At 43.9% G+C, this 143,384-nt stretch overlaps 4 protein-coding genes and 1 long non-coding RNA gene across 9 annotated transcripts; 2 read left to right on the top strand and 3 right to left on the bottom strand.

The window, feature by feature from the left end:
- Positions 1 to 3,287: 3,287 nt before the first annotated feature.
- LOC114061635 (astacin-like metalloendopeptidase) lies at positions 3,288 to 13,303 on the bottom strand. The gene is made up of 13 exons (XM_027892300.1): positions 13,209 to 13,303; positions 12,968 to 12,992; positions 10,863 to 10,879; positions 10,454 to 10,478; positions 9,539 to 9,610; positions 8,396 to 8,530; positions 7,661 to 7,778; positions 6,748 to 6,926; positions 6,538 to 6,622; positions 6,009 to 6,136; positions 5,154 to 5,269; positions 4,535 to 4,760; positions 3,288 to 3,563 (listed from the first exon to the last, which is right to left on the bottom strand). Exons 1-13 carry the CDS (start codon positions 13,275 to 13,277, stop codon positions 3,529 to 3,531), a joined length of 1,230 nt encoding a protein of 409 aa, XP_027748101.1. The 5' UTR covers positions 13,278 to 13,303; the 3' UTR covers positions 3,288 to 3,528.
- Positions 13,304 to 32,270: 18,967 nt separating this feature from the next.
- SYT13 (synaptotagmin 13) lies at positions 32,271 to 48,388 on the top strand. 3 transcript variants are annotated; one of them, XM_027892303.1, is made up of 7 exons: positions 32,271 to 32,446; positions 32,628 to 32,814; positions 37,851 to 38,073; positions 39,954 to 40,094; positions 41,725 to 42,038; positions 45,925 to 46,054; positions 46,813 to 48,388. In XM_027892303.1, exons 2-7 carry the CDS (start codon positions 32,632 to 32,634, stop codon positions 47,115 to 47,117), a joined length of 1,296 nt encoding a protein of 431 aa, XP_027748104.1. In that variant the 5' UTR covers positions 32,271 to 32,446; positions 32,628 to 32,631; the 3' UTR covers positions 47,118 to 48,388. The 3 variants fall into 3 exon arrangements, with proteins under 3 accessions (XP_027748104.1, XP_027748103.1, XP_027748105.1); XM_027892302.1 differs by having other exon boundaries at positions 32,271 to 32,814; XM_027892304.1 differs by having other exon boundaries at positions 32,271 to 32,814; positions 39,960 to 40,094.
- A 1,102-nt stretch (positions 48,389 to 49,490) lies between these two features.
- Positions 49,491 to 75,289, top strand: LOC114061639. The gene is made up of 3 exons (XR_003572167.1): positions 49,491 to 51,441; positions 70,193 to 70,208; positions 75,278 to 75,289. It is a non-coding gene; the product is annotated as an uncharacterized LOC114061639 (long non-coding RNA).
- Positions 62,580 to 106,676, bottom strand: PRDM11 (PR/SET domain 11). 3 transcript variants are annotated; one of them, XM_027892306.1, is made up of 8 exons: positions 106,594 to 106,676; positions 88,715 to 88,833; positions 88,238 to 88,341; positions 87,063 to 87,325; positions 86,014 to 86,081; positions 70,778 to 70,965; positions 67,034 to 67,684; positions 62,580 to 66,181 (listed from the first exon to the last, which is right to left on the bottom strand). In XM_027892306.1, the coding sequence occupies exons 2-8, from the start codon at positions 88,828 to 88,830 to the stop codon at positions 64,017 to 64,019; spliced, it is 3,555 nt and encodes a 1,184-aa protein (XP_027748107.1). In that variant the 5' UTR covers positions 88,831 to 88,833; positions 106,594 to 106,676; the 3' UTR covers positions 62,580 to 64,016. The 3 variants fall into 3 exon arrangements, with proteins under 3 accessions (XP_027748107.1, XP_027748106.1, XP_027748108.1); XM_027892305.1 differs by lacking the exon at positions 106,594 to 106,676 and adding an exon at positions 106,092 to 106,415; XM_027892307.1 differs by lacking the exons at positions 67,034 to 67,684; positions 106,594 to 106,676 and adding an exon at positions 106,092 to 106,415.
- LOC114061638 (myb-related transcription factor, partner of profilin-like) lies at positions 75,136 to 80,242 on the bottom strand. Its single transcript, XM_027892308.1, has 2 exons — positions 79,657 to 80,242; positions 75,136 to 78,036 (listed from the first exon to the last, which is right to left on the bottom strand). The coding sequence occupies exons 1-2, from the start codon at positions 80,093 to 80,095 to the stop codon at positions 77,453 to 77,455; spliced, it is 1,023 nt and encodes a 340-aa protein (XP_027748109.1). The 5' UTR covers positions 80,096 to 80,242; the 3' UTR covers positions 75,136 to 77,452.
- Positions 106,677 to 143,384: the final 36,708 nt, after the last annotated feature.

The following is a 143,384-nucleotide window of genomic DNA, read 5'->3' on the forward strand; positions in this document are numbered from 1 at the left end:
TCCAGGACAGAAAGGATCAAAGGGTGTATGTGACGGGTCCCACACTCTCTGCATTGTTGCTGCCAGCATGGACAGCGTGCTTGGTGCACAGCCCAAGCAGCCTGCATCTGCCTCGGGACTCTGAACACACAGACCCCAGTGGGGCACCCGGGGTTCAAAGTGTCAGTATAATTGCCCCAAGTCTACATGGCACCTAGTGAAAAAGAGTTCAGACCATGAGGGGAAACACTGAAATAAGCACGGGAATTACAGCCTTCTGCCTCTCGTGTTCACAAAACCTGTTTGTCACTGCTGAAAGGATACATCTTTATTCCTACTGGGGTAACAGGTCAAAGGAATGGCACACTTAGTAGCTGCAAACTTGCTGGCGTGTGAGTGCAGGATCTTCTACTGACAAGTCATCTGTGCTGTTGTCTGAATGGAGTATAGAACCCTGTGGTCATGCCATAAACACTGCATTCCACCATGATCCTCCTGGGTGCAATGTCATGGGAATTATGTCCCTTGTTATCAATACAGGCTGTTCTTGTAACCCTTGTTTGGCTGCTTCTTCCAGTGCTTTCTTGCACGTGCACACTTCCATCTCCACAGCATTCCTGGCAATCTTTGTATTTCATTCCACATGGACTGGCTTGGCTGGATTTCTATGGATGCAGTTTGGGGGAAGAGCCGGTGTCCTAAAAGATGTTCTGCTACATCCCTGGGAGGTTTTGCATATGTGAAGGTTTCCACATGCCCAAAGAGTATTTGATGCAGAAGTCCCAGCTTCATACTCCTTGGATAGCACCCTAGAAATATAAACCTGCATGGGAGCCTCACAATATGCCTGGTGCTCTGTCCTGCCACTATAGCTTCCAGATTGGAATTGCCTGAGGGAGATGCCCCTTACTGTTCCAGAGGAGACAGTGCACATGCATATGAGTCTGGGACAATACCAGTTGTGATTTGTGATGCTGCTCTCCTGCTGAAGTACTATCTTGCTCAGTAGGTGCTTTCTTCAGCAAGATGGTGTCTCTGAAAATGATGTTTCTGCATTATCTGAGGTTTCTTCTGGAGATAATCAAGGATGAGCAAGAGCATGCAGATATGACCATATTTTTGTGTCCACATGTGTGACACTGAGTGTTTGGAGCTTCAACTGGACCCAGTCTGGTAGCCTCTTGAGGCCATCCCTAGGCTGACACTCAGTAGTAGTCCTGCAGCCCTGTCTGTAGTGTAGTGCATGTCCCTAGAGCTGGAGGGAAATCCCCACTTGCATGAGAGAAAGTTTACACTTGTGCTACAGGGCGATAGGTAGAGATGTGATCACGCTGAACGGGATGGCTTCTACCTTCAGGTTGAAATTGGACTGAGGGGCCTATGTGGTCACAGCAGGAGGATGATGGAGTCCTCAGGCTAGAACCATTTTTCAGACACAGACAGTTCCTGAACACTCTAGCTGATTGCCAAAAACCCAGGTGAGGGGGAATCAGAGACTATCCTGGGCTGCTCACAACTTCCTGAGCTGCTTGCATCTGTGGAGTGTTGTCCTGGGGCAATTGAGTAGTCACATCCTCAGGCTGAATCTTGGCTCTGTCTCTGTGACCAACTTTGGCCCTGTCCTGTGCAGTAAGGATCAAACTAACTCCACACAGGCTTGGACTTTGTTGAACACATACTGTCAGGGAACTATTTTTTCTTCCAGTAGAATTAGAAGGGGAAGCTCCAGGCTCTTAACATCCACTAGGTTTACCTTTTTTTGACACAGATTGCTTAGTTTCCCTTAAAAAGAAAAACTCTTAATTATTTTAGCAATTTTAGCAATTGCAACCACAGCTTTATTGATTTCTCAGCCATTGCCAATAAAATTTCAGAATTCTAACTAAAATCATTATTCCTTCTTCAAGGGTAAGTATCTAATTCACCTGAAATTTCCTTTTCTTCACCCTGCCAAACATCTTAACCACAACTGAAATCCTTCTTCAAAAAAAAGTGCTAGGAAGTTGGCCCTCACCAAATGGGTTTGCAGTATTATTTCTTCCATTTTGTTTTGTTGGAGCTCAAAAATCACAACTGCATTTTAAAAAACATTTCAGAATGGCTACTCCTTTTATGATGTGCTGATAGCAACACTTGATTGCTCAGTGTAACTAGAACAACATATCAGAAACTGAACCCATCTTGCAATGTCTGAAGAACAGAAAAAATGTCTCTTCTAAAGCAGACTCAAATTGTTCAGAATCATTTGCACAGCCACTGTGGATAAGGAAGCAATCTTCAATGGAATTAAAATTTCTCTATCATCAGGAAATGACTGATTCTTCATCATATAGTATAAATATAGACAGGACTTTGAGGAAATTCTTTCAGTCTTTTAGGTACCTCCTTTAACAAAATAAAAGAAAACAATAATTTTTCATTTTCCATGTACATTTTACTGTGAGACTCAAATTCATTTCCCACAGTTATTTTCTGAAAATGTATTTCTATGGGGAAAAAGTCCCAGGTTTCTAGTGTTACAGGGTAAAAACTTGAAAGGTATTTCCTTTTTTTCAGCATTAAAAATACAAGTATTAAATACCCATGTTAGTCATATGTTTAACTATCTGTCTATGCTACAGATTAAAATAGTAGCCTATTTTGCTCAGATCTGTTACAGGCTTGTCTTGGTCAAGAGAATGTAATTTTAAAAGCGTAATCACAGACAAAGGACTCTCCAGGATTTCTGACACTCTTGCAGCTCTCTGTTCTCCTTATGAGATCAGAAGGAAGAGCTCAGCTTCTTCCCTAACAAAAAATTTCTTCCCTGAACACATGCACGAACTCGGGCACCCTTTGGTCCACCTCTTGTCCTGTGATAAGCTTAATCATCTCTGTGGACCAAAACTGGCTTGTGGCTAAAGAAGCACCCTCAGACGTTCTCTGTCTATCTAAACTGCTCAAGGAAAACAGCAATGAGAAGCACCAGTTCTTTACTGGGAATAGATTTGTCTTGTCCTTCCTGACGTTTTAAGGATGTAATGGAATTGTGAATAGAGACGTCGTTTTTGGAAGTTTAAATGTTAGACTGGGATGAGAGTCTGTGTCGAAGAACTTTTCATGCTCAGGACTGTGAAAACCATAAAATGAATTTTTAAAGTTTGAAACTGGTCTCTTCAGCCAAACCAACTGAACCCAGGATGATGTCAGTGGTATACTTAAGAGACTTCCCTAGGGCTGAATGAGGGGGGCTGAGAAGTTAGACCACGTTGATAGTGTGTTTGACTGGAAGTGACTACTGGAAAACAGAAATAGAAACTTTTTTTAAAATTAAGCTTTTTATTCAATTGTTAAATAGAAAGAGGTAATAACTTAACTGTGCAGACAAATGGAGGATCATACAAGATGTATAGAATTTGTACATTTATATGGCTTGGGGAATAAACTTTCTCCAGAAGATGAAAATTTTGATTCTTAATAGAATTAAATGTCATACTGATCCAAGCCAGGATAGAAGCAAGGTAGGAAACATGATTTCAATATTCACAGAATAGGTTCTTCTTCCTTAAGTCAGTTGTGGATGCTAGGTCTTCTTCGAGTACTCACTGTAAATGAAATGAGAGAATATTTAACTTTCAGAGGTCTCTGAACAAACTGTAGCATCTCTAAAACACATGCATGCTAAATCACATTTTATCTGGCCACTAAGATTGTTTCATATTTGTGGACACATCAAAGTGGAATGGGAGTTTTTTCAGTCTTCTTCTCTTCCATAGCTACAGTGGAGAGAAATAGATACCACATAGAGACAATGTAAAATTGCTGGTTTAGTTTGGATATACAGTCAAGTTACTGCATTCCAGTGGATTTATGCAAACCCTATGTGCTTATTTTTATTCCATGGCAAATACAAAGTCGTGTGATATAGCTGAGCTTTCTTTCATACTAATGCAAGCTGCACCATTGTACAATTGCTGTAGGCTACAGTTGCACACAGGGATTTCTTTCTTACAGCTGATAACATGCTAACTCTCAAGCCTGTGGTAACTTCAGCATATAGTTCTGGCCTTGGTTCTTAATTAAATGGGACCGAAGAAAAGGTGTTTTCACTGGATACAATCCAGGGATCCTAACCATAGAAATGCAGCCTCTCTATTTGCCAGGGGAATGGGTGACCTCACTCACCATAGATCTCTGAACTCTGATTAAAACCTGCATCTTTTTCAGAGGAACATTATATTTTAATGCTGCATTATGATTTATTCTCTTTCTAATGTGCTAGTAACACAGTAACAGTAAATTGATTGCCCATATTGGCACATGCTTTGTAATGGAATATATTTGAGAGGCAAAGGGAACAGTCAATCACCTGCCTAACGCCACTTACCCTGAGTATGGCCCCATCTACAGGAATGAGCAAATGATATCAGTGTATAAGTGATACATTATATCAAAAGCAAGGAAGGAAGTGATGGCCCCCATGGAGAGCAGTTCCTCAGTATTTTTTCTGAGTGAAAAGAAAGGTTGATTTGACATAGGCTGTTTTTCTTTGCATTCCTCCTGTCCTCAGACTCACCAGCAGCAAAAGTGGCTTGGAAACCAGAAGCCGTATAAGCACCATCTGTGATGAATTCTACGAGCATAAGATTACTAGAAGCAACTATGTAATTTGGTATCTTTGATCCACAGGTCTTGTCCATTAGAACTGCAGAAGACTTGCTGGATCCATCATAAACTTTAACATAATCACCCTGACAGCCTCTGGTTCTCTGCAGATCAAAAGCTTGAAAGTACAGGGAAACCTGGAAAGAAAGAGAAAATCAGTCTTAAATATACATGTATACTTCTTTCATGGAACCTCCTTTAAAACTGACTGTAAGCTGTAGCCAAGCACGAACTGCTTACCCAGCTTTGCCTCTCATTCCCTGAGGTTGCGGGCTTCAGATTTAATGACTGAATGCTCCTGTGCTCAGAGTGCTTTGTCTTGACTTTGCAAACCTGAAGCTCGAAGTATTAAAGTTTTTCAAAATCACAACTCTGCAGTTGTCTTGGCCTATACCTGGCTTAAGGACATAAGAAGTAGAGACTCTCTCATGGAGATCTTATCTGGGAACTGCTGCGTAGACAACGCTCAAGGTGCTTAACATAGAAAGAAGTTCAGCTGTATTTAAAGATCACTATAAACCTGTGATTACCTTTCTGGATCGGGTTCGGATGAGCCAGACACAGTTGGTGTTATCTGAGTAATTTCTTGGGTAGTTGGCAGATCTCAGTGACCCAGAAGTTCCATCAAGAATAGTGCTGCAACGACCTGAGAAAAAAACGTGTGCTTCAGCACCAGAGTTGCAGAAGCTTCTACTAATTTACAAGTACAATCTATTGAGAATGGATGGCTCTCGGCTGTCTAATCTGTCAGCATTCATTTCAGAGTACTGATATAACTTGATTAAAATGAAGAATCATCTTGTCCGAATTTTCACTTAATGCATCAAAAAGGAAAGTAAACTAGTGCTTGGAGAAAAGCATTATTTTTTTATTGATTAGCTCCTTAGCTTAGCAGAGGTTAAATTTAAAGAGTTCAAACATACAAATTTAGAATGACAGCTTAAACATTTGAAAACTGGACAAGGCAACTTGAAACTGTTCCAGTTCAGAGGAGCCTACAACTGCTTTGGTTTAGCTCAGGTCTTAAATACCAACTGCAGTGAGGAACAGCGATCTCTGGCTCTCTTGGGATCAATAGTTGTCCGCTGAACTGTAAGAAACCAAATTACCCCACTGAAGTTTGCAATGTGGTGTGTAGTTAGTCCAGTTGCACAGCAGCCACTTACACCAATAGTGAATGTGTTTGATTTAATTTAGAAGCAGAAACCATTTTCTCACTAATCACAATGTGCCCCCAGCTTCACCTTTGCATTCTCACCCAGAGTAACACAAATGGGTACCATGAATTTAGGACAATAGTCTCACAGTCTTCGATGAGTAACTGCTGCCTCTGCAACATGCCCAGATCTCAGCTGAAGATGAAAGGGTGGCTTTGGGAAACTTACTGCAGTTGTAAAGTTTGTTGATTTTGGCCACGTCCAAGTTGCTCAGGCCCTGCCTCTGTCCAATATGTACTGATCCATCAGGAATTGGTACAATTGTTGCTTTTCCAGTAGTATTAGTGAATGTGTATCTGAAAAAAAAAAAACATGAGAAATTATGTTCTCTAAGTACCACATCTTCTTTCCAGATTCAATGGCATGCTTTGGAAGGAGTACAAGAACTGTATAGAAGCTGTTGCTGTGACCAGCAGTGCTGTTTAAAAAGGTTTTATTGAGATGTCCAGCAGTAAGCAGGGTTAATGCCCAGATGCTCTCCTTTGCTCCCAAGCTCAGCAGTTAAGGGCTCCTTAATGGAAAGCTAAGGGATAAAAAAGATATTGAATTAATTCTACAGAGAGGTTTGCATGAACTGACTTATAGTGCTTTTGTCAGAAGCAGAATTGGGGAAACTGGTAGTTAGGAGAAAGTTACGATAGAAACTAATTCTCATGTAAGATTTAAGTTCCAACAGGAACAGCATGCTGCTACTTACGGGCCATAGTGCATTACTGAGGAATAGTCATATGGAAGACCCAGGTTATTGGAGTTTTCAAATTTCTTGAAGTCTGATCTGTCATCTGTAATATATGATATTGTACTTAGAGTATGCTTCCAACCTACTCTCTTCAGGGAAGAATGAAAGGCTGGGAGCAATAGGATGTATCTACACCATTTTCTACATTGAGGAGTTCAAAGTACTTACGTGGACTGATGTACTCCCACATGATCTTTACATGTTTATCTCTGTCACTTCGAGAGTGTTCATGCAAAAAGCCCAGAGCGTGCTCCAGTTCATGCTGAATTACTCCTTTCCACAAGCACCCTCCTTTCATCACAGAGACAGTCTGTCCACCTCCTACTCTCCCATAGTTGGACCAGCAGCTGAGAGAGATATCGGGTTATAGGATTTTTATTGTCAGGCAGGCAAAGGGGAAGAACAGAAAACCTCGCCTCACACACCTCTTGTGGGAGTGGAAGGATTCCTTCCTCTCCACAATGATAGTCAGAGTCTACATAGGCAAAACCAACCATGGTGTAGAAAAGAACAAACAGCATGATCACTGCTAAATCTTCCTGGAAGATTTTCATTAGCACAGACACTTCTGGCTTCTGACTTTACAGTGACTTTAACTCCCTTGAAATTACAATTCTTTTTCCAAAATACTGAACACTGTATCAGAGCTGGAGCTAAGGTGAATAGCTTTTCAAGCTAACAGGTATTGAACAATTTTCACTTAGGCTCCAATTCTGAGCTTGAGAGACAAATCTGTGATTCATAAAACCATTTATTTCATAGGTTGAAATTGGGTTTACTTGTCTAAATAAGACGTACAGTAATCGATATATGTTGTGCTCAGGCGTGCATTATATCACACATAAAACATGAGCTTAGATATTCTTTCTACTTTAATGGTGCTTTTCCATGATTTGCATTACTTCAGTGTCTGCAGTGAGTTCATGATATACCTGTTGAACCCTTGCACTATTAAGGTATCCAAGGAGGATACACTGGCACTGTGATAAAAAAAAGGCCTCTCTAAGGTCACGCAGAATAACTGTAGTGAAGAATTGAAAAACATTGTAGAAATAACTTGTTAATTTATCATTCAACTTACCCATCGGCAGATTTAATGCTGAGGTAATCACGTTCTGTCTTGCGCTTCACAAAATTTATACAAGTCAGTGCTTCAAATTCTGCCATGGCATCATGAATCCCTTTTATGTGGCTCTCCTCTGGAAAAGAAGGGGTTAATTTTAAGGGTCAGAGGAGGACAATGGCAAGTGCCATTAAATTCTCACATGTTCTCAAAAACGAGTTAAATGAGGGACAAAAACATTAGCCCAGGCTCTTCCTTGCTTTGTATTGCTTAGTTCTTCATTTCATTTAAGATATTAACAGCCTGGCACAAGATCCTGTTTATCCAGATATTTGTCCAGATGGATTCTGGTGCCTTTTTTTTCAACTGCTTGTTCCTTATTATAGGGATGATTGTTGATGTATCTTCTTATTGGACACTTGGAGACTACTATGGCAAGTTGTTTTACTAACAAAGAGCAGGCCACCGAAGCCACACTGTAATACGGCAGGTATTCTGGAAAGTACCATTAGATGGAATGACCATTCTTGTCTCCGAGAGACCAGATCCAAAACATTATAGATGCAAACTTCTCAAAGACATTTGATCTTTTTCTGGTTCAGGTCTTCGTAATTTAAAATTCATCTGTGCTTGCAGAGCACACGTAAATCCTTAGAACTGATTTATTCAACTGTTGTGTCATCACTATAAGTAGCTTTCTACCTGAAGCTTATTGGGTAAAATCCATTTTTTATTTTTTAAATTTAAACTCACCATAAGTAGGATCCAAGACATAGGGAACACGAACAATCCCATCACGGGACTGGGGCCAATTGCAATGGCGACAGTTGATGGCACTGCGACTCCTTCGTGGAACTATGTCACCTTCTTGCAAGAACTGAGAGCTGTCTGTGGTGAGAGAGAAAGGATGGAAACACCTGAGCCATAGGTTGCTGGGTGCTTGCTAAGCACACTTGGAAAAATGTCATACTCTACTAATCCTCTTTTGCTATTTTTCCCTAAGCATCTGTTGCTGGCTAGCATGAGAAACAGGTTATTTGGCTAGATGGATGTTATCTGCCTCCCTAATTTTGCTGTTGTGTCCTTGGCTAAGAGGACACAGAACTGGGAAGCTCCAGTTCTGTTGGACAGTGTTGAGGCAGGATATGGAATGACTGAAAGCAGTTGTAACATTGAGAGGGATGCTGTACTTTATTACTATTTAATAATCCTTCACATGACACTGAACGAATGGTATCAAATACCTCTGGGAAGGGTATTGGGCAAAGGCGGGAGGTGTCTATACGGAAACCCAAGCAGGCAAGCAAACCAAAAAGAGAGATGAGTCTGGAGAAAACTGTAGGTGTGTTTGGCGTCTATTTTTACAGACAGTAGTAAAGCCACTTGAACGACTGCTGAAGGGGAAAACATGAGAAACACAAGCTGATAGATCAGTAAATGTTTGGAAGGATCAAGGAACAGGAAGTCTGGAGCAGGGAACATGGAACTGAATGTAGCTCATCCAGGAGTTTGTACTGCAAAGCCATATGACAACTGAATGCAAGCAATGGTTGAATTCAAATAAAAGGCAGTTAATAACAAAGCATCCAAATATCTGTGTTCTCTCTTTAAGTCCAAAGAATAACGAAGATGTTGAAAGCTACAGCTGAATAAACTGTCTGGATAGTTCAGTTACCTTTACAGCTGGTAGCATCTTCAGTATTAACACTATAGGTTTGAGATACTAAAGGGCTTCAGCAGTCATCCCATTGGCCTGTCTGTGGGCGACTCTTATGTGATGGTTGTGTAAGAAGAGAAAATATTTTCACAGATTTTGGTAAGACAGTGTACCTCCTACATCACCCCCCAAAAGCAACAAAGACAGATCCATTATAAACAGGGCTTTGGTGGCATTACCTTGGTTAACTTTCAGAATTTTGTTAAAAATAACTTCGTCCTCAACATCAGTCTCTGTAGGCAATGGAGATTCTGTGCAGAAATACAAGAGTATTACTTTCTTATTCCCAAGGAAAATATGAATCTTGATTTTTAACCTGATGATTTTCTAGTGATGCATGAAATACTTACATAGCCTATTTAGAGACTGGTAGGGTATTCACTCATGTAGATATTTGTTCAGTGACACAATCCTGAGACCACCCCAGCTAGAGTTATTCTGGCATAATTCCAGACCCAAGAGCCCTTCTCTTTCAATTGTTTCCCTCTCTCCTTTTTTTTTCCCCATAATCATCACATTTTAAGGCCTCAGGCTGCAGAGATTTACTTCTGCATACACTACTTACACTCACCCCTCCAACATAAGACATCAGAAGCAAAACCAGATGGAGAACAGTCCTGCTGCTTCCTGCTGGACATGCTGACCTCGCGAAAAACTCTTGAAACAGATGAAATTGGAACTGCATTCCTATTCCATGAGTCATACTGATGTCCCCAGTTAAGCTCAACATCAGGGACTCCTAGGCCTTGCAAGCAAAATCAGCCAACTCTGAGCATTATGCAACAAGCCTTGACATCAATAAAAAGCAGAAACACATGATCTCTATGCTTTCTCTAACCTTTGGAAGTGAGTTAAATCAGGACATTATTTAAGCAGAATTATTTTTAGCAAAAGTAACAGCTGAGGTTTTTAACAAGGCCAAATAATTGGTTAAAACCAAGAGACTTTGTTTTGCATTAAATATTGTGGTGAGTGCATTCATTTAAAATTCCTTCCCTAAGGTTGATTTGTGTTAAGCATGTGTTAAATTCTGGAGTAACTGAGTAGCTAGCAATTGGTATATCCTCTTAATTTGTAGATGGAGTAATACATACCGTATATATCCTCTTGTGTAGTAACCTGAAAGAATGACATATTAGTATTATTTCACACTTTATAATATAACATTAAATTCAGTAATATAACATACAAAATATCAACAGCGTCCAGGCCCACTGAATGTATCTTTCATCAGTGCAGTCTTGAGCTTTTATATACTGTGCCATGTGTAAAGAAGTACCACAGCATGGTAAATAGTCTTCTTTGGTATTTTGGCAAATATGGATATCATAAAGGGAAATGTAATCTGAAGCGTGGAATAAGTTTCAGATACATTCTGACACACTTGATCTGAGAAGACATTACTCCACTGGCGGAAATACAGGTGGAAATCAAGAGTCTAAACCTTCTTTTCACAATCTAGAACCCCAAAGTGATCAGAAGAGCTGATTTAGTTGTCCTTACCTCAGTAGGTTCTGTTGCTGCAAAAAGCAAGGGGAAAAAAAGATAAGAAGAGGGATGGATAAATTAGATTCTGAATACAACTTCACAGTGTTCAATAGTATGGACCTCCTCAGCCATGGGAATGCCTTTGGCAGATCCCTTTGCTTGGAGGGGAATGGAGTGCACTAACTGATGCATGGGCACGGAAATTAAATTGATATTCAGAAAAAAAACTATGAAAATTCCTAGTAGATTGTGGTGAGGGACAGAATTCTAGTCATTTACCATCTAAAATCAACAAAACATTTTATCGGCTTCAGTGTGGAAAATTACAAAGAAACCAGGACAAAAAAACCTCTATATCCCCAGATTTCTTTGCAACAGGTGCAGGCTAACTAGCTCAACAATACCTTCTGGTTTCACAGTGTCAAGGAGTAAAGTTATAATATGGGATGAAAGCTATAATTTAGCTTGGGAAAATAATCTCAGCTTCTGTATGTACCTGACAGCAGCAGGTACCGTTCTGAGTCCTAAGGTGTCTTTTTTTGATTTTTACTAAATATCAGTTTCTAGATACAAACTAGAAGTGAAAATCTGACCTGATGTGTAAATTTCTAACTTCACTGTTATAATATCATAAAAGTTTAGAAATTGCAAGGACCTCCAGAGGTCATTGATTTGTCTGTTTTCCCTAAGGCAGAAACAGTTTTATCTATATTATCCCTGACCACACTTTGTTTGACCTATTCTTAAGTATGATGGATATGCAGCAAGCCTGTCTGGGAATCTCTTCCCATTTGCCAGTAATTGGACTCTTCCTTGTCAAAATGTAAAGCAATTTCTTTTTTTTCCTATTCAACACTGACACAGAGAACAATCAAGTAAATAGTTCTTATCTCCAAGCCTATCTGTGTTCAAAAAGACTTCAGTCTCTTTTCCCAAACTGTTACTTCAGCTACATGGTAATGGAAGCCCACTGTAATGACTGTATTTTATTATAGAAAAGTTCAGTCAGTTCCCTACAGCTGCCTCAGAGAGATCCATGGCATCTATAAATATTCTGCAGGGAAGCACATTTCTGAGGTGGGTTGACCAGATTCAGAATTGATGCACCCAAGAGGCACTGGATTAATTGAGTAGTCAAAATCAGTGGAAATTAGGCTCCAGATTCTTAGGCACATAAAGCCTGCAACTCCTTGTTAAAACTCAAATGAAACACCAGAGAAGGCGTCTGCCAACTTCTTGATGAAATGAACATCTGGTGTGATACCACTTTCAAAATTATACAGCTCACGTTTTTCCCTGTACTGTAAATACTGAAAGATGTTTCAAAAGGCACAAAACCCAGTAACAATGGTAAATTAAAACTCATTGTATGCATTTGTCCCAGTAACCCTGCAACTTTGAGTCCCAGCAACTGACTACTTTGAACTCGAGTAAGCGTATCCCTTGGTCTCTTCTAAACATACTGAGCAGTAATTTTACAACATCCCTTTGTTTCCATGCCATATATAACAGTTCAAAAGAAGAATTTGTTGATTTTCTTTAGTTACTTACTTGCTTTGACTCTGTCAAGCAAATTTTTCCAAGGTGTCTTCCTCTCACACACATTACCCCCAGTTTCTTGATGTAGTTAAAACCTACCTACAGGTTCCTTCCCATTGACCTCTGGAGATCTGCAATTATCTCCTTGTAATTTGCAAGTTGCCAGAAGCTGTTCAGCTAAGCCTGTATTATTTGTTTTCCATCCCAGAGCAAAGCAAAGCTTTCTTTGATGCCTGACACCCTTTTCTCTTACTGCTGCACCGAGGTAGGCAAGAAGGCAAATAAATAGCAGTCTTACTATAACACTCAATTTAATGAAAAGGTATCAAAAAGGCCTATTGAAATTTTATTTTCAAGCCTGTGAAAACACATACAATTAACCTAACAAACCAGGCCCCAAAAGACTGCGTAAAGGACATCTTTGTGAAAACACATCTGCACTTAGCTCAATAACAAATTATGAAACATGGCCTAATTCAAAAGGCCTGTGTCAGTGCTTTCACATGCTCTCAAAACAAATTGTGTGATACACAAACAAAAAATAGCAGTTGTCTTTAAAATACAGTCTAAATCCTACTTACTTGTTGTGCTGTTTTCATACTTCTCCTGCAAAACCAAGAGATAAAAGGCATTATTCTTCTATTGCTCACAAATGCAACAACAATAGCATCCAAATCAGGCCAAAGGGAGGAACCAAATTATTAGACTGCCTTTATATATTATTATATTACTAATATTTTCTTGCAGGAAATTTATCAAAACAAGTCTTTACAGCTTCGCTTCCAGCTAGAAGACAGCACAATTGCATGGAACTGCTCTCACCTGAATAGGAAAGCCCATGGAAGTCTGAAGCAAAAATGCAGTGAAGACCAGGAACATCTTCAGATCCATTCTGCAATCCTGAAAGACCAGCAGCGCACGTCCTTCTCTCTGCCCGCTCAGGAGTGCTGCTGATAGATATACCAGCAGAGCCTGCTCTGCCGGGGCTGAAAAATCCTGCCCCAGCCAATGGGAATCTCAGCAGGAAGCAAACTTCTTTTTCAGCCTCAAAAACCAGTTTAGCCTCCGGGCATCCCCCAGTGCTGTGCTATTGCTGTCACTGTGATCTGTAGCATCCCTACGCTTCACACTGTCATTGATGCTGCTCTCTAGAGCTGGATCAGCCTTATGCTTGTGATGCCATGTACTTCCTCTGCTTCTTGGAAGATCCTATCTGAAGTGTTCAGTTTGACTCTTACCACATAGGGAGCCGTTGTTCCTGGATAACTTTCCAGAGTTCTGTATTGTCACTGAAAACATAGAAGGCCATGACAGTATTGTGTTGCTTTGGAACATACAACACATGGTTACTTGGCGAGTTCATGACTGTGCCTTCCCTGAGAAGATACCCTTCATCTTCTTAGCTTATGGTTTTATAAATAGAACTTTTTGTTTCGTCCTCTGTGTTTCTTGATGAAACACAGGAACATTTCCTGTGTTCCATTATTTTTGTCAGTCTGACAGTTAGAGGTTACAAAGCTTATGAGCTTTGTGACCAGTAGTCAGGGAAAAACAGCAATAGTGTGAGCAGCACTTACTTGTTCAGAGAATGATTAACAGGGTTGCTGCTTGCTGGAGTGCACTTGTCCAGAAGCAGATGTAGGAAGCAGTGAGCAGAACTGCAGTGAGCGAGAAATGCTTGAGGAGGCAAGCCATCAACCACTGCACCTCTTGTCACAGTAACCTCTTCTCAGAGCAAAGATCTGCTTAGTGAACCATTTGCTGAAGGTGCTGTAGCTGGGGAATGATGCTGTAGTCTGGTCTCTGATATACATTTGTTTAGTGTTGAGTACATTTTACATGCATGGAGAAGGAAACTGAATTACAAGATGCACTGATTCTCTCTCTAGGCCATGCTAGTGCTCAGACACCCGTAGAGTAAGTTTCAAACGCACTCACACTGTTAATCCCTATTTCTGTATTGAGTAAGATGTTCTAGAAGTTAGCCATGTTGGTGAATGAATCAAGAAGCAGCTTTCCATCTATTTATCTCCAAATCACACCCAGTCAAGAGTAGGAGTTACATGGAAATGCAATCTGAATTGTATCGGAGGGAATTACTCTTTGTTTTAGTGGAGGAAAGCTCACAGTACACACTGCTGACTATTTTAACTAAGTCTGGACAGACAAAGTCCAGGGATAATTTTTATCACCCCCACAGGGAGGCAGCACAGAGGGATACTATTTTTCCCTTTCTGTTCCTGCATCCTAGCTGAATTAAGGTATGCCCTAGGCACCAGATAGTAAACAGTAGGGTAGCATATGGTCCTTGTGACCTGAAGGAGCAAAGATCAGGCAGCTATTGTCAGCATGTTAATCCTGCTGACACAGGCAGATTGTGTGTCCTTTGTGCACATAAATGTTCTCACTAAGCAATGCTATGTGCCTTTTTTTTTTATATATATTTATGTTTCAAAGGGATGAAATTTTTCCTTGAGCTGAAGCAAAGTTATGGCTCTGGTCTGCAGTGCTAGAATGGTTCTCTGGGTTTCTCACTCAACACAAGGGCAAAACAAAAGTCCACGATGCCAGATACCGTGGCATGCCAAAACTATGCCAAACCCACACTGTAAAATGGGACTTGCATATAATCTGGTTCCATTAGAGTTTAGAGGGGGGAAAAGGAAAGATCAGACCATTCTCAGGGAAAACCAGTCCAGGAACAAAAGGAAGGATCAGAGGTAGTGAGAGCATAAAACAAACTTTAAAAGCAAGTTATGAAGGTTGGTAACTTTAGTATCTTCGCAGCATCCTACTGGGAAAATACTGCAGCCTCCTGAATGATCGATTAGCTGCTTGTGCTCAGGAAAGAGTGAGGAAACTGGGCTGGCAAAAAGGATGCTGCAGGTTTTACTCTGACATGTTAATATTCTGAGGTTAATAAGCTAAGAGGTTCATCAAATAAATTGCTGCATGCCATGTTTTCAGTACGCTAACAGCTAATGCTGATGGGGGAGATTGCTGTTCCGATCAAGAATGTGGCTGTAAATGCTGCAGCTGGCAAACTACAAACAGAGCGAGGGGGAGCGCTGGCTCTCATGGCTGCTGCCAGTCCTGAAGACTTTACCAGCTTTGGTTTGTGACTTTGGTTTTAGATTTAATATTTTGTTATTTTCCTACGTGTGGAATTCATGGGGGAGGAGTTGTCAGCAGACCTGTTTTCACTACTTAATTTATTGAGACTGCAATACTGTAAAGCTGGTACCTCTAGTAGAAAAAGTGTCACAGAAATTGTTTTGAACCTTTAGGAAAAAAACAAGGGCTTAGCAAAAAGAAGCTGTCTTTGCATGTGTAGAAGAAAAGCATGTGGGAAATTTTGTTAAACCTGAGTTTTCTGTCACTATATCCCAGTTTCTAGTGGATAGCAGGGACCACACAGATTTTGAAGATGTGAACAATGATTAGCAGATGCCCAAAACCAACAACAAAATGTCAAGAATACTTGGACAGTCTGCAAGAAGTCTCTCAGCAAAAAGAGCACTGCTCCTGAATGACCACTACAAAAGTTGGAGTTGTGCCTGAGGGCACAGGCTGGTTTGCAGAGATCTGTGGGCATAATCAAGAAAATAATACACAGGCATACCAATGAAAAAAACTTATTTTCTCTTATGCTGTATATGGGAATTCACTGCAAAGTAGACATAGTTAAAATCAAAAGAGCAGATGTATAAAAGGTACACTTCCTTAGAAATCTTTCAGATTTTGCTGTCATGTGTCATTTAGTCATATGTGTAATACAGTTATTCTCTTTGGAGTCTTTCATTGTAAGCAGCTTCCAAAATATAATATAAACTTTCAAGATCTAATTACAAGAAGAAATTACACTAACTGCTACTAATTGCTGTGTTGTAAAATGCATGGGGAAAAAAAAAAACAGGAACTAAGAAAATAGAAATATTTATGTTGAACAGCTTATGGAAGTAATGTGATAGCTATCATTACTGACTCATTGTAAGATACTAACTAATCTTAAAGGTTTAAAATCATGTGGCTTTACCAAAATCCACCACTGAAGCAACAGTATGGGCCACAACACACAAAGAAATTGCAGTGGATTGGTATCACAGAAATAAACACTATGCAAATATATATACAGTCTGGGTTAATGACAAATCTGGACCAGGAATATATTATTTTACATAGAATTGCTCAGTATCATTTCTCAGGAATGTCTGCTTTGTGCAGCATTTCAGTATTTTGTCTCACTTTCATCTGGAAAAGGAATTCTGGTTTCTGCTGAGCTCTGGGTTCATTCATTCTGAATCTCAGTCTTCTGGTCAGGAAGTCTGCTCCAGTGCAATGCTTCCAGCTCACTGCTTTTTGTCTCCCTCTCACTAATTCCAAGTGTCCTTATCACATAGAAATCACTTTCTGTAGTGTCTTTATGATCAGATACTTTTCAGATATAAATCAGTCCTAACACAAGCTTTCTCTTTGCTGACTTAAAGGACCTTCTGTCCTTTAGTCTAATGTTCAGCCCTTCTTGGTTTTACAATTACATTTTCATTCTTTTCAAATTGTCTGTACTTTTTGGGTGGTGCAGTGATTGGGAGTGGATGATTTCAGTGGAATTCATGTCAGCCTTTGCACTTTGCTGGTTGAGACTATTATTGATGTGCTGGCAGCTTCTGAGGGTTTCACAAGTAACTAGCTTAGACTTCAAGACCCTATATAGAAGGCTGTCACTTGTTATAAAAGACAGCTCTAGACAAGGTAGAGTGCAGTTAGAAGCTATTTTCCCATTACCAAGACCACACTTGTTGAATCCATAGATTTACTAGTTCATCATTTCCCTCCCCACACTTATTCATTGGATCCTACCTCCCAGAAAAGACCTAGAGTTGCTCAATATGATTCTTATCCCACTTCCTGTTGTGCTTTCAATTTTTGAGGTGCTCCTGTGGGATTCCCATGTCTTTGTTAATACCATCTGTAACAATGAATCTGAACGGTCTGCAGATTCTTTAGCAGAGCACTGACACATCCTCCATTAATGACCAGCTGCAGTCCAAGTCCTGACAGTGTTTGTTGAAAGAACTTAAACCTAAATAATGAACTTACTTGGCTTACTATTGAATGATTTCTATTTGATGTTGAATTATTATTGATATTAAATGATGAACTCGGCTTACTTGGCTTACTATAAGATTGGCTTACTATTTATTAGTCACATTTCTATTCAAAGAGCCAAACTTAGAAACTCTGAACTTCAGTCTGTCATCAGAAGAAGAAGGACAATGAAGAAAAATATTTTCTTTTTGCGATGGATTCTTCTTTAAAAAAAAAAAAGGAAAAATATGCAGTTAGAAAAAACCTCAAACTAGTAAAGAAACAAGTTGGAATAAACACAGAATTGTAACTTCTAAAATAAAAGTTGAAAACAAGCTGATTTTAATTTCAAAATCAGATTTCAAGGCTAATTTTAGCAAAGCATAATTTAGCGATTAAACTAGCATTTGTAATGATGTATTATCCAATGACTATTTGAGCTGAGGAAGGGGAACGGAAGTAATGAAACTGGAACTTTAATATGAACAAATCTAGTAATGAACTTCTGATTGTATTGAAAAAAACCCCAACATATTCCTTTCTTTTATCAGGAGAAACCATCTGATTTGTCTGCTGCCCTTAGGTGAAGCAAGGACGGATCAAAGGTTTTACATGATGTTCCCAGCCTGCAGAACAATGTTATGCTGATTGCAAAAGGAATCCATGCGATGGGGTAAGGTGCAAGCTGTTTGAGCGGTGCCTGGGGTTATATCTGGTCTCTCTGTGCTCTGAAGGGAGACATGCCATCAACCAGTGCTGCCCCAGCTGCAGGTATAGCACTGTGGAGGTCTCCTTGTGACAGATTGTGCAATGTCAGCCAACTCCCCTGCTTGGTTTCATCTCCTGTGAGCAAGGGTGTCCCTGTACCAAAGGGTAGCTTGTGGTTACATAAACCGTGGCATGAAAGTTTCCCTTGCAAGTGCTTCCTTGGTAGTTTAACTAAGGGAAACAAAATGTTGTCTCATGTCTGCCTCTCAGTTGAGCGCATGGGAATTGACTGTGTGTGCTGTAAGTGAAAAGCACATCTCTGCCTCTACTGTACACAGATCTGCCTGATAAAGAGTTCAGTGGTGATTGGTCAAGGTCTCTCTCTCTCAAATACCATCAGCTGGCCACACTTCACCAACTATTTTTTTCCTTTGTACCTCATCAGAGGGGCTGTCTCTGCTGCCTGTCTCAATACCTTTGGTTATTCATTTACCGGCTTCCTAACTGTCTTCTTGGCAGGATTTTTTAATATTTCAATGGGAGTCTCGAGAAGGCAGCTTCAGTCTTATTGTGCTTTTCTGAATGCCAGTGCCCTGCACAGTGTGAGCTCGCTGTGAATTACACCCATTCACCACGTTAGCGTATGGCTTTGCTTCCTCTTCTGGGAGGATAATTTGTAGCTCCTCTCATGCCTACTGGGCAGGTGAGTTTGGACACTTTCCTCTGCTACTTCTGACTTAATCTGAATCCACAGAAAGGTATTTTAGGAAAAGTTAAAGCATTGCTGTTACAGCCCCTGTCTTATTTTGGGACAGATGATATCTGGGCAGATACGAGTGACTGAATATTAACATTGGAAAGATTACCTGACAATAAACTTCAAGTTATTAAAACAAAGAATCTGCTTGGTGTTTCTAGAACCTTTTGCAAAAGAGAGCATTTGCCTCCAAAGTAGAATCCCATGATCTCTGACAGCTTTGACCACCATAACCAACTTGGCGTGGGTTCCAGCCAGCAGTGTGTTTTGCTAGGAGTTCTGTTGTGAGCATCTAAGTAAAACCTGGTGGATCTCAGACAGACAGATTGAGAGGCATGGTCTGGCCTGGGGGCCTAAGATCCAGCAGGCTGGACCAGCAGGGTCTGCCACCCCCGAGTTGGACAGGGGTGCTGCAGCAGAGCTGGGGATGGCAGGGAGAGTGACTGGTCGAGCAGGTTTGATGCTAGGAAGGCTAGAGGAGCTTTAGCAGAGCTGCCAGTGAATAGGAGAGGAAGGGTGGGAGGCCGAAGGCTGTCCTGCTCCATGTTATCAAACAGTCCCTGAGGCAGTTTGCACAGCACTGCCTCGGCCTGAGCTAACCACCTCTCATTGCTGCAGTTTAGCTTTTACAAAGAAATAATGAATGCTTTAAAATCTACAACTGCAACTCAAGATTTAACCATGTCATCTGTCACACAGGAAAACCACCCTTTGTACTCTCTGAATTTCTGAGGGCTGCCCATTCCTGAAGGAGCAGATTTCTTCTTTCTTTGTGCTGTGCTACAGCTCCTGCTAGCAGCACATGCAAAAAAAGCACCGTTATGGATTTACCCTTCCAGCACTTCCATATGGAAAGGAAAGAAAACTTTTTACCCATTTTGCAGCAGGAAGAGATGACTGTGTACAAGTCCTTGTGCCTCTCTTCCCCCCTCTCCCCAACTTCCCCCACCACTACTGATTTTCTTCAGGTCACCAGGAATTTCAGAGCTTTCCTGGGGCCGGGAAGGATCCTGGAGGAGGTGTGTGCCAGTCTGGTGCTTTCACCATTCATTTGGAGAAGAGTGGACCTAACAGGGAAAAGAGGATGGCTGCTACCCAAACCATGACCTATCTATCCATGATGTTTCCCAGGGGCCTGTGGCTACATTAACCTCAGCTTACAGCTGTGATTATATTAAGGGAAAAGCTTCCACGGGGGCCATTCTTTTCTGCTCATCTGCAGTGACTATGCCATTAGTTACTGAACACATTAAAGGCACATTGACATATAACCTACAATTACCAGTTCTCCAGCCCTTACCAGTGTTCCCTCTGTTGCTCAGTGAACACGTCCCTCTCCTTAGAGAACGAAATATATTAGAGATGCTGCCTTGAGATCTTCTGCTGAAGTGAAAAGTCTATCTATGATTTCATATTTAACTTATTTTAGACTTCTCTAATTAGCTGATAGAAGCACGCATGGCCAAACTTTATTCTGAGGGTTTTCAAGTCTAGTCTTTGGTTTTAGATTCATCTTTGCTAATAGTTTCAATTCTCCTTAGTGAACTCAGCTTTGGCTCTCAGTTCACAGGTTTGTATGCAGGAAAACCATTTATTTGTACTGGAAGATTTGAACTGCAGCTCCAGTATTTTTACAGGGATGGTTCTGTTTTGTGTCTGCAAATGATCCAGTGTGAGTTCAGCAACAAATCAAGGTCAATCACTCTGAGAAAGCTTCTACTTAGACACCTGCTTCCATCCTTTACACAAATATCTGCCTTGTATCTCTCATAAGAAATGTCATAAAAAGTATTTGTGAGGATATTTGTATTTCTCCTTTAAACAAGTAAATTTTTTGTAGGAAACTGCAGAAGTGTGTGATATGGAATATTTGAAGTGGTTAGTCTTTGCAAATGAGAGAAGGGTGGAGTATTTATTACTTTCTTTATTCTGATAATCTCTTCTGATCTAGAATAGAGAGAGGCCCACGTGATACTCATTTTGGACCATCATAAAAAGAAGAAAAGAATGTGGAGTTCGTCTCTCCAAGAATTTATGAGGGCCATAGAGGCAGTCTCTGTGGCCTGCCATTATAGGAGTTATGGCTGTAGCCTCGGACCATTGCAATTCTGATATCTTAAGATCTGTCAAAGAAACAAGGACTAAGTGCTGGTTTATGTGATGACATAACTAAAAAGCAAAGTAAAATGTAAATAGAAAAAAAATCCCTATCTATATCAAATGACCGAGTGAACCTCTTTAACCAGAAAAACTGTCTTTTTTTTGCAAAGTTATGCAACTAACTGGGCAGCACACTTGCCAACCTACTGGTCTTCACAGGAGCAGGACCATGTGCATCTCCTGCTCATGGGTATACTTGATTAAAGCACTCACAGATTGAAACTAATGGGGATGCTCTTTGCTGTCAGTGAAGACATTTGCCCCATATTATGAGCTGTTATGAGACGATATCTTTTTCACATTCCAGTGTATGATTACTACAGCACATGGTTTGACTGCTATACTAGGGTTATTTAGAGTATCCTTACACTAAGCAGTATTTCCACCTAAATTCTTCACACTCCTCTGCTTATACATAAATCTTTGCTAACGGCCACTTGTTAGGATTAATAAACCGAGTCTAGGGAAAAGGAAACATTTCTTCACTTCTCCACTCCTTTCAAGACTTCTCCAGATTGATAGACAGACACTATCACACTTTGGAGTGCATTTCTCCTCAGATCACATTAGAATGGGTCATTCCCCCCCAAAGCCTGTCCCAGCCCAGGGCCCTGCTGGTGGTCAAGGAGCTCCCTCGCTTCTCCTCTTCTCTCCCAGCTCTTCTCCTGCCCTATGCCACTGAAGCTGTCAAGGACTTGCAGCTGTTCTTCCTGGTAGCATGAAGAGTAGATGAGAATGAAGGGCTGGGAGCACGTATGTCGGTTGTGTGTCCCTCTGTTAAGTAAAACTGGGGAAGTGTGGGAAACACAAGGCTGATCCTCATACTGAATACTGTCTAGGTTTGCAGTCCTCCACAAATGTCTGAATGTGCTCACCTGGCCAGATTTGAAGGGAGTGACAGAAAAACTGGGAGAAAATGTGATACTGCCACCCTTTCAACATCTACTTGTGAGCAGCTTCTCATCTGCATTCTGTGCCCCTCACCTTCCCTTATGTTGCAGGGCAGAGGGAGGGAGACCTACTCCTTACTGAGGTCCAGGCTCTGCACTCTCTTCTGCCCATCAGCAGCATCACTGGGCAGAGGCAGTGGTGACAGGCTGCCACGTGCTAACTATGCATTATGAGAAAGGACTGTCAATATTTGCTGCCTGGTAACTGCAGCATCATTTAGTCTTCTGATTGCTCTAGCAGCTGAATTTCTGATTTTGCCAGAGACTAAGGTCACTGTCAAGATTGGAAGTGTTCCTCTTCTTGTGGCAACAGAGACAAAAGGTTTTTCTCCTTTCTCATGCCATATCAGAAACCTTGTTTAGAAGAACAAGCTACTAATTTTTCTGAGCTCCTTCTCACCTAGTCTTCCTGGGCATTGCTGCAGAGTACAGCATTACAATGTGTGTGTATGTGGTATCACATTTTGCAGAGACTGATATCTTGTGCCTTCTTTTCTCTGGCTGTGACGTGAGATGAAAGGGGTTTGGGAGCTTCCTCTTAGAGTCATTAGTATGATCCGGTAGGCACTGTGCATTCCACTGTGTCTGGAACAACCTTACCAAGATTTTCAGGACGCTTGGACCATCTACATGCTTGTTATAAAAACTCCCCAAAACGGTGAAGTCTGAATCATAGTGTGGTTTCTGTGTCCTATTCATCAGTGACCTGATCTGTGCAGAGCAAGCCAAACCAGGAAAGTTGTAGGCAGCCATCTCTCCTACACACCTTGCCATGAAACCGCTGAAGATTACACAACTCCTTCTCTTATAGAGACAGGGTCTGACCTTTTCCTCCTACTGTCTGGCACCAAGTGTGTCTCAACTTTGAACAGAATTTTTGACACAAGATTAATGTCTTTTGCCACAATTTAGGTGAAATGCAAAATTTAAATGTTGTTGGAACAAAACCTCTTTCTCTCCTAAAACATAGCTTTAGTGTGATTTAAACTTTATTAAGTATTTTTATCTGATAATGCCATGAAACATGGAATTTGTACTTCAGAGGAGTTAGGTTGTACAGATATCAAGAAGAGCCTGACAGTAACCAAGAAAGTGGGAACTGCTGCTGATGTGATATGTGTATGTCATGCTAGGGACATCCAAGATATATGGGTTTGAGTGATAAGGGCTTTTGATATGTAACTAGGGGTGCGGCAAAAGATGGTGAAGGCAACTTGCATGGGGAAATCATGAGTTTTAGTATTGTTGTGTTAGACTTGAGCTCATTTGAAGTCTCTTGGGAGAAGTCATCAGTTGTCAGCCCGAGATTTCACACTGTAAGAAAGCAGATCAGCCAGCTGTTGGTATGGGTTCTGTAATCTATTTATGAAATATGACAATGGGAATGGATCAGGAAAAGATTAGGTGAAGATAAGGTATAAAGAAAGAAGAATCATCTATCCTCTCAATAGATAATGGATTCTTATATGGTGAGGGAAAGAGAAGACGATGGTGAGAACAGTAAGAACAGAAAAAGGAGATAAAGGTTTATGAAAGCAGAGGAAGGAGATAACTGAGTTTCAAAAGTCACAAATGTATCCAGGAAGAAAAGGACAGAGTGAGCTGGTCAGTGCACCCAGAGCAGTGATGCAGAGACTGTGCAAATCAGAGTAGAAACAACTGAGTCAAGTAAGGGAATTTGCACTGAGGGTTTTACTCTTCACCATAACTGTGTTAGGTTTCCTCCTACTTTACCAGGGAAGAGCCTCTGACCCCCTTTGCTGTTTTGCAGTTAGAAGACAATTTACTCTGGAGCTTTGAGAGTGGCTAGGAAACAGGTGAAGACACAGGGCTTCAAGTCATGGAGCCCACTGGGGAGAGGACAGTCCTCTGAAGTGTAATTTGGGTAGTTATGAAAATGAAGAAAACAATTCCCTAGAGCTACTGAAAAGAGCACACATGGGAGGGTAATTTTAGTCTTATGTTTGGGGAAGGTTCTGCCTCAACTGCTTTGGAGATTGAAGGTTGTGTACAAAGCAAGCACGGCCCTCTGGGGCAAACACGGGCAATGCCCCTGTGCTTTCCACTACAAAAGTGCCTAAATCCAGAAGGTGGTGGCTATCTCAAGACCATTTGGATTAGGCCTGACTACAAAGCTATCAATAAAGGCACTGACAGTAGTGTAAAGTGTGAAAAACATATTGCTCTATTTTTCTTTAGACAACATTGATTCTGAGTAGTAATTACCTGTCAAATTTGATCAGCATGAGGTCAGATCTCACTGCGATCTCAATCTGAAAAGCTAAACATAGCAAATATTTCTGCAGACAACAAAACCAATTCCCAGTCTCAGCTATTTCAAATGAAGACATGGAGGTCAAGAAGATCACAACAGTAGAGGAGTAGGGATACGGTAAGCATGGACCCCTGCCACTTTTTGCAGTTAACTCAGTGTCAGTAAACTCAGTAGAAGGTATCTATCCTGATAGCTGGAGGCTGTTTTCTGAAAAGGTTGTTTTTGTAGAGGGTGTTTTCCTCTTGACTGGAATGTCTGGCTACATGGTCATATGTGCCAACTCATTTTATCAGAGTGCTGGCTAAAATTCGTATATCAGTGTCATAGAAAATATTCCAAAGCCAGACAGAATGTTGTGGGTCACAAGGAACAGCTAGAGGAGAATAAGAAGAGAATATAATTTCTCAAGTTCAGAACTAGCAACTGTGAATCTTTCTTATCTCCAGTTATTTCCTTCTCTTTCTTCTGTCTCTATGTCAAGGAACAAGATCAAGAAATGTCATCTTAAGGAAAAAAATGTTCCTGCAGTGTTCTTGATATTAAAAGGAGTAAAAGTCATTCACCATTAGACACTAAGAACTACCACTGCTGAGGTACTTACAGCTTCTACTGATTGGGGTACCCAGCAAAAGATCCAAATAAACACAGTGAGGAACTCAATGGAGCAGGTCAGTTCCCAGTCTGTTCACTGTGGCTCCCTATCTGTGCTGCTTTGACAGAGGGAGGGAATACATGAAAACTTGGACTGACACTTGAAGGAAACATGGAAGTAAAGAGTAAGAGACCATCAGCTGCTCCAAACTTCTACTTCACGAGTGACTCAAAACGACATTTCCAAAAAACTACTCTGATTCTCAGGGTTTTACCTAGAAGATGTAGGAAATACAATATGTATGGCATGTGATGTTTACAAGAATAGCCACCCAGGATAAGACCACAGGCCTGTGTCCTCTGTCCTCTATCTGGCATGGGCCAAAAGTGGCTGCCTAAAAAAGCACTTAAGAACAAGAACAAACATCCCCCTTGTTTGTTTTGATATTGAGTCCTGCTTGAATCCTCCCTATAGTCCTTATACTGGATTTGGCAAGTTGATCCCTAGCCAATTTCCCCTGTACATGCAGGATTTTAAAGACCTCTTTTTTCTCCCTTTGCAGTTATCTCTTTTCATGGCTGAGGAGCTGTAGTTCACAGAACTTGTTCCACACCTTCAGTAATCCTTTCTAATTCATCTAAGATTTTTCTTTGTTTGGTGACATCCTGTTTTAGACTGGAGAGGCAAGAACTGCATATAACATTTAATGGAAAGGTCATTTGCTCCAAAAATTCAATTAAACTCACGCAAAAGCAGACGCTGCTTTGGCCACTATGTTGCTAGTTTGATTCTTGAATTTCAGTGAAAAATACAACAGCCGATTTTATGTCTTCCCTATCTTTCTCTGAAAGTTTCTTCCACAGTGACAGTGGTATCTGCAGTCTGAGAGGCAGTGGGACGAGGAACACAGCAAGGTGGAAGACACAGCCTCTAAGCTCTGCTGCAAGTCCAGAAGGACTGCTTGCCTCCTTGGGCTTTCTCACCCAATGGTACCTCCTAAAGACCTGCTGTAGGTTATTTTTTTCAGAATGCTGCACAGTACTGTACATGTTCCAGCATGACTCCTATGGAATTTTGACGCAGAACTGAGCACTCAGATCTTGTGTCAGTCAGTCCACACTGTGCCCAGATGAATGTAAAGTAAATTAAGAAAAAGAAACCCATGTAATTATTATGTTTATTTCCAGCTGCTTACACTGTAATATCAGCCAGTAATCTGGAATCATATTTTTCTTTACCTACTCCTTCATTGGAGGGGGACGGGCCCATAAAACTCAGCTGCTTTCATTATATAACTGTGATTCATTACCACAGCGCATCTTATCAAGCTATTCACAGTTCATTTGGAAATAAAATGTTGTTATCCTGTACTTAATGGTTTAAAGACAAGGCTGACATGGAAGTGGATAAACTAAGGTTTTATAGGCAACCTAATTCTTGAATTTCCTGGCCTTGCAGCATTAACATAGCTCGAGGTATATTTTTAACTAAAAGTATGAAATCCCAGAGCTTTTCTCCGCAAAGTATCCTTTATACCATTGACATTGCAAAAAGTTGAACTGGAGCGGGTTAGTGATCTCTCAACAGAAACTTAAGAAAAACATTGTCACCTCTAGGAGGCAGCAGTTTATCGCAAATACACAATGTGCAATCTGACATCAGGCACTTCAGAAGGTTTTGAAGTTTCCCACACCTCCTGTGATTATTTAAAAAAAAAAAAAATCTACTAGAAACAAACTTATACTTGCAGTGGAACTACCTGCACAAAAATGAGCTCTGCTTCAACCGTCACAAGAGGCAAATTCTCAGACGAAATTGACATAGTCAGGCACAAAACAAGCTCTATTTTCCTGGAATTGCCATAACAAATCAGCAGAGTTGGATAGAGAAGCAGAATATCTATCTGAGTTGTTATCTGCTCTCAGCAAGATACCCTCCACCATTTAGGAAAGCATTTACTCTTTTGCTTAACTTCACCTGCCAATTGGGCACCTACTTAAACTTTTGTCTGCCATGTCACTGAACAACACTCTCAGTTACATTTGCAATGATTTCTTTTTCTTTCTTTCATCCAGGTCTGTCCTGAGCTGGAGCTGACATTTTCTTCCTTAATCTCCATTAATGAGGTGCTGAGATTTTGCACTATGGCAGTTCACCTTGTAAAGCACAGAAATTGTTTTTCTGCTGGGGTTTGTGGTGTGATGTGATCTTCTAAGGCACAGTTGCTTTTCTCTTTTCAGCTGGCCCTTTGATGCTCTCAGAGAAACTGTGATTTTTCGAAAAACTTGCCTCACACATTAATACTCTCTTCACATCTCAGGCGGGACTATGTAAACATGGAACAACAGAGGACACCATACTGGAGGTGTCATTGGTGTTTCAACATCAGTGTAGCTCATAACTGAATGAAAATAGTCCCCAAAAAACAAGCTGTACAACACTAATCTTGATTTCAAAACTATTCATGATCCCCTCCACAATTCCTCAGATATTGCTCCCACTGAAACTATGTCCACTGCAGAAAATCTGACACGTATTTCTACTCGGAGTGTGTATGGTAGCAGCTTCTGACCATTAGCTCCTGGTAATGCACTGTTTCTTCAACAGGACAAGACCTGTATCATCAAATATTTACTTCACAACTGAGTACTTAAAGATTTTGACCAAGACACCCCTTAGCCTTTTCATCAATAATAGACTGACCTTCTTGAGCCACACTCTGATCCCCTGGCTTCCACTCTTTTGTTCATTCATGTGGAGCTTTCCTGAACTCCCTCCAATTTTCCCAGTGCCTTGGTGCTCTGCTGAACAGAGCAGGGTGCAGCATCCTTCTACAGCAGTCACATCAATGCCCAGTTCTCATGTTACAGACTTTCCTCTTCCTGTCCAGTGTTTTTATCTCTTACCCTCCTGTAGATCACCCTATCCTTCCTGACCATTTTTGCTCTTTGGTCCCTTCTCCCTGCTTTCTAGTATTGAGTCTCTTATCCTCTGGAAGTATTCATCCAATGGTGTCACAAGGAAAGCAAGAACATAATACAATGAGGTTTACAATACTTACTGGTGACAGGGGGTGCATGGCAGCCTCCTGAAACAGGTAGACAGCCATATTTTTTTCCATAGATCTCCTTAATTCTACAGATATTGGTCTCAGGACAGCATAGTGTGCTAGAGCAGAGTCATTAACCACGAACCCTACAGTGCATACATGCAACTAGCTGTGCCCTTTTGTGTGCTAAATCCTTATCATCGTCCTGAGGGTAGCAGTGCCACAAAAGACTACACACTCATCTAGCAGGTATTCCTGGAAGTCTGGAGATTTCTGGAGTTCTATATCCATTAACACCAGCTGAAGCAGCATGGCTTGAGGCTCATTTTCTTGAGGCTGATCATTGTATATCTTTCTTTTAGAAAATTATTCTTTGTTCTTCCCTTAATTAGTTCATTTACTTGATTTATATCTATAGGCACGTTTCAGTGACAGTGATGGAGGAACCAAGCCCATATTCCTCTCACAAATCTTCTTTATTTTCCTTTTGCCTATGAATATATAGAGACAACTGCTTTGTCTTAATAGCACCGCAAAGGACTACTTCAGTGGTTTGTAATACTTCACCATCTGGTGGAGGAATACTTCACCACTTGGAGGAAGACAGAATCCCTTTCTTAAAGCTTTTTCTACCTGAGGCAACACCATGCAAAAGCATGATAGTCATTGCAAGCACAAGCCTTTTACCTTCACTTTTGTTTTCATGATGCTTCATTTACTTATTAAACAAAATGCATGACAGCCATATGTGGTCTTTTGTTAATAACTGGCTATTTCAGTGCCCGAAGTTGGGTGATATAAATACCTTGCTATGATCCAGAAAGTTATTTTAGACCATCATCCTGTTCAAACTGTCCCATTTCTGTAGCACAGAATCATGCAACAAGTCAGTATGAGTGAAAACATGAGCTTACACCTTCAGGCTAAATCTGACTGTCACAAGGATTTCCCTGGGAAAAAAGAGGGGGAAAAAAAAAAAAAAAGCCAAAACCAAAACAACTTCCTTTCCCATTTCCATCTGTTAACTCACACTTCTGCCTGGTGAAAAGCCTCAGTGAGAAACAGTTTCTTCGATACCAGCCGTGGATGGAGTGGGCTGAGTCAGGGAAAGTAGTCTGCAACCATCTTCTATTCAGATGTATGTCAGCTTCTCCTTCTTGTAGTGATGGATTCTGGAACTTTAATTTGTGTCTTCAATTGCCAGAATAAAAATTGCAAATACCTCACCTTCTTATTCAAGTGGTTGGCTATTACATTAAAGGCCTTTTTTTCCTGGTAAAGCATGAACCGGTAAAGCCAGGCAGTAAAAAAGCTCTTAAAATTCTCCATGTGATTTGTACTACCATGTCTTCATTCAGAGAAAGCCTTTCATAGAGCCAGTAGTCAGAAAGGCCCAAAATATCAGCAGAAGAACTCACAGCAGGAACAAAGAATTTATAAGCATCAAAGGGTGAGTGGTACCTTATATTTTGTCATCACAGACTATTCCTGTCTGAAATATCAGGAGTTGAAAACCATGTATATGCTTTTGTCATCCTTATACATGTCTTCTATCAGAATCTGAAGAAAATATGTGGATAGGGTGATTGTAAAATATGTTTTCAGGCCTGAACCTGCCCCTAAAGTCTAGCTTGCAGAAACAGGCTTTCATCTTTCTACCTTGGAAAGTCTCTTTCTAATGGCAGATGTGACAGATAAGAAAGCTATGTGATTGTGCACAGTATCAGCATGAATGGCCACTGAGAAAGGTCATTAGCCTAACCCCATTTTATCCTACTACTGCTTTAAAGAAAAAGAAGCAATTTAAATATTTGGTGTTAAAACAAGCATATGTAAAGATGACTTTGAAATACATTTATGGCCCAAATTTTTTAGAACAAGATATGTTAAGTGAGAAACTATGACAGATAGATGCAGTGGTGGTACATGCCAAAGCTACAGTTAAATTATGAATCCAGACCAGGTACATGCATCAGCACACACACAAAATTCTGAAGTCTTTGGCCTGTCACTTGCAGAAGCTCACATACTACTAATATTCAATGTCTAGCAAGAGCTGTTTTGTCTTCCTAGCAATAGCAGCAAAAGACTGATGCCTGGATATTATTATTACAATATAATATCTGACAATGATTCTATACATCTTACATTTCACAGCAAATAAAACTTCTGGCAAGGAAACTTGATCATCATATATAAGCAGGTAGAAAACATTTTGGAGAGTATGTTATTAAATCACTGTCTCACAGAGAAATTTTGCTGTGACCTTCCTTCTACAGCATATTGTAAGCAGCCTTTATGCAGTTCTCAGAACAGCTGTAGAAGACACATCAAGATTGCATCTCATGAATAGACTAAATGCCTTCTCCACTCCAAATGTCTCTCACTGTAGTCTACCTTCACAGAATCTTCTTGGTTTTCATATGGTTTCCAAGTCTCAGGGATCTCTGATCTAGCTGTGTTGATTTCTTTAGGACTTTTAGGAAGAACCCATTGTGTGAAGGAAACCAAAGGCAGCTAAACAGTGTGCCCATCATTTTGTCATCTTTCAGACTATCCTCACTTCTTCTCTTAAGGAGTGGCAGAAATCCCTAACAACATGGTTCATTCTTCAAATTCATGATAAGAACTCATGGAACCACGGTTAGAGTGTTACCTGTTCAGCCGTGGGCTGAATGAAGTAATTGTTAACTAAGTCAGCAAATTGTTGGAACAGTCTACCTGTGGCAGAGAAAATTCAGATCAGGAGAGGTAATCACAAGGATGCTGCTCAAGGCTTTGGAATCTCCTGAGCCACAAAAAGCAAGAAGCAAAAGGATCCTTTAGTCAGATTTCTCAATCCCCTCTATGTGATGTTCTTCCCACTACTGAGCACAGCCAGAGATGTGCCAGTGGTCCAGTCTGGTGTGCCCATCTCTTGTTCTAAGACAGAAGGCAAAGCTCAAGGTTTTCCTTCCATGGGCTGAGCTGAAAGACCAGTGTCCATGGGCTCAGCAATTTTTTGGGGAATTGTCTCTGCTGAAGGAGTCTATTGTGATTTGGTTCTTGATAGCAAGGGAGTCAGGAGGGTTGGAAGTGTGGGGTGAGATGTGTCTAATAAGCCTAGTAGAGTAAGGAGAAGACAGAATGTGCACTCCATCCATTAGGATGCTGCAGTGTTACAGAGAAATCTTTACCAATTAAAGTGAGAGTCAGACGTGTGAGGGAAGTTTTGTGCCAGGGAGGTGAACGTGTTATCTATAATGGAACAAAGGCTGAGTGAGTTGTCATGAGTAAGATATGAAACATCAAAAAAAAAAAAAAAAAGTCAAGAAAACTTATGCAAAACCTGAGCTCCAGAAAGATCAAAAAAAAAAAAAAAAGAATTTCTAAACGTTTCTCTGTACACAGTTCATTTTTTCCTGATCCATGGGCATGAACTGTATTCCAAAATAAAAAGACAAAGAAACTCCCAGTAGAACTATTTTTTATCAGAGCCTTATAAGGAATATTTTGCATCTTGCTTACTAGTTCCACTTGGCCCAGATATATAGTGACCAGAATTATAAACACTTTCTGGCCACTAGATTCTCCTTGTGAAGTACCCAGAAAAGGGTTGTACACGTCACAAGAAACATATCAAATGATGGCATTTATTATCCTCTTCCCCAGGCTGGGCGTTCTGAGAAATAAGGCAAAAATGAATGAGTCAGAGAAAGAGAACCACTCCATCACCTCAAGAAAAAACTGGGACAGACACCTAGCCCTTCAGGTCTATTCAAGTACATTCTTCTCCTGTGCTCACCAGCCCACTGCCTGACACCAGTGTGGTAAGCAGTATGACTAATATCTAGCATATGTTGTTTGCTTTCTCATTCCTTCCAGAGGAAGCAGCATATGCACTAGTGTGTCTTGTCTGACAGGATTTTCTGCTGTCCTTTTATATAGAGGTGCTGCTCTGCACTGATCCTACAGAAAGCAGGTCCAAAAGGAACAGACCCTGTGCTTTAATGGGAAGGTGGCGAGGTATGGGACAGTGCTTAATTCTTGCCTGTGTTTGTTCTCCAGTCTCTGAAGAATGAGAAAGTTTTGCCTGACTTTCACACAGGCTTTACTCTGACTATAGAGTATTGTGTAATGTTATCACATGGCTTCTCAGGCCAGCAGCTTTTGGCAGTCACTATCTTTGCCTTAGAACAGAAAAATTCAACCTCTTGAGCATATCACCAAGCCAGGCCTGAGAAATATTGCTAGAGAGCTGATCAAACATTTGGATGCACTTTCTGTGAGTTAGCTAGCAAGGCCAGCCCCTTCTGCTGACGTCTTTCCTCTCTATCACACATCAGACTTTTCCCAGTGGAGCTGGAGAATAGGCTTCAATGAAAACTGCCTGTTTGCAGTTATATGGAGATTGCAGGCACTACAACCACTATTTCCTTAATGTAACCTGGAGCAGAACCTCCATCATCAGGATAGAAAGGTAGCCTTGTTGCCTAGCAAAGGTGGGATGATTTATCCGTGTCTCTAGATTGGTCCTTTTTCTTTTCTGCACAACAGAATTGCTTCCAGACTTCCAAGGAGAATGAAGCCAGGCTAAAAATCGGAGTGGATGTGGCAGAGCTGCTCTCGCAGCGAGTAGGATAGTCACAGGGTTTCTGCTCTTTCTGTTCCTGTGCAGCACAGGACAATGGTTTTGTCTGCTCCAGTTATAGCCCTGGGGGCTACCTTAGGGACTGCAACTAGCATCCTTGCCCTCTGCGGTCTCACCTGCTTCTGCAAATGCAAGCAACCTGGGAAAGGACTCTCAGAAAAGGACCAAGAGGAGGAGACGGAAAATCCTAAGCCCAGCGTGCTTCAGCCAGTCCAGCAAGTAAGACACAGTCTCTAATTTACTCTGTGATTTTTCTTAAATGCAACTTCCCTGTTAGGCTACTCAGCATGTGATTTATGCTGCCTGTTTATCTGCTTACTGTGTTTAGGATGTAACAATATGCTAGTGGGAGGAGGAGTGAGGGAAAAACAGAGATGAACTGGGTAACACAGAATTACCGGAGCAGGAGACAGCTGCCTCACTGCCAAAGAGAAAGCTGCTAATGGCAAAAATGGGGGAGAAAGACTTGAAATGGTGTTTAGCTGTCAAGATAGATCACAAGGGAAATAATTTCCTGAGAGGAGAAGACTGGACTGTACCAGGTGGCATGCAGCTTTGTGAAAAAAACATGACTCCTGCTGAGATCTCATATAGCAGCTGTTTAACTCTATTCAAATTATCTTACAGTTCTTGCAGGATAGTTCCCTGCCAACAGCTGATTTCTTGTGAAAACCTTTCATCCTCATCCCTCTGCCCCTCTAACTGAGGGGATTAATTAGTGTGAAGTTAAAAAAAGGCATTGAAATTACAATAAAAAGCAAGTGAGGATCTAGACTGTGGTGACTGGGCAATCTCATCACACTGTGAATTTCTTTTTCACTTACTGTAAGAGCAATGTGGAGCATGAAAAGTGTCAGGCATCCCTGTGTGCTCTTTTATTCTTGTTAAAATCCAAATGCCCCGATTTACTCCTGAGCTCAATGCAAGAGAGAACAAGGAAAATTACAGGACCCTTCTAAGGTACTTATTAATGGGAATCTCTTCTTCAAATGGAAATGTTAGATGAATTCCTTGGCTGACTATGGTCTTTAGCATGAGCTACAGTCAGTCTCTGAAAGTATTACCTATTGGTTGTTGCTCCTGATACTTGTATTTGCCTGCATCCTTTTCACTTCCACTTAGCCATTTAACCAAGTGTTATGCCATACAGCCAATTCCAAAGGCCAGTGATCCATCGTATAACAGTCTTTGTTGGTCTTTTAATTATTTGACCTTCCTATTATTTTTGTACTCTTAAAGTGTGCTGCAGGAGTCCTAACTGAACTTCTCTATAATGTTTGTAATTAAATATTCAGTCTCTCTTTGGCTTCCACTCTTAGGCTTTTAGTAGAAAAGAAACCTGGTATCTTCATGCTCCTGTTACAGTTAATTCTGAGGAAAGATGACCAAATCTACAAACTGTATTGTAAGAACTGGTGCAGATATACAGAACGGCATTACCAGAACTTGTGATTGCTGGAGGGGGAAAGGGATGTGAGAAAGGAAGGCCCTGCTGACCATGGATTAACGTCTGCATGGAGTTTAGGACTTCTCAAGAGATTGCTGCTAATTCTGAGCCTTCATCCATGAGCACGGAGTATCAGTTTGCATTTTGTTAGGATGAATTTCCCCTGCTATTCTGCTTAGCAGCTTAGTAATGTCCTTTGCAGGTTCCTTTCTTGTCTTTTCTACCCTATACAGGGGATTTGCCAATGTCTGTATATAAGAATGCACAATTATGCTGAGATTTTCCAAGTTTACTCTTACCATGAATGAGAAATGTGTAACTTGACAGCCATATCACTTTGTACAGCAGTTTTTCTAGCTGTTGTCTGGAGTAACACTACCCAGAGATAACTTTACCATGAGATTCTTTCTACAAGAAACTTTTTGTTGTTGTAATCTAGCTCAGAAGTATCTCAGAACTTTATTTTAACTCCATCATTGGACTGGATTTCTTTTCTTTTATACGCCTTTTGGGAAACACCTTGGGAAAGTGTTAATCCATCCTCAACCTTGTCCACTGGCGTGTTACCCTGCTTAAATGACTGAAATAAGCATTCAGTCTCCATATTGTCCAACGAAGCCTCAGGTACCAAAGAGCTATTCAGTTACGGTTCTCACAATATTTTTACATTCATCAGGTCTTGCCATTTCTTAATCCAGTATTTGACCAACAAGGGATCAAATTTTTCACCTGCCCTCAATGTATCACTATTACCTGAGTGATTGCATTCTTTTAGCATTTTAGACTTTTTAATTTGAAGTATTATTTATAGTGTTACTGGCTTTGGTTTTTTTTAAAGTAATCTGGACCAATTATAGCAGTCAAGTAAACATTCTGTCACAGAAAGTGCAAAATATTCTTAGTTTGCATATTCTGTACGTTTAGCAATTCTTTCCAATTAAAACAGTTTTCTTGCCAGGAACATGTATTTTCCTGCGCTGTCACTGATTCAGAATCAGTCTATATACCTCCAAGAAATGAATCTCAATTTGAGTTCGGAGCGTGTGAAATTTTATCATCTCTGTCTATGTTTATAAATTGTTCTGTTGAGACTTTTTTCTGACTACATTAGTACACAGTATGTCCTAGTCAGTGTTTGACATACTTAATTATTGAAGCCTGTCAGGGCAACTGATTCTGATAAACAGAGATGACAAAGGAAAGATGAAGCAAGTCTGCATTTTATTCACTTGGCACGTCTCCCATGACAGCGATGCTTGTATTTGCTATAGACAGAGGCTCCCTGTGGACATGCCCTGCATTTGTGAGGAGGAAGAGTTCAAACACAAAGATACATCTCCAGAACAATGAAAATCTGCTGTAAATATGCAAAGTCTCGCAAAGCCTGCAGAACGAAGATTCCTAAATACATGCAGCAATGGCAACAATCCGGTGCTTTGTTTGAGTGACACTGGCCAGGGACCCAGAAGAGTCAGTTGCAACCTCCTTCCTATTTTGGTGTATTTGCTTTCATGCATTTTTACAAAACTGTCTGAACTGTCCTGCTCATCTCTTTATTTAAGACACTGCTGCTGATTTGCAAAGAAAATTTCCATAGGGCACTGCTATGTAACTGGATTAGCAGATAGCACTTGGGAAAAGAACTGGCAGCAAAATAATAAACAGAGGCAGATGCAGTTAGAAGAGGGAGTGGGCTAGTCCCACTGTGCTTGCATATGTCTCTCATCTCTAATTCTGCAGAGCAGACACACAAGAGGAATATTTAGACCCAGTGGAGCTCTTAGGTGCTGTGTGCTGATGGATTTCCTGACTACAGCCTGCCTGACTTTTAGCAAGAGGAAAAAAAAGATTGTACTAGCAATACCTCAAACTTGTATGGTGTTTTCATCCCAAAGGATCTCAAAGTGCTTCATGTGCTAGCAGCACAGAGCAATGCAGGCATGTAGCTCCGGTGTGATGGCCAGTGCCTACTAGGACAGCAGCCTTAAGCAGCAGTTTCAGGAGAGAGAATAGCAGAGACTGACCAGCATGTCAGGCCCTGTATGTGTGTTAGGTGTAATGGCTCTGCACAACAAAAGCATCCTGGCTTTTCAAGGCGTTATCCAGCGGTTCCTCACATATTTTGCTTGGTTGGTTTGCTTTAACTTTAGAAGAATGGAAAACTGCATTTAAGGTTTGCATGAGTTACTTCACATTTCCTAGAGGATTGATGAGGCTCACATCTCTGAAAGAGGGATCTCACTTACAGGCCCACACCATATGACTTACATAATAGCTAAGCACAGCTGAACACTAGGTGAGGATGGCACACAGTGACGTCTTTGTTTTTCAATACACTTTTCATTCAGAGCCCTTAAAGTTAGACAAGATAAAATGCTACGTTACATGGTAAACTTCCTAAACACTGATGCACTGGCTGCCTTGAGAAGATGGAATTACTCATCTAAATAATTCTCTACCACTGCCAAGTGTATGTAACCATGGTACTATGATCTCCATGAGCAGAATATGACTAAACAGCCAACATCCAAGACTGCTCTCTTCCTTCAGACTCTGTTCCTTGAGAAATAGGTATGCTTCCTCTGGGTATACAAGCTGGGACCTTGAAGTCCCAACACAGACAGTGCTTCAGGGCATCATCTACATTCATTATTAATAGGAAACAATAAGACTAATGAAAAACTTTATTTACAGTTATGAACCTTTTCTGTCTCACCCTTGATCTTGACATAAAACAGGTTGGCAGGCAGTAAGGTTGGAGATAATCCCACTTCACAATAATCAACCACAGTGTCTGGTTTACTTCTGCTTTTTGTCTCTCATGTTTTGGAAACATTAATAAAATCTGTTGCAAGGGTTGGGGTCATTTGCTAGTCAGCTTTTGTTCTTCCCTATTGATGAATCCAAACATAAATGAATCAGGAATGATTTCAGTTGTAAGCAGACTGGATCCTTTCTTGGGACACAAGGAAAAGAGGACTGTTATATTCCACTAAAATATTTTTCTTTGTTTATGGAGGACAATGATGCCTTTGTGCCAACCTTTTCTTGGACACTCTGAGCATCGCACTGTCTTTCAGGTTCTTCTGCTCATTCCATGTTCATGATTCAGCAGGGAATTGAAGTTTTAAGAACAAACTCAGGCATAAATCCAAATTTCAATCCTGGTGTAATAAAGAGCAAATATGTGTCTGAGGGTCAGATGAAGCTCTGGGCTAGAGAGGCTGAGATGACCATTGGATCAACTACTCTTGGTATTTCATTGCAGGGCTCATTTGTTCAACCAGTTCTCCTTTCTCTTATTACATCATGGTTGTACTTGATACACGTGACTATATGACCTGTCTCCTATCCTAATGTTTATTACATATCACTTAAAATATTCTGAAATCTATGGGTGGCTGTAGCCTCTTGCTCTTGGATTTGACTTCAAACATCAAAGTAAAAATTACCATGCATTAATCATAGCAAAATTAACTTAATGGTTAATTTCTGTCCTAAGAAGAAACACAGACTTATGAAAAGATTAACTGCTAGAGAAAGAGAGGAAAAATCAAATTATAAGAGGAATAAATCTGAAAAGACATACACCAAGTAGACAAGATATCTACCAAGTAGGAGGGTGTCAGCTTTGGCAAGAAAGTCTCTGGACTTACAGGCAGTGGTTTCTACAACCCCATAAAAAATGATGGTAGGACTGACCAGAGGCACCACTTTTTCTCTCTTTGTCTCAGATCATTTAATGCTGTGAGAATTGGAAGAATTAGTATAATTAGTTCAAAGTAATAAACAAGGTTTTAATTTTCAGTTCAACGTTAAGAAAACCGCAGAGCCAGTACAGCCTCGAGCACTCCTGAAGTTTCCCAACATTTATGGCCCCAAACCAGTAGTAACATCACCTGAAATTGTTAACTACACACAGTACTCTCTGAAGACTACGGAAGAACCAGCTACTGGAAAACCTACTAGCTTGGATGAGAACAGGATGAAGATACAAGTCAATGAAGAGCTGTTTGTTCTCCCTCAAAACGGTAGGAGTTTTTGGTCTTTGGACTAACAATTGCTTTTCTGGGTGTAGATCTGTGATACTTCTCAGCACAATGTGATTTTTCTTAGAGATATAAATGTGAAAATGAAGATATGGGATGGTTTTCGCTCCCCTTTTATGAGCACTGTGAGTTCTGTCTTCAACATATTTGTTAACAGAAGGTAGTCATGGAGTTCATCAGAACATTCAGATAACAAAGCTGTATTGTGTCTTGTTGCAATGCTTTTTTTTTTACCTGAATATCTTTTGTGTTGAAGAATCTGCCTCACTGGTAGCAAACAATCTGTAGAAATGTGCATTTAGTGTAGTTTTACCAAAAGCAGTTGCCAGAGTATGTGTGAAATATCTGGTGAAAATTGAGCAGAGTATCTCCTCCAGGACAAATGCCAGCTGTCCAGCAACTGTCTTTGTCGGGGACAGTGGGATTTAAAGCTTCTAAGCCTCTAATTTTCTCTGCTCCTTTTTTTCCTTTGGTTTGGTGAGATGGTCTTGGCTTGTTGTAATGCACAGTGAAACTGAAGGCTGACACCTCAAATATTTTTGCCACACAGGATTCCTGTTTCCCATCCAGCCCAAAGGGTTACACTCCAAAACCTGAAACATAAGATTTTTGGAGCCTTAGAGAAAATTCATTGTTAATTATATACATCTGGCAGCATATCTGGATTGCTTCCATACTGATTTTTAACTTCACAGCTACCTTTGAACAGGATAATTGATTCTTCTGGCTACCATGCTAATAAAACCTTCCTGAAGATTAGCCAGAGAGCCAATGTCATCTGTCATGACTTTTACTGAATACTCTTTTGGGTTTTTTTTAATTGCTTGAGATTATATTTTTGCTGTTCTGGAAAGATGATTGCTACATTCAACCCTTATGAGACTTATGAGTATGGAAAAAAAGTACCATAGGAAGCAGCTGCATTGGCGGAAGAGTCTGTCTGAGGCACATCCTTAGGTGTCAGGAAGAAGATTATAGGGTGGAGAAGATGAAGAATGATGGCTGCATTTAGGCTAAATCTTTATGTAAGTGTGTTGGTGTAAGAGCCTCTCTGCACTGCTAATGGTACAAGCAACTTTCCTTCCTGCTCTGCCTGATTTCATAGCTCAAGTGGTGCTAAAATTAAGCAAGAATCATTGCATTCTCTTTTTGGTGCCACAATGAACTGGTCTGAACTGTGTCTGAGATTTTTAGGAGGACATGTTCTGGTTCCACTATTGTTTTCCATGTGAATCAGAACTGACATGGCAGATTACAGCTTTTGATGACAAAAATCTCTGGCTTCTCTTTTAGTCTTGCAACTTGCTTTATTTCAGTATAAAATACATACTCAGCTCTAAAATCACACATTGAAAAACTGCCTCTAGTATTCTCAAGTTCATTGTTTTCTACCTGATCAGGTGCTATGGAATTAGATGCCTTTTGCATGACAAAGACTTTGTTAAAATCTAAAAAAACTTTTAGAGAGGTCTGACCTGATGCAGAATTGCACAGCAGCTCAAAAGCAGACTCACATTCTCATTACAGAGAACATACGATTCAATTTAACAATGCAAGTTAAAACAACATAAAACAACATAACAAGTAATTTAGACATCTTGGCCTAGGAATAAGGTAAAAGAACCATCATAAAGCACAATGTGGTGGACTGCAAAAGGCTTGTCCAGGTGCTGTAGAAAGAGCCGAAAGTGTGAGTAAACAGAGCAAAAATGAGACATGATGATGGAGGAAGAAGGAAAATAAATTATATTCCTGCACACAAGGTGCAGGAATAGTAAGACATTCAGAAAAGCTGAGTCAAGAGAGGATGGATTTGTTCTCCTGGGAAGGTGAAGACCTGCTTGCTAAAGGGGTTATTTCAGTTCCAGGTGTGGTAAAGGATGTGTGTGTCACAGAGCACCTGAACCCTGAGAGGGCAGCCAGCTGTAACCAGGCCCCTGAGCTGCACTACTCCCTTGCGTACGATCAACAAAGGGCCGAGCTGCGTGTGGCACTTCTGGAAGGTAAGGGGGAGAGACCTTCTGATCTGAATGGTACAAGACACCTATTGAGATTATATTTATAGAGAGTTCCCCTCCTACCTTAAAAGCAACATGTGTTCCCAGGACCATTTGATGTTTCACCGGTTCTGGGTTTGCAGAACAGAAATATTTGGCAATGTCACTGTTCGAAGTGAGTGTGCAGGGCATGGCTTGGGAACAATTGTTTGCACATCTCAAAAGCAGGATTCAGGAACCATGATGGGTTCCTCCAATCCCAGACATGGTACAAAGCAACCTCTTCTTTTTATATTTTCCTTTGGGGGCAGGGAGGGTGTAGGAGGGAAGTGGGCTACTATCTCCTTCCTCTCTCCACCTTTCATTCTTCAACTTGACCCACTTCCTACTGCCTCTTCCTCAAGTCAAGTCAAAGGCTGAGCTGGAGACGCCAGACTTATTTTGAGGAAGAACCCTCTGGCTGTGCTTGACCAGGCAGCCAGCTTCTGTGTCACTCTTTGAAGTAGGAACTGACAACTGTAACAGCTTCTCCACTCAGGCTGGAGCATCATCAGTTCCTCTGGGAAAGTAAAAAAAGCTGACTGAATAATTCATGCACAGTGCAGATCTCTGTGGAAACCTAATCAAATCACACCCTCTGAAGTGAGAACTGAAAAGGTGCTGAATGGCAGCCACTGCTGTGGGCCTGATGCCAGCAGCAAGCTCACAGTTCCCCACCAGCATGGACACCCACGCCTGCTGGCTGCCACCCTGGCACTCCTGTGCGCATGTTCCTCCCTGGGTACCCTAGTGCCACCAGGGAAGGAGCAGGGTCTGCTACCCAGTTCTGCTCCCCTGAGAAACCAGGAGAGCCCTGTGACCCATGCCCTGTGGTCCTGGCAGCTCAGGAGCAGCTGTCCTTGGACTGGCTGCAGCAAGGACAGCAATTTTGCCCACAAAGTCCTGATGCTCCATGACCCCTTGGAGAAAGGTATGTTCCTCTTGCTGTGGAGAAGATAATGCAGTTCTATTGATGCAACTGGAGTGTGAAATGCCATTCTCACTCTAGGCTTTTCAACAAAAAAGCAATATAAAATTAGAGATGAATGTCTCTTGACATAGATCTTTTGGGCTGTGGTATGGCTTCTGACAGATTCTTTTACCAGAGGTTGAATGAGCCTAATGAAATAACCCTTAGACTTATCCCCCACTGGCCTGCAGGGATGGATGTGTGCCAAGGGGGAGGTCTACCTCATTTCTGATGTCTGTGACTGACCTTCCTGCTTTTAAAGTCTTTGTAAGAGGCTCTTTTGTGTGCCAAGGTAAAAGTAAATGAGAGCTGCCAATTCCTGTACCACACTGTCTCATCTCATTGCTGTTCTGCATCTTTCAACAGACCATGTTCCCTTGAACTCAGCTGTTGCTCTCCCAAACACTAGCAGCATCCTTCTGCAGTGGCAGAAGGACAGGGGCATTGTGCAGCATGATGGAAACACCAGAGCATGAGCTCACAGCTTAGCCTGCTCCATGCAAGCAGGAATGGGGGTCGATGTCTATGCAGCTGTTTTATTTTATGGCTCTCATGAAATAAGCGATTTAGCCACAGATACTTCGGGGTTGTCTTTTGTGAGAGGTCCTTACTATCAATCTTTTCCAGCTATGCATGGCAGAATGAGTGCGGAACAAGACGCTGGCTGCCATTGCTACATTCTGGGCACACTGGTGAGCAAGTCTGGTATTGCTGAGGCCCAGACAGAGCTGAAGAAGAAGGTACTTCACACCCTTTGGGAGGAGGTCCTGCGATTCCCATTAACTGAGGAGGAGATGCCAGAGGGGACACTGACTCTCACCCTGAGAAACTGCGACAAGTTCTCCAGACACAGCATTGTGGGGGAACTCAAACTGAACCTTGCTGAGATGGAGGAATCCTTTGGGAAGGCCCAGTGGGAAAGGCTAAAGAGTCCAGAGAAGGTATGGACTCAGTCTGTGTTGGTAGTCCAGAAACCCTAATGATTAATAGTTTGGACAAGACAAGCCCTTTTGCTAGATGGCTCCATGTGGGCGGTTGGCTTTATTTGTTTGGAGCAGGTTTAGAGGGTTGATGTGGGACTGCAGAGGTCACCCAGCAGTGCTCTGTGGTCTGTAGATAACATTTCAGAAGCAGAGGCCCATCAACCCAGCCCTTTCATCTACTGCTCCCAGCAGTTCACATGTGTCACAACTCCCTCAGCTCCTCCTCAATTCCATGACAATCTGATACTGACATCTGTAATTCAAAAGCTTTGTCTAGAAAAAGGTATGTGAGTTTCTGAGACCACAGTGGCAAGAGCTGAAACACCAGAGAGCGCCTACAGCGCCTGATGGAGGGCCTCTGCTAAGCTGTGTTGGTAGGGCACTCAGTGGCATCCCAGAGAGCCTTAAGCAAGCAGTCAAATACATTTTTGGGACCAAAATGTTGGACTGAAGACCACTTATTTTTACTGGGATCAATCCACTGCTATTTGCTTTGGGAGATGTCAAAATATCATTCATTGCATCGTGTTGGTTTTCTTAAACATCAAAACCTTCCTTTCCTTCCTTATCCGCATCTTCCCAGTAGCACAAACAGGGAAAACGGAGGGAAGTATTCCAGCAGTACTTGAAGTAGGTACAGGGGATGCTTCACGAGCACTAACATCTTGCACATTTCCTCAGAAGCCTTTTCCCTGCCATGGACTGGGTTATTCCTCTAGCAGCAGCAAGACACTTAATATGGCAGCAGGGTGCTGCTGTTGATGCTACTGGTACATCACAACAAACCTGTTGTACTCTGGTGTGCTATGAGGTGAGCAATGCAAAATAACACCAATGCTGTCGCTAAGCATCACGAAATTAATTACTACCTGTCACCATCAGGGGTAAGGGCTCTCCACTGAATTGGCCACAGACACAGAGTACAGAGTTAGCATTTCTGATTTCCAGTAATGCTGATTTATCTGATCACCACTTGAGTACTAACAGGGCTGTCCACCCTAAAAAAACATCTGGCAGAGACAGAGGCAGCAGACACAAATGTGTGGTCTGAATTAGTTTAATAATCTTCAAGCAAAGGTTGAATATTTGTCTAATATCTGTAACCCTCTCCCCAACACCCATACTGAACCATCTGCTTTTTTAGCAATACCCAAGGAACAGCCTGTTCACAGCAATGGTCAGTTGTGACTCCAGTGCACGTGAAGGAGTCCTGACATACTGGGAGTTCTGCCTTGTCCAGCTTCACAACTACACACAGAAACAGGGCTCATTTCTTCTCCAGGTTGACAGCACAAGGTTAGCACCAACAGTACTGCCGAAAAGTGCCCCAGTTTGAGCTGAGGATGTGCAGTGAAAGCTGAATTTGCGTCATCTGGGACCGGAGAGAGCCAGCCATTGCACAGATAGCTTATGTATACATATCCTGAATCATTCATTGAGAACCAGAGGGAGGGAGTGAAGAAGAGCTGTTCAAAAAACAGGAGCTATTTTTGACAGCATTCATGCAGGAACAAAGTTACTGAGCTTTGTCTAAAGTCTGACATTTCCCTGAAACACCAGGAAGGGCAGAAATTTCATATGTACCTTCCTGGAAATGCCCCTACACCCAAGGGAAGGAGCTCAGAGTGGTGCTTACAGCTAACATGGTAATGCAATTAGCATTCAGGAATTCATGGAGTCCTGTGAGCAATGCAAAGCATAGATACTGTAGACTGATAACCTTATCTTGTCTTCCTTCCCTCCCACTGCTTTGCTAATGACAGTGATGATAGTGGGTCCTTGCATAGCAACTTCCTTTTTGTGATTTCATGGTGCCCTGCACGTAAGTCCCTTGATGCTTTTCATCCTTATTGCATAGAAAGGAAGACTGAAGCTCTGATGGTTATATGAATTTGAAAGGTTGCAGGACAAAATGCAGGTTATGGATTTAATAGAAAAAAGGAAAGAAAAGAAAATAAAACCCAGAAAGGGGACAGAAAATTACCTTTGGCTTGGTCTCTTCAAGCAAAGCTCCAGCAGAGACCAACCACTGCAGGTTTTGATTTCATGTGGATACAGGCTGGTCAAAAACTTGATCAGAATACTAGGAGTTATAAAGTCATAAGCACAAGATGTGACCTGTGCACAGCGTGTGCGTTTGTGTGTGTGCGTGCGTACGTGCACATCTACACAGCCCTACCCCCTCCCAGTCTCCAGTGCATCTATCTGTGCCTGGAGCTACAGGAACCAAACTCTAGCCAAGAGCTATAGAATGGGACCTGGGTGAGATGTGGTGAGGACAAATACACAAAAGCAGCTTATGGCTTGCTTAAACTCTGTTTTTGTATTGAGGTGGCTTTTGGATTTGTCCCTCTGTGTACAAACACCTATTATTTTGTAGTAAACATGCAGGCATTTGAATCTCTCCCCGTTTTTATGCATGGTTTTAAGGTCCACATCAATTTAAGACAGATTTATGTAAGAGAAATGCATATGAGCCCTTCATTGCTACCTGAGTGTATGAAAAAAAGATTTACTTGGGTTGACTTAGGATTGAATTTCAGCTTTCCTTGCTAATGGCCTCCCACCTGATTTGTGCAGGACAAATTAGTCACTCAAACCAGACAGCCATGTTTTCTGGAGAGTCAGTCAGCTCACAGGGAGCATACAGGGGCCTGTCCTTGCCTGTTTCGAGTACTGGTTTGAAAACTTAATTTGAAATATTTATGGCTCACTTAGTAGCAAGAGTGCAGAGCACAGAAATGGCCTGGAGAAGGGCTGTCTGTCCTAGAGGATGTAGATCATGCTAAGGAGTCCAAAGGGAGTCCATTGGATTGACACTGGCTTTCTGTGACTGTTCTGGGTCATTAACCTCACACTAAACCAGATTTCTGTCACAAGCTCCTACTCACTGAGAGAATAACTGCTCCACTTTCATCCCTTGCCATGGGCTGTCAGGTCTGCACAAAACAGCATGGAATTTTCTCTCTTCCTGCTGGCTCCTGAGGAAGAAACTGCACTGCTCTCCCAGGGGAGAATGGTGGTGGTGGGGCTGCCTCTAGGCTTCTGCCTCTGGGGCTGCTTGTACAGGGCAAGTGGAAGGAGAGGGCAAAAACATCAGGTGGTTAAGAGGACAATAAAGACAGAGAAAAAGAAAAAAAAAAAAAAGAAAAAAGGAAAAGAAGTCTCTCACAAGGGCTGCAGGGAGAGCTGCTCACAGTCCTGGGAGATTGCAGGTGGGAAGTAAGAATAAAGTACTGTGCCAAACTCACAGAGGATTTTGTGTTGGCTGGGTTTTTTCCCATACCAAGTAGGGTGTCAGAGAAGATGTAGCTCCAGCTCCACGTCTGACTCATTCCCAGGCATCACCTGTGCTTTCCCAGGGAGCCCTACACTTCTGCTGGGCAGTATGGGCTGGGGGCTGCATCCATCAGAGCCTCCTGGGAAATAAAGCAGCTGAAACAAAAAGTGGATTATGAAAAGCAGTAATGGAAATAGTGGAAATAAATACAGGTGGTCTCTCAAAATAAGAGTAGCTGACTACTTGCATCGTATTCCAGACCCAAATCTTCTTCTTCTGACTAAATAGTCCACTAAAAGTTGATGTCAGGAAACAGTTACTTTTCAGCAACATAAAGATTCAGTAACTCACATGGTTGGGGTTTTATGAGTGGAGGAGCCTTTCAGGCATGTTTGGAAGGTTTATTCTCATCCAGTGTAACTGAAAAGATCTCCTGTACAAAGACAGAGAGACAACTTGGTTGGTCCATGGCCTTCCACCCATCATTCTTGTATTACTTAGTTTTCCTAATGTTATGGCCGAGACTATATAAAAAATTAACTCTTTCTGTGTCTCCATTTCCAGGAGCCATCTACGGGCCATGGGGAGGTTCTGCTCTCTATTAGCTACCTGCCAGCAGCTAACCGCCTTCTGGTGGTGATCATTAAGGCTAAAAATCTCCATTCCAAGCAGCTGAAAGATTTACTTGGCAGTGGTGAGTGTAATAGGAAGGAAACAGAGACTGTTGTTTCTGCTATTATGTAAATCTAGAAAGACAGTGGGAAGGGTAATGTTTGGCAGGAAAAAAAAAAGTTTGGCTAAAGATATTTGAATAATTTCTAAAAAGTGAAAACCAAATATGCCCCAGATCAATATTTCTTATGTGCTCTCTCTCAGACTGATGGTAGTGTCAATTCTCTTGCATTTTTGGGTGCAGTTTTGGGCACCACAATATAAAAAAAACATTAAGCTACTAGAGAGCATTCAAAGGAGGGCCACAAGGATGACGAAGGATCTAGAGGGGAGGCCTTATGAGCAGCAGCTGAGGTCACTTGGTTTGTTCAGCCTAGAGGAGACTGAGGAGAGACCTCATTGCAGTCTACAACTTCCTTGTGAGGGGAAGAGGAGGGGCAGGTACTGATCTCTGTGGTGACCAGGACTCAAGGAAACAGCACAAAGCTGAGTCAGGGGAAGTTTAGGTTGGATATCAGGAAAAAGTTTTTCACTCAGAGGGAGGTTGAGCACTGGAACAGGCTCCCCAGGGAAGTGGTCACAGCACCAAGCCTGTCTGAGTTCAAGAAGCTTTTGGACAATGCTTTCAGGCACATGGTGTGATTCTTGGGGTGTCCTGCGCAGGGGCAGTTGGACTCGATGGGTCCCTTCCAACTCAGCATATTCTAGTCTAGTCTAGTCTACTCTAACCTATTTGTTGCATGGTCATTAATTTGGTGCCTCTTTCCACTTCCCATACAGATGTTTCTGTCAAGGTGACGCTGAGGCATCAGTCCTTGAAGCTGAAGAAGAAGCAGACCAAACGTGCAAAACACAAGATCAACCCGGTGTGGAATGAGATGATCATGTTTGAGGTGCCTCATGAGCTCCTGCATGCCTCCAGCGTAGAGCTGGAAATGCTGAGCCAGGATGGTGCTGGCCAGAGCCACGTGCTTGGCAAGTGCAGTCTGGGCTTACATGTCACAGGTACAGAGAGGAACCACTGGGAAGAAATGCTGAGGAACCCCAGGAGACAGATAGCCATGTGGCACCAGCTACACATGTAGGTTCATCATGATTACTGACAACAAGATTTACACCAGGCCTCCAAGCCTGGGGGAATAAGTTGCATTCCACCTTCCATCATCCCCTCCTCAAAGTTTCTCAGCACAGCACTCTTATTACACCACCCTTCTCTGATTTTCCTGCCCATCCTGGCCAGAGAAACTGTCTGAAAAACATATTTAAAGGATAATCTCTCACCAAACTAAGTGGTTGTCTCAAACAAGAGATTTGGCTGCCTGGATGATTTGAATGAATTTTATTAAAAGCCTGCCCACTGTCATTTCTGTGAGGTCCCTGTTTCTGTAGCAGAGCAGAGGGGAGCAAAGTTATCATGGAACTGTAAGCCACTCCCTGGCATCTGGCACTGTCCCCAAGTCCCTTGATTGAGTGCTGGCTCCATAATCACAAACATCCAATTGTTGTACCAGTCACTGCTTCTCATAATACCTTACAAGACTGAGAGAAATAAAGATCACAGAACTAACTGTCATGGCAGACACAAAGTATCAGTATGAAAGAGAGAGGGAAGCCAACGTGCAGTAAATGGATACCTAGAAAAAGACACAAAACTAAGGGAGAGAACAGAGGATGAAGAAAGGGTGTGACAGTCACCACCATCATCCTGTGCAGCCTTTGAAGCAAACACTGCCAAACAAGAAGTCAAACACCTTACTTTACCTTTGTTTCCTGGAGAGTTTGATACCATGTATTTAGGATTCATGAAAACTGCTGAAAATATGAATGTTTCAGGACCTTTTAGCAGAATGCCTACATCCTTCTATCTTTCTATGGTGTCACCCCAGAAGACCCTTAACACAGACAAAAAGTTATTGTCGTTACCTCCAAAAACTTGGACCAAATCTTTCTGTTTACTGCCATCTTTTCTGTTTGGGTTTTTTTCTGAGCTAGAAAGTTTCAAGTACTCTAAATATATTTCATGCAACATCTAAAACTAGGCAAAAGAAGTGGGATCACTTCATACCTTAGCAGCTGATGGATGGTTTTGGTTTGACAGTTACTATTGCACTCAAGTACTCATACCAGCATTACTCGAAGACAACTCTTAAGAACTGCCATGAATTTCATCACTTCCAGACACAAGGAATTCACTGACCAGACAGACTCTCCAGGGCTTATTTTTTCTGTGTGCACTTTCAAAATTTGATGTGGCTTAAATGTTACTTTTACTGCCTTTTTTGTGTGTGTAGATGGACTGAAAGTCTGGCATCAGTAGTGATGATGTCATGACCCCATAAGCACACTGCCTGTCCTACTATTTTTTTTCAAGTAGTAGACACAAATTCAAGGGACTTGCATGGGGACAAGGCATCAAAAAAATCTGAAAACAGAACCACATAGTTCATAGCACTGAAAATCTCAGAGAACTTCATACTTACTGGGTCAGATTGACCCTCTGTTTAAATCAAAATACTAAGCTAAGCTTTATTTAGTATCCAGCCAATTTTGATCTACCAGTCAAATAAGAGATTGTCTTAGCAGATTGTCAAGTGAAGGCTGCCACCCCGTTGGCAAAGGGAAAACACCAGAACCATTGCCTGAAAACCAGCTGAAGCACCAGGCACAAAGGGTTACGAAGAGGGGAATGAAGTTCAGCTGGAAGTCAGTAACTAGTGGTGACTGAGGCTGGTAGCGAGACTGACACGGTTTACCATCCTCATAAATGACCTAGACAATGGGGCGGAGCATGCCCTCAGTAAGTTTGCAGATGGCACAAAACTGGGAGTATTGGTTGAAACACAAGGCAGTTTTGCTGACATTCAGAGGGATGCTGAGAGGCTGGAGAAATGGGCTAACAGGAACCTCCTGAAATTCAACAAGGAGAAGGCAAAGTTCTGTATCTGGGGAAGAAAAACCCCATGCACCAGTGAAGGAGCGAGGGCTGACCATCTGAAAAGCAGCTTTCCAGAAAAGGATCTGGATGTTCTGGTGGACACTAAGCTGAGCATGAGCCAGCAGTGTGGTCTTGTAGCAAAGAAGGCCAACAGTGTCTTGTGCTGTATTAGGACAAAAATTTCCAGCAGGTCAAAGGGGATGACCCTCCCTCTCTATTCAGCTGTGGTGAAGGCACATCTGGAGAGCTGTGTCTACTTCTGGACTTCCCAGTACCAAACAGGTATAGAGTTTCCAGAAAAAGTGTAGCAAATGGCTATGAAGGTGTTTAAGGGTCTGGAGCATCTTCTGTAAGAGGAGAGGCTGAGAGAGCTAGAACTGTTTAGGTCAATCTGTATAGATACCTGATCTAGGAGAGGACAAAAGAACATAGAGCCAAACTGTTTTCAGTGGTGTCCAGTGACAGGACAAGAGGCATGGGCACAAATTGCAATATAATAAATTCCATTTGAACGCATGAAAAAAACCCTGTGAGGATAGTCAGACACTGGAACAAGTTCCCAGGAGAGGTTGTTGGGAGTCCTAAACCTTGGAAACACTCAAAATCTGATGGGATATAGCATGAAAAACCTGCTCTAACTTATCCCACTTTGAGCACGAGTGGGTTTGGACAATATGATCTCCAGAGGCCCTTTCTATCCTCACTAATGCTGTGACTGTGAAGAGATTGACAGTGCTGATGCACACTGAAAACTGTTATCTTTATATTACTATTCCTTTTATGGGTGGTGTAGCCAGGAGTTACAGGATCATTTTGAAGAGACGATAAAATCAGCTTTGACCAACCAGACAAACAGAAAAGCTAAATATGTCAATAAATATTATATCCAATGTTTTAATCTTTGATATTGATCTACTGGCTAGAGGAGATGTAAACAAAAAAGAAAAATGGCTTGTTGTTTTGCTCTATGGGATTTTGTTTATTAAAAAAAGCTGTAGGATACTGTGTGTAAACTAGACAGGGGTCTAGTTGACAGTGAATTCTTAATAATCGCTGTGATCATGATTCGCTTGTAGATATCCCTATAAATTTGGAATAATTATTTCCATTTAAGTGCAAAATTCATTGGAATGTTGGCCTACTCTACATATAGGTTCCTGGCAGCACTGTGATTCTTTCAGGGTTAATGATAAGAAGGATATTTATGATATGATGCTATTTGGCTGGTGCTGGAAAGCCTGAAGGCCCAAATATTTGCCTTGCTGCCAAGAAATTCCTCTAGCTCTGCATCCTGCTTATTTTACTGAGCCTTTTATAACATCTTGATGGCTGATTGTAAACACATTATCTGCCTGTGCCCTGGTGATTTTGGCACACCCTGTAACAGATAGCAGTCCTATAGCCTTTAAAAGCATAGCTCCTCAGAATCTGACTTAGCTGTGACAAAACAATGTCCTCTTTTACAGCAGAAAAATATGTGTATGCACACTATTTAACCACAAATCTGTCTTAGAAGCAAAGTGGTGCCATCAGTGCTAATGAATAGCCTTGTTTCCTCCTTTGCTGCAGTGGGATTTAATGGGAAAGAGAGAAAGAGTGAAAATGCATGCATCTTTCCAGGCTGGATCATTATTGTTGTCTGGCATTTTATTGTGGAAAGAATATTCTTCGCCATCAGTGCAGCCTGAACAAAGGCCGCCAGGTGTCCCTGGAAGGAAGCAACCACTTGATGAGGCTGACAGCCGACACGTTATGGGTGTGAGGAGTTGAGGAATGTTGCATACGTGCGGTACCGGAGGGGCAGGGACACCCAGCCCGGCTCTTCTGAACTCTGCTAATTGGAGCTGTTTGTCATCACATTCAAGTGTCTGTCCAGAGCTCTGCCCTCATCACTCCGAACCGCCTGTGTAGCAATGCCTGTGTGCCCCTGAGTCTCAGCACCCCAAGGGCCGGAGGTGCTAAACTGCCCTATCAGACAAACGGCGGGGAGTGGTTTTGGTAGATGACAACATCGTGAATATAAATGTGAAGTATTTGGAAATGTTATTGTATCAAGCAGCTTCAGCAACACAAGCTGTCCTACTATCACTGAAGTGCAATAAGGCCAGAGGATGGAGCCAGACAGCCCCACGGTTTTCAGCTCCTGGAGATGACAATACAGGAGGAGCAGTAAACACCACTATGTATTAAATTAAAGGGTGCTGCTTATAAATTATATCATAGAGAAGAGGCAAAATAACCTCCAGTTATGTCAGTTAATGTTCCTAAGATATATGTGTGACCAAAAGCAGACATTAGCATCCCCAGGGGCTAGTCTGTGGTTGGACTGGTTATTCTGCCTGTTATAACTATTAACATGAAGAAACTGGAAGCCAAGAAATTGGAGGAAGGAAGGAAGAAAAAAAAAAAAAAAAAGGAAGGCATGGGGAGGTCTACCTGGTCAGAATGAATGATACTTTTCACTAGGGGTCAGAGTTGCACAGAGATCCACAGTCCCTTATCCAAGGACAAAATCCAAACAACACACCTAGTGTAAAACAGAATGAGAAATGCAGCTCCCCTGTTGTATCCAGCTTTGCTCGGGAGAGGTGCTCTCCTGATGTGGCCTCTGTTCAGAGGAGGGGACTGAGAGGCCAGAGGAAATAACCTGTGACTACGTTAAGGAGTTCCTTGGTTGAAATGCAAACTGTAGCCATATTTTGCTTTGCCTTCACCTGCCCTCAGTGTTAGATCTTCCCAGGGAAATTATCTAGTTTGATTTTAGGCAATTTCTGCTAGGGTAGAAGGATTAATAAGCACAAGTCATCAACAGTCACTAAAATACCTCTGGGATGTTTTAGACTCATTACTTCTCTGTAAGGGGAGTGGTTAGAGCTGTTCCCCTGTAAGGGTAACACTTCTCCAGTGCAGAATTTTCCCCTCAACTGTTGTCCCAAATATCCTTGCATGGTGATAGGAACCATGTTTGCTTTGCAGAGAAGTAATACATCAGAAAGTAATGGAAAATTCCCTTCAACAAGGCTGGGAAAATTTTCAGGCTCTACTATTCTCCAAGGTACTACTGTGCTTTAAACATCTTCCTGAACAACAGCACCTTGCATTTTGCTAGCATCTGTCATCAGTATTATCTGGAAGCAGTTTCCAAAACCACTATTTTTTTTTTTTTTTTTTTCAGAATGAAGTAGGTTGTAATTTGGGCTCTAGAAATACAGCCCAAGATTTGCCCAAATTTTCCCAAAGTCTAAGATGAGTTGAGTACAATACCTTAATACGAGCTGGAAGCTAAGTGGCTTGGACCATGCTTCTTGCACTCTTTTGAAGGTCAGTTTGAAATTTGGTCGAATTAAAGGACAGAGCTTTGGCAGCATTTTTCATGTGTTTCAGAATTTAACTAGGTATTAAAATGTATTTGGTTCATTTGCTGAAAGATAAATGTGATGAGTAAATAGTAACACGTGAAAAAATATTGTTTCTTCTGTTTCCAAAATACACAAGAATAGTAGCAAAGTGAAATAGTGATGTGTGGCCTTTCAGCATGAGGAGGCTTTTTTGCTTACTTGGTCCTTTAGTGTCCCAATGTGTTTATTGTAAAGAGACAGATATTGTTTGTCAGGACTCTATATTGTTCTCACAATCCAAAGCACAAAACCAGAGCATGATGCTCAGCCATTGTGTCTAATATTACAGCACATGTAAAATATTGCAAGTAAATAATTCCAAGCTGTACCAACACTGTGTCTGCATTGTTTACTCCAGGGTAAGTCCCTCTGCTTGCAGCTCATGTCAGGGTACAGAGTGTTGGGATGAGTTAACAGAAGATCCTCTGAAGGGAGTCATCAAGAGATGGGTATATGAGAAGGGGAGCAGTCAGCAGTAGAGTACTATCCTGGGCAAGCATAGAAAATCTATTGGCTTCTTCAGCAAGATGGCAGGTAAATAAAGCTGTAAAGGCTTTCCAGCAGCTGCAAGGACATTAGTGAACAGAATCTGGGAACCAGGTTCCTCCCAGATACTGTCTCTCTGAAATAAAACTAAGAAATTAATTTAGACTTTTTTTTTTTTCCAATCTCAGTACTGATGGTGTTGATGATACTCTGTAAACCATGAATCCGTAAGGAGGAATACATACTTAGCTGACCCAATACCATCAATGGAATTAGCTGGTTCCTAACAAGACACAGAGATCAAAGACCGCACATAAAAAAGTAAGAGAAAACAGATTTTTTGAGCAGGAGGGGGAAGTATTTACCTCATTGACAGTTTGGGGGCATTTTCTCAGCCATCACAGCCAGTGTTAAAATACAAGGAGAAAAAACAAAGGCAGTCTGCCAGAGCCCCAGGCTGCTACTGGCTTCATATAGAGGGGTGCCACCAGACTGTCAGCTGCACAGCAAGGCTGATGCCACTGAAGAATTTTCTGTAGAGGTGAAGGGAAAGATGCTCTATTTTTGCTGCATGGGGAGTTGAACACGGGTAGTGGATTTGACAGGGACAATCCTTCCCACCTGGGGGATTCATGCAGGGTTTCTCAGTAATTCCCACCCCAGCAAATTGAAAAGCAGAAATAGCTGCCAGAGAACCATTCTTCTCTTAACCCTGCTTTCATTGTCAATTCAGATTTATTAGAAGCTTTTTCTCCCCCCAGGGTATTTAAAAATTCAAATGGGACTGTCCCCTAATCCTCTGTCTGCCAGGAGAGAGTGTAAACTAATCCAGCAGCTGTATTACAGCCACTGCCAGTGCTAGACCTGAAGGTCTGCATCCAGTTCCTCCACTTCCCTGAACTCCCAGTGACCAGTGAGGACGGGGCCTCAAGATGTCCCTGAGAAGGTAGGTCAGACCTGCAACCTACACACTATCCAGTTTTCCAGACAGCTCTCCCAAGCACCACAAAGTGCAATGGTGGTCTGGAGCACAGCTCTGCAAACCCTGGCCCTTTGCTGCACATGGCTCCCCCTCCCAGCACTGGGACCTCTGTGAGGCTCTCCCACCCCCGTGTGCCTCCAGGGCTACCACCAGTATCCCCAGAAATAGGGCAACTGACAGCCATGCAGACATCACATTTGTTTTTCCTCTTGATCATAACAACTTCAAACAGGAAACTTCAGAGAATCAAAAAGTCTAGTTAGCGCATACGCTATTCTGTGGGAGCCTTTGATTATCCTGCAGATATTTTTAGAGCCCCTTGTAAATGAACTGCAGCTCTATCTGTGCAACAGCTCTGCCAGAAATAGGTTCTGGTCCCCTGTGCCCACTGCTTGGTGCCACCGCAGGGCTTAGACTTGGCACTGCCCAGACACCCTGTCCCTAACCTCTATTTAAACCCCTTGCAGGGTGCCTGTTTAAACCCACATATGTGCTCAGCTGCCCATGCTTTCCCTTCCACCTCAGGAGAGACAGGGAAGACAGCCCCCAGGAAAAGCTGCAAACCCCTTCTGGTTATGCCTGTAAGCTCTTAGCATCACAGGCACCTGTACTCCTGTTTCTAGGAAGAAATAACACATTTGGTTTTTTTGCTAAATCAAGTTTCAAGTGCCAGCTGCTGACAACAGCCATCTCCATGGAGCACATCCAGGACACCAGCAGAGCTGGGGAAGGGCATGCCAGGCTTTAATGCTATAACAACCATCACAGAGGAATTTTTCAATTTTCTTTCCACTCATATTGTCATGAGAATCAGTGGTCCTAAAAAGGAAGGACACCTTTAGCCCTAGATCAGACAAATTTGTGCAAGCTTCCCTTCCTGACAGAAGCTCAGACTATGCACTTTGCTTTAAGGGATCTTGCTTTTAAGTCCTTGGTTTGAAATTGTCAGCAAGGAGGCTGATTACTGCTACTGCTGATGAACAAAAATCTACAGCACAAGACTGCCTATAGGAAATGAATTACAACCCAACAATGCATTTCACAAGCAGCTCTGTCTCTTTACATATGGTTGAGCTGCTGAAAGTGAAGCACTGTCCAGCTTTGTGTGCTGCCAACTGACTAGCAAAGGCAAAACACCAGACATCAGACCTTTCAAGCTCTGATTGCCAGATGCCCAGCAAACCCAGAGCCCATTAAACTGAAGCTAAGCCCTGACAACCACCAGGATTTTGCTGGGTTTGCTTACTGCTCAAAAAAAGAGCGATTTTAAATCACTACAGTGAAAGTTGCCAGAAAATGGTAAACTGTAATATGTGGAGTGCTTGATGACTTCGGCAAAGTCACCAAAACGACCTTTTCTTTTGGATCACTAATCTGAGGCTATTTTCACTTCTCAGCCTAAAAACTGCCTTTCACTTCCAGCTCCTGTGGCTACTCTCCATTGTTAAAATGTGGAGGCATCTACTCTGAAATCAAAGCTTCTGCACAGCCCCGTTACCTGTGGGGACTGATGGGTCCACTTGCATGCTTCCCCTGGGCCCAAGGTCCTGTAAACCCAAAATTCCCACAAAGCCAGAATTTCCATCCAAATTTCTCCTCCTTTGGGAGGACTAGCAAGCTGCACTGCCACCTTGCAACCAGAACAGCCACCAGAGCAACACAGCTGGGCATCATGTTAAAGCCCAAGACTGTGAGCACTCATATGACTGTGGAGCCTTTTCTAAATGGAGAGCAAAATCCTTTTCATACCATATGTATCCATTGCATAAGTCCTTGTTAGAGGGGTAAACTGCTTGCCCACTTCATCTAACACTTGTTTATCCACTAGTATATATTCCCAAGACCAACTGGAAAACTTGGATCCCTCACACTTGATTAAATTAAAGAGCCAGTCCTGTCAATGCTTTCATCTCTACATAATGAAGCCCAGCAATACTACCGGTATCAACACTTGCAGTATACAGTGCCACATCCATACCATCAGCTGCACAGATTGCTCCTGTGTTTTCTGCTTCCCCTGACCCATGGACACATTTACAGCTAAGCAAGCAACTTTGTGCTGGAAAGATTTTTTTTTTTTTCTGCCTATGTTTCTCTCTAGCTATGGTTAACACCACGTAGCAGGGGTAACCTAAACCTTTGCCAGGTTGTCCCTGCTTGCACTACCATGCAAACCTGAGCTGCAGTGAAGGAAGGGTAACCCATAATCCCTGTGGTGCCTTTGCCATGGGCTGTATCCCCAGTATCAGCCAGGCTCAGCCCAAGAAAGCAATGTTTTCAGCCCAGTGCTAATCCATGGACACACATACTTGTTTCAGAGATTGTTTCTCTTACCCACACTGACTTTATTTTACTCTTATTTCAATGAACTGTTTTAAAAGTTGCACTTTTAGTTAACCCACTGTGAACTCAGCCTCGAGCCAAACTTCACGTTGAAGAATAATTCAAATTTAAGCCAGCCCTTTCTTTTCAGGATAGAAAAAGTCCAATTTGGATTTGGAGCACGCAGAGCTCAGGAAAAGTCTCTCCATCCTTCAAAATAAACCAGGCACACATGCAAGGTTTTGTCAATGTGTATTACAAGCACAGCCCACCACAGCAAAGCCAACAATAATGCCAGTGTACCTGAGTAGAACGGGAGCACAGAGCCTCAAGGGCACTCCCTCTGCACCCCTTCCCAAACGTAGCGTGTTCTGACGTAGCTGCACTGGTGCTGAGCCTTGGGGCATCCTTGGGCTGCTGGAAGGGGTCAGCTCCTGTTCTGCTGTTCTGCCTGCTGCAACCTTGGCACAGCACCGGCATAACCCAGCCCATGGTGAAATGATGCAGCTCCATCACAGGATATGCTGGACCTGATCACCGAGGTGAGGATGTTGAGGGGCCGCAGTGACACTCAGTATGTGAGGGAGCCAGTTACTCAGGAGGGAGAACTACCAGCACCTCAGGGGGCTGCAATTAACCCTTCTCAATTAATTAGGACTGGACCTGCTCCTTACAATCCTGGGCTGGGGAAGTGAGAGTGCATCAGCTTAGACACCCGTGGTCTGGGAAAATGACATTAACTTTCAAGAACAATTTAAAGAATTAGCAACTCAACTTGATAAATTTAATTTTTTTTTATTAACAATCATTTTACATTACAAGGATAATATGACAAAAGGAAAGTTCTCGTGTACATACTATGATATATCAACATAGCTCTATTCGTATCCAGTGTCCTAGGTCCTTTCACACAGGTACTATAAAGCATAGTCTGTAAAGTAATAACATTTTAATGTTCTCGAAAAGAGTGATATTAACATATTAATACATATGTAGTAATAGACGTCTAGATATTTTTCTCTCATTTCATATGTGTGTGTGATGGGTGAGTGGGTGGGTGAGAGATCGCTTGAAACAGTTCAGCAGGGCTGTGCTTGGATGTGAATATGGAGAGGTTTGAGACAAAGCCTCGTTTTCTGGAAGTAGAAATGCATTTTTGCTAACTGTCGGGTGAGTCTATGAGGCTGCCAAGACTGGCAGAAAACTCCGTAGCCCTCCTGTAGCATTTGGGACGTTACAGCATAAGAGACATGGTTCCCCCACGTAGCCCAGCGAGCTTATTTGACATGAGGTGCAGTGCATGGGAGCCCCTCGCCGGGCGGAAGCACCACCGGCACAGGCGGGTGGGAGGCGAGGCCGCGGGCTGAGCTTACGCGAGTGTCAGTGGCATCTGAAGAGGGAGCTGGGAGTGAGAAAACTGTCTCTGAGGTTTGTGAGGAACAGGTACTGAGGAGCTCCCCGTGCTGCTGCACAGCTGAGGGGCTGTAGCAGAGTGGGGAGCCGCCGCCAGGCAGGGGCGGCTGAGGTGGATTACCAGTTGTGTGGAGGAGAGAGGCCTGGGAGAGGGCACTGAGGTGTGTGACAGGGCTTGGGGGGAGTTTGCACAGTGTCTGCTCAGGCAATACCAGTGTAACGAGTCATTCGGACATCAGAATTACAACTCACCCTCCTTCAGACTGAAGTCAACAAATAAAACAAATGGCAAGGAGTGCAGTGGTTGCCAGGCCAGGCATGGAGCTGCAGAGGCAAACCTCCTCCTTCAAACCTGGTGGGGAAGCAGCTCACTGAGTAACCACCAGCTGCCAGACTGGCCAGAGGCACCACTCAGGTCCTTTCAGGAGTCAGCTAAAGGCTTCAGGATGCAGCAGGGTCAGTGGCCTACAAGCAGATGTGTGAAGGGAGGGATGGAGGGATGAGGCAGCTATCCATCCCACAGCATCGGGAGACACCAGGCTGATCTACTGTCCGGATCCACCCCCATCCCAGCACGGAAATGCTGGTCATGGGAAAACAGGTGACTCTTTGCATGGGTAGGGCAAGAGGGCTGCACCCTTCGGTGCTTCAGCCTGGTAAGGTACATACGCTGTGTGCTGGGGCCCAAAGGCACACATGCATCACTGACCATGTCTTCCACACAATTGCATCAACCCTTTCCTCCAGAAAACCTCCCTGGGACCCAAGCCAGGCAGGCTGGTCACCAGCTGAGGAGTAGCTGTGAGACCTGAGGGAGCAGCCAGCCTGACCCAACAGAGCTGAATGTGCCTCCCCAGTGGGGATCACACACTCCCATCCATATTGCTCCAAATTCATGGTTCCTTCTCATTCGTATTGCTCCAGCTCCACATACCATCCCTGCCACCTCTGACTGTGTGGCAGTAACCTTCCCTCTGCTCAGTAACACCTTTGCTCTCCCGCTGCCTTTATCCTGGCACCATGGCTGCATCATGGACCGATGCCCCCAGGTGAACTCACGTTCATGGGTGCTGTGTGAGCACTTGCCAATGCAGGGTGCCAGCAACTACTGAGGAACACCAGGCGGAAGAGCAGAAAGCCATGTTTCCACAGCACCAGCACCCACAGTTGTTAAACGCATCCATGCAGAGAGACAAAAGTGTATATGAGAGTGGGATATGTATCTGTCCACATGTGAACACACAGGACCTCAGCAAGAGGCTTACTTGGGAGAAGACAAGGACACTCAAGCATTTTGCCCTACCAAGACATTCCGCTATTAAACAAACCTTATTTATCACTTGGATAACATGCCAGCAAGGAAACCCCTTGCCCTAAACATAGCAAAGCCCCTCTCCATAGAGTGCTGTACATGTAAATATAGGCCTCAGTGTATGGCTAAAACCATTTCAAAGTCCAAAGTCTTCAGTGTTACATGCCTTGTGCTAGAACACAGGGCCAGCCTTACACAAGGGTGGTTGAGTCTATCTCTATATTATATCTTTATATCTATCGAAAACATAGAAATATATAAATATATAGGATTTTATTTATAGATATATAAGCATGTGATTTTAATCTTTTGTACTGTGTGTATATGTACTGGGATGTGCGTATATACAATATATAGACCATATGCATATGTACTGTATACATACACTAGCTTACATGCACACACATCATACATGTCTCCAAGGGAGACAGGAATTGCATAGGCATTACTGCATTGTATACAACGGCTGGGGGATCAACGTACCATTTCTCTGCTTTTAAGAGCTCTTTTGACAGGGCTGAGAGGGGAATCTGCAAAAGCAGAGGCTGTTGCTGCTTATCTGCAAGCTGGCTGTCTAGGCTGTCTTATGCACTGGTCAAACAAACAAACAGCAATCCTCATGAGATAAGAAAGGAAGGGGACTCCAAAGAGCCCACGGGCCACCTGGTTGAGTTTGTGCTGTGAGAAAGAGACGGACCAAGCCTGAATCACATCTGAATAGCCATATCAGCAAAAGCATGACCAGCACGGGGGACACTGCTGCGGTCAGTTCAAGACCCAAGGCAGATGAGACACCAGGACTCTGCCCACTGCATCCCCTCACAACCCACCATAACTCCTGTGTGCTTTTGCTGGTATGGGAAGAGCTTTGGTCTCTTGTGAAGATTATCCCTGCTGAGGTTGGTTTCGTGGCTGGAGGGCCCAGACCCCTGCAGACACTGGCAAGCCCTGCAAAAGGACATGTCTGAATGTGCTTCACAGATTTCTGCTTCACAGCAGGGTAAAAGAGGCAAGGAGCCTGAGCAAAAACTGGGGAAGGGAAATTGGCAACCAAAAATCCCATGGGCTAGAAATACAAACCCAAGGGTCTGGGGAAGTGTGCATTATTCACAGTCAGATGCCATAGTTAAGATGCAGGGGGAAGAAGAGAATAAAGAGCTCATTCGAGAAAAACTGAACCCTTCTGTCTTTGCAGCCAAACAAGTTCAAGATGCTGTAAGCAATGCATTCAGAACAACTTCCTCTTGCTTGCTCAGCACAGCAGGAAAGGCATCGATTAAACCTGACGCACGATGATCTCCAAGCCACGGAGGCCTCCTCCTGTGCTCCACTTTGCCCTCCCCATGCCTGCTGCTGCCTCCTGGCCTCGCTGCCACCAGGCCAGGCCCGGGCAAACAGGGCAGAGAAATGCACCTGACTACAGGAAAGTCTGGAGGGCACTGGTAAGCCAGGGGCACTTTACAACACTATTCTTCCCTCCTCCCTATCTTGCTCATGCTGGTACACTTCCATCTACAGACTATCCATGAAAGTAAGAGCTACAGATCTGAGATAGGCAAGTAAACCTGGAGGGAAAGCCTGCAAAGCACCTGCATTAGCCTATGACAAAGGCCAGGATTATTTTCTGACATGGGGGTAAATAGGGAATTGTCTTGAAGGAGCTGGCTTGGGCTGGGCCAGCTGCTCTGCCAACCTCTTGTCTCTCCTCATCACCAATGCAAGGAGTCTCTGACCTTTCCCATTATGGATATCTGTAACATCCAGTGGCAGGGAATCATGCTTCCTACTGACACCACTTGCAGGTGTAAGCGAAGTTATTTGCTAAAGAAACAAGCACTTTCCCTGTGTCAGCTGACTGCCTGGAGAAAAAAAACCAACTGCTGCACATTTCATTCTGCCATTAGGAATAAGAGCGGCCGATGAAAGGTGTCACTGATGAGAGCAGGAACTGCAAGTGAAGCAAAGGAAAGGAGTGACAAATTGGAGGAATTATTTCTGAATAGGGCCTCTGGCAGATCTTGCCGAGACGGCAAGGCACCATTTCCTCCCCAGTGGCAAAAGTTAAGAGGCTCATATCAGGCGCTGTAAACAGGCCCCTCAGCACAAGCCCCAGGGGAGCACTCCTGTCTCCAAAGGTGTCTGGAGTCTGTCCTCAAGTATCCCTTCCTTCCACGTGAGCCAGGCACTTTGATAGGGTTCTGTGCCAAGGAACTTTTGCTGCTGCCAACAGAAAGGCAGGTGATTTTTCGACTCCATCCACAAAGAGTGAATGGAGTTCCTATGGACTCTATGATCTATGCTCACCTTGCCCATCTACAGGTCAGAAACTAATGGAGCAGCAATCTTGCTATTTTTTTTATCTTTTTGCATCTCCTTACATTTTAAAAAGGAAGAGAGCCTGCCATCTTCTAGAAAGGCAGCAGCTCCATAAGCTTAGGGTTTTTTTTCCTATTTACCAGGCCTGGAGAGCTGCAAGCAACTTGCGTAGAGATCCCAACTTTATGGTCAGGCAAACAACCGTCCAAGTCTGCGCTGCTGGCAGAGTGTTTCCAGTCAATTTGATCACATAATTTATAGGTAAAAACAGGAAAAAATGCAAACAAAGCCATTTTTTTGCTTGCTAGGTGTTGCATATCGATGTCCCTGTGCTGCAACAGTGTGATGCCCTGACCTAGCTTGTGACATTTCCATGAGGACACACGGAAAAACACCCAGTGCCTACACCCTTGACAGCAGTTTGGCAGAAGGTGGGTGGTGCTGGTGCAGGTGCCCCCTCCTGCCTGAGCTACCCTCAGATTGCACATGCTGTCAGAGGTAAGGCAAAGGGAATAAGTGCTACAGAGGGTACATTGCCTGACCAGCTCTCACTGCTATATTCACAGGGTCTGGTCTACTCCACTTGGACTGTCTGACCAAAAGGCCCCGTTTTACAGCAAAGGGGGCAGAGACGGGGCACAAGGATGGGCCACCACTAGTGCTTTGGGTAGGCTCAGTCCCTCCTCAGTCCTACAGGGACAGCGGCAAACACTTCCAAAACTCTGACCAACCCGTCTAGCTGTTCCCGTGCGGTCTGAAAGCTGAACCAGTGGCTTGGCTGCAGGCCTCTGCCCAGTGCTGGCTGTGAAGTTGTACTGAAGGCAAAGGGATTAGCAGGAGGTGAGTGAGACCTAGGTAGAAGTGTGTGTTTTCCCGGGGAAGACAGTGCGTGAACCCTGGCAGTGAAAGTGACTCTGAGAGAGATCGGTTCCAAACATGCTACATCTCCATTGAAAACAAACAAAAACGTTTAAAAAATAAAATAATATTATATATATATATATATTTTTATATAAATGAAAAGCTATCAACTAGCAGCAACGGTTCTAGAGATATCTTAGCACCAAGACCAAGGGCAGGGGGGTAACAGGAGAAAGGAAAGGTTCAGTGTTGCTGATACCACCATCATGTTTCCAAACAACACAGCTTGGCACAAAGCTCATCCCTCTGGGAAGTGAGAACATGTTGGCTTGGACACCTTTTGGACAACAGGTCTCACTCCCATGATGGTCTGATCAGGTTAGTGCTGTCCATGCCACATCAGCAGGGCAAGGCACTAGCATCTGTGGAGTTTTTGCACCTTTTTTGTTTGTGTGGTTTGTGTTTTTTCTTTTTTTTTTTTTTTGGTTGGTTGTTGCTTTTTTTATTCCTTTTTTCTTTTTTTCTTTTGTAACCTGAAGTGATATTGTGTGGATGTCTGGAGCTTGTTTACTTTAAAAGAATAAAACAAAGAAGAGTCCCAAGCCCACAGAACAATCTCCTTGTGATGGAAGGTGCAAGTCCCCCATTCACATTTCAGCTGGACTCCACATCCCTTCAAGAAAGGAAGAGAGATTTCGCAGGAAGAAGCGGAGCATCCCTTCTTCCTGCTGGCATCAGTCTGCTGTGCTGTGGAACATGTTACCTTGGTCACAAGAGAATACGTGAACCTTTGTAGGACATCATCACATGAATATAATCCAAGATAATCTTGCATTGATAGCTCCTGCCGCCAAACCGCAGCAGGTTTTTCTTTCAGTCATTTCAAACAAAACAGAACAAAACAAAACAAAAAACCCACAACAATCTAGGATTACAAAGACATAGTATAAATAATGTAAATTAGAATATAATTTTTTAAGCCTTTGAATCTCCGTCCAGAGATGGCTCTCGACTCATTGGCTGTCTAGCTTCCACAGCAGCCCTGGTTTTGAATGAATAGTTGTATATATATATATATATATATTTATCTCATACAATATAAAAATATAAATGCAAAAATTTCCCCCTGCCTTCTCTATTTTGCTATTTTATAGTCTGCACATGACATCATGTTATAATATATGTATAATAGACTGATACTATGGTTACCATAAACGGAGCTGAAAGCCCAGTATTACTCTACAGCCCAAAGGTAGGGAGAACTGAGAAAGGGGCATCACAGTTTAGTGGAGGCATTTGTTTCTAAGTTAGAATAAAAACCCAAAATCAAGCCCTCAGCCCTTCCCTCCTGCCAGTAATCTCTTGAGTAAAAAAAGCTTCCATTCAACTGAAGAGAACTGGGTGGAGCTGGGGAGCCGAGGGCAACATAAACACACGGGATGCTCTGTCAGAAATCAGAAATCTGAGGGTTGCCAACAAAAGGCTCAAATGGCTCAAAAACTGGACTGAACAATAAAAGGAGAGGCAGAGATTAAAACTGAGGGGAAAACAAACAAACAGACAACCCCAAAACAAAACTCCAAACCCAACAAACCAACAACATACATACAAAGGAAACCACCGTGAGGATGAGGCTGACAAAGACCCGTTGTGTAGCTTATAGATTGTTAGGTTTGAACATGTAGAGTATGGCCCCAGCACATGCTTCTGAAGAATGAAATGTTGCCACCTACATTGCAGCTGCCATGGTTGGAGACACCAGTAAATGTCTAAACATCGTCTCAATCTTTAAAATTCTGCTTAGCTTCTATCAGACGCACATCGTCTTAACTTTTAAATTTTCAGTGTGGGTTTTTCCTTAATATAGATTATATATATATATATTTTATATAATATATCAAAGTTTAGAGTATAGATTAAAAAATTATTCAACTGCTTTCTGATCTGAGGCATTCCTTCCTAAATATCAGGGTAAAACTCAGAGCCATGGTCCATGCTCTGCAACATCGGCTTCTGATCAAGAGATGACATCCTGCTCAGCATTTCTGCTGACAGCGCATAACTATTGCCGGACTTCTCCTCAAACCAACTATCTAGTGCCCTTTTGCAATCAAAGTTGGCAATGGGCGGCCCGTTAACAGCAATCGTCAACAGATCACTGAGCTGCTCCAGCGTGAGCCGAGAGCGGTTGTTCTTGCGCACTCTCTGCAGGGCAGTGCGCCCCTTCTCACAGCAGGCCGAAGAGGTGGGAAGGACTTTGAGGATCTGAACTATTTTATTTAGGAGGGGAAATCTCTGTTTGTATTTACAAATGTGACTGAGCAAGTCTTTAAAACCATTTTTGGTATAATAATCCACCTTGAGTTCTCGCCACTCCATCAGCAGACTCCCTCGGGTGTCCATCCCCTCTCTGCAAACCTCTCTGGAAAATGATGGGACTGTCTCCAGGTGTTCAAATATTTGTACCATATCCTCCTTCCCATAGCTCATGAGCTCATCAGTGCTTCTGGGCCAAGCTGCAAGGTCAAATACCTGACAGGCCTTCACAAATGTCCGGCTGCGGGAATCAAACCTTTGGGCTAAGATCACCTGGGTCTTCTGGCAGATCTTTTCTCTGATTGACTGGAATTTGGCTTCAGCCACCCGTAGGTTTTTCACAGCAATGCCATTAAAGCTTTCACGGAAGTTTTCCTCAAACTCCTGCAAGTACTCCCCAGGTGAGTCTGCTAGCCGGCTGATCTCCTGGATGGCCTCCTCTATTTTATCATCCACCTGTGACACAAGAAGGTACTCCCCTTGGAAGACGTAGGCAAGGCGTGAAAGCACAGCAATCACATCCAGCAGGAAGTAGATGAGTTTAATTGACTGGTAGTCCATCAGGAACTGCAGGAGGGCCAAAGCAATGGCAGAAGCATCTGCCCTTTGGGTCTGGCCACTGACATCTTTGAGATGGGCCACAACCTCAAGGTAATCCTTGATTAGAGCATTGAGCACATTCTGCTCCCCAATGATCCACTTCACTGCTCGAATGTCCCCCAAGAACTCGGTTTCCTCACACAGCGTGGCAGCAGTGACTCTCAACTCGCACATGAGGCGGGGAGAATAACGGTAGAAACTGAGCAGCTGCTTCAAATTATTTTCTAGCTCCTCCAAACACGGTAGTTCCTTCCCACTGATGGCATCCAAAATTTCCAAGTGCGGTCTATGCACCATAAAGGGCAGGCAGAGAAGCCAGGGCAAGGTCTTTCTGATTGTCATGAACAAGTTGGCTCTCAGGCTGGCAGTAACGTTAGCACCATCAACTCCCAAGCCAACAGTTGGCTTCTCATCCTGCAATCGTATTCCCAGGCTGGAAAAAGCCCGGTCTAATGCTTGGAGGTAACTGTCTGTTGTAGAAAAGCCCAGCTCCTGAAGGGACAGGAATTCAGTTGCCGGAGGCCCATCGCTGCTTGTGTACTGCACGTAGACTGCAACTGTGTCTGCAAGCAGGTCATCGCTCTGCCCATCCAGAATGATGCTGAGGAAGGGAGACTGACGGATGCGTTCAACCAGGTCCTCTCGAAGAGCCCGGGCGATATGGTGAATTAAGATTTGGCAGTCTCCTTCATTCATGTACTGATCCACCACCTTGAGTTCGCACTTTCTCAGTAGTTCCGCCAGAGGCCGAAAGTCATAGTAGGGCCTGCCCTCTAGGGCCAAGTGGTAGGCTGTGTTGAAGAGCAGGGTCATATTTCGGCACATCTCTTCTGTCTTCTCTGGGTGCATCCTGAGCTTGTAAAGCTGCAGACACTTCTTGTGGAGGTTGCTCTGGCTGTGAAGCTTTATTGTGTGTATCTTGAACTGCTTTGAGCCAATGATGAAGGCTGAAGTCCGAGAGGACTGCACTGTGTACTGCCTGCAGACATGGCACCACATTTCATTCAATGTTGGGGAGTACCGCAGAAACCAAAACTTTTTAAGCCACTCTTGCTTGAACCGCCGTATCCTCCGTCCCGTCGCAGAGGACATCTTGGAAGGCTCGTCTGTAGCAGCAATCATGTCATTGGAAACTGATTCATCAGCAGAATCCACCTCTTGGTCATCATCCTCCATGATGGTGGGAACTGAGATGATGCTTTCTGAAGCTGTAACAAAAAAAAAATAAAAAAAAAAAAAGAAAAGGGAAAAAAATACGGTATTTACAAAGTTGCTGAGCTAGAGAAGCATTCTACTGGTGACAGTAGAGCATTGCCCAATGAGCTGGACACAACCTCCCCTCTCCTGCCCACAACACATTATGGATAGAATTTGAATCACGGCTTAGAAAGGAAAAGAAATCAATATTTCTGCATATGAACTTTGTCTCCAACATGCCACAATGAACAGCAAGAAAGGACACTACATCCTGGTCACTTGAACAATACATTGTTTGACCCAAATGTTCCCTTTACTGAAGGCTCCTGGCTGCTTGACAGCATGTTCCTGGAAGAAAGGAAATGTTTCTTCAGAAAGGGACACATGCTTGTGTCAAGGCAGTGGAGGAAACAGAGAGGGATTTCCAACAGGGGACACAGTAGGACATCATTTCATACACAAAGAGAGCACATTTCAGTGTTACCACAGAGTCATTCAGATTTTCTTGGTAGTATGTGAGGTATTATGGAGGGACTTCCACTGAAAGAGAATGCATCAAAAATACAGAAAACAAACTGTCTGCAATGGAATGTCTTTTTTATTGGCAGTGTATTATCGATTACAATGGCAACAAATAGAGCAAGCTGTCATACAGAGTCTTTCCCAGACAGTGTTTTCCACTGTACCCACAGCGTCAGCTCCTGGCCCACCCAGTCACAAAACCTGACAATGAACCTTCCATGGAACCACAGGTTCACCTGAATACTCAGAACAAAATGCTTTAGATGGGTACACAGCACACAGGCATCTGACTACTCTCCTTAGGCAGGGTTTGGAGAAGGCTCTAACTCGGCAGGGCTTACCTGTGGGGTCTGAGAACTCTTGGAGCTCGGGTACCTGGGGCGGTAACACGGGTGGCTCAGGTAACTTCCCAGATCTCAGCATGTCTAACTCAGCCTGCAGCTCCCGGATTTTCCTCTTCAGCCGGATGCAGTTGGGGCAGAAGGATGTGGTGGGGATTTCATGGGAATTGCCCTGTGCAGAGGCCAGTGACAACTCGGTTGGGCTGTCTGCTTTGAGTGACAGGGGCTCATCTTCCTCATCTTCAAGGATGCCCATCTCCTTGGCTGAGATGAAAGAGGAACTGTGGGGGACCTTCCATTCCCCCTCGCTCTGGTTTCTGCTGAGGCTCAGGGAGCCGTGCTGCATGGCACTGCCACACTGCTCAAAGATGTCTTCAGCCTGGTATTTAGATGCTTTTCTGATGGAAAGTGGTGTACTTGTTGCTAACTGGTTCTCATCAAACTTGGTAGACTCCAAAGAAGCCTCCAGAACGTCTTTGAAGATGAGGTCAATCTTTTTTTTCTTTGTTTGGGGGTGGGATTCCCCCTCGTCACAGCTGCGCTTGTAGGGGCTCTTCCCTTGCTTTAAGGCGGTGAAGTGCAGTGGCCCCCTTACATCCTCTTGATTTTCTACATTCTTTTCTGACTTTTCACTCTGTAACTTTTTTTCTCCTAGAAAGGAAAATGGGGTGCGGGGATTATCACTGGGAACCGAGCAACATCCCTCAATCTAAAACTCAAACAAAAAAGAACAAAAAGGCAGACTGGATCTCTGCAGGTCTGCATGTTGTGTTACAAGCCAGGGAACCGACACAACTCAGTGGAAACTGAGGCTTGCAAGAGGAGAATCCCTGCTAATGGGCATGTCTGAAAAAACAGAGACAGTCCTGGGTAGCCACAGCAGAGTAGAACCCACACACTTTAAAGAGAAGAGAAACTACAGGCAGCTTGTATAACCTAAAGGTATATACCCAACCTGCGCTGGAAGAGGACTATGAGGTGAATAACTGATCATAGTGGAACCTAATACCCAGAGCCTAAGTGCCATTTTGGCTGGCTGGAAGTCCTGTGCCTGTTTTGACTTGGTAAAAGGTATCAAGTGTACAGCAGTGCAGTGAGACATTTACACCATTTCATGACAACCCCAGCGTCTGTGCATACCATGGCACAAAGTTTGCCAGCCCCTTTACTCTCATTCAGTTTGGAGGCTGCTCCAGAAATGCAAAGGTAAAGGACTAAAAATAACTTGCGCTCTTAAAACCTAAGGTACTCATTGTCAACAGATCTACAACGGGTGAATGCCCGCCAAGGATGGGACATGTAGTTTGTCCCGGTGGATTCTGAGAGCATGGCCATTCAGTAATAGGGGAAAAAAAAAAAAAAAGGCAACCTCATACAAATTATTAACTGCTTAAAATAAAGGGAATAGCCAGATTTCCTTACCTGAAAATTCAAAAGACGATAGGATTGGCTCAATTTCCATCATTCTTCTATCTTGTAAATAACTTCAAGCATTGAAGGCTTCCCAAACAAGACGCTGCTTTATGGTGATTTTTGGTTTTGTTTGCTTTTAAAGTGTATTCATGCTTTCATAAGAGTTATGGAGCAAAAGCTACCATTCCCTCTCTAAGGAGAGCAATGCTAAGAATGCAGAAAAGATGCAAGACTTGAAACAGTTAGAGTAAGGCACTGTAAAAAGGGCTAGCCTGAATGGATGGGATTTTGGACTGGGTTTGGATGCTGGCTGGGAATCCCAGCCCCTTCTTTAGTGAATCCATAACAACAGATCTCATTTTCAACACATTGACGAGAATTTCTATGGATAAAGCTTTGAGCCTCTGTCTTAGTATTTTCCCTGTTACAGACTATAACAACTATTGTCAGAGGTAGGGATTTAGAGAATGAATTCTTCTTTCTTGGTGATTTTTCCCCAACCAGTCGAGTGCTTCAGCCCTACAGAAAAGCTAAAAATCACAAGACAATCCCTCATATTATTGGTCTCAGCTCTAACGATGAGGCGGGTCAGAAACTATCAACAGAAACAAAACCCAGGACCATGTCATTTTTCTGTGAGTTAATGAAGTGTGCCACTTCACTTCATTTGACAGGCTCATCTGCAGGGGATTTGAAATATTTTAAACAGAAGGTGACTCAACAAATTTTTGTGCTGCTTCCTGACCACCTCCCAGTGCTCTCCCAGATGAGGGCTCTGATGTCTCACAAGTCTAGAAACGGCCCAAGTGATGCCCCATTTTAACATCTCTGCGCCCCTTTTGTGAACACAGGCTGAGCTCAGCTTGCAGCAGGACGAGCTCAGCAAGACAATTCTGGAATGGTCTTCGCAGCCACCTGAGCATGTGTTAGGCTATGGCAGGTTCTGACAAGTCCAGAGGCAGATCTTCACTGCACGTGTAGCACAGAGCAGGCTGTGAGTTACCATTTCAGCTCACACAAACCACCACACCATGACAAACCACGACTAAAGGCATGTCTGTATGGCAGGGCAATAGCTCATAGCCTTGGTGCCCCTCTACAGCAGCTGCTCCAAGGGCACAGACTGTTTTGCTGTACTTTCAGAAAGTACTAAGCCATTTCGATGACTAATGTGTGCATATTATTGCAGTAAAATCACTGAAGCTGTACCTAATCACTCAGCAACGTTCAATAATATAAAAAAAACAAATTCATAAAAATGTTCATTCAGAAGTGGGAACTGCCCAAATACAGTCACCAAGATGTAACACTGCAAGTGCATAATAACCCTAAAGTGATAGAGATAACCAGCTTTTTCAGGACATCTTGTCCACCCTACGACTGAAGAGGAGACACCTTTTACCAAGTCAAGGCAGCAACAGCAGCTGTGTAATAGCATACACGGGAATCTTAATTACAAAGTTATATTTAGTGTGGCTGCCCCTCTGAGGTCCTGCCATTCTGCATCTAGCCTAGAAAGAAATGCTCCTAATTAACTTCAGGTATCAGCATTGTATAGATGAACAGATGCATTAAGAATTTCTGCTTTCCTCTAAAGCTTCCTGTATTGCTGACAATATATGGGCCCAAAGGACTGCTGGGTTTGTTCCAACACTGCTACTCTTTAGATAAGATAGCAATTTCTATCCAAGGAAGAATTAGTCTGATAATTACAAAGCCTCCTGTATGTTGTACATACACTCTAAGGTTGTGAGACTAAGGAGTCTCTAGCTGATGTCGCGCTGATCCCAAATTATCTTTCTGAAGAAAGAGGAGATAAATTAAACGAGGAAAATGGACATACAAACACACCAAGGAAATATCTGTCATAGGCACATGAAACCAACTGGAGCTCCCTCAAACAGGCTGCTCACAGGAGCCAGAGGGAGCAGCATGTTTAGAGGAAAAACCTAATGTTGTCTGTAGGATCACCAGCTTGGCAATCTTCAGGCCAGAAAGTCTTGTGACAGGGGTGCTCTGTGACCTCTGGGTGTTGCATCAGGCCTTTGTAGCACACACGTGACATGACACAACACAACACATGACATGACACACCACAGCACAAATCTTTCTTTCATGATCTCCATGACAGTGCTTATCTTATTCCTCTTGTACACCCATCCATCCGTGCCAGACAGAGCTGGGGGGCTCTCATCCAGAGATGCTCTGCTTCTAGAAATGCAACTTTCCTCACACAGCCTGTGCATCACCTACTTCACCCACCACACTTGGCCCAACAAGTGGGGCAGCCCAAGGGGATCAAGAGAGAGGATGGAAATGGAAGGGACTCACCACTTGTGAAATTTCTGTTGATAGTCTCCTGGGACATACTGTGCAACCGCTTCATGTAATCCTCACTGTACCACACCCGCAGCTTCTCTCCAGGATGGATGTCACGGCAGGCACGGAAGTAAATCCTCTCGCTGTGCTGAAAGGCCATCAGGTTCTGCTCCCTCTCCTCCCGGGAGATGATGACGTACCTGAGGGCAAGGTGACAAGGCAGGTGTGAAGCACAAACTTCTCTCCTGTGCCCCACCTTGTATCAGAACGACAACTATGAAGAAGCCAGAATGACCTTCAGAGAGAGCCATCAACACAGCCAGACTGGAAAGCATGGAGTTATAAGCAATGGTGTGCAAGTTTCCAGAGATACAGAACAATGAGCATGGACACCGAGGGAGCACTAAACCAGGGGGTCAGTTTCTTGATGGGGAAGGGATGACAACAGTGGACATCCAGCCTGAAGGGGTATCTGCCAGTAAGGGTGACATAGACTCTCCTGGGCAGAAATATTTTTGTCTAGTGATGGAAACAAGGACTTTGTGACTCCCCACCATCACTTTACATTCCAGGGCTTCCTTCCCTGTTCTCAGGAACATTTGGAATATGGCAGGGTGTGGGCTTTCGGGTTGCTACAGCAGGGTTCATCTGCCTATTTCCCCAAAACACTGCCTTCCTTTTTAGTAGTTAACAGATTTCCCTGCTTCTCTCCTCTCAGATAAGCAGAATTGAGATTCTAAGGACAGAAACATGGATACCTAATGTGCACGGGGGCATGAGCTGCTAGTCCAAGGATGTGCCAGTACTGGAAGTGTTAAGAGTTCAGCACGGTATAACATAAAAGTACAAAGAGCTCTGCAAGTGGAAACCCCAGCACCATGGTGTGGGGATCTCCTGGCAATGCTGACAGAAAGATCACTTTCTGGGCATGGGATTTATTTTCCTGATTTAAAACAGCTAATTTTCAGCTCAGCGAACTGTATTTATTCCCACTCTAAGCAACATGCTAAGACAGAGATCTATCACTAGGGTCATATTATTTTCTCTCACACTATTCATGTTCCTACTAGAGGACGTGAAAAAGGCTTGGTAATACTGGCTCCAGCTGCCACCAGCATAAGCTTGCACCACCTACCCAGGACCATGAGGAAGACCCATAGAGGCATGTACAGACCCCAAAGCGGACCTGAACAGTTCACAGATAAAGCTTATTCTTTTCTTATGCCATTCGCCTCTGTTATTCAGCACTTCCTGATGCAGCAACATTAATGAAGGCAAGTGGCATATGGCTCCTCTGACATCTGCTGCTACTAGTCCTTGCTCAAGTTCCCGTATATATATATTTCTTTGGTTTAAGAAATCTGCCAAAGTTTCTGTGCATATTCTTCCCTTCTCCAGCCATGTGAATGCACAAATTAAGACACAAGATCACACTAACCCACATACATAAGGTCACAGACATGGTGAAACTTCCCACAAAACACATAAAACAAGTCTGCAGTGTCTCAGACTGCCCGAGACTCCAGCAATTCTGGTTTCAATGTTAAGCAACTGTGCATGTGCCTGGAAGCAGTTGTATTTTTCCTAATGTGTGCTACCCAGGATTCTCCTCTATCTTCAGTAATTTTTTTTAAACAGCAGACTCTGGCACTGCCAAAATTGGCTCTTATTAACCCTTCTTTTACTTTTGGTCACAAAACAAAAGAACTTTTAAGCTACCAGTTTTTGTATTTGAAAAGGAAGAGAGACCTGGATCAGCACAGTGGAAGGAGACCCTGCAATGGCACACTGCTGCCAGGCTGTTGCTTCTGGGTGTTAGTGATCCTCATCAAACGGTGGATCAGGCATTCAGACAGCCATGAGATACATAGCCCTTGAAATATACCAGTGTGCTGTGATCAGTCTGATGCTCTGCAGAACAGGAGATCCTAGAGGATGCTCTCCCCAGTCCAAGCAAATTGTCAGGATGCTTCCTAGCATCTCACTGTCCACAACAGAACAGTGACAAGATCAAGGTGCCCTTGCAAAGGACCCTGGCTATCTGCAAATATTTACCAACCCCAAGTCACTCAGAGATCCTTAACACAACATACAGGGCTCACACCCCCACAGCCACTGGCACTGAGGAATTCATGGAGCAGTGCCAGGATGGTCCAGTGCAGTCACAGAAAATTACATTTGACAGTGAGATTTAGAAAATTCCTTAAAATACAACTTTAAACAGGCAGGGGAGAGTCTGGTTAACTACTGCCACCAGGGCTCACTTTTATTATTAAGTATTTTGTTAAGCATGAGCATCCTTTTCCTATTCATCGTTCTCCTTCTGCCTCTGCAGGCCTTCAAGTGTCCTTCAGCTCTGCTGCCTGTGTCCAGTAGCTCTGGTCACTTCCTGGAGCAGTGGGGAGCTGGAAGGAGAGCGCAGGCTGCAGGGTCTGAGCTGCAGCACTGCTGCAACCCTGCAGCACGCTGCCTGGCCACTCAGTCCCATCCAGCCTCCTGCAGCTACCAACCCTGCCAATTTCAGCAAGAGCCCTTAACAGAGGGCCCACAACAGAGTTGTGGAATAATCCAGTCACAAACACGTTTCCCCACAGCTGCTCTCAGCTAGTAGGTGGTTTACTCTCCTGGAGAGGAAGCTTTCCACCTGTGATACTTCCCTGAGGTAAGGTAAATGCCACGAGATCATCCACACAAATGAACCAGTGCTGCCCAGGCCCAGGCTCCAGTGTCCCCAGAAGCTCAAAAGACGCAGGTTACAAAGGACTGCATAAACCTCATATTGGTCTAAGACACCTAGTGCCGCTGCACACCACAGGTGCTTTCCAAGGATGGAGAAAGTCATTCCACAAAAGGGCAGCCTGCTTGGTGAACCAGGGACACAAACTGCCTGCAGAGGAGACTGCAGGATCTGCCTTCTCTGACACACGTCCCATGGCCAAAGTGCTCACACCCTGAACAACCCAACCCTTCCTGTGAAGGCTGGAAAGTGCCCAGTTCCCCTCCCAGTGCCAAATACTCAGTCTGGACTGAGGCAAGGAGGCTACCTTGGTTTGGATGCCCAGGACAGGCACGGTTAGGCTGACCCAAGCAATGCACACAGATGGGCACAGCCCTGCTTGCACAGCAGGTTTCCCAAGGGGCCATGATCCCCAGAGGAGAAGTGAAGTCATACTGCTCCCAGGACAGATCCAGCCACCCTCAGCTGCACCCAGTCCTACAAAGATGCATTGCCATCAGCCACAAACAGGTAATTTCATGTCCTGCCCAGTCTCTGGGACAGGTCAGGCTCATGAATACCACAAATCCTGCCCAGGCTACTCAGGATCAGTCCTCGTACCCATGGAGACCAGTTATGACCCAGCTGCAGCTACTGGGACTTCAATCAACCCCACTGCTGTCGGAGGCACAGCTCCTTGCTCTGCAGGACCACCTTTCTCATAGACTTTCTAGCTAGCAGCAAATAAACATAACTTTTTTCTAAGCCACAGCTCACTTAGGACACCAAATTGCCACATTTTGAAATGGCCAAATGAGCATGCCCAGAAAAACGTCAAGGTTATTTTTTGGCAGCTAGGATCATTCCTCCCAGGAGGTGAACAGACCCTCCACAATAGATAGCAAAGAGGAAGAGGACGTTTTCAGATGGATGAAGGCTCAGGTTTTTACAGTTCTCCCCTCTGCTATCCCCCTGGCCTTGCCTCATGCCTCCCTCCTACCCACTGCGTTGCTTACCTTCCATCTGGACTTGGGAGTGCTCTGATGTCACCCTGCCAGGCAGGGTAGAGCACTGCAGGGAGCAGGCCACTGGCCTTTTCAAAATCAACATAAGGCACAGAGCCAAGGCAGGAGATCCTGTGCAAGAGAGTTGCCACCAGCCCAGGCTGGTGCTCCAGGACACCATACCCACAGACCCTGCCTCAGCGCTCCGATGCTGAGTGTCTCCAGGAGACCCACATCTGTGACAGGCTTGTTACCAGCTCAGGCAAAAATTGTATGAGAGAAACAAATGACTCAACAGCAGCTGTGTTAAAAGTGTTATATATTTATTGCATTCTTAACAAAAATACTTTTAAAAAGAGAATTTTTTCAGCATGTACAAGACATGGAGATACTGGGGTTGAGCACAGCAGTTTGCTTTGACACAGGCACTTACTTCAACAGCCAGTTAACATGATGGGTGCAGGATGAAAGTATCCTTTGCGAGACAGTACAGAAAAGCCACTCCACTGAGGGGTCTACACAGGGCAGGAGATACATCCCCCGATCTGGACCAATCTATAACAGTCCACAGAGGAAACTGGGGGAGATATCATGCAGTTTATAGTAAAAGGTCCTTTCTCCTGACCAGTGCCCAGCCTTTGGGGGTTTACATTGGGGGCTGTGCATGCTTCACCAGGATTCTCTCTCTAAACATAATCTGTGCGGTCAAATGGATGGCAGCAATGATGCTAACTCCTTCCAGCGCTCAGCACCTGCAGGAGTCTCCTTCTCTGCAGACCCAAGGGTTCCTAGAAGAGATCCCTCTGGACAACATCAGAGGAGCTAATCTTACCAGTATACCCATGGGAGAACATCAGCAGAGACCAAATATTATAAAAATATAAAATACCACTTCTAATATATAGTAGCAGCATTACATTGACTCAGAAAGCCTTTAAAACATATCATCCTTTTTCAGTTCTCTCTGATTCATAAATTAGATCCACTTCTGCCAGATTTTCCAATCTCCCTTTCATCTGAAGAGAGACTGTGACTTTTGCAGAATACAAATATTACAATAGAAGTAAAAGGATATCCTCAGAGGAAGGTGAGCAAGTTACGCCCCAGTCTGGCACCAGCACTACAAGGAATGTCCTCTACATGAAATCAGTTGAGTCATTCCTCAGAAAGGGGGCTTTTCTCCTAGCCAGACCAGTGCTTCCCTGAGCAAGGGCCTTTTACTGCACCACTAAAAATAAATTACTTGAATTAAAATTACAGAACATCTAGAAAAAAAGGAAAAAAAAAAAAAGGAAAAGCAGGTTAGGTATGGCTGACAAACTGACACAGCAGAAATACAATGAACTTTTCAGAAGAGAAGCTAGTGCACTATACTTTCAAAGGACAGGTCAGACAGACTAAAAACGATCCCTGAAGATCACACAAAACAAGACATCTTTCTGCTTTACCATGCTGCCTATGTTCAATGTCCACTGAAGTTTCTGTAAATTTTTGGCCAAGTTTGTAGCCCAGACATGGCATGATGATGCTCATTCATATTAAATGGAAGAGCTTCCTGCAACCTGCCTCCAAAAATAACAGGACAGCCTGGAGAGTAGTGGTGTGCTGTGTGTGGTTAACACCTTGGCCCTTCTCCCTGTTGTTCATGATAAAGATCCAGATTTTTCCAGAAATGGAGGCAGCATGGTAGATGCAGATGTGCAAATCAAGGAGAAAGACATGTTATGAAAGAGCTACCACATACATTATCATCATTTGAGGAGACACTATTAAAGCCTAGTTCCAGAATCAGGGTTGTACATGGGAACCTCACACAGCACTAAAGCAATTCAAATGTTGTAACACAGTTCTTTCTTGCCTCTCTATGGGGAAAGAAAGCAGTACAAAACCAACACGCCCAAGACTTTAATCTATGTAGCTCTGAATTTAGACTGTAAACTCTTCACAATAGGAGAATACAGTACAGATCCCACCCTAAATAACACTAAGTGCAAAGTAACTGTACTGAAGCTGACAGAATTACAGTGAAACAAAACCAAACTGCTCTTAAGGTCAGAAGCAGGCCCTATATCTTTTGTTGTTTCTGTGCAGTCTTTCATGTTCTGAAGAGGTGAGGTGGTTCAAAACTGAAGACTACAACATGCAAGAAAATAATAAGATACAATTCTCTTTAAATGTTGCCATATTATGAAATGATTATATTTTAACTGCAACTGTGAAGGGTAGATAGGGGTTTCAGACCAGAGCAAACAAAATTTAAATTCTTTAATATACATGCATTTGGCACTGCAGGATCCAGGCCCGTGTCATCACAGCCCTTTCTCAGAAGTCTAAAACCTCTGTACTCAGACCTGTCCTCAACATCATGATTTCTTCCTTGCTCTGCAAAAGCTCTTTTACACCCCTCTCCCCAAAACTGTGTGTAAGTCATAGTAAGCCCTTGATTTCTCACTATTGCTGAATGCACAATAAAAGAATGAGCAATAAGAGTCTTCAGAAGCATAAGGCTGTATTTCTACACATATTGCCTATACTAATTTTCGGGAAAAAGATGGGAAAGCAATAGTAGGGTAAATTTGTTAGTCAATTGCAAAGGGAGCTCTGTAGCATGTTGTCTGTATAAATAACATTTCACAGGTATGGAAAGAGATCCAGATTCCTATTGCACCTCTTAGTTTATAGAGCATTTAAAGCATGGGGGAGTCAGTGAAAACTCCTAGTCTCTATGAATAGAAAGACGTCCTACATTCCAAGCTCTATAATATTTGAGATTCCTCTTTGCCATTGCAGAGGCACAGTCCTATTATTTAGCTGCCATAATTCATATAACTCTGTTAGCTAGCAGGGGGGTGGATGGGTTGGGTCAGCTGTTTACCTTCCCCACAGAATACTGATACACATAGAGAAGCCATGTGAGCATGCAGCAGCTCAGGAAGGGGTACCCTTCTTTACTTTATATGACAGAGATTAAAAATGTTTTCTTTTTCGTGACCTGGTAGTCCGTGCAGGCGTCGTCTGTTGTAGAGGGTTTTGGTTAGACTCTGCACTAGCCTCTGCGGGCTGTTTAGGGCAAGCTTCTTGCTGACAAGACCCCTGCATGACACTAGCATCTTGTCTCCTATGGAAAGCCTGGACCCCATTACGTATTTCTGTTAGTGTCTGGCACATCTGGCCAACCTGGCTGGTGAGGTCAGCCATCCTCTGACTGACAGCATGCATGCTGTCTGCCATGTCCCTATGAATGGCCACCAGCTCCTGACAGAACTGCCCAAACATGTCTGTTTGCTGAGCAAGGGAATGGAGAAGCTGGCGATCGAAGCTGGAGAGGGGTGGGCTCCTTGTGCGAGGATGCGCGGGTCTGCAGGACGAGGTGGTGCGTGGGGATGGACAGTGAAGTTCCTGCCTTTGGCTGCAAGCTTCCAAGTGCTCTGATGAGGAAGAAGTGCGGAGGAAGGAGGGCCCGGAAAGACGACTGACTCCTGCACCAGCCCTCTGCAACGGAGCGAAGTGGTGTTCCTGAGAAGTGCCTGGAGTCTCTTCATCGTCACCAGCTTAAATAGAAGACGAATGATGAATTATTAGTGTGAAATCCCTCACAACTCTGGCTTCTGTTTCAGGTTATTTCAAAGAACATGTAAAAAAGGGTTTTCCCCTCCCCTCAGTCTGCCATTTCAGACAAGCCTGTAGCTCAACATGCAAGTGCTGCAACGTTAGTATCCAGGTGACAAGCTTAGCCATAAGAAGCTTGAAGAGTGGACAAACCCAAGCTATTATGGTATTCTGTACACGCATCATTCATTACTAGAATACAAATCCATTTCAGACAGTAGCAATGACTCCCTTTCCCCAAAACAATAAGTAGCTAGCACACTCCAATATTTTGGAGGGACACAGACCCCTCATGCAAAAATTCTGATCCCGTGTCATTTCTTACAATCCCTGCACTGAGAAAAGCATAGGTGTAGTATTTGCTGCTCGCAAAGTGAGTACTGCAAAGCCACTGGGTAGCTTGATATCACTAAGACAATCAGGCAGTCAGGCATAGCAGCAACAGGACCCTATGTTAATCAGGCAAGTATACTTGATGCAAAATCAAAACCAAAGCAAAACACCAGGGGAAAGTTCTCATTAGGGCGATAAATATATAGTGATGCGCCAGTATACAGGTACAGGCATATCAAAAGTAAGAAGAGACAAGACTTCATTTGTTGCAACTGCCCACTCTCTCCTTGCACAGGCTGTTTTCCTTTTACCTCTAAAATAGTGCCACTGGCTTCCAAGACAGATGCAAAGAATGACCAATTCCCACTTTGTAAGTTCTTGAAGATTTTTGTCCCTGCTTTCCCACTAATAACACTACTACAAATCAGATCTAATGTGGTAGGACAGTGCCACTCAAGAGGTGTTAGTTGACTCACTTTCCAAGAAGTTATCCCCTTTCTCTCCTTTGTATGCCTAAAAGCTCACAGAACGAGAAGCTGCACCTCCATGAAGAAAACCTGTGTGTACACAGCTATGGAAAGAACCTACAAAAGTAGCTTGTGGTTTAGCTCTGGAAGGTGTCTGAGAATTGTGGTGGAAGAAGATAACTTCAAAAGCAGGGCCAGCAGTTCTTTTAACACCAGTGTAGAAGCAGCCGTTATCATCTACCTTTTTCACAGCATTTATGCTGATCCTTCAGACCACTACGGAGAAATCATAAGTGGTCCAGCCTCAGAGCAATGAACACCAGTGATCACTGAGACCCCCAACAGCCCTCTTGGAAGTGATTCATTAGTGACCGGCAGATGATCCTCACCTTGATAGCACTGCTGTTTTATCATGGTGAAGATCGCCTAATCTTTTACAAGCATTTTTTCCACAGACTGGAGGAAGTTGCACTTCAACTCCCTCACTTGTAGGATTAGGTCAGACTCATAATCCATCCTCTACCCTTAGAAGATAGTATGGAAAAGAACTAGATAAACAGATAAAGAAGATGATCTTAACTTGGAAACAACACATTTCAACACCTCACAACCACCAGAGCAGGCTGTCTTGAAACCAACCACAGCAGTAGGACCTGTTTTGACAGGCAACCCAGCATCTCCCACAACACACAACGCTTCTTATGGTGTCAAACTGAGGTATCCAAGCATAAGACAAAGAGGTGTTAAGGCAATGATACTTACAGCTTGTTGACGGGCTGTCAACCACGTCCAGATCCGCTCTCTGGAAGTCGTGCATCTGGTGGGATGAATGCAGTGTCGACTCGATGGCTCTCTCATGGGCGGTCAGGACGATGGCCGAGGGCCGCCCCATGCTGACGGGGCTGGAGAGGGACCTCTGCATGAATGCCAGTTTGTCCTTGGTCCTTCTCTTCATGTCGTCCCATCTGTGTTTAATGTCTTTTACAGATCTGGGGACCTGGCTGACTGATGTGATCTGCCTGGCTATGCCTTCCCAGATCTTGTCCCTGTCGGCATGGGATAGACGCATTGTCTCCCTCCCAAACAGCATGGCTTCATTTCGGGTCACCTCAGTGACCAAAATGTCCAGTTCTTCCTTGGAAAACTTAGGCTTCCTCTTTCGTTCAGCCATGTTCCTTGGGTTGAACATCCCACAAAGCATAATTGGGTAAAAGGAAATCAGCGCAAAGCAGCCCCCTGCATCCAACCACTTGGCCAGTGCAGCACTGGGGCAGAGGAGTTTGGTGGGATCCAGCTCCCCCCACCCGCAACAACCTCTCAGTTTTCCTCAATCGCACCAGCCGTTTTGTTTTTAAGAGGCAATTTTCAAGCTTAAGAAAGAAAACACCGAGCAACACTAGTGTGAAGGAGCCTTCTCAGCTTTAAAGGTAAAATGAAATTTTACACTTCATCTGATGCCCTGACTTACATATGAGAATTTCAGTTCAGCCTGTTATCACTTGCCACAGTTTGTACACAGAAAAAAGTGTGTGAACTCACAATCACTCGCAAGGTGAATTAGCTTCTAAGGTGACAGTGTTCAAAATTTTGAGGAAATTTAGAGGCCTGAAACATATCATATTGTTCTGCCTGGCACTACATGCAGTGGAAACTTTTACAACACCCTTCCTGTTACAACTTGTGGGATGTCATGCAGAGGTAGTATCAAATTGGATTTTTTTTAGAGTAGGGAGATTCTGACTAGACTCAGGCAATTTCTGCAACTCACTTTCCCTGAGGAAAGGTCTTTTTTTCAGCATCATGGTACTGCACATCCAGCATTTGTCTGCTTCACAGCAAGCTCTTGTTTCACCCAGAAATGGATGTTGTTTCCCATTGTTCTCAAAAGGAATGAGGCCACCCACTTGTTTTTCCTGGCTAGGCTTTCCATCACTGCCACTGACAGGAGTCTGCACCCAGTTTCTGATGCTTCAAACAAACAACTCATAGCCTCAGCCCACTGAGAAGAACAGGCAGCCATCCTGAGAACAAGTAGTTTTGTCCAAAGGGAGTGTGTGTTAACTTTTCCAGCCACAGTCAAAGGAAACTTTAAAAATAAACAAAACATTAATCCTAACTATGTTTTTTTATCAGGGAAAGAAAAGAAGGCAGCAGATCTATTTAATAGGGAAGGTGAAAACAGACTGTGTGAACATGCAGTTTTGCACATAAACAAGGTGTAATTAAGGACAGAGGAATAATCTGCAGCCTGGGCAATGGACATCTGTGTGTATGTATGCAGCACAGTACAGAGGAGATCAGAGGCCACATACAAGTAGTAAGATATCTTAAGGGTTAGGACACCCATCAACTGTATCTCTGAAGTGACACCACAGGCAGGAAAACCTATTAGTTTCTCAATGTGTTCAGTTTCTTTCTGCACATGGCCCCAAATTAAATTAAACCAAAGATGCTACTACTAGTAGACAGAACCTTTGATTTCATTTAAGTTGGGATCTATTGCTAGTATCCCTGCAATGTTAGGGGAATAAACTCTGGCTGGGCTAGCTCAGACCCTCCTCTTTTGAAGAAATACATTTAATCTTGGCCAACTGCCCTCTGTGCAGGCAGAAAACCCACTTGATAGTACTTTCTGAAAAACTGGTATGAGCAAAGGCCCCGAATTTGTGATGGCCCTACTGGTGCCTCCTCAGAGATAGGTGCCTCTCAGCACTGCCGTGGCCCAGCACAAGATAAGTGGTTTCGGATGCACTCATCTGAAAGGTGCTTGTGGGCTGCAAACTGAGAAAAACCCACAGAGGCACTGACCCTTGTCAGTTGCCGTTCTATTTTCTCCTTAGTGCTGTTAAAATTGTTGTTTAATCAATCTCACTGATGCTGCTGCCCGCCATCAGGGCAAGTGTCACAAGCTTGGTTAAAGCTGGAAAACCAGTAGGAAAAGCTGCTCAAATCCAAGCCACATACAGGGATAGCTGGGACGTAAGTGCATAGATGCATTTCATTGGAACAGATGTACATGCATGCTTGAGATACTGTTTTGGTGGAGCTTCTTTTATAGAGGGAAAGAACGAGACTTTAGAGAAGATGGTAATGAAAGACGGAAAGCCAGCAAAGCACTTGCTACACTGACCTCAAAAAAACCCAACAAAAAAAACCTCACCAAATTAAAAGGAGAAAAGAATTCTCCCAGCTGAACACTGGAAGGAGGGAAAAGGCTACTCGGAACATAGAGCAAGGGAATATTCACAGTTTCATTTTTAACACATTCAGCAAAACTGTGCTTTGTGTATATTCTCAGCAGGTACCCATGACTGCACAGTATCATCAGTGCCTCCATGTGGTGGAAACAAGTCACAGTATTTTGCAAAGTGCTCCTGGGTGGGAGTGAGCTGGCAGAACAGGAGTCTCCCCAGAGCTGCAGGGTAAGGCAACTTGACACAACCTCTTCTTGTTGAATTCACGGCTGCTGTCACTAGCAAAACTGCACTGATGGGGAAGTCGAGCCCTTTTTGCTCTTCCCAGACAGGGTATCCCAACAAATGCACCTAGGACAGCCTGTGGTAGGCCTAGATATTCAGATTTCAGAGTTTCCATTCATTTGCTCCAGCATCTAAGATAACTCACCTATTCCAATCGCAAACCTGCCACACAGAGAGTAATGAGCTCTGGCCAGTTTTAATCACAAATTCAATTAATGTTAGGTTCCTAGCAGGCACATTTACCTCAGCCTTATAAAAATGCAGACAGTATTACTAGCAGAGAGATCTGTTTCCCCTCATGCATTTCCTCTACCATGCAGTATGTCCCTAGAGACAGTCAGCGATATTTGCAAGTACTTCTCTGGGGTGCCATGTGGTGTCTCAGCAAGCTCCAGAGGAATCTCAGCGGTGAGGCTGTGAATTCACACCTCAGCCCAGGTCAATCTGAGGTCCGAAACAGTACAGCTATTTCTTTAAAAACACATGGCATTGTAACCTACATGAACAATGGGCACTAAATGATCACCCCACAAAGATATCAGCCAACTCCACTTTTCTTGGCCTCTAAGAAACAAGCATACAGCTTTTCCAAGAGCTTTGCAGTAGTTTGGGGTTTTTTACAGGGATCACAGTACTTTAGGATCCTTTTGCTCTCCATAAATTTGACTCTCTAATGATAAGAACATTTGTTCCACTTGCTGCGAGGTAACAGAAATCAGTTTATGAAGTTCAACAAAATGACATTCATAGACTGGTGACTTTTATTCACCCTGAACATAGGAGCAGTCACAGTAACCCTGAGTTTTGTTTAATGTTTATTTTTAAAAGGTCCTGTAAAGTTGAAACAGCAGCTTAGTACTTAAAAGATCTACTGATCTAAGTTGGCCCTGCTTTAAGCAGGCTGCTGGAGCACTCGACCAGAGCTCCCTTCCAAGCTCTATTATTGTATGAAGATCAAATCACAGACATCTCCACTATAAGGATACAGGAAGATTTACAGAACAGTCTGGCTCCCCATGACCTCTTTGTTACTAGGCTTGGAGAGAAAAGGTGGCAGAAAGGAAGGCAAAGGAAAAAGAAGTGAGGAAATCTTGTACCAGACTTTTCACATGAGAAAGGATGAATCTGAGCTGTGCCAAAAGCCTAAGTACTCAAGTACTCACATGTAAGAAGGGATACAGACTATAAATGCCTAAACTAGCCTGGAAACCCCAAACATGAGGCACTGCACTACAACAGTTCAGTTAGGGACCATCAGTTTGCAGTACTTCCTATCCTGCATCTCAGTCTGGGCCAAGTGACACACAGACAGAGCGATGTTTCCTGGACTTTCTGAATTACTTTCATTTCTTGCTCAAATCCACTATTTCTAGAGGACACCAATAACTAAATAACAGAATTTCCTCAGAAGCAATCCGGAAAACAGATGGTTCTCTGCAACCCCTCAGAAGCTTGAAGGACTCCCATCACCAGCAATTTACAGTTTGTGTCCAAGAAAGCATTAATTTCATTTGGGGTTTGCTGCAATCCATGATAATCAGTGCCCAGAAAAATAGAAACAGAGGAAGATGTTTGCACAAGTCAAAGCCATGAAGTTTTATAAAGTATTGCAAACAACAGCACTTTACTCTGGACAGAGATGAAGGGTGCATTATTCTTCCGCCAGCAGCTAACTTAGGAGAACATGCTCCCGGCATCAGGAGTTCACATCGGCTGACTGATGGATGAGAGAAAGGGCACGAGGATGCTACCACTGTCACACCACCTGCTATGCTTCGTATTTCTTCCTCCCTGTCATCCACTGCCCTGGGTAAACAGTCACTTGAAATTAAACCAGCAAGTGCTGCAGTGTACATGGGCTCAGATGTGATATTCAAACAACAAAAACAATAGCCAGAGATCTACAAGAAGAGAGAGGCATCAGCACAAACTGCCCTCCCCATGCCATACCCACCTACTCAGAGGGTGAGTAGATCTACTTTGCAAAGCACTCCATCTGTGAGTGATAGCAAAGAGCACCATCTGAAAAACAAAAAGAGCGCTGTCTACAGCGTCTTGAAAGTATGGTTTCACTCACCAATCTCAGTGTCAGGTGATGTTCTGGCATAGGATATCAAGCACACCTCAGTTTGAAAGGTGCTAACAAAAAAAACCAAGGCTTTCTGAGGACCTCTATTGCCACCTGAACTGTCAGTCAGACTCTACATAATACTACTGTTGGAAGGAATTTTCAAGAGTAAAATCAGAAAGATCAGTTACACCAGCATAACCTGCACAGGTCCTTTAGTACACCCTTTTCCAGAAGAGTTGCAAACGTACCCCTTCTGCAAAGCCATAACTTCCTTGCCTTTCAAGGCTGTATAGAACAGCCCAGACCACACTCATCTTGAGACTGGATCATAGCAAATACAAGTTCAGGCAAGAACATTCTGCTTTTCGGTGCTAGGACCACAAGTAGTGCCCATTTAAATCCAGACATCAAGCTTATGTTCATGGCAGTAGGATAAAGAGATCATAGAATTTTTGCTTTTCAAGACTGTTTTGCCCCAGCTTCACTGTCATGCAGAAAAATTAAATCCATTGCTGAACTTATAGAACACAAATGACAGAACAGCTGCTATCCATGTGAAGACTCAAATGGAGCAAAAGCAGTGCAACCACATATAACCAATTAGGTCAATCTTGCATCTACCTGTACTTTACACTCTTTATTCCCTCAGTGAGTGACAGCTGAAAATCCTAGACATCCAGGCCAACAAACCAGGTTAATTCCACACTGCTTTGCTCTCTAGGAAATGCCTTCTTGATAATAACTGCTTCCAAGATTCACCCCTGAAAACAGGATTGGTCTGAATGTGGGACAGGCCTCAGTACAGAGCAATGCCCTGCTCTGGTGACATACCACATGTACGAGGCCTCAGTGACCTACATTTTACAGATATATGCCAGTACTTGAAACACTGCATCATGGTTACACACTTTCCCTTCCTGCTGCAGTTCCCAAACCAGAGCCAGCCCTGCTCCTGGTTCAGTAAGGACTCCCTGCCCTGCCGAGGCGCGGGGCCGGCAGGGGGAGCACAAGCACACGCATCAGGTCTGCTATCAGCACTGCTGCAGCTCGCTCTCCTCACACAGGACAGCTCACACTGACAAATGACAGCCATCACAGACGGCTGTTTCAAGTGAAGCCCAGAAAGAAAACTAAAAAAGCACTTCTTTCAGTGTCTGTCAAAGGGGAAGGGACAAAAAAACCCAAACAGAATCAAATGTTATCTTGGGGACAATGCAAAGCATTTTGCAAATATTTGAACATAACATTAAAAAAAAAAAAAATGGAGTGAGACCTGTCAGCATTTTTAAGAGTGGATAAATAGGATCATCTTTATCATTTATCCTCATTCCAGAAAACAGCCATCCCTCCATGTACACATCTATGGTTTGTTTTAGACTTTTTCATTGAATCTGACACCAAAAGACACTCATTAAAATAAATACTGAAAGAGCACTAGCACACAGTTTACAAAATGGGTGGTGGTATTTTGGTTTGTTTTTCTGACACACAAAACAACAAGGAGTGTTTGATGGCCTCTGTCTTGAAGACAGAGCCCCAAAAGGGAAGGCAGAAGAGAACTGGACTCACCTCATCCAGTTTGCTTTGGTTTCATCTGTCCCATCAATGGATTTGTAGCGGTTGTTCTTATCAACAATCTATGGAACAAGAGAACAGATGCACCATGTCAACCAGCTGGTCCAGGCAGAAGAAGGTATATGAACCTCAGATTGCTGCTTGAGTTCCAAGTGATAATGTGAAACTCTATGTCATGAATCTCAGCTCTCCTAGTACCGCAGGCTGCTGACCTGAACGTGCGTGTGAAGGCTACTCTCAACTAAGAGGCATTTTTCTATGTACAGATATCTGTAACAGAACTATAAATGCAGCTGACAAAATTGTTAACAATCCTGAGACATTAAAGATTAACTTCCTTTTCAGGACAGGGCTGAGACACATTTATTTTACAAATGGAGAAGTGTGAGGAGCATTTAATATCAGCAGCTCTCAATTTTTTTCCCACCTATAACTCAAATCCCACATTGCATTTCTCATAAAAATTAACATCTGTCAATCCAGTGACAGCTCTATCTCATATGCTACCAAAGGTCTGTAGTATGAGGGGAAAAAAATACGGAGTTTGGTGCTGGAGTCTGCACGTAAATCAGTTCCTGATGGACTGGATCTCTTTTTTGCCCTCTTGGCCACCTCCTCTGCTCAGGCAATCTGGGAGGGAGTGCTGTAGGCCCATTAGAGAGCTCTGCGATCTGTAGATATAATCCTTCCTCCATTGTCAAAATGATGACCAGAGCAGGGAAAGGCACTAGAGGATACCTAGAGACTGAGTGAGGATGGAAGAACATGGTTCTTGGCAAGAGAGAGAGCAGAAGCAAGTTCTGCTTCCTACAATTGTGAACTGAACTCAGGTGTCATGGCACCTGGTCTCCTTTCACATATCTATACCCTTAAGCTGCTAATATTTCTGGTAGGTCGATGGTTGCGTAGTGCCCATGTCGGTCAGCACAAAACCTTCAGAGAAGGGGGAAGATGGCTAAGGTTTGGCACCACAAGCCCATGACTCCCTCAGCTCTGAGCTGCATGACTGAGGTGTCACTTAGTTGGGGAAACTTGCCACTCACCAGCCACGAGAAGAATCCTGCAGACCTGTCCTGGCTAGAGATCTGCCCCTCGTACGGTCCGAAGATGTGACCTTTGGGGATCACCTCATTCATACAGCGCACATCATTCTCCCCACTGGGCTCTTTAACCACCTCCATTCCAGGCGGGATGGTCAGCGCTGCCCGGTCAGGAATGCCAACGGGCACCGGCGTGTCAGACACAAACACTGGGGGGCCATGGTTCGGACACTCATCCACGAAGTACTCCTGGCAGGACTCGCAGACTGCAGATGCAAAGGGAACCAGGGTTAGGCAGGGCACACACGATGCCTGTGCGGCTCACGCAGCACACAAGATGCACAGCACTCAGGCCAGGTCCCTGTCCTCCCCCCTGCCCAGCTGAGCCCCCTCCCCAATATCCAGCCTCCACACACACAGTCACTTCACTGACTGCCCCCTTGTTTCTCCATGTCCCTCAGCAAGGGCTCTGCCCCAACCTACACCTGCCTAACCAACACGTGCACTTGCATAAACCCTGACGCTCTACACACATTCGCCACTGATGGCTGCACGCATAGGGAAAAGGCCCGTCACTGCCTGCCAAGACAGAGGCTGGGGGCTCCTGCATATCCCTGGTTAGCAGCTAAGTCCTCCAACCAAGATTTGATTCCTCACACGCCAAAGGGGGAGCTAAAAAAAAAACATCCCTCAACAAAAATACCCTCATCATATAGCCTTTATTCTGTGCTTGGGAGAGAGACAGCATCCCCAGGCACTTTCTTGGTGTCCAGACAGGGACACAGATCTGCCTTTTTTGTATGTATGCATTAGTGGCACCAGTTTTCTTTTCCAGAATACAGGGGAAAGAGTTGTCATTTGCACAATGCTCCCTTTGCAGTTTGTGAATTCAAGTCTTTGGGTTTTGCAGACTCTCGGGGTTTTCCAATGTGTGTTATCATGTTTCTAGCTTACTTTCCACCTACTTCCCTACCTCTGCATAACCCCTTCATGGACAAGCTGATTTTGTGCAACAGTTTCCCTTTCAAATGTGCCAGTCTTTTCAGGAGGGCATTTAAATTTGTCCATGGCTTCTTTTCCCCCTGCTTCCAGGTCCAAACCAGTAGGGTACCAACAGGGAGAGACCCAAGTCTGTACAAGCAGCAGCAGTGCTTTTCCCTCAGGCACAAGATACTTACACCAGAAATCCACTTGCTGAAAGCTCTTGGTCATGATTAAATCCCGTTTCCCTTTCAGTTTCTTGGGCTCCATCTCCATGGACTGTGGGTCAGGCCTTCCAGAGCTGAGGAGGGAACAACAGAAAGATGATGTTAACCTACCAAGACATTGGGACTGCACACAGAGAGGAGCTGAGGCAACGGGGCCTGACAAACTCCTTTAGCCCTATAACTGCAGCAGAGAAATAATTCAACTTGCCATTCAAGCTGCCAAAAGCTGGTACCTGAGATGGCTTAAGGCTAAAGCCTACACAAGTAGTGGCTTCATCAGGAGTAGGTGCATTAGTAGGTGACCACCCTTGTCAAACACCCCAAGGCAGACCTCACAAGGGAGGGCTTTAATAACTTCAAGAAGTTCAAGTATATTGCCCAAAACCAGCTAGGGGGTAGGTGGAGAGAAAGCGCTAGAGTACATCAGTCTGAAGCTCAGCCACGTACCAAGGCTGTCCATACTCCTGGTCCCGGCACGGAGAGCAGGCCTCTGTTTTTATTGTCACCATCTCACCTAAGGAAGCCTGTGTCTGGATCAAACAGTCCTTCAAGTTCTCACTCATGTTCTGAAAAAGAAGGAAGGAAGGGAGGAGAAGTATGAGCACCACGAAATCACAACCTTCCTCCCCCAGGCCAGGATACAGCCAGCAGAGCAGGCTCCCTCCTGGCACCAAGAGCCGCCATCACACACTGGAGCACCTACATGTGCATGCAGGTGGAAATGCCTTCCTAGGCTGGGGAGGGAAGAGCAGTTCAGCTCTAGGTCAGATGAATTGCGTGAAACAAAACGATGCAACCTAAGGCATGGAGAATCTGAAGTATGCTTCACAGTGCCCATTAAAAATGTTGCATATGGAATTTAAGACTGATGGATGTGATATGTTATGGGAACATGGAGCACCACTATCTCAGAGCAGGTCTTTGGGGACAGAATGACAAGAAAGGAATACAGATTGTGGCACTGACCCAGGATCTGTCTACAGACATAACATATGCCAGTTTCCATCTGGGAACAAAGTGCAGTGCACTACACCCCTGCAGATGGAGCTTTCCATGTGCTCTGGACACCTTCTACCTAACAGGTAAGTGCCTACAGTGCCCTTCAGGACTCCACCAAGACTGCACAAATTATGCTCTCAATCTTCCTGTCCTTTGTAAAGTCCAGAACTGAGCCACCCCTCTGACACTCAAGTCTGCTGTACTGAAAATGCCTCTCCCTTTGCTCAACACAAGAGCCAGGAGTCACTTCACAGAATCACAGAACCAACAGTCACTTGATGTCTAAGGACAACAAGCTCCAAAATAATAACTCTTCCCTCCTCCTCCTCCTTCCATCATGGGGTGGTGCTGAAGAGAAAATACAGATGTGTCAAGTGATGATAATTTGGAATGGGTTTAATTTAGATTTTTGGAAGGGCTACTAAGATTAAGAGCATCCCAGCTTGAGAAAAGGAATAAAGCTGAGCACTGCTCATCTCTTCATTGCATTCATCTTAAGACTTCCTCCAAGGCACATGAACTGGCTGTTCTCAGATACCATACCAGATCATACGTATTTCACACTGCTTTCCCACAAAGTCCCCCGGGATCCCCCTTTCCATGTCCACAGCTGGACGACATGCTTTGTTATGCTGTCTACCTGCAGTGCTGATGGAAGGGCCTCAGCAGCTGATCAGACTCCTTCTGTCGGGGGGGGCTGGTGGAAGAGCCCATCCCCATCATGACTTGGCTCAGGGCATTCCTAAATTCAAGTTCTAAGGTCACAAAACCTTGAAGACAGGAATTTTTTTATTCCACACATGCCTGTATAGGGCTAAATACCACGGAAGTCTGACCTGCATTTCTGCTCTGTTTACAGCAAGAAGGCTATTTCCAACCTTTCTGGTTCCCCTTTGTGCCAGGGGACAATGGAATAGTTTTTCCAGTCCCACTTCTCACACATCAATGTGCACCCTGAAAGACATTTATCAAGCCTGTACCAAGGAGCATTACTTAATATTCATATAGTGGTCTGAAAGCAAAGCCTCATCATAACAACAACTAGATACAGGCAAAACCATGCACTTTTAAGCCTCTACAAGATGCCAAAAACAAAACACTTTTTCTTTTAGAATTACCACCACCATTCAGAAGGAAAGAGATACTAAGGGCAAAGAGAGGCTTATAATTTTAGCAGGTTGAGTCCCTTGTCTGTGCTCTCTGAAGCAAGAGGGAAGCTCTCCAGTCCTGCACCTATGCACCAGCTGGTGCTGCAGGTAGGGCCTACTTGCCCTTCCCAGAGGAGAAGAAAGTCTTTTCTGGAAAGTCTGCAGTAAAATAGTTGAAGAGGGAAAAACCCTGGGGAGGGGGAAAATGTTAAAAGACAAGAAGAGACAGGTGCCCCAGAGCTGGTTAGCTGTGGGGCCTACACTGGCACAGGAAAGATGGATGTTGGCTGCAGGGCAGATGGTCTCAGTCAGAACAATCAACTGCTTCCGTTTTGGAACCTGGAAGACAGGACACCTGGAGTTAAAACACCCACATCCCTCAAGGCTTCAGTAGGAAGAGTTACAGACATCTGTCTCTGAAGATAAAATAGCTTTTCCTTTCCCACTCTTGCCTCATGGAGACTTACAGAGCAAGAGAAACCCTGTGATGACACAGTCTGACCTTCTGCCAAGGCAGGTCACTGTGCTTCCTTCAGTGAACTTCAGGCTAAATTACAGCATACCTCCAAACAAGGAAAAAAGAAAAGGGAAGAAGCCCGGTGTTTACTTTACATACGAAGCTCCACATTTTACTGTATGGCACATTTTGCAGCCTTTCCTTCTCATGGTCCCCCCTGAACTCCCTCCAACTTATCAGCAACATTCCTGTGCAGCACTGGTCACAGCACTCCTGTGCTGGCAGGAGCAGCACCTTGCACCAAGATAACACCCTCCCTGGCCCTGCTCAGGATATCCATGTTTGTGTCCAAGTAATGCATTTACTTTCTGCCCACTGTGCCCAGCTGGGGTTCTGTTTTTGGTGAGCTGCCGTGCTGCTGTAAGAGCCCTCACTCCTGTGATAGCTCGCAGGCCACCATGCATCCTGTCAGCCCTCCCACCTGCTCTGAGACTAGATGACTGCTTTCAGGCTTTCACACAACTCCCTGTTGTCTCACTCAGCACATATTCAATCCCAACTCCACCACTGACTCACCTCTTTTCATTACTTGCAACTTGCCCAGACTTTATGTTGTTGACATACATAGTCCAATTTGAGGGGTTTTCTTCCAGGATACCAACAAATTTAAAATCAGAGGATCATTTAGGCTGCAAATGACCTTTAAGATCATCGAGTCCAATGTAAATCTAGCACTGCCAAGTCCACCACTAAATCATAGAATAATTTAGGCTGGAAACAACCTTTAAAATCATCAAGTCCAACCATAAACTTAGCATTGCCAAGTCCACCAATAAACTATATCCCTAAGTGCCACAGCTACGTGTCTTTTAAACATCTTCCAGCAATGGAGACTTAGCCACTTCCCTGGGCAACTTCTTCCAGTGTCTGATAACTCTTTCAGTGAGGAAATTTTTCCTAATATCCAGACTAAAGCTCTTCTGGTGCAACTTGAAGGCATTTCCTCACGTCCTATCACTTCTTAAATTGGAGAAGAGACCCACTCCTGCTTTTTGATTAGCATCAAGCCAAAAAAACTATTCCCAGCTGACACCACTACACCTATCAAGCAATGGCTCTCCCTCTGTTTTCACAAAAAAATGTGACCTTTAATTTAGTCAAATTTTCCTTTATGCATTGAACCATAGAATAACTTGGGCTGAAAGGGACTTAAAGATCATCTAGTTCCAATCCCACTGCCATAGGCAGGAACACCTTCCATTAGACCAGGCTGCTCAAAGCCCCATTCGATCTGGCCTTGAATATTTCCAGTGATGGGGCAGTCACAGCTTCTCTGAGCAACCTGCTCCAGTGTCTCACCATCCTCACAGTAAAGAATTTCTCCCTAATATCTAATCTAAATCTACCCTCTTTCAGTTTAAAGCCATCCCCCCTTGTCCTGTTGCTACAGGCCCCTCTAAAAAGTCTGCCCCCAGCCTTCTTACAAGTCCCCTTCAAGTACTGAAAGGCAACAATACGGTCTCCCCAGTCTTCTCCAGGCTGAACAACCCCAACTCTCTCAGCCTGTCTTCATAGGAGGTGCTCCAGCCTTCTGATCTTCACAGCCCTCCTCTGGACTCACTCCAACAGTGTGTGTATGACACACTGAATCATCCTACCTGTTTAATCCTATGACCTGTGGTTCAACTTCAGTGCAATAATTACACAAGATATACCAACAGTTTTACCTTTATTAAGTAAAATTATAGCAACACCAGAAAATCACACTGTTAGAAAAGAATGATTTTTAAAAAAATCATTACAGACTGAATATTACAATTAAGATCCCCTCAAATCATGACCAAAACAATCCATATCAGCTACTATGTTATTTTACTGGAAGCAAACATCAGACTGCAGTTAGTGTTCTAGTTTGCCCAATTAAACTTGAAATTGGTTTACCTGCTTATGAGCAACACACAACATCTTTTCAGTTTAAGCCATTATGTATGTTTTTAAAAAAAAAAAAAAAAAAGTTTTTAAATTAGCGTTTATGACCCAGAGAGCACTTCTCAGCCAGCCCTTTTAGAATCCCTGGATGCAAGTTAGCCAGAACAGCAAACTTTTAAAACATACTGCTGTAGTAGCAGCTATTTCCCTGGTAATTTCCCAAGCAACTGCTACAACAGAGAGCATTACGCTGCTGCTGTAACTGGTACAAGCTTCTAGCTTTTCTGCCAGCAAAGAAACACATGAGATTTCTCCAGTTCCAGACCTCAGTAGATGACTGTGCTTATAGGACTCTTTTATTTTCTGATGTATTTAAAGTGGTGTTTAGTTTTTTCCTAATTTCACTGCCCATTAGTTTTTCTCTCTTGCCCTTTCTTTTCCCCCTTTAGTTTTCCACAGCTACAAGAGCGTTCACATTCTGCAGTTTTCACTCCCTCCACTTCATTGTTTTGGGGGTTTAATTGCAATTTTTATAGTTGTGTTTTTTCTAGCACCTAAATATGAAGAGCCTCTGAAGATTTCAGGTGATGTGGAGAAACACCACGTAAGCACAAGGAGAGCAGGCTCCTTGGTTACTGCTGAAGGTGTTCCCAGGGGGTACTTGGCCTCCCACGTGTATGTTCCTGTACCCACCAGGATGTTCAGCCCTCCAAATGTCATTGTGCACACAGCCTACTACAAAGTCCTAGCACCATGTCAGAGAAGACAATCCCTAGGTGAGAGAGATACTGTGATGTTCAGGTGCTGTTTGCACACAACATCAAGCTCTCTGGACAGCAAAGGTAGTTGTGGTACAAGGCACAACAGTCCTCAGTGGGCCCAAGACACCAGTGTGACTGCTAAACATTCCAAGAGGTGCCCCTGGCTTGTGCCCAGGTTCACAGGCACTGCCACATAACCTCTCTTGTTTTCTTCAAAAGTAGGCGAGGACCTGTCACATTTCTGCATGACACATGTTAAGATTTCCAGTGATTTTACAATACTGCTCAAAATCAGGGAAGTGGAAAACACAAGAACATCTGAGCTGTTAATCTCTAATGCAGGAAAAAGCCTCCAAATGGGGTTAAACATGAACAAACCTGTGAATTCCTGTCCTTAAGTATGCCGCCTTTATCACTGTCCCTCTTGTAGTTATTAGTTAACAGTCACAGACTCTTATCTGCATGGATCAGACTACAAAACAGAGCTTTAATTTTACATTTTACTGGCAGGTTTCCCAGACTTGGACATTCTTGCATGTGAAACAGCCATATAGGAATCCATCCCCTCCTCAGCACACAGCTCCTTCACTCAGTTTCTCTCCATTGGCCTTCTGGAGGTCATCCCCTCTTCTTTTAAGAAAGTTCTCGCACAGCCTGTACCACATTTTAAAGTGCAGGCCCATGGTGAAAGATGGACTTGAGTTCATATGCTTTTTCTACAGTTGCATATTATTACCAGAAATAGTAATCCAGAACAGTCGGCTACTGATGAGCTGAGAAGGGGGAATAAAGCACAGCATTCAAGGCTCTGAGCTCTCCCCACCACGCAGCCATGGAAGACCCAGGCTGACTGTTCTCCCTGAGGTGAATTCACTTACCAAAGTCCTCGGCCATGCCAACCACTTCAGGCCACTTTATGAAGTACCAGCTGGCTATGCAGCTCATGCTCGCAGCCAAATCAAACACTGAAAGATCCCACAAAACAAGAGGGAGAACCAGTGTGCTCAGAGGACGACCACTGTCCACAGACAGATATAACCCAATGTGCCATTGGGAAAATTGCTTTTGCCTTGACAGTTGCCACAGCGCTGGCATAACATTCCCCCCAAAATAACAATGCTCCTATGGGTGAAGCTGTCCTCCACCCTGTGGTGCAGCAAAGCAGCATACCAGCACAGTGAAGGCTGGTGGTGGCAGGGCAAGACGTGATGACCTGCCTCCCAACCTGCTGCAAGGCCAGGGCTCTTCTCTGATGGTCACAGAGCAGGGCTGAATGCAGCCAGCACAGCTGGAGACAAGCTGAAGCAGTCAAAACTTCAAACTTAATTAGTTAAAATTATAGGGCATGCATGATGTAGGACTTAAACAGCCATGGGCTGTGACCAGGACTTGTTTAAATCATTGCCAATTACTCCACTACATTCTTTGAGTTTTGAAAGAACACTGAAGAATGTCAGGACTACAAGAAAGATACCTGGAAAAATTACCAGTTTTTCTGCAGCTTTCTGAAGAAGCCTGGAGAAGCAGCTTCAAAATTGCAAAGACTTAAACCTGTTTTCCAGCAGGGTGGGCTTAGAGTTCACAGTGATTTTAATGACTTGCCCAAAACCAGCAAATGACACGACAAACAGCACACAACATTTGCCACAATACCAAATTCATGCTGTCATCCTGACTGCAGACAGGTTGGGAACAGGGAAATTCCCATTTGCCAACCTGGAACTCCACCTGTCATTTCATATGGATGCAAGACGTGTTCACACTGTCACTCTTAGATGGCTCATCGGCAAAACACGTTATCAAAACCTTCCATGATCCACTTCATGATAGATTTGTTTCAGAGGAGGAAGAAGGAAGAGAACCTCTGAAATAACCCCTGAACTAGTCTTAAGTTTGTTTTATGGTGACTTCTAGTGAAGATGGAAAATGCTGATGACTAAAAGATTTGACACAACATTCTGTATTATGGTCAGTTGGGAGCATTTGCCCTTTGTTGCTCTCGGAGTAGGACGATGATCCATATGCCGTCACGGATCAGCACAAGTGTATGCAAACCAGGTATTATTTGATGCAACTTCCCTATGTTAAGGGCTGAGTAAGGACTCAAAAAAGCAGGATGCTAACACCATTAATGACCCCATGCAGCCTAAAAGCTTCTGAAACAGTGTGACCTGCCACAGAACCAAGGCAGATACTGCAGCTGAAGGAATATGTGATTTGCAATTTTAAAATACATGAACACTTCTCATTTTTGTTGTACTCAGTTCCCTGCATTGATCTCACAGATTCACACTTTAAGGGTAGGAAGGAGAATTAGGTCAGCCTGACTGATCCCCCGTATGTCCGTCCCATCCCTTACCTTTACCCTACAAACAGGACAAAAGTCTCCATCTGAGTTTAGCAAGAGGAAGAGAAGCCAACACTTCATCAGAAGTTCATCTCAACTGTTAATCCCCCTCAGAGACAAGTTTTATGTGACTCTCTTTAGTTCTGGGCACCAGTCAGTTGTTCTTTCAAAGGGCCCTGAAACTAGGTGGGAAAGGCTGAAATACTCGGCATCTTGGGACACTGCTTTGAACAAATGGAAGGAATTGCTTCCCAGGTTAATGGCTGTAAAAAACCTCACCATCTTTGGTCAGAACTGCCAGTTGCACTTCTTTGCCTTTGGCTTCTTCAATATAAATATATACCTTCATTTATAAAGTTAGAACAAACAGACACAAAACCCCAGTACTAAAACTAGATGCTATTCCACCAACATTTTTCTCCCCAAGGACAGAATAAGCGTACAGCTAAGTGGCAGGTGTAAGCCTTCTTCCTTAAAGCACTACTGAAAGATGTTTGGATAGCAACAGTGATAAGCACTGAATTAAACTACATACATTGTAGAGCCCTGGATACGTACTCATGCAATCTCTTCTAAGCTTTCCAACAATTTTCATCATTCTACTGTGTAATCCTTCTAATTTTCTCTCCATTGCTTCAAGATGCTGGCAGTAGAAAGCCACAAGTGATGTCAGACTGAGTCTGAAGTGAATATAAGGGTTACAGACATAAAACTACCTCCTCGTTCACTACCTCCCTGTTTGTGTCCAAAATCATGGTTGTCTTTTCCAGCTAGGACCTGGCACAGAAAGCTCCCCAGAGCTGCCTGCCCATTCTGACACCCATGTTCTCACAAGGGACTGCTCAGGACACAGCCTCCCCTCACAGATCACGTTCAGGATATGCCTTTCCAGATTCATAACTCTCCACCTGACTGCATGAAAATTATTTTGTTTCAATGGCTCCATTTACCAAACCAACTGCGTTATACCGTCCTGCCCTATCAACAGCTACAATCCACCAAACATATTTCATCTACACATATTGTCAGTGGTGTCACGCTTTCTTCTGCATCACTGAGTGTCAGGCAGAACTAGCTTCTCCCTTCCCCTCATCTGAAGGGAAGAGTTATCAAGTCTACTTCTTTGAAAACGCAGCCTCCACATATCATGTTGCAGAGACTCTTCTGTAAAATGATCAAGCTCTAGCTTAAAATAGCTGGATTATTTGTTCCACTCCTCTAAAGTGGCAATACCAGAACTGTGATCTTTTGATACTGAAAATCCATTTTCTATGTTCACCTTAAATGTTAATCTGCAAATACCTGATTTATTAGTGTGCTAATACTGTCCTTTAGCTTTTAGTATCCTTCATCCCCTTTACTATTTATACTGCAATTTCAGTATATTTATTGGATGCTGACTCTCTATCAATCACTACTGTCAATTCCTAAGCCACTCGTATTTTATTGATATTCTCTGGCATTCGATACTAATTGGGTTCTCACGCACTGAGTTAACTACCTTATATATGTAAATATATCACATCTACAGATCTTTCTTTAAACCAGTGATAAGTTTCTCAAAAAACAAAATCAGATCTGTTTAAGAAGTACAAGACACGTTCTGTAACACCACTTTCCAAGCATGAATAACTCTGTATTCACCCAGGATTAGTGTCATGCTTCCTCAGCCTATCATTTCCTGGGCCATCCACTTGGCAATTTTCAAAACTGTCCCAATACGATGACTCTTTCAGTCTCCTGCATTTGCTGTGATCCCAAGACTGATTAAAAATGAACAGCAGCAAGCTAGAGACCTCCCCTCATTCACCTAATGCTCACTATGTTTAATGGGAACCTGCTTTTTCCTTAGCACAGCTGCCAGCAAAACTTTGCTTATCCACAGGGCCCCAAGCTACACAACTGCTACGTGGGTCCCTGGATCCCTCGTAGTGCTCAGCTTTTGGATAATGAACTTAGCCTTTCCCTGCTGCTGGCCCAGACATCAGACTCAATGGCAATCAAGGGCGCAGAGCTCAACAAAGGGAAGCAGAGATGTGAGTTTAATGCCCAAATGACCTACTCTCATCCATGGACAGATAAAAAGGCGAGGAAGCGCTTGGGTAGGCATTGACAGGTTGGGCCACTGCCACACTCCTACTCTTCTGCTCTGCTAGGAGAGGGAAAAGTGCCTTTAATGTTTTATAAGGCACGTGCAGGAAATTCAAGATGCCCCGACGAGGTCCTGACAGCCTCACTCTGCACCTGGGACCCTGCCACACAGCACTCAGCACCTGCCTGCCACCCCCACTGCCCAGCCACCCACACTGAGGTCACGCACATTCAGAGGACCCCTGCACTTGTGCAGGTTGGCCAGCCTAAAAATTTCTGTGGGTGAGCAGCACTAATGATTCATGTATTTGAACAATGATGGAGGTAAAAAGGGAAAGGGAAAAGAAGGTGCGGGGGTAGGCAGGAAGCAAACCCCAGACACTATTTTCTAAATAGCAGATGTGGCTATTCTGGCTAGCAAACTTCCACTTTAATTTCTAACCCACAGAGATGGGAAATGATTCATGAAAAATCAACAGGATAAAATTAGCTGGAAGGCAGAGAGATAATTCATGCAACTCAACCGTCATGAGCTGAAGTGCCAGCACTACCAGCACTGCCTGGCATTTCAGCCTCCGGTGCCCTTCAGTGACTGGCACCCAGCCAGCAATCAGCTCCACATATACTTCCTAAGTGTCTAAATTAGCCCCTCTGAAAGCACATCCATATTCTAACAGGACAGCCTTTCACTTAACACTTTTCTAGAAGTTCCAGCTTTTTCTTTTCCTAAAAAAGAGAAAAGAAAGATTACCTGCAGTACTCTGCATTTTCTTCCCCTGGTAAATGTTTAGTGGTGTCAGAAGACCAGACATGACAGACAGGCTTGCAGACACATCTGTAAAGCTATGCATTAAATTCAAGCTGCCCCACTGTCAGAAAACTCAGTGCATTTTGGTGGAGCTCCCTTTTCCTGCACTAAGCCAACACCACACTCAAAAGCAACAACAAGCTGCTGGTCTGCCTTTATATACACCAATGCTTTTTTGTAAGACTGCCCTTAAATTCTGTCACAAAACACAATTTCACCCTTGATACAGTCACATGACAGAAAGTTTCTTGAGCAGAAGGTATTACTTACAAATCGCAATCCAAAACTCTTTATCCCAAAAGCAGATGAGAAACACCCACCCCTTCAAGAGACCTCTGGACTTCCAGTAGGCACCTGGTTATTGAGCAATGCCCCTTCCCACCACCCAACTCAAAAGCTTCAGGAATCAAATGTCAAACTATAAAGCCTCTGCAGCATGGATACCTCTAGGCAGGCAGTGTCAGGTGCAGGGGGATCCCCATTCCATTGGGACCTGTGCGTACAGATGCAAAATAAAGATAAAATCCTGCTTTGGCAACATTTATCCACTTGGTGCCTGTTCATTTCTGTTGAAGGATGTTACATGACAGTTCCTCTATGCTTGTTACAGTGGTTTCACTCTACTCAAGCTTCAGGACACGGCAGATGGCTCCTTCCTTTTTACTTGTTCAGCAAAAAGGGAAAGAATATTTGGGGGCAAATGAGAAGGTAGGAGCAAATCATACTTTCATTTGTTCCCAAAATTCTGACAAACTAGCTCAATCTTTTAAAAGCACTAATGAACACAACTGGAAGAATGAGAAAAAATCAACTGTTCCACAAAATGCAGAGGAAGCAAAAGCAAGAGCCATATTTATTTCTCCTCATTTGTACCTCTTGCAGGCCATTAGGAAGATAAGATCTCACAGCACAACAGACATTATTCAGAGCTGGTAAATCTGTCTACAGGTTAGGGGCTCATGTTACGCGGCTTGGATGAGCACTGGTTGAGCATGGGTCACACCGACCCTTTTCCTTGGGGCAGGCAGGAGTCCAGATACTCCAATGTCGGATCTGCCAAGAAATCAGATATCCGTGTGCTGAATTCACCACCACCACCACTTGATCTGCACATTCCCTTCCATACAGAGAGAGAGGTGTTCAGACCCTGTAGATCGTAACACAGCTAACAAGAAAAAAATTTCCAGCAGGGGCCAAGCACTTGTGGTCCGTTCGTGCAACCCCCACTCCTCAAGTGCATCTTCTACATAAAGGTATTGGGTTGCACAGAAATGCCTGGTCCTTTATGCTATGGGCAATTTTAAAACGCTGATTAACAGAAGCATGGAAGGAGCCCAAGAACTCATTTAATTCCAGTCCAAAAAGCAGAGGGAGCATGTCAGAGTGACTTCATGTACACAAGTCACTGAGGGACTACAAAAGTTCACCAACTACCCAACAGAATTCAAAACCAACATTTCATCACCTGACTAGGAATGAGACCTAGTTAAAAAAAAAAAAAAATCAATCAATCAAACACCAGTTAAGTCCATCAAACCTAAAGAGGATACATTAGCATATGATGTAGTTGGTGCAAGCTCTCAATACATGCAGGAGATGCAGTAAGTGGATCCACCATCCTGGAGGTACTGCCTTTGCAACAACAATGCAACATTAGCTGGTATGACTCTGAGCCAAGGGTCAGATATCATTATACCCATACACCAGCCCTTAACTACTTGATTTAGGTAAAATTTCTCAAGGAACAAAGCAACTTACACATATATCATACATAAGAATGTTCTCTTTCCAATCACGAAGGGAAGAGAAAATTAGTAATTAAAAAGTTTCTTCAAAAGCTGATTGAACTAATTTGATCACAGAAAAGATAGTCTGCATTCCTAGATGTGAAACATGACAACTCTATAGACCACATTATATTGTTCATAAAAGTATGTTTCTGTCTCACTGGTATTGATTTTTATTGCAGTTAGTTTCCAAGTGTTTTCGTTCACTTCATCTGAAGGAATAGAACTGGACTCTGCAAACTGTGGCATATTTAACATTATCATTAGCCTTTCTAAGCAAGAGGGCTCCAATGTAAAGAAAACGGAAGACCACATCAAGTACTCCAGCAGCCTCAGAAGACAAGAAATTTAAAAAAAATAAACAACAGCAAATGGCCTTGATATACACAGATATGAGGAAGTCAAGGTTTATACAAATGAAAGGTGTAAAGAGGAACACGCTGGGAGTGGAAAAATAATCCCAGTCAAACTCACGACATATTTCCAGAAAGATTCTATGTACACTTAATCTGCAGTTGAAGAATCACATTTAACTCTCACTCAGCATATTATGATACAGCTTATATGATACATTTTCTAAATCAAGCTTCATTGTACCAAAAAAAGAATGTACTGGACAGTATTTCAGATTGATTATCAGCCTGCAGATGGCTGATGGCCCTGACCAATATCAGCTCCAACTACCAGCCTTCAACACTGAAAGCATGTTAGTGGGGGCCACTGAAGCTCCAGATGCCCTGATCCATAGTCAGGAGCCTGAAGACAATGCTCTGCAGCATGCAGCAATGACTTGGCTTGGGGATCAGCAAAGGATACTCAGTGTATCAGCTCCCCACTGTGCAAGGCAGGAGCACCGCTTACTCTCAGGGGGAGCTAATTACAGCAATTCTATAGCTGGCACACAAGATAATCCCCCACATCACCTCCTGTGCACTTTTACCACTCTATCCTTATACATCTCACCCAGTACTCACACTTAAGTTTCCACCAGCAAAAGCCAGCCCCCAGCTGACAGCAGCACAGGCAGGCCGGCTGAGCCGCTGGGAGTGGCAGCCCTGGTAGGGCTCAATGCTGAGACTTTAGAATAGCAGTCTCTCCTCTGGGACAAATCACTACAGGCAAAGTAAAACTAGCCTTGCTGAAAAGCCAAAGCCTAAGAAGGAGAGAAGAAAGGGGGCAGAGCTATTTATCAGAGTTGTTCAAACTGGACAACTCCCCTTATGATAGACCCTTCCGACAGGCCCCTCACTATGGCTGTCCATGGGACAGCCCAAGGGACTGCACTGAAACAGTTCTGCAGTACGCATTACTGGTCTCCCTCTGGAGGCTGCCAGTTTCTGCAGCTTAAATTTTAAATTATATGTATAATGCTTTTACCTTTTGACTGCAGGGAAAGTGTTCTGAGTCTGAAATGCCAGAGTACTTCTTCCCAGCCCTGCAGAGAAACAAGGCATTTGAGCAACAGCCCTGAAGGATACTAACTATCCCGCTCCCACAAACGGATCAATGATCCAGAAGCATAACAGCAAAGCTTCAAGTTTCAGTATTCTTAACTGCTTGACTGTCTCTCTGCAGAAACACAGGCTCTGCCAATTATGTGCAGAGGATGAAATGAAAGGAGGAAAAATGCCAGTTCTAGTACCACCTTCACTGACTCTAGCGGAAGTCCAAAGCCTATGTGGTGAGGACAGTAACTAAACTTCTAAAAAAACCACATTGCGAACATGATTCTAGATGCCAAGTCAAAATTTACCCCTTCACCTCCGCTTTTTTGCCTCCTTGCTCTCAATCCTCCTGGTCTTTTCTATGAGCGCTGTAGTGCCCATCACATGGAGGGCGTGATAAAGAAAAAGTTTTCTAACATGGGACACTTGCATTGGCCTCCTCACCAGATTTCTTCTCCATCCACCTTGGCTGCTCCCACTTTTCAAAGATGCCACAGAATGGCAGTGTTTTCCATTGCTCTTCAGCCTCTTTTATCTCCAAACTTCCTCCCTTTCCAAAGCACTTTTCCCTCATCTTCTTTCTGAAGATGCCATTAAGGGTGATACGAACCTGTCACCTTATCTCTGCTTTTTCTTTGGGTGGCTGGACTTGCTACGGGAATCCACTTGTACAGGCAAGTTTAACTAGAAGGGATTCCTGAAAAGCAACATTTCACTATGCAGCTTTAGATGGAACATTGCTCTAGAGGCTTTATTTATAAACGCCTTCAGTAGCAGAGAAGAGGTCACAGGGAGAACGGAAAAGCCTGTGAAATTAAAGCCTTCTTTACTCCACTACTGAAGAGAGGCCAGTGCAAGAGGAGGCACTAAAACTGTCTGCAGCTGCACAAGAGCTCTGGTCCAAGAAACTTCACCCACTACAACAGAGCCTCAGGCAGGAGTGCTGTACAGACACACTTGCAATGAAATACGCCACAAGCATGACAAGGAGCGAAACGTGAAGCAGCAGATCAAACATCCCACAGCAGGGCTGCCCAGTGGCAGGCCAGGAGGAATTGTGCCACTCGCTCAATGCAAGATCAATTGCACGTGCTGACTCCACCTCACCGGCCTGTGCCTCAAGCAGCTCTCAGCCCTGGGGTCCCAAGGGTTCGTACTCAGGTGAGAGACCAGATCAGTCAACTCAACATTGATGCAAGAAGACACATCAAGCATACCCTGATGTGCATCCAATTGAATCCAGATTTCTGAAAAAATACTGGAAAACTGCAATCCAAACTGGAGAATAAAAGTGAGGTTTGCTTGTTTTGGCTTTACTTAGGAAAACCATAGGTCTCAGATTCACATGTTCCCAATGCAAAAGAGGCATCAGAAGTTCCCACCTGCACTCAAGCCACTGGAAACAAGAATAATTACTTCTCACATCTACCCTGACTTATACCTTCAGATGAAATTTTGGCAGCTTATTTCTTCCTTCTGGAGGATCTCCAGTTAACCTACAGTATTATTATTTATCAAACTAAAAACAAACCCAAAACATTTTGTCTTTGGGACTATGTTTAGTTTCCCCATACAAATTTTTACACCCATGTAGCAACACTGGATTGGCAATAACAATTTTAAATATGCTACTCCAAAACGTCACAAACTTTAGGCAGTATTTTAAGAGCTCTGGAAATGGTTTAGTAGCACTTACAGTTGAACCATCAAGAGACAGGCCCTGCTAACAGCTACTTTAAGAATAAAGAGCTAGGTAAAAGCACGTACTTCTCTTGCATAAATGGACATGAGGGAAAAAAAGCTTAAAAAACCACAACTCCACTTGGGAATTAGCCAGCATGAGACAGGAGTTACAAAAGGAAAAAGGAATATTAAAAAAAAACACAGAAGGATAAAGTGTACACAACACTCTCTGTAAAAAAACCAAAGACCTCTCTTGCCTGGGCTTGTTGTTTTTCTCCTCAATATATATACTTTGATTCCTGATTCAGGGCGGCAACTTCCACTCAGCACAATGCCTGCGGCTCCTCGATCACAAAGCCACCCTGCTGCAGTGGAGGAGCCCTCCCGCTTCAGGCTCCTCTTGCGATACTCACGGACACAACCTTTACACTGCTCCTACCCATCTCAAGCAGGTCCATCACTTTCCAGTAAGGAATGCAAGCAACAGCCTGCCCCCAACCCATTCCAATAAGATGGATCTTGCCTCAGTTCATAAAAAATAAGGTTTCAGAGAAGTTCTTGCTTTTGCAAGAAATCAGTTATCACCCTCACAATAATCCTCCTCTTTAATTGTCAAAAAGTGCAACTAATTGCTATCAGCAACCAGTAAGGCTTGCAATGGGAGAGTTCCCCATAAACTGGCCCAGGAAGTACCATGCTTCATGCATGGTCCACAAAGACGCTAAAGGAGCAAGAGGTCCATATCCTAAAACCAGAAAGCTCCACACCAAAGCCAGCACTGAATTGAGAGCCACAGGACCTCCTTCACAGCCCATAAACAGGCAGAAGGAGCAGCAGCTTTTGACATTACTGCCAGGCAGGAGAGAACTGCCACTTTCCCTATCCCGCTACTCCACCCTGCAGTCGGATTGACCAATTCAGAATCTAGCCAAGAGCCAGGGCAACTTTTAGCATCTCCCATGGCTACTTCAAATCCTCCCTGGTGCACAGTTCCAGCTAGCCAACTCTTCCTTCATTAACACAGTCCTTCTGCTGGCCCCAACACTTGAACTCTTTGCAGGCTGCATGTTATTTAGGAGCCCTTCCTCACTGAGCCCCATGCTAAACTACTCTTTTCTGAGCAGAAGCAGCTTTGGTCCGAGCACCCCTTGCAAGAAGCAAACACCCATCAACTGAATACTTTCATTGCTGATTGCAGCTTGCAGTTGAAAAAACACACCATCCTCATTAGACAAGTTCATCTTTTGTAGGGTTTATACAAAATCCATCAGAGAGTCAGGAGTCATTTCCATGTCCACTTTCAGATTATAATCTTGGTGACTGGACAAACAGAAATTTAGAGGACACAAAACCTAATCCAGGCAGTGAGCTCATGCTCCACCAGTCTCTCAGAGAGTTGAGGGAGTCAAACCTCACCGGCAGGACCGGATCCAGGGGGCTGTTGGATATTTGGGGCTGGGGCTCTTTTGCTGCTCGACACAACACCACACACACCTGCAGAGCTGGAAAACAACCTTATCTTACAGTTAGGCTGGTATTTTTTAAGCTGGTTCTGCCAGTTCTCCTCCCATTAACGAGAGGCATTAATCACAGGAGAAAGAGGAAGCAACACTAAGCCAACAGTTTTGCCCACAGGCCAGCTTTTTATTTTTTGTCTCGGGGATCTGAAAGGGGACTTGGAGGCATCTTCTGTTTCCTTTTGAAATACGAGAAGGAATACAGGAACATTTGCAAGGAAGCTTGAAAGATTCTCTAACTTTAAGAAAAAAAAAAAAAAGAAGAATATGCATTTGCAGTTTTTCAACAGGAGTTAACAGAGCATCCTGGTTAAGCTATGCAAGGACAACTCTTTCCTGGCGGTCTGCACGGGGCTCGGGCGATGCTGCAGGCACGCTGCCCGCAAGCAGGGCGCAGCCACCGCGCGGTTCTCGTTTCCCTCGGGTGCGGGTCCCGATCCCGGTCCCGGTCCCCGCCGCCGCCCCCGGGAGCGCCCCGCGCGGCCCCGCCCCCGCGTTCCAATGTGGCGCGCGCCCGCCCGCCCCCGCCGCCCATTGGCCGCCGGGCGCGTCAGTCACGGGCCGCGCTGGCGGCCGCGGGGGCGCGGGGGGGGCCGGGCGGGGGAAGCCGTGGCGCGGGCGGGAGCGGCGCGGCGGGAGCGGCGGGGACGGGCCGGGCCCCGCGCTGCCCGCCCCGGCGGGGAGAGCAGGACGGGGAGGGGGGGCGATACTTGTGCCCGCGGGTCGCTGTTGCCGCCCCGCCCGCTGCGGGCACCCCTTACCCGGACCTCCCCCCCAGGCTGGGACGGGTCCCCCCCACGCGCTCCGCAGCCATTTTCGTGGCCACCTTGGCTACCAGCGAGGCTGACTCACCTCGGCGCTGCGGGCGCGGGGAGCCCGCCTCGGCGTCGGGGGACCCGCTCCGCCCGGGAGGGGCGGGGGGAGCCCGGCTGGCTGCGCCCTCCCACCCCGCCGGCCCCGCTGGCTAGTCCCAGGCGAGGACGGGTCCCGGGGCCGGGCCGGGCTCGGCGGAGGCGGCAGCGGCGGCTCCCTCCCTCCCGGCCGTGACCACCATCTTATTAGCACAGGAAATGACATGGAGAACGGAAGAGAGGGGCGTTCGGGGGCCGAGCCCGGGGACCCCCCGAACCGGGGGGAGGTGCCGCCGGCCCGCCCGGCCCGGCCCGGCCCGGCCCGCCGAGGCTTTCACGGGGCCGCGGCGCTCCCGCCCTCCCTCCAAATACCCGAGCTGGGAAAAGAGGAGGGGAAAAAATAGTAAAAACCAACCCCAAAAAGCCGCACAAAGCGGGGGGAGGGGGGAACCCAAACAAACCCAGAAGAAGCCGAGCAAACCCAAACCGCCCGCGGTCCCCACCTCCTGTTCCCGAGCCGGCGAGTTCCGCGCGGGGCCGCCGGCGATCTGCGCCCGCGGCCGCCCGGGGGCTCGAGGGGGCTCCGCAGGACACAAACGGGTTGGGCGGCCCGCGGGCACCGCGCGGGGGGAGCTGCCGGCCGTGGGGGCCCGGCCCGGCCGAGGCGCCGGGCTGCGCTCCGGGCGCTGCCGCGGCCACCACCTGCCACCGCCCGGCACCCGCCGCGACGCCCCGCGGAGCCGAGCCCGGAGCCGGCAGCCCGCGCCCTCGGGGCCGCCCGCCTTCGAGGGACGGCGGCGAGACGCGACCCCCGCCCGGGGCCGTGCCCGGGGGCTCCCCCGCCGGCCGGGAGCAGGGGCGGAGTTGCCCCTGGCCGGGCGCCCCTCTCACCGGCAGCGCCCCGCGCCTCTGCCCGCCCGTCGGGAGTGTCATGCTCTTCTGTGAGAAATACATCAGCACCAGCCGTGTTTCCCTGGCGCTCGGAGTTCGATCATATTTCAAATTACCCCCAAAAAAAGTAATCTCCCCAACGGCAACAGCAACAACCAGCCCTACCCTCGAGATCTGTGCAGAAATTGTGGGCAACATGATGGATGACAAAAAAGTAGGCATAATTTAATAAACAGAGGAAGCATGTCTCACCAATAAAACAGATTCTAAATAAAACCATCTGCAAACATTAAATTTGAAACAATGCAAACTGTTCAGCTGCTCTGCCAAAAGAGGCCCTACGGGGGGTAAAAAGAAGGATAGATAAATAGCCATAATTTTCCAGTTTCTTTGGTTGACAATGGGCTTGTATGCAAACAGGGCTGTGGTGACAATGTGCACAACTTGGATATTTGAAACTACTTCCCTTTTTCTGTAGCCCTGAGAAACACCATTTTCTGCAGTCCTGAGAAATAAAATTCTTTCCTAACACCCTCCACCCTGAGGTGCCTACTATGAAAGAGTGGTGCGGAGCTGAGAATAATTGAGTGAGGACAAAAAGTAAAAAAGGACATAGCCCAAGCACAACAGAGGCCTGCTTCTGCCATCCTTGAGCTGCTTCCATTGCTGTCAGTGAGTGCTGAGGGGTGGCAGAACTTCAGGGTTAGGTCTTGATGTAGGACTAAAGTTAAACTACTTGGCAAAACAACAAGGAAGGTAATCAACTTGGGTTCTAAACAACCTTGCTTTGCAAAGGCAGCCAGTGTGGCACAGATGATTATATGGAAGTTCAAATGAGTATCATTCGTCAGATCTCCAGCTGTAATATGCTTTTTGTTCCCCAGTTCTAACCTCTGGGGAGAGGATTCCTTCTCAGAGGAAAAGCGTGCTCTGTAATTTTACCCCTTCCAGGAATTGCAGATAGATGGACTTTGAGGCACTTGCACTTGCCTGGGTAAGACATACCATAAGCTGTCAGCACCTTCAGACTCCTCAGAAATATTAGAGATCCTAATAAAGCTGCTCTAGTTTGCAGTTTCTATCTGTGTGCTGAAATGTGTGAGAACACTAAACTGACAGTAAGTACAACAATGGGTTTGTAAGTATGATTGATGAATGAACCGAGAGAAAAAAATAATTAAAAAAATAAAAAAATAAAAATCAGGGCAGTAATACAAATGCACTCTGAATGCCATGCTAATTTGAAGTAATAGTTTAATTGTAGCTGCTGTAGTCAAAGTCTGTAAGAGCAGGCTCAAAGGGAGGCATAAAACTTTTATTTATAAAGAAAATACGTAAGTACAATATAAATAATAGCTATTATGTCTTCTTGTAAACACAAGCATGCTAATTTATTGAGAGGGAGTTGCCTTGTCTTAATGTGTGTCAGTTGCCTTAATATGTTTAATAGGGGTGTTGGGTTTGGGTGGCAAGGTTTGGGTAGCGGGGGGGAGCTAAAGGGGTGGCTTCTGGCAGAAGCCTCCCCTATGCCCAATAGATCCAAGTCGGACCGCTGCTGGTCAAGGCCAAGCCCATCAGCGGCTGTGGTAGCACCTCTGGGATAACACATTTAAGATGGGAGGAAAAACTGCACAACAGCAATTGCAGCCAAAGAGACGAGTGAGAATATGTGAGAGAAACAGCTTTCCAGGCACCGTGGGCAGTTGAAGAAGGAGGGGCAGGAGGTGCTCCAGGTGCCAGAGTAGAGGTTCACTGGCAGGCTGTGGAGAAAACCATGGTGAGACAGGCTGTGCCCCTGCAACCCATGGAGATTCATGTTGGAGCAGATATCTACTTTTTCCCTCTGAAGGACCACACGCCACAGGAGGTGGATGCCCAAATCAGGCTATGACCCCATGGTGAGCCCACGCTGGAAGCAGGCTCCTGGAAAGACCTGTGGACCCACGGAGAGAAGAGTCCACGATGGAGCAAATTTTCCTGCAGGACTTGTGAACCTGCGGGGGACCTGCACGAGAGCAGTTTGTGAAGAACTAGGGCCCGTCAGAGGGACCCCACGCAGGAACAGGGAAAGAGCACGTGCAGTCCTCACCCTGAGGAGGAAGGAGCAGCAGTGACAATGTCTGAACTAACCCACCGGCCACCTCCTCCCTCCCCTATCCCTCCCCTCCCCTCCACCACTGGAGGGGAGAAGTAAGAGAAAGTAGGAGTAAAATTAAGCAGGAAGAAGGGAGGGGTGGGGAGAGGTGTTTTAATATTTAGTTTTTATTTCTCAATAACTCTGATTTGATTGGTAATAAGGTAATTTTCTCAAGTTTAGTCATTTTTGCCCTTGATGGTAGTTGGTGAGTCATCTCTCCTTGTCATTATCTCAAGCCATAAGCCTTTAGTAGTACTTTCTCTCCACTGTCCCGTTGAGGAGGGGGAGTGACAGAGCAGCTTTGGTGGCCACCTGATGTCCAGCCACGGTCAACCCACCACATCAGGCGATAAAATCCCTGTTAAGATGTACCTTTTTTGTCTAGAAACTAATTATAGAAGGAACACAGTGCAGACTTGTTCTCTCTCTGCAAAACTAAAGCCTTTGGGGCTTGGAAAGCCTCTCCTTCTTCAACAAACTACCTCTTCACTTACTAAGAAGACATAGGATTAATTTGTTTTAATGAGCGCATTCAGCACCCACTCCATCACCCACAGCAGTTCCCCTCTGTTTGACAGGCTCTCAGAAAAAACTTTACAAATGGCAACATCAGTAATGAATGAGGTAATTAGGTGTCCACTTTCCAGTATTATATTGTTAAATTTGTTCCTCCATGAAATGCCGGATAGTCTTCTGCAGAAGCAAAAAGGTTCTTCTGCTGACATGGAGCTTTTAGCCAGTGGTATGAAAAATAATGTGTGCAAAAGCGGATAAAACTGATTGAACTTGTGAACAACCATGCTTAAATGATCATCAGAACTCAAAGTGCTGGGAGTCAGCAGGTACATCCGTCAGCTGTGAAATTCGCCCCCTGTGGCAGAGGAGACTGGATGTATTTTGTGCAAGGAGCATATAATTCCCTAAAAAGGCCCAGTGGGTCAGCCTCAACATTGCAAGGAGAGTGGAAGTCAGGACCCACCCTGAAAGAAGGGAATGGTAGGGGATGCCTGGCTATCTTCAGTGGGGTGCCTAAGGAAAGGCAGAAAAACATATGGATTCTTCTGCAGGCTGTTGCACACAGCAGCCTTGGCATTACTGAATATTCTCACTGAAGACTGTCAACATCCTACATAACCACATCAATACCAAGAAGCTGACATCTGCTTCCCGAGCTTCAAGGAAATAGTTCCTTGGGGCTGGCATTCATCTTCCTCCAGGAAAAGTCACTCTGTTGCAAATAGAAAGGTTAATCCTACTGCTATTACCCAGGCAACACCTTTCCTACACACAGAAAAGATTCAAATTTGCGGGACCACTGTGCTGATGCTCTCACTCAGTGTTAACTGTATTTTAGCATTAAAAACGCTGGTAAGAAGCCACACAAAAATTAGGTACATCTCTCTTCCACACTGATGAGTTGTTGGATGGTGACACAGAATACAGAATCCCTTTGAAAATCTGCAAATGTCCCACAAAAGAAAAGGAAATTACACGACTGAAAAGGAAACTCGGCCAGAAACCCATAGTTACAAATTACTGTACCAGGGTCGGACAGGCACTGAAAGAGGTGCGGGGGAAGATCTCTTTGAAGAGCATGTAACTGTGCAGAGCTGCAGCTTGTGTTTTTATTTCTGCTGTACAATAGAAACAGCAATGACCTTTACCCAGCAGTGCTGGGTCTTTTTGCTCATCGTGGTCTATGAGTCTTCCACTGTTATTGGCAGAAGAATATGAATCCTTTAGCAATGCAGTGCTCTCCTTGAAGCTTATGGGTGCCACTGGAATAAGCCTGATGAACCATTCCCCAAGAAGGCAGATACACATTGCTGAGTTCAGCTGGTAAGCAAGAAACTTCTGGGTGCAACCTTCTACCCTTCACTCTGTTCTCCAGGATTGACCAGTTGTGCCACTGTCTTGAGAGCTAATCTGAGCCTGCTCACCCCAGAGCCACAGCATCTCTGGTGCTAATAAGGGAGCACGAAAAGGCACTGTTAGGAACAGTGGAGAGGGAGGGATGATCCCGCCTGGAGTTTAGTATACAGAGCCAGCCCTTCCTGGGAATCCTGTAGAGCTATATGGGGAATTGAGGGTGCGGTCTGATGATAGAGATTCAGTGATGCAGGAGGTAGGTAGAGCCGCTCCAGAAGTCACACTCCCTTAAGCTGCTTCCTCTGAGCTGGATGCCTAACCCAGCAGAGAATTAGCCAGGAAGTTGCCAATATCAGCAAAAAGAGGTGGTGGGACTGTGCTGTTTGGGGAGAGGAGGAAAGCTGGACCTTTCCTTTGGCAACAACGAGCCACGCATCTGCACCTCCGAGGCAGTGATATCTTTAGGATTTCCTGCTCTGTGGTGGGTGGTTGCTGTCATGGCTGCCCAGCCCTGGCTGTGCTGACAAGGCTGTTTGCAGACCATGAACTGGAGCAGAAAGCTGAACTGGGTTCAAAGAACCAGAATATTCTGAGTTGGAAGAGACCCACAAGGATCATCAAATCCAACTCTTTGCTGAATGGCCTGTATGGGGATCAAACACATGGCTTTGGCATAATTAGCACCATGCTCTAACCAACTGAGCTAGTCTCAGGGTCATAACCACCAAAAGAAGAAGAAAGCCACTTAGTTATCATAGTACTGGTGCCCAGATTGGTGCCCATGCCTCAGGCTGCAGGGATGGCAGAAAGTATGAGCCCTCAAATCAGCCAGAAAGACAGAGATTAAATCACCTGGCCCAAGACTTGTCCTGAAATCTTTTGGACTAGAGAAGGCATATTCAAATAGTGCCTTTTTCAAACACTAGGACCGGAGAATTCGCACTGGTATATTTTTAATGAATAATCAGAACTACTTTTCCATATGAAATGGTCTCTCCGTAGCTGGCCCAAAGACTGGGAAGTGAGGAATGTCTTTGCTCACAAGCACTTCAAAATACAGTGGTTTGTTTCTAGGCATCCATCACATGTTTTGGCAGTCCATAGGAATGTGCACTCCTGTATATCACAAGTAGCTGCCCTGACTTGAGCCAAATAACTTGTGTTTAACTACAAAGCTGTCTTTAAGAAAGACACTGAATTCTGATCTGCAGAAATCAAGACATAAAGAATTTATTTCTCCCTTTGTCCTCATCCCCCCTCCTCATTATGAATATAGGCTTGGATTCTCTGTATGAATTTGGCTGCATCCACCTTCTAGCCACTGGTTCTTTTTATGCTTTTCTTCATGCTTCAATACATTCTAAGTATTTTCTTCCTGGGAAGGTATTATCTACACTGTCACCCTGTCAATTCAAAATATTTCTTTCTGGTAAGTTATTTTTCTCAACAAAAGTTACTTCTACCAGTCCTTGTATATTGTTTTCCTGTTTTTTGTGTGAACCCTGATCAGTTTTTCAACATCCTCTTTAAATTATGGTTGCCTGAACTTCCCCTGGCTATATAGGATCCACTTAACCAAAAATACATGTATGTATTTATATACAAATATCTCTACAGCTTTGCTTTCATAGTATTCATAGATCATCATATTATTTTCTCATGTCATGAAACTGCAAGTTCCCCATGAAACTGTTTGTTGTTTTACCCTTTACAGAGGTGCTGTTACCTAGGGGATGTTCCTTCACTCCTTGGGAATGGCTTGTGCTTGTACTGCCCTGCATGGCACTGCCCACAAAAACCCTTTCTGGGACTGGGCCCATACTTCTGACATCAAGCACTCTCAGATCAGATAGCATAACACCTCCTCTTCCCTAGTTTGCTAATCTTGATGTCTGACACCTGTGAATTTTATGAGCAATAATTTTATATTTAACTTTCTGGTGTCTGATTAAAATACTGAATGGGTTAGATGTAAATTCTTCTTAGAAAGTCCTGCAGTGTCACCTGTTTGCTGGGGATTATCCACTGACGATTTAGATTTGAGATCTGAAAGGAACCAGTACTTCACCTAGTTAATGGGTGCATTATTAATATAAATCATACTGTTCTGAATTGATTGTGATATCATCTGTAGTATGTTACCAGGTTCTATATGCTGGCAACACTTACTGCTTATTCCTATATGCTGATAATGCTTATTTGTACCCCAAGGGTACAAACTCCCTTCATTGGCTTCTAATAGAGAAAATAATTCTTCTCTGACAAACAGCTAACATGGGTTTTGGCTGTTCAGGATGATGAATTTGAGTGTGTATCCCAGCTGCTCCTTCCATGCAGCTGGCAGAGCAGCACCCTGCCTGACCCATGTGGGCACTGGCTTCAACCCCTGTGGGACACTGCAGGTCCAGCTTAGTGCTTCCTGCCAACCACACACTGGGTAGTAGGACCCCAATACACTCGCTCCTCTGTCCCAATGAACTGAGAACCTTGTTGAGAAGAGAACTGGGAATGCTTTCAGATCCCTCCTGAGACCCATGGCATCATCTGTGGCATTTGGGGAGTTTCAGATACTGCTACATCATTGTTTTGGCTCTATATCCTCTCCTGGGGATGTTTATCAATATGTTACCAGTTGTTTATCTACTGCAGTACCTGGAGATAGAGATTCTGAGAAGATGACACAATCTGAGAGAGGTTGTTGTTGTTTCAGCCCAAGTCTTGCAGTACATGTTAACCTTCTACCCATTCTTCTTACCAGAGAGTCACGGCTACTCCCAGCTGCTTTTGGGAAGGCTGGGGTGGACTTTTATGATGCTTGCTGCATCATGAGAGGATGGCCCTTGTCAGGCAGCTCCTCCAATTCAACTTCAAGACAGCCAGATGGAATGCCTCCTGCACACATCATTTATTAGTATTTCATTTTATTGGTAGGGCAGGAGCATTGCACTTCCAGAAACACTAACATGGTGTGTTACAGACAGTCTGTGCTACAGTTACCTTCTAGCTGGTGTTATCCTTAGCAGGCTACTGTATTAAAATAAATTCATACAAATTCACGATCAGATGAGAGAGCTCTAAAGCAAATAGTTCCAGAAGATTTTCACAGGCAGAGCCTCTGCCATTCACTGCTGCACTGGCATATTACATTACAGGCACTACATTATGAGAATATGATCTATAAATCTCAGGATTCTCCCTTCCAAATTAGAGACATGTAGATCAAATTTAACTCTGAATTAAAGTTTTATTTAAAGTAGCCAAATTAAACTGCATTAAATAAATACTTCCATGTGATTTAGAAGTTTTAGAGAAAAAAAAAAAAGTTGTAGCAAGTTATTTGCTACTTGTTTTGTTGCAGTTCAAATAATTTCATGTTGTTCTAATGCACTAGGGTCTGAAAATTATTGTGACTGGAAGCTAATAATAAACAAAAAAGCAAAATGACTTTCCAGACTTTATTGTCCATAATGAGAGGAAAATTGGATATAATTTTAAACCTTTGATTTTTTTTAAAACTAATTAAACTAATCTCAGCAGTTGATAATAGCATAATTGAAGATGATCAAATTGCTTGTGAAAAGAGCATTTACTTAAAGGGCAACATATTGCACTTAACCATAGTATTGAAGAATGTAAAGGCAAAAGAACCTTTAATTTTGCATTAAAAACAGAATCTGAAGGAAAACAGTGGTAGGGAACTACAGTGCTGCCTACTCTCATGACACTTGGTATTTTCCTTAAAGCTTCTGATTACATGGGTTTCTCGGCTTTCATTTTAAAAATAGTGCTTTCTTGTCCTCTGGCTAAGAGGTTGTAGAAAGCCTGAGCTTCTGTACAAAATACTTAAAGATTCCTAAGCTAGAACTAAATAAATATAAAATACTTTAAATGTCATGATTGTAAAGGTGATTCTGGCTGCTCAGTGGCTGGCTTCTTGTTGTTGTTGTTGTTCCTGAAATCTGCAGTCTGCCAATTCTCCTGCCTAATCACAATGCAGTTTTTTTGTGTCCTGAGTTTGATTAGCACTTGGGTCATCTTACAGCCTCTACATCTTCTATTAATACAAGTAAGAGTAAGGGACTAATGCAAGTAACAACAATGACCATGATGCAGGGAGATTCAAAAAATATACAAATTACTTTATTCAGAGCATGACCACTAAAAGTATTCAAGTTGAAGAAATCCATAAAAAAAGGCCCCTTAGCTGAAAACAATGTTTTCATGGGTACAAATTGCAAAAAAATTCAAAAAATACCTTAAAAAAAAAAAAAGTAAAAATTCTTATCTCAGTTTCTTTGTCTGTTCCTTTTTATGACTAAGCTTCATTTTTAGGTGGGGCTAAAATATCATGTGTTTGCCCAGTGAGAGCTTTTGATTCCTCCAAAGGCTGAATACTATTTTTCTTTAGTAACCTTGTTAATTACTTAAGCTTATCGAAGAAAAGGCAGTTTCGTTAATACAAAGTGTCAAAAGTGTTTCCAGTACTAATTTCAGTAAAAATAGAGGAAATCAGTAAAAGCTTCAGGGTTTTTTTCTTTTTCTTTTTTTTTTTTTTTTTTTACCTTCTCAAATTAAAACAGATCCAACACTTAATGGATTTTCCTATCTTGATCAGCTGCAGGAACGCTGGGGCAAAAGAATGCCTTACCAGTATGGGGTAGACTCCATGGATTTTCCTACTAAGAATGATTTTATCCTAAATTTTCACTCAGTTTCATCCAGACTTGCCTGAAAGTCATGTGTGTCATGGTTTTATAACTAACTCTTCCAGTAGGAGTTAGTTGGAGGGCTTTTTCCCCTAATTTACTTTGTGAATAAGTTAGTACATTATGTATATTCTCTTTCATTGTGTGGCTTATATGGGCACACAGGCACTTTCGCCTGTTTGTGCGAGTCCTTCACACTTTAAAGGTAAACTGGGAGAATGTCCAAGCCACCCCTCTAACCCTTGCAGGTTTGAAGTCTCTATTGCCTTCAAATCGTGTTTTCAAACTGGCCGGTGCCGAAAGTTTTGAACACCTTTCCCGTGCCTTGCGTTGCCGTGTTTGGCCCCCGCAGCCGCCGAGCTGCAGGCTGCCCGCCGGGCCAGCAGCCCAGATCCATCCAGGGAAAGAAATCCCGCGGGCTTCACTGACCGCCACTTCCAATGGTGGGGCCGTGCGGGGCGCGCCGTTCCAGCCCGTCGCTCCTTCCCGCTCCTCCCTGGCAAGACCCGCGCCCGGCTCCTCTCCCGGCAGAGAGGATATCCCTTCCGCCAGGGTGCGGTCCAGCTCTGCCGCAGCTCGCCCATGCGTTTCCAGTCCTTACCCCGGCGTTATGTTACCTATTTCCCCTGTTTACCCCTTACTTACCCTGCCGGCGGGACGTTCCCTTTTACAGGAGCCGCGCTCCCCCCGCCCTCTGCCGGGCTGCCCCGGCACTGCCGCGGGCGGGTCGGGCTGTGCCCGGGGACTGCGCGGGTCCCGCTGCCCGCAGCGCCCGAAGGGACCCGCAGCACCCACAGCCGGGCCCCCAGCTGCGCCAGGTACCCTCAGCTGTCCCTGCAGTGCCGAAACGTGAGCAGCGAACAAACCGATTTGGTTTGATTTTCTTGTCCCGTTCCCTGCTTCAATTCGAACGGTACGGAGAGCTTATGAAGGCTGCCCTGAATGCTTGAGGGGTGCGAGGGCAGAGACTTTCTACCGGAGCCTGTAGTGACAGGGCAACGGGGAATGACTTTAAACTGAAAGGTTTAGGTTGGATATTAGGGGGAATTCTTTACTGTGAGGGTGGTGAGGCTCTGGAACAGATTGTCCAGAAGAGCTGTGGATGCCCCATCTCTGGTAGTGTTCAAGGACAGGTTGGATGGAGCTTTGAGCAACCCAGTCTGATGGACAGTGTCCTTTGGAATTGGAATTAAATGATCTTTAAGGTCCCTTCCAACACAAACCATCCTATGTTTTTGTGATTCTATGAAGATTTTCCATCTGTTTATACATGACCTAGATTAAAACCAATTTTATTTTGGGCTGTTACAGAAATTTAATTGCCAATTCCCTCTAGGCCACTCAGTTGCCATCACTACCAATAAACAAAGAATAAAGGAGGTAATGAAGTGTTAGAAGATGAGTCCACTCACTTTATGCTCCATTAGGAACACATTAAATGTTTGCCAAAGATTTAAATCCCCAACACTTTAAACAAAACCAATCTTTCTTCAGGTTTCCTGGAAACTGTGCAGGCAGAACAGCAGCTTTAGAGTGGGATCTTTCAAGGCTTTCCCAGGAGCTCCTCCTTCACCTGAAGCATAGCAATTAAAGTGTAGTATTCTTCCCACAAAGGAGAACATTGTTTCTCTTACTTTTGGTGAATCAGCAGGTTCAAACTGATTTGTGAATAAAGTTGCATTTCTAAATGTGGAGTTTTTCGTGTTTTAAATACCCAAGCTAATTTCCAAGGAAGATAGCTCCCCGAGGATCAGAACCAAGCCAGAGCAAGATGAAATTGTTGGGAAGGTATTCGGGGACTAGAACAGCCTGTATCAGAGAGACAACAATATAGAGCAAAGCAGTGGGAAAAGCACTGATAGAAAAGTGTGGGGTGTGGTAATAGAAGTATCACATCACACCGTGATGCTGAACCCTGCAAAGCCCCTGTCGACCCAGCACTGCCAATCTCTCAACCAACATCAAAGCCTTCTGGATGGCAGTCTTCTCAGAGCTCCAATTGCCCACGTGGGCAGCTGGGTCTTGTTAATGTAGCAAAAACATTTTCTATAACTGAAACAATCCAAAATATTTTCCCTTTTTAAGTTTGTAGGATCATAGAATCATACGAAGATCATTTGGTCCAACCTTTCTTGGCAAAATCACAATCTAGACAAGATGGCCCAGCACTCTGTCCACCTCCAAATCTTAAAATTGCCCAACTGGGGAATTCACCATTTCTCTGAGGAAATTATTCCAATACTGACTGTTCTTATTGTTGAAAATTTGTCCTCTTGTGTTGGAATCTCCCCAGCAGTAGCTTGTACCTATTCCCCCTTATCTTTACCATGTGACTCCTTATGTCTCCATCCTGTTTGTATACACCCCTTTAAATACTACAACATGCTGGTAAGGTCTCCCCTAAGCCTTATTTTCTCAAGGATGAGCAAACTCAACCTCTCCTGACATGACAGGCTTCCCAGTCCTTTGATCATCTTCTGGCCCTTTTCTGGACCATCTTCAGACTGTTCACATCTTAATTTGCACAGTGGAGACCAAAACTGAACCCACTCTTCCAGGCATGTCCTGAGAATCACTGAGTAGAGTGAGATGATTTCTTTATCTCTCCAGGTGATACCCTTCTTGATGCAGCCCAGCATCCCATTGGTTTCTCTGCAGCATCATCCTGATGTTCACCCTTAGTGATACCTGGCTCCCTTTCCACATAACTGCCACTCATCCCAGCCTGTGCTGCACTCCTGGATTATGTTTTCCCAGGTGCAAGACCTTAATTTGTCTTTGTTGAATTCAATTTGTCCTTTGTTTTTCATCTGCATTTAGTTGGCCTCGTGCAAGAGCTACTCAGAAGGTATGGGTTTCTTCAGGATGCAGTCACAGCACTACAGATGATGCCAAGGGGAGGCTCCTGAGCTGGCCTGGAGCCTGCTAACTCAAACAATGGGAACAGCCTGTGGCAATGCAGATCCCAGAGTGGACCACGACGTGGCTAGGTACTATCAGGACACAAGTTAGCTATTTTGAAGCTATTTCCACCACCTTTTTACTACAACAGAGTTCACTTCTATGTCGTCTTTCTCTATGCCATATGACCAACTAATATAATTTCCCACATACCACAGCCCCTGAAGTGGTCATTCTGGTTTTAAAAACAGGAGAATATCAACTGTATTTCATCAGACATATGGATATGTCATATACTAGGCCAACATAGACTAGGCTTACGCTATTCTGAATTTTAAGTTGCATCATTTTATTTTTTAATTTTTCACTTCTGGGAATGAGTTTTGGGCAACCTCTTTGTTCTTGGGAACATAGATTCATGATGAGCTTGGCTTTTGTTCATCACTTTACTGTTTTCATTCTTTGTGTTGTCCAGACCTCTGCTATGGCACTGTTTCTCCAGCAAGAGGCATGCGAGGTCTTCAGCTGAAGCCTAAAGCTACTTCACCACGGCTTGCTGAGTTATTGGGAAAGCTGTTTCTTGAAGTCCAGAGATGGCAGGTTTCTATGCATCTCTGAGTCACCTAGAAGGACTGAATCTAATGAATGCTCAAGATCCATTGACAGCCTGCTCTCTGCTGCTACACCCATGTGATAGTTTACATCCATTTGGGTCAAAGACTGGCAGATTTGGAGTAGAAGTAAAAATAAAGTATTTCTCTTTCATTAAGGTTTATGCATTTACAGGCTTTCTGGTACTCGCAGTGGTTACATTGCATTTTGTAAGTATGTGTCTGAAAGCACAATTTCACAGATATTGGTACTGAAAGATAACATCTTTTCTCTCACATTCTGAGCAGCAAGGTGATCCCTTGTAGCCTCAAAGCAGCCACAGTCCTTCTCAAGACACTGTCAGTGAATATGGCAGAAGTCCTGAATGTTCCTTCCCTGATCAACATTTAATGGGAGGTTTGTTTCATTTTTTTTTTTTTTCTTTTTTTGTGTCGTTTCAAGTCCCCAGGGACACAACTGTGCTGGAAAAAGTCACCACCGAATCTGAGGACACAGGCATGCATGGGTTACCTGCTAGCTGGATGCACCATCAACAGAGTGTAATGTATTTAGTTCAGGCCTGGATGGTGGTGCAGGGGTGATGGATGGTGGGAGAACTGGAAAAGGGCAAAGCATCTCTCTGCTGAGCAGTTAGAAGCGCCAGGCTGGGAGGCAGAAGAAGGTACAGCCTCAGCCGAGGTAGTGAGTCGCTGGAGTACTGTCGCTGAGTGAGTGCTGACCCAGAACCTGACAAGTAAACCAGACCCTATTGGCTAAACCTCTGCATTTCTGCTCCCAGCTGTGGTATCCATGTAAACAAATTCTGATCCATGGTACCATGTAAGTCTGTGCAGAGGAAAGCAGAAGGATTCAGCCAGTGGCGGAGCTGAGAGGTCCGTAGCTGTGACTGGTTTTATCACTTTTCAGTTTCCAGAGTAAATCTCACCAGCCTTTCTCCTGGATGGGGGGAAATTTCCTGATTATTTTTCATTCATACTATTCAAACTTTGATGGAGAAACTGAACCTGTCCTTTGCAATGCCTGCATCCTCTCTGACTTCATACTACTGTTCTCTCTCCCAAATGATGAGATAGCTTAGACCAACTGCCTGCTTTTCTGTAGCCCCAGATAGGGCTACTTTCTGAGAAACTGCTGAGAGAGGAGAGATCATGCGAACAATACTTATGGCAACAGAGTAAGAAGCGTTGGGCTGACTAAGCTTCAATCCCCTGAGATCAGACTGATTGTCACAGTTAAGTGGGACACATTTCTCACTCTACTGGTGTCTCTGAAATGGAAGGATGTGTACTGTTTACTGAGATTCATGTGTTCGGCACTGGCACTGACTTAGGTTCAGTAATCACTTGCATTTAATCTTTCTGTCAAAAGCTGGCAAAGCTTTTTCCCTAGGCCCGTGTTTCTCTCTCGACCTGGAGAAGCTGATGTAACAGGTAGATAATAGCCATCTTACTCAGAAAACTGCATTCAAAGGGGGAAAACTATATTTGGAGCTTGACAAGAGCAAGTATCAAAAGAAGTAGGAAGTGTACACATACATGAAAGAGAGCAATGCATCTTCTTTGGCAGTGACACACTCACACACACACAGACACACACACACATACAGGTGATTTCCTTGCACCACTCCCAGTGCTTAGGAAATCTGAGGTTTTCTATTTTCTGTGTAAGTGTATCAGCACACCTCAACATGCAACCCTTTTAAGTGTTCAGTTCTTTCACCATTAGCAAAAGCTACTCCTGGCGTCATGGAAAAATGAGGACAGGACCATCTTATTTTTCATGCCTGAGTGAACAACCTCTTCTGTGGCAGAAGCCATAGCAGCCATACACTACCTAAGAAACTTTGAGCAAGAAAAGGGGGTAGTCACTACAGATTCAACCCAAACAGTTGAGAATAGGCAAGCAAGTGTTAATGTCATTTATCTGGAGCTGCAGGCTAGGCAGCGAAACTGAAAGTAATGTATTTTTAGCTGTATTTATCTTTGGTTTAACCACTTGACCCAGGTCCAGACATTCCAGTTCATGAGGGAATCTTTGGGGTCAGACACCTGTGAGAAAGGTGACTGGAAAAAGAAAAAGATCATAGGGAAGCATTAGACCCCGAGTAGCTTGAGAGACTGCCAGTCTCAGTAATCAGAGGAACTCTTAATACTGAAGGAAGATGAGACACTGAACTTCTGGCAGTTCTCAGAGGTGCTTATGCATAGGCTGCTCTCCAGCCAGTAGAGACTCTGCACATTGACGTGGGCTGCTTAGGCTTTGCTTGGTAATAGACACCCAATGTCCCAAGACGTCGCAATGCCCATGTCCTTCCTGGAACACAGACTGCTTCTTCTTCTGGCTCAGGTCATGCAATGCTTTAAAAAAAAAAAAAAAATCTTTCTTCTTCAAATTTACCTCTGTAATATCTTGAAACAAGGAGAGCCTTTTTGAAGAGCTGCTCAGGTGGAAAAAATTCTGGATTTTCAGCTGCCAGCATTTTCCAGTAATTGCATATCTGGCTATTACCTTGCACAAACACGTGGAGGATGACCCAGTGAGGGCACCCACTCAGCAGGATCATATCAAAGACCATGCCTTTCCATTGGTCAGAGCAGCCATTCTAGCAGCCCATGAATGTATCTCTTCATGCTCGTGCCATGCCATTCAGAAATAGTTTTCCAGAGCACAATGTTTTCTCTGTCAGTGCAACTAGAATTTATGTGTATAAATCTTCATTATTTACCAGCCTATAAGGCAGTGAGAGCTGAGAAGTTTGCAGACACTGAATTTAAGTTCCTTTCTGGATTGCTGCTGGAGTATGGGAGCAGCAGGTCAGGAATGCACTTCCCTTGAAAACTCTTGAGATAGTGGTTGACTCCTGTTGACTATTCCTGGTGAAAAGAGTTTGAGGTCTATCAGTCAGTCAGCTTGCAATGCAAGAAATATCAGCCCCAGTGATGGGCACTGTTCCAGGACAAAAGCACATTTGAGATTCTCCCTCCTCCAGATGGCTTCAGGCACAAAGCACCCTGCTCTGTGCAGTAATAACCCAGCCCCATCTGCCTCTGCCTCTGCCTCACATCCCTGACCCCAGTGTGGGCGAGTGGCCTAGGGGATGGGCTGGAATCAGCCTTCCTCTGCCTCTGCCTTGCCATCTCCCTCTTCTCTTGCTGTCCCATCTATAATTTAAAAGTGCTAATGGAATAACGCTCCCTTACAGTTTGCAGACAAATATCATTTTCCCAAATTTTATTAAAAATTGACATTAACTATCTAGAGAGGTTTTCAGAGAGTTTTTAGAAAGCTTTTGAATATTATCTAGGTGTCCTGATTTAGAATTTTTTATCTCCAGTAAAACATAGAGTAGAAAAATGCATTTATCTCGTAGGATACTGATATGCTATTTTTTTTCAGAATACAGAAGATAAATATTTATAGAATACTGCTGTTTTATTTGTTTTGGGGTTTTTTTGTGCAGTAATATTAGATGTATAATTATCTTTATCTGCTAAAATATCTGTAAAAATTTTAGGATTTCTTTTGTTCTTAGAACAATTTTATCTACATTATCTGTCTCCGTAGTGATGAGTCACAGATTTTTCATCACTTCTTCCAGCTTCCTTTAGAGCCTTGTCATCCCTTTTTTATGTATTTGCACAGGTACTCGCAGACTCCCTGTATACATACTACTAACATTATCTGTCTATAAAGCTCTCCTCATCCAGGATATTTTTAAAGGAACAAACAATAGTTAACTAGTTCCTATAGAGCTATGGTAACTTTTGTAATATCAAGGGAAGGCGTGCTTTTTTTTTTTTTTTTTAATTACCACTTTCCCCATGTTCCTCATTTGTTCCTCCCATTTAAATTATAGGGTAAGACTGTAGTCTGTACCCCCACTATAAATTTAATCTAGTTCTGATCACATATGTTTTGATGGTCCCTAAATTTTCATGTCCTTGGCTAAATTAATTCATGCTTCTCAGAACAAGTCTTCCCATGTCAGGGATACAGAGAGCACAGGGCCTGGAGCCTGCCTTGTTCCCCTTCAGCCATTCAGGTTTAAAACCTGATGCAGGATTGAGGGACTTGTGACATCACCTGCCTAGCCCAAACCTTGCCATGCAGGCTTCAGCCAGGGTGCAGCAAGGCCCACAGCACCGCTGGTGCCTCCCATAGGAGAGCAGCAATGCTTCCTGGAGGTTTGGGCACAAGTTGTTCAGGGTGAAGAATCACTTTTAACACTCCCTGTCACTGTGGTTGTTGAGCCCATGACACTCAGTGCACATGTTGTTTCTTGTGGCTGCCAGCAGCAGGCAGGCAGTGCTTTTACTGCTCTCTTTGCAGGTGGAGGCATGAGTCACGGACAAAGTGATGTGGCCAAAATCACAGAGGAAATCTGCAAGCAAGATTTTTTCCCATTTCAGCTGAGTATCCAGCCTTGGGCTGCATAAACATCCTCCCTAATGTGTGAGTAGATATTTTTACATGTGGGTACCTGCCACTGCCCATCCTCCAACAGAACCAGAAATGTGCAACTACATCACAAGCATCATGTTCCATCAATTAAATAAAATTCTCTTTTCACTCCAGTGACAAAGGATCTGTGCTTTCTCCTCCTATCAGTACAAATCCCAGCAAATACAATGAACTCCTGGGTAGCCGGTCTTGTTGAAGCAAAAAAATGTGGGGTGATTATTATCCTGGAAAGAGATGCAGCCTAAAGAAGATGTCTGAATTATTCAGCTTTCTCTAATGTAAAGAGTTGTTTTAGTCTGCTCCAGAGTCACCTGCTGGAATTATTGTGTGATTAAAATGGAAACAAATTTTTTATTTGTTTACACTTCCCTGAAAAGAAAGAGAGACTCAGATATGCTGTGTGAAGGAGCTTGCTAATAAATGACTCAAATAAGCATTTGTTATGCCCAGCAACGATTTCTGCCTGCAGCCTGCAGGCACATGGAAGATCATGGTCTTTTCCCATGAGACCCCTGAAGGGAAGCAAAGGTAAACTAAGCCAAGACATTGCCCAAATTCTCTATGCAGCTCTCTGCCCTGGCAACTGAAATATTTAGGGGTTACAGATCAGGACTGTTGAGAAATATAGTCCATTCTTTGAAGATTTAAAGAACTGTAAGGAGGAGCTAGTTTGCAGGGTGATACCATTTCCTTCTCAGGAATAGAAGAGGAAGATAATCTTTGATCTTATTCACTTTCATGAACAGTAAAGGGATTTAGAAACATTTTCACCCTGCTCCTACTGAGTGAAACCCTTGCAGAGGGTGGAAGAAAGAGGAGACATTTATTGCTGCTACTGGCCTGGAAACTAATAGAGGGGGATGGGGCTCTAGCAGGGATCAACTCATGAAAATTCCCACAGAAGTAACAGCAATGCACTCTACTCCCTCCTGAGCAGTTTTCAGCCTGGAGAGGCTCAGAGTCATTTGCTGAGTTGGTCTGAACAGCATGAGCATCACTGCCACGGTCAGATGCTCGACAGTCATACTGACTTCAGTTGGTCTGCTCACCAGCAGGGGAAGGATGCCAAAACAAAGCCTTGGTGTCCCAAAGGGAAAGTAAGAGATGCAATGGCACTATTTCATCCTCTGCAGCTGGAGCACCTCGCAGACTGAATAACAATTACTCAAAAGAGGTTCAGAGCAGGGCTTGAGTTAGATCTCGCACATGGCTGATATGAGAAATGGAAGCAAAATGTGGTTCCTTGATCCAAAATTCTCATCAGGCAATCAATTCATGTGGGAAATATAATGAGTCCTTTGGTGACTCACTCTTTCAGATCTTTCTTGTGATAGGTGGTCAAAGTAGTCCAGGGGATTTATCCACACAGGTACCATTAAACCTGCTGCATAAAACTCAACTGCAATTCCCAAGTTTCTTTTAAACTTCCAGGCCTTGTTTCATTCAAAAAATGAAAAACTCCAGTTGGGCAGCCTGCAGTGAGGAGGTGCTGCAGGAGGAGTACTGCCAGTGGTCCTCTCCCCTGCCCTGCCTCACTGTGCTTGCGGGCAACTCATCGAAGTTCCATTTCTCCCCTCCTCTGCTGTGCTGGTGAGTCATACCCAGCTCTGTGCCCAGTAGCATCTGACAGTGAAGTAGTGTTGAAGCCAGTGGTGGAGATGTGTGACTGGCTGTCAGCACCTCCTGCCTGTTCCTGCAGGGCTGACATGAGGGAAGATGCTGTGCCCTCAGACAGGTGATGGACCTTGTCTGCATTGGTGCATGCGTGTGCCAACAGCTGGTGATCACTCCTGCATCTCAGCTGTCACTGAGAGCTCTGCTTCTTTGTTTTCTTCTCTGCTCTCCAGGCAGGAATGTGCTGCTGTTTTAGTATTTGTCTGACCACATCTGCATCACAGCATCCTTAGAAGCCTCTTGACTCTACAAGATGCAGGGTTCATTTAAGTCATTTTAACAGAAGTAATTAAGAGCCAGCATCCCATAGGGAGCAACACACAGCTTCCTCAAACTGCAGGGAGGCTCTGGGCTCTCTCTGCCCAAAGCAGCAGCTGCCTGTGTGTGTTGTGAGCATTAGGTGGTGACAAAGGAGTTATATATCTACAGGATCTCATGGTACTGAACAGAGAAGAGCAGACAGAGAAGCTTCTGGTCCACAAAGAATATCTTTCCCACCTAATCCCTTTCGCTCATAATCTCTTCAATCACTGGGTTTGTTGGTTATGGGTCGTCAATCCAGCAGCCAATAGCAGTCCTATTGCCTGGCCCCCAGGGTGGGAAGGGTTGACAGGTGTCTGTCCAGAGCCTCCTCCGTGGACTTGCCCAGACTGAACCTTCTGGGCAGAGGTCATATGGATGGGAGGGAAGAGAGAATGAGGTCTGCTGCCTCAGTACCAAGACATGTGACACCAGAAGGATGCTGGCAACCTGGGCTGAACCTAAAGAGCAGCTGCAAAGGCATTTCAGGGATAGGCACATGAGGCGAGATGAAGAGGGGCCAAATTACAATGCTTGTGTAAGCTATGGCTGAGCACTAGTATAGCATCCATCACCTTATGGGACCGCAGGAGAGGAGAGAGAGCATGTAGCCAAATTGAATAGGAAGCTACATCTGGAAATGACATCACTAAAGTAGGGAAGTACAGGTAAGGCTCAGGGATGAACATATGGATGTTGGGTGTGTGGTTGTGAGACAGTATCACAGGGATAAAGTGGGAAGCCAAATTTCAAGTAAAACTGAAATAGTGCCAGAAAAAATGAACTGGAAGAAATAATCTCCCTCTGTCTTTTCTGAGAGGAATGGCCTAGAAGGGACCTACTAGGGCTGTTTCATTTTCACCCCCTGACAAAGGGAGATTGTATGCCAATGCACTAGGTTTCCTCTGGGGAATCTAAGCAGAGGTTTTTCTATTCGCAGTCAAAACACAAAATAGAATGGACGTTAGTCCTCTAAACCTCAGGGCTCCCAGGCAGCTCTGACTGCCCTACCATGAGGAACTGAATGCAGAGGAGCCCGCAGACAGGCTAGGACTTCGGAAAGAACACATCCTTCAACTCACGCACACAATCCCATTGGCCTTAGGTACTGCTTGCCTTATGCTCCTCACCGCCTGCTGCAGCTCAGAAGGAGGGAGTTTCTGAGACAGTCTTTGCCTTGAGAGCAAAGACTTTCTTTTTTTAAGTTGATCAGTTTTCCAGTAAGATCAGGGTGAAGGCAGTCACATCTTACCGTGTGGTGATTCAGAAGCAGTTGTATATGTTTTTAGCATCCGGCAGATAACCAAAATAAATCAAATCCTGACAAGCTTGTGATTACATATTCATCTAGAAACACTTATTAGCCACTGCAAGATTTTTCTTTGTGTCTAACACCTCTCTGCTCAAGGCTGCCTCTTCTCTGTGTGCTCTTGCATCCACTCCAGCACTTTCAGTGTCTGCCCAATGTTTTCCTGGGGAAAAGAAAGCAAACATGTGTGTGTAGATGACAGATGGGGCTTGGAGCAAGTGTCCTTCTTCAGAGTTGCCAGTTGCCCTCCCTCAGCAAGTGCCAGCACCTCTGGGCAGAGACACAAAAAGATTGCCTTTGTAACTTCTGGTCAAGGTAGCAGCTTCTTCAGGGCCAACACTGTCCCTAAGCAACATCAAGGGTGGTGGGGCTATAAATACAGCTGTCAGCACTTAGTGCTCTTGTGTAAATTTTTTTCTATACAGTTTTAGACTTAGTAAACAAATAGAAGACAATTTAAAAATAAGTCAGTTTTTATTAAAAATGTAAAATACATATGTGAGGAGAGGGGAAGAACAAAAAGAGGTTTATATTTTGCTCTGTTTCACCCCAAACGGTTACGATTACTCTGTTAATTTTCCTCATGGTACCAATCCAGATATAACATGCTGCTCTGGCCCTTAACCCTGACGCTGCTGCAGGAACAGCTGGAGAAAACAGGATGGAGGAAACAGGGCATTAACCCCATGGACATAGATAGCCTGGTGTCTTCTCCACTGGTCCCTGAGGACCACCCAGCAGTAACTCAGCGAAGCCAGCCAGTGATGGCATCACCAAAAAGAGGATGAGCAAACAGTTGAATGCAAGCACTTGGCTGGACCTGTAGTGCCCGACATCTCAGCATTGAGCTCAGGCCTTGTTTTGCTTTCAAAGAAGAGCGAGCATCCACAGTGGAAGAAATGCTGGATGTCCAAGAGATATAGGGGGTTGAGGAGGTGTGAAAAGAGGTGTCACACCGCTCTGTGCTTTGAGGCTTGCATCCTCACCCTGGGGGAAGGTGCACAGTTCCTCCAAATTCTCCTCAGACACCTGTCATTAGAGGAGGTGTATGAAGCAATTCTGGCGCTGCAGGACTGCTCCTCCTCACTGCTGAGGCTACAGAAGATTATGGCAAGAGGCTGTTCTTGCTCCCCCCCACAGCGACACTGACAGAGTGCAGTGTAAGGTGATGGGAACTGTGACAAGAGACAGAGCAGGGCCATAGGTTGCTGTGAGAACAGAAGTGAGTTACAGGTGAGGTAGGTGAAGTGTGAGGGCTCTTCCTGCAATTTGACCTTCTTTTGGTGTCTTTGGGGGCAGCTGATGCTCTTTTTGCCTGTTATTAAGAAACTGTTGCTATGGAAAACTCTCTCGTTTCTCCTTAAAGGCAAAGTTGCAGAAGCATAGCTGGGAACCAACGCCATATGGAAGGAAACCCCATTCAGTTTCAGGATCTTCTTCCCCGCTGCACCTGGCCGGGATGTTCCCCTAGAGGGAGACCACTCTCGGCTCTCCACTTCCTGCAGCCTACACCAAGTCATGAAAACCCTGTCTACCAAAAATGACATTTGAGGTGCAACAAACTCAGTTCCCTTGTCCCATCATGTCTGCTTTTCTATGCAGTTATACTGCACATGGACCATCGCAGGTATACATGGACCACACCTCCTGTGCCTGCTGGCCTCTTCCCTGCCTGTTTGTGCACACACATGCACACAGAGAAGAGCTCATAAATTTATCTTAAGAAATTCTTTATCTTAAAGAAATTTATTTTCATCAATAAACTTTGTAGACTTAGTTTGTGAAAGTTGCATCCAACCCCATGCAACAGCTGGGGTAAGGAAAACTCCTAACCTGTTTTCCACCCAAATCCTACTGAGTGAAACATGGACTCTTCAGAAAAAAATCACCCCAAACACCCAACAACCAAAACACTGCACCAAAACCCACAAAGCCCAAGCAATTCTATCTTTAAGCATAATGTGGTTAAAATGTTTAGAAACTCTAGTATGAGCTATTACTTGTCTGGAAGTTGATACCAGAGGCATGAGATTCAATATTCACCTTCTGCTAGTCATTATTCTTCAGTTTAAACATTTCAAGCATAGAACCAGTGAGAGGAAAATATTTCTATTGACCAGTTACACATCTGCAGTCGTGAAGAGCAATGTATGGAAGCGAAACAATATGAAAAGAAATGATGGGCTGGAAATTATTCAGCCAAACACTTATGCAGAGTGCTGTTAGTCTTAGAAATGAGAAATGAGAATAGGTCTGGACTGGAACTGCCATTCCAACATTCACATGCTTTAGCCATCTGCCTTTGGATTAAAGCATAAAAGCTAAGACTTGCACCAGACATTAGGTATGGACCTTAAAAAGGTGGGGAGGAGGTGGGTGGGAGAGAAAGGAGTTTCAGCAGAGAGGCAGGGACCTTGCTGCATAAGCAGATTTGGGGAAGCTGCCAAGATGAGCAGGGAGAAGATGCAGCACTCAGGCCTGGAAGAAGCCAGCTTTTCTCAAAAACTGTAAAGGGGTAGTGTGGAGTTTGCTGCTACTTGCTGCTACTTTAAATTTTACAAAGCCTCTTTTTCTCTTTGCATTTCTCTTTCCAGATCTTGTCAGTATTGGTTATTTGTACCTCCAGCACTACAGAGCAGTTAGTCCAATGCAACTGGGGAAGGTTTGTGGGACACTTGAGTCCTTTCTGATAAGACTCAGCAAAGGTGATGCCCAAGCTGCTGGAGTAATGGTAGCTGGTAGCTTATCTTTCCACTGTCTCCTGCTGTATTCCAGCAAGCTCTCGTCAGCAGAGATACCCAGATGCATCAGCCTTGCCGGCTTGAGGCAGAAAGCTAGAGCTGAGGAAGGGAACCAGCTCCATTCCTAGACACCAACCAAAACATGATCTGATTCTGAGACTTCTCTGGATCTCCACAAAGTGGCTTAAAGTGGTATATCTGGGGGAAAAAAAAAAAAGTCTGTAAACCCCACAAGAAGAGAAGACTACTGATGCTTCACGTTTCCTGTCATGGAAAAGGCCTGCCATTACCACACACAGTGCTTTTGGTCCTGCCCAGGTGGCTAGTGTGCAGGCCACCAGCCCTCCAAAACATGCTTCTCCTGGAGGCATTTTGCTGCAATTCCACCTAGCCCTGCTCCCACCACATCATTTGCATTTTATTCCAAAAGAGTCAAATGTTTGGAACTGTGATCTATCACTGAAAAATTTTTCCCTTGCTTTGTTTTCAGAGAGTTTCAGAGAAGAGAATTCCTATCTATCACCCAATCCACATCTCTTTATACTACCATTACCTGCAGTAATGTCATTACCTGCTGGCTGATGGATATAATCCCTTAACATAATCAGAGAATCCGTGGGAACAATTAACTCACTGAAACAAGAAGCCTGCTAAAGGAGTGTGTGACTTCCTATTTTTCCTAACATATTGACACATATTAGCTACAGATTGAGCTACTAGCAGCAAACAACTTATTGATGGAGCAGGTGGGGGGGGTTGGGGTCAATGAACATTGCAGGACATGGCAGGGAGAGGAAAGAGAGAAGTTCAGTCTGACAGCAGCACAGTGAAGAGAGGACCACTTTCTTATCTGCTCTCTTCTGAGCTGAAAGAAGACCCCAAAACAGAAGAAAAGGATTCTGGATAGAAACTCCGTGTTTCTTTCCTCAGTATGGGAGCTTCTGTAAGGAAGAAAACAACTTTATCCCAGGACCTGTTGGAAGAGCCCTTAGGGCAGTACTTATGCAGCAGCAATATCTAGATCTTCACAGGAGGGGAAATATAATGCACTTAAATAAAAGTCTATGCCCTAAATTGTTCCCTCCTGGACACAAAATAAAGAAGTATATGTGATTCTGCACTGAAACACTGGATGATTGCTTCAGAAAACATTTAGAGGAGAGAGATGAGGATTATTAACACTGATGCCTGCAGCCTTACAAGTGCCAGAAGGCCAGCAGTCTGCAGTTGGGTTGTCTGCCTCAAAAATAAGTCAAGTTACCCTCAAGCAGAGACACAAGAAGGTTTCTTTACTCTTCCTGGGTTTGTGGGTGACACTAGGCAGTAAAAGAATACAACATTCTTGTGTCCAGGAAATGTATCTGGATGTCAAGGGTCTAAATTATCAAACACCAACATGCTCCATCTGAACACTCCCACCTGAGCGCCTGGAAGGTCTGGCTACAACTGTGTCAGAAACACGGTTTTGCCACTCTTCACTGAAAGCACACAGAGGTGTTTTGTTGCTATGGGCTCCTTTTGTTTTATTTTGTGATGTGTGCATGGAGCAGCCCCTGAAGCCTTGGCTCAGGACAGTTTCTTCTGTTCAGCAGGCAAGTCACACCGCAGAGGCTCTTTCTGCAGGACCATTGGACTCACAGAGATGTCCACCCAGTGCTTGCTCCCAATCCCATCTGAGCTGAGAAGATCTTTCTCTATGGCTGTTTTCTGCAGCACAGAGCAGGGTTGTTTTCCCCCACAACCCTTGATTCCTTGGCTTGGCTGTAGAACACACTAGCCTGCTGCAGATGATGTGAAGGACAGCACGAAAGGGAAGGTTATGGACTCCTTTTTTGGATTATCAAGTAACTGAAAACACAATGGAGGCAGAATATGCTGGAAAGACACAAGAGTGTCACTGGAAGATGCTTCTTCCAAACCTTGACAACTGAATGGGCTTATCGATTAACAGCCTTGATGGAAGAGGATCTTCTACAGCATCTTTGAAATTAATAAATCACTACAGTAAGAGATTTTCCTTGACTGACAGAGTCTCTGTAGCTCTGGTGTTTGTTGTTCCAAATTCAGCCTCTTCCATCCCTGGCTTTTTAAAAAAAAAAAAAATTGGATCCACAGGAAATTAAGCTAATATTTCATTTTATCTGCCAGCTTGTTGTTCTACAAAGGAGCATGTGAGAAGAATAAATGTGACTGGACCTTGACCCGCCTCACAAAAAATCTGACCCTCTCTCTTCACAAACACACACACTTTTTGACGAGTTTGTCTGGGGAAGAATGTGTGCAAAATCAGATGAGATCGGGCAAGAGAATCCATTCATGAGGAAGGGAAACAGCTAATATTCCCATTTCACCAGGGGTTTTGAATAAATAAATAGAGCAATTAATAATTAATAGATGTAAACTTGAATTCCTTCCTCCAGGCAAAATTCCCCTTCAATGAGCTCTTTGCTCAATCACAATATGGGTCAGGAATTCAGATCTGATGTGAAGTAGACGTTAATAAATAATACTGGTGGGCTGGTTTTTTCCTTTTCCAAAAGAAACATTAACTGGAAGGGTCATGTGGAAAGTAGAAGTCTGTATTATTCTCTGGATCTTGTTCAATGCTGGGGAAAGAGGGAGGCTAATGTATGGTCTTTCTTACACGTCACTGGTTCAATAGGCAGCAATATAGGCATCCAGGGAGGGCATCACAAGGCCTCCTGATCCCCACTTTGTGTAGGGCAGGGAGACAATCTGCAGGAGAGCTTTCTAAGTGGAGAAACCATAATATAGCTGGACTCACCATTAATCCCACCTATGAACACAATCTGAAAACCATACAGAGGTATTTCCTTGCTTACTGCCTAAAGGGATGGCTAACAGCTTCAGACTAAAAGCCACACAATAATTTGGCAGACCTGGAACATTCTTGTGAGTGAAACCAAAGCTACAGCACATCAACAGTGAGAATCAGTAGATTTTGCTGGCCCTTTGATAATTTCTACCTCCTTCTTATGTGCTTTTCTTCCATCTTTACTTTGGAAAGGGGACGCTATAGTCTTAGGAGAAAAATTATGCAAAACTGAGTCAGTAGGGGAATTTGAACCATCAGTACTTGGATATTTGGTGGATTTTTTTTTCCACCTGTTTTTAATTTTTCCTAGTTCTGAATTTTCCTCTGCTTGTCAGCTAAATTGCCATCCAAGCAACTTGTACCTCTTTTCTCTGGGTTTCCTTCTCGGGCTTTAATAATATCTACATGATGCTCCTCCTCAAGCTCCCCATCCACACTTAAGTCTTTTATTCTGTCCAGCTCCTGCTGCCTGCTTCCTGCCATGGCCCTGTTCTGTTTCAAATTTCCAGTCCTGACACCTACCTCCAGGGCTTCTGATGCTTCTCTTCATTCTAATCAGGCCGTCTGTACTTTTTGCCTGCCTCAGTGCTTTGCTTGTCCGCTTCTTGCAAATGCACAAAAGTTTCCAGCTCTCTTGAGATATGTACACAACTGCTTTCCTGAGCTAAGGCAGAAGCCTTCATCTCCTTCAGACGTCCCCTACAAATCACATTTCTTGCTGTTTGGAAAGACAATAAGTGAACAAAAAAGACTCAACTAGACACTGACAACAAAGCTGTCTCTTTAGTCAGTAGAAATGAAAGGGGACTCAAAGCAACTTCTTGTACAATCAGACAGGTAAATGGCAAAAAAAGAAATTCAGCATTATTTTTTCTTTAAAGACCCAACACAGGAAGGCACTTCAGCTGTATGTACACAGTAAAAGCTTCCACGTTAGCTCAGTCAGATAGGGAAGATAACCAACACATCATGGCAGAGAGTTCCAAAAAGCATTTTTGACCTTGGTCAGCAAAGCTAACAGTGGCAGGCTGTGAGAGGAATGGAATGGAATGGAAGCATGCACTGAACCATTTCTGGGATATATATGCTGAAAGGGATGTCCCACTTTGTTTTCCTTGAAGAAGGCTTATGGGGCATGAAGTAGCTCTCTGAAATTCATAAACCCTCTTAGAGAAACCAAGCGGGCTAAGATTTTATAGCAGGCACCTTCCCCACCTATTTCTTGGCCAGGTGTGAGCCTTTAGCACTGTTTTCTCACCGATCATGGCTAGAGCAGAGGTGATGACCAGGACAAGCGGGGAGAGGAGACCACGTCCTCTGAACAGGTATTCTCCAGACCTGGTCTGGTATCTTCCAGAACTGGTCCAGTTTCATCATGGAAATGATAGACAAGTACTCTCAGTCCAGGATATCAAATGGCAAATGACAGCGCCGGGGAGAATATGCAATGGTGATATCTTTTTCTCCAGCAGAGTGACTCATTCAGCCATGGCTGCCAGCTGGGGCTCATTAATTGCTTTATATATTGAGGAGGCAGAGTGATCTGTGATTTGCTGAGGAAATATTAATTGCATAAAAAGATAATTACGGAAAGGCAATTCACTTCATGAAATTACTGTTTTGAGAAGGTGGCAGCTCTAGTGCTGGGGCAAGTGGATAATGCAGGAAACAGCGGGTGTTACAGTACATTGAGCAATTAAACACGCGCTCCTGGCTGAGCTGTATTCATAAACTGAGCAGCCTGTGAATTGCTCGCCCCAAGCATGCTTGAGATGTCATCTCCATGACATATTCATTGCCACATAAACACAGCCTCCAACACTGGGCTGCATCAGGGATGGTTTGGCTTTCAAGCAGTCTGGGCTTTCCAGAGCAGCTCTGGGGACCTGCCATGGTGAGATGGGCTCAGACCCAGACTGGGTGATCCTCTCCTACCCTCAGCTGCAGAGGCACGGCCAGTATCTGGCAGAACAGCAGCTGCAAAGGTCTGGGTGGTGCCCTCCAGACACGTGTCCCCTCTCCTGCCCATACAGTCTCCTGGCATGACTATTTGCAGGTGAGTCCCATTGTTGACAGACCAGAGGTCTTGGATGGCCTCTCAGTAGAGGCTGTCTCAGCCTCTGCAGATGGGCTCTCATCCTGGCAGCAGAGTTTGGGCCTCATGGCTGATGTGATGGTCTGCTGGCGATGGGGAGACAGTAACTAACACTTACTGCAGCACAGCCAGGGCTGCTTTGGCATTTGAGCCTTATGGATAATCTTCGGAGAAAAAAACCACAGCAGTTATATTCACTAGGACCTTATGGAGAGGAGTAATGCTTCCATGTGCAGTGAGACTGGTTGTGGTAGTAACAGCTCTATTCCAGAGGGCTTTGTACCGGGGACTCAAATGTGACAAAGGAGCAGAATTATGGAGAAGTGAAGTGACTTCAGGGTGACACAGCTGTAGGCCAGCAGCAAAGTTCAGATTCCCTGAATCCTATTGTAGTGGTTTGTGTCACATGCGATCCACTTGGCTTTCTCTAGTAAAAAATATCCTCCTTGCACATGGAAAACAAGGGCTGCAAAGCTGCAGAGGAGCTGATCCAGATGAGAATGTCCCAGCAGAACAATTGGTGCTATTTATAAAAAATGCACCCGTTGCAGTGTATAATTAGGAGCTTCGCCTTCCACACACAAATTTGAGATAATGACTGCGAAAGAAAGTGAAGGGAATCCAAACAGAATGATTTCCATCCTGAAACTCACTTGTTAAAAACTCTTTTGGCTTTTCACCATAGTCTCATCTGGAAATCTCATTTCTCCATGTCCCAGCTAAATGACTAGTGGTCACCACAGAGTGTTTTGGTTGTTTTGTAGCCAAGAAGGTAGCTCAGGCAGGTAGAAGTAAAACCTGTGAAAATCTGTGGGTGTTTGTCACACCCTCATAATCACAGATCACTTTTGAAAGCCCCATCTGTTAATGACAGATATATCCAGAACAGAAGAAGCTTCTATGGCTAGACATCTGGACTTCCAAGTTGAAGCAAAATGTATTTTCAAAATTTATTGCGGAAAGGCAAAACCCAGCTGCTCTATTTTCTAAGCATAGAAATAGCTTTATTTGACAGTTACATTTTAAAATTTAAAAATACTTTGTCTCCATAAAGTTAACACATATCATAGCATACATTGAAAACATGACATTCATCCTCAACAAACTTTCCTATGTGTTGCTACATGTGCACACAATTAAAATAAATTAATAGCTAAAACCTTTTGGAAAGATAATAAAGTAGTTCACAAAAATCAAAACACATTTAAATCAGAAAGTTGCTCTTGAAACCCTTCTGGATCCACAGGTTTTTTTAAAATTGATACAAAGTATTCCCCCAAGATATCTCAGTTTTCACGAGGCATCATCTTCTGATGCTGTGCTGTCAACACTGTTTGTCCATTAACAGCTCAGCAGCAGGTAGCACAGCCAGCCTTGCTGCAAGAGGAACCTCCTCAGCAATTGTCAGGCATTTTGGGAGATGTCTTGGCCCTGGACCAAGGGAGGAAGGGAAGCCAAAGACCTGGCCCCAACATGGCTCTGCACAGTGAGTTCTCCCACCAGGACTGTGGCCTGGGCTGATGCTGGCAGGGAAGGGACAGACACCCTGATGTGTAGAAGCAGATTTTAATTAAATCCTGTCATATGGCAAAACTCCTGGAGTCCAAACACCAACTACTTCTCCATTTAGGCAGAGAGCAGCCCATTAAATTATGTGAGATTTCTAGTGCAGCTGTGGGGGTTGCTGACTGCATTTACTTGCCATGTGAGCTCTCTCTTTACAAAGAATAAATTAATGATAATTAAATAAAATAATTAAATAATTTTCATATATACATCATTGTTCAAAATTGATATAAAAATTTGCTTTAAAAACAGCGAAGGCAATATTCACAGTCCCCCTGCAGGGCTTTTTTACTTCTGTTTTTACTCCTGTTTTGCAGTGAGATAAAATGAAGTGCTGTGGATCAGCATAAGTATCTGGTTTGGAAATCAGACAAATTGCTTGATGCAGAACTAGAAATAGAAACCAGGAAACTTATTTTTCACTCCGTGCACAACAGTATCATCCATTCTTCTCATATGGGAAATGGAAATAATGAAATTACCATGGAAGCTCTGTGAGTATTTGGAAGGCTGGAAGGAAAACATTTCCTTCCCCACACTCAACTCTGTGTTCCCTTCCCTTCTCTGCTGACCACAGTGAGAAATAGCAGACTCTCAAGTCTTGTGTCCTAAGGAATTGTGCCATTTGCGTTTCTAACTCTTACTGGGTGCCAAGAACTCCTGCCAGCCACAAGGCTTCCCTTAATAAGCCTTCCAGGCATCCTCTGGGTGGGAGATGGAAGACCCCTATCTCTGGTTGCTCACCATCTGGAGGCAGTGTAATGAGCAAGGAGGTGGCACTCCTTACAGTAGCTTTCTCTGAATTCAAAAGATTCACCACTGTTTGGAGACATGTTCACTCCCGATGTCTCAGCTATAGCATCACAGCAAATATGATTGCCACAAGGTTCTTTAAAACTGTCCTAATTCTTACAATCTTTATTTTTTTTAAGTCTTCCCTAGTTGCTTGACATATGGTTCAGATTACATGGTTTTCTGTGCTCTGTACTTCATTGCTAGTCATTGATCCTCAAAGTTTATTCCTTCAACCTCTTGTTTGCTGAGCCCACAAGAACTTGCTTTGGATTGAGTGATAAATGTTTAAAAAGTGCTTCCCACAGCATGGGCTGAAATTCAGTGAGCTAAATCCTGTTTATAAGAGATACAGGCTTAAATGGCAGGACAGTCTGGATATGGATCAGTCTGACCCAAGCAGGAGGCCTCAACATTGCAGTCTTCTGATGCCTAGAACATAGAAAGCAACCTGCTAGCAGGACAATGACAACAGAGTAGCCTCTGTGCCTGCAGATTGGCTCCACTTTCAGCCTGGGACCTTTTTTTCACCGTGCTAATTTGGCCAGAAGGAAGAAGCTGTGGATAGGACTGGGGAGTCACTCATAACCTTCAGTATGACTGTACTCGTTTGACTTAGCATGGATAATTCTCTAGGCAGCTGGTGATCAATGGGACCTGCTTGCAGCTGGGCCCCCTAATGCAGTTCACTTTTCAAAGAAATGCAATAATGGAGCAGAACAGGCAGTAATGAAACTCTGAAGGACCCCAAAGTAATGCTTCTTTTTCTCTCCCTTTAATTGCAAGGCTAATGTTCCCCATAAATATCTAGCAGCTGGTTGTTTGTGTATGTCACTTTGAAAGCCTGGCTAAAAAACACGAGAGATTTCAGCTGGGAGTCAAAAAAGCTTTCAGAGGAGATAAGGCACTTTGCCACTAGCACTTCATGGGAGGGGCATTCAGACAGCAACACAATTTTAAAAGATTAAGTGCATGGAGTATTAAGTTCATCCAGAATTTAAATATTTATTAAACATATGTACCAGAGGCAGCCATAAAGCACCAGGTTTAAGAAAGAATTCCTGAGCTAAGAGGTGAAAACCTGTGGTATATGATGCTCCCTAGTTCCACATGAGGAGAAATCAGCCAGACACTGATAAATGAAAAAAGTATAAACTTCTGAAATGAGCTGAGCAGTAATTGCCTAACGCCAAGAGGACAGAGCACAGAGTTCTTTTCTTCATTCTCTTTATTATGTATAATTAATTTTTTGCTTGAATCTGCAACCATAACTGCTCTGGGTACAGAGTCACCCTCTGGTAAGCTACTGAAGGCTGACATTTTAAAGGCAGAAGGGATCCAAACTAGCCCCTGAAATGCAGGGTCTTTGCTTCTGTAGACAGTTCTCTGATTACTTATGCAAATATATGGATAAATATCCAATTATCTGTATCTGACAGACAGCCATGTCTGTATGAATAGAAACATGCAGCTGTGTGCTCATCTCAGATTTATGTTTAAAGACTGTCTCCTGCCTCAAGGAAGTTGGCATTCAGGAGGGGAGATGTGTTAACCCTCAGACACTAGCTGAAAAGCCATGGAAGTTCACGTAGGCCATGTCAAACAGAACTGGCTTTCACGGAAACAGGTGAATAGAAGATTCTGTCTGACTGCACAACACACTGAGATTCAAAAGGCAATGCATGGCAGATACGACACAGCAAGTTCATCTGCTCTGTTGGGAATCAACTCAAATTGAAGACATGTGGGTCTATAATGAAAAAAAGAGAGAAATTTTAAAATAATCACAAGTAAAGATTAGTTCCAAGATGTGAAAGGGAATCCTTGCTAAGAATGAAAGTCTTGGTTAAACTCAGAGATTGGATTTTAGAAAGGAATCAGCCGCTGCATATGAGAACCTCTGCAGGGACATGGGTCAGAGGAACTCACCCTCAGTGTGAGATCTCATCTTTATAAACTTAAGCAATAACATTAAATTTTGAACTCCAGATTATCTAATTAAGTATGTTCCTGTCATCTTACCATAGTCTAAATAAGGTGAAGAGTGTATCTGTGGGTACTTGCCAGCAAGCTGGATCCTTTGACATTTTCTCATGGAAAGGCTTGACCAATTGCTGTCTCTCACCTTCAATATTTGTCCATTACCTAAATTCCACTCAGCTTAACTAAAGCAAGGATGGTGTAAGATGCCTGTTACAATTACTTACTCACAGTAAGCTACTGGCCATGTTCATATAATATTTCACTTCCAGTGATTATAAACAATTTCCCCTATAATACAGGGCTGTTTGTTTATAAACCTACTAAAAGAGTTAAAATTATCAAAGGGCCAATACTTGAGAGACAGGACTTGATTAATTGCCAGCACCAGTGTCAGGGCAAAGGAGAACCCATGAGAAGATAACTCAAAGATATTGGATGACATGGCGTGACAGGAGTTTCCCACCAGCCATTTCCAAACAGGGAAATTGCTCTCCTAGCACAGCTGCTCCTTTGTGCCATGGGGCTTCCTTTCTCATTCTTCAGAAAGGTGGTTTTGAGGCTTGCTCCACAGTGCAGGTGCTGCTGCCCTTGTTCATCGTGGAGAGCCAAAGCTGGGGGCACAAGCAAAGAGCACATTTTTAGAAGGAATCACAATTTGAGGACTCCTAGCAAACACAGCTTCACTGGACTTCATTTTCAGCATGACTGTGTTCATCGTTTTCCTGTCAAATCTGTCTCTTTTAAGTTATCTCCAAAATGAAGAAATTCATAGGCATTTCCTAACCCCCTGGTATAATAAACTCAGAAAGCTGAACGGACTTAGAGCAGCCTAAGCGAATTTATAAGATCCATTTATTGGCAGGATTTAGTTTCCTTTTGGATTTGTGAAACACCAAAAACTTTTAAAGGTTTTTTTTTTCCCCTTTTTTAAATGCTTGCCAAATACTGCAAGCACATTGACATGGATGCTTTCAACACTGACTGTCTTTATCTGTGCCAATTAATGACTTCCAAATACTCAGTAGCAATAACTGCATCTCCTCCCTGCTTTCACCCATGTTGGTGTGACTTCTATCTTTCCTGAAAAGAAGGTGAGTAACAGGCCTGCCTAAAGGCCTTTTAATCTCTGATCTTTCTTTAAGTGATCTTCTGGGGTAGTTGTGACTCAAGATATGTTATAAACTGGACAGTCCTCTTCCCGATAGAGGTGATAAAAGAACTGTTGGTGCCAAGCAGTCCCAAAATGACTGCACTGAACAACCCAGAAACTTCTCTGGGAAACCAGCAAACTGTGAGCAAAAACTACTGATACCTGATTTTTTTTATTTTCTGTCATAGCTGGCTTTCCAAATCTCAGTGCCATTCAGTTTGCCAGCAGTAACATCTCTGTGCTAGAAACTAACTTGAGATACTGATTTATTCAATAAAAGTGGAAAACAAAAACCTTTCAAATTGCATCATGGTTTTATCGAATCTCAGGAACAACCAGGAAGGTTTCACAATCAGAGTTCGTCTGATACATTTTTTTGATGCATCCCAAGTCCAACTTGAATTAGTTTTACTTTCATAGCTAGATGAAAAAGGGGTTATGTTCAACAATGTGCCTGTTTGAGAAACCTCTGTAGACAGGATGTGAGATGCTCACAGGTAAATGTTACAGAAAGCCCTAGGCCATGTTTGTTCAGCTATTCTTAGCAGAGACTTTATTGACCCAACATCATCTGTACTGCTTAAGATGCCAGTTCTGATAAAAAGTGCTAGACTGACAGTTGTGAGGTGACTGACAAACTTGAGGTTTATGTACTCACTGAACCGAGAGGAAAAAGCAGCATCAGGGAATACTACCTTCCCAGCACTCCCTGCCAACTTTATTCTTATTACCTAACTTTTATACTGAAGCAGCATTTAGGAGGTGCAACACTCTCACTGCTGAGCACTGTGAAAATCCATAATCTCTTCCATTCTAGCAAGCAAGTCCAGGACAGCAAAGCACTTTTTACTCCACTGAAACTTCAAATGAAACTGCAGATACATGCTATGGGTTTTTTCTGTCCAGACCAAGGCCTGCAAACTCATTTTATGCAGGGAACAGTGTGAACATCTGACATCACCTAATCACTCGCCATTTCCTTAAACTATATCAAAATCCTGTTTTAGGAGACTCCTGACCTAAAGCTGTGATATGTGTTTCTGAATAGTACATATGCTTAAGCCAAAAGAAAAGGACTATCGTCAGTAGGAAAACTAAGAGAAGGGGATAGCTGGTAGAAACAGTGCATTACTGAGACATCTGTTTGCCACAGGGGCAGCAGAGCAAGATGGACCTGTGAAAATTACTTTTGATGGTTAGGGGGAAGTTGAAGAACCTGCCAATATCCCGATTTGGGGGGAACTCCAGTGAAAGGAGATGGCATCTCCATTTGGAGTTCATCTGGTTCAGCATCCAGTGACAAGTGCAGCCCTTCAGCATAGATAGCTCTAATTGCATCCTATTTACAATGTAATTGCCCTATAAACAGACACACACACAGAGCATAAGATAATTTGGATCTGTAATTGTATGCAATTAGCAACATTCATTGCTCCCTGCTCTACTTATCCCTAATGAATGGCCTGTGCAAACAGCAGGCTTGATACTGGGACAAATTTACATGTGACATGCGCAAGAGTAGTGCCAGAGGTCAGCCCCATTTGTCAGAGAGTGAGGAAATGGAGGAATATCGCAATCTAGCGTGAGCAATGAGCAGATTCCCAAGGCCTGGAAAGGGGTTAGAAGGACAGAGCACCACCAAAGGATTCAAGAGACTCACTCTCTGCTTCTTGACCTGGTAGTGTGGTTTCAGGAAAACTGTTTTGGTATCTTTATACATCAGCTTCACCACCTACAAGATAGGGCTGGTGTCCTCATTTCTTTGAAAAGGATGTGGGACACACAGAAGAAAATTTTTATGAAAGAGCTGAGATGATATACTGTTATTTTAAAATTCCACAAGGGATCCTCATACATTAGACACCAGAAAACACTGAAATCCTAGTGGATGCAAAAGAATTAGGGAGATATAACTTGGAGGTGTTAGCACTGCAGCTGGTGAGAACAGCACAGGCTCATGAGGCTGAGGATCTTCTCCAAAGTCAGAAATGTTAGGACTAGGCAAAGCCAGATGTCTCTGGGCAACAGACCATAGAGGAACAGGAACATCCTCATCACCTCAAGCTTAAGAAACAAAGCAATTAAATGTTGGGGAACTAGATTCTTGGGTGCAAAAGAAGTCCTTCTGGGCCCGACAGATGGAGAAAATGGAGTTTTCTGTCCCTAGCAGCTATGATTCTGGGAAACAGAGCTGGGCCCTGAGTGAATCAAAACTGTCTGTGAGGCACTCCAGGAGATCTGTCATTTGCTAAACAGTGACGATAATGGTGAAAAAATATCCATGTGCTAAAAAAATCCATTGCAAAGGGAAACCACCCAGCTGGGCTTCCACTCTCTGTGAGAATTCAGGCTGCGATATTATCTGGGAGGATGCCTTCTTGCTAGGAAACGTTAGCCAGTACCTGCTGAAAGAGAAAAAAAAAACAAAACATTTTTTCCTGGCCCAGCTCTCCCGGGGAGGTGTATCCTCCCAGGAGCAGTTCATTCAGCAGCTTAATTTAGAATTGCTCTTTTGCTGTCCTCCCTTTTTTTTCTTGCATTTTAAGCAATGCAAGTCATTTACTTAGGGCTCCTTAGGCTAGTGCTTGTAGTGTTTGTTCTCTTTTGCTCTCATGGGACCATGTTCCCCTCTGGACTGCTTCACTCCATCGTGGGCAGAGCTGGTGCAGTGGGGCTGCCCAGAGTGGCTGTGCTGCTGCTTCCTCAGAGAGGCAGCATTCAGCATTGGTGCTGACTGCACCTAGAGGGGTGCCTTGTGCTGGAGGCAGAACAGCCTCATACGTGCCATTTTTTTTGAGATATTAAATCTCTACGAATCAAACATGAATGTCTGTTCTCTCTTTTTTGATTAAGGTTGGAAAATCTCATCTCAGAGGGGCTGGCATCCCTTCCCACATCCAGCCTACGGTAGCTAAGGCTTCTTTTCTTTGTACTCAGAGGGTTAGTGCCCTTCCTGCTGGCTGCTCTGATCCAAGAGGACTTGTTTAATGAAATCTTCTGTCTAACGGCAAAGTTCCCTGACATGGAGACTTACTTTGCCCCAGGAATTTTAAGAATTAGCAGAGGAATTTTTCCACCCACGCAGAACAGAGTGTGAACCATGGGTGAGTGGGTAGCAGACTTGGCTTTGATGGCTTTGGAAGATAGTAATGCATTCCCCTGGAGAAAGTCAACTCTGACCTACCATTGGGACCCATCCTCCCACTCCCTTTGAGAAAACACTAACAGAGGCTTCTTCTGCCCTTTCTGCCATGTGCTTGTCTTCTTGGAC

This window comes from Empidonax traillii, unplaced genomic scaffold, assembly GCF_003031625.1.
Source record: "Empidonax traillii isolate 1590-97213 ecotype Southwest subspecies unplaced genomic scaffold, ASM303162v1 scaffold345:size607713, whole genome shotgun sequence".
NCBI classification, from domain to species: Eukaryota; Metazoa; Chordata; class Aves; order Passeriformes; family Tyrannidae; genus Empidonax; species Empidonax traillii.

Bases quoted from the DNA above. Each gene is read 5' to 3' on its own strand.
- LOC114061638 (XM_027892308.1), bottom strand. From the start codon at position 80,095: ATGCTTTGTGGGATGTTCAACCCAAGGAACATGGCTGAACGAAAGAGG. The intron at 78,037-79,656 runs GTAAGTATCATT...CTTCTATTTAAG, and splicing joins TGACAGCCCGTCAACAAGCT to CTGGTGACGATGAAGAGACT.
- SYT13 (XM_027892302.1), top strand. From the start codon at position 32,632: ATGGTTTTGTCTGCTCCAGTTATAGCCCTGGGGGCTACCTTAGGGACT. The intron at 38,074-39,953 runs GTAGGAGTTTTT...GGGTTATTTCAG, and splicing joins GTTTGTTCTCCCTCAAAACG to TTCCAGGTGTGGTAAAGGAT. The intron at 40,095-41,724 runs GTAAGGGGGAGA...AATCTTTTCCAG, and splicing joins GCGTGTGGCACTTCTGGAAG to CTATGCATGGCAGAATGAGT.
- LOC114061635 (XM_027892300.1), bottom strand. From the start codon at position 13,277: ATGGATCTGAAGATGTTCCTGGTCTTCACTGCATTTTTGCTTCAGACT. The intron at 9,611-10,453 runs GTATGTATTACT...ATTTCTGCACAG, and splicing joins TACACAAGAGGATATATACG to AATCTCCATTGCCTACAGAG. The intron at 7,779-8,395 runs GTGAGTTTAAAT...CTTCTTTTCCAG, and splicing joins TGTCTTGGATCCTACTTATG to AGGAGAGCCACATAAAAGGG.
- PRDM11 (XM_027892305.1), bottom strand. From the start codon at position 106,316: ATGTCATTTCCTGTGCTAATAAGATGGTGGTCACGGCCGGGAGGGAGG. The intron at 87,326-88,237 runs GTAAGTATCTTG...TTGCATCTGCAG, and splicing joins TCAGCAAGTGGATTTCTGGT to TCTGCGAGTCCTGCCAGGAG. The intron at 86,082-87,062 runs GTGAGTGGCAAG...CTTGTTCCATAG, and splicing joins CAGGATTCTTCTCGTGGCTG to ATTGTTGATAAGAACAACCG.